The sequence below is a fragment of the Mustela erminea genome, chromosome 3 (assembly GCF_009829155.1).
Source record: "Mustela erminea isolate mMusErm1 chromosome 3, mMusErm1.Pri, whole genome shotgun sequence".
Taxonomy (NCBI): Eukaryota; Metazoa; Chordata; class Mammalia; order Carnivora; family Mustelidae; genus Mustela; species Mustela erminea.
This window is the reverse complement of record NC_045616.1, coordinates 102,522,521-102,644,416: the sequence shown is the minus strand read 5'-3', so window position 1 is coordinate 102,644,416 and position 121,896 is coordinate 102,522,521. Positions and strand designations below refer to the sequence as shown.

Below are 121,896 nucleotides of genomic sequence, written 5' to 3'. Positions count from 1 at the left end.
GTCTCAGCGAATTAAGAGGTTCAGATGTGGAAGACATACATAAAACAAAGTTGATGCAATCCCTCTCTTAAGTCAGTGCCCTCGGTTCCCGTGAGTTTCACTAACTTAGAATGTAAATGCAAATGGGCATAAAGGTAAATATAAACTGGTATACGACACTTCGGGCCTCACCGTGCAGTTGTGAGATCAGATTAAATGCTGCACGGGAGCGTTTTTGTAAACGAACCTCCCTTACAAACGTGAGTGTGGCTCTGTATCAAAGACGGCCCACGCCCACGCTGCAGTGGCAGGCGCCGAGCCCCCGCTCCGCCCCCTCTTCCTGGTTTTTCCCGGCAATCCGCCCCTCCGGTGTCATGTGACAGGGGTGCCCAGCCGGGACCAGCTCCTGATTGGCCGGATTGCGGAACGCCTCCCGATTGGCCGGAGGCCGGCGGGCCCCCGCCTCCCTCCTCCTCCTCGCCGCGGCCCACGTGAGGGGGGCGAGTCACGCGATTTCCGGGAACCCGTCAGGAAGGACATAAACAAAACAAACCGAGGCAGCATGGAGAGGGGCCGCGGCCCCTGCAGCGGAACCGGACCCAGCCCTTGAGCCGCCCCCACACCCACAGGTGAGCTCTGCTGCTCTCCGCCCGGAGCCTGCAGGGGCCTGGGCTGGGGGACTAGCCGGGCAGGGGGCGGAGGAGGGCCGCTGGCCTATGGGGCAGCAGCGCCGGGACTCTGAGCCGGGCGGGCGCGGGGCAGCTGGGACCAGGGCCGAGTCTGGGGGCGCGCGGGCCTCAGGCTGCCTCCTGCAGGTCACGGGGTCTCCGGTTCCCCTCCCCCACCCCCGGCCCGGGACGGTTATATAAAAGCGCAGCGCGGCTGTAGAGAGGACCCACGGGTGGGCGGCAGGCTAGGCCAGGGGTGGGCAACGCCAGGCGTCTGCCCTGCCAGGCCGCCCGGCCCTTAACTGCTGCCTCCGAGCCTGGGGCCGTGGCAGCCGGCTACCGGCCTGTCAGAGAAGCGAGCGGGTGGGAGGGGCCGGAGAAGGGAGGGGAGGCGAGGCTGGCGGGGGAGGAGAGAGAGGGGCGTGTGAGGAAGGGCCGGGGCCGCGGAGGTTGGAACTGGGCAGGCAGGAGACGAGGAAGCGCTGGCTGGGGGTTGGGGGGGGATCCAGGCAGGGGCGTCTCTGGGGTAGCCGCTCCCCCTTCCCGTCTCCGCCCCAGGGACGGGCGAGAGGGGCCTCCCTCCGGGATTTGTTTATATGTCTTCTCAAAGCAGCTTGAAGCGGCTCGTAGGCGGAGCCCTCAGCGCGGAGTGGCAGGCCGCGTCGTCCAATGGGACAGGCGGATGAAGGCGGCTGCGCCAATGGACGTGGGGGAGGCGGTGCCGCGGGCCCCCCAATTGGTTAGGCTGTGCCGGGGGTGGGCCGGGTGGGGCGGCCATGTTAGATGGGAGGGGACCGGTGGTGGTGGGTCACTGAGAGGGGAGGAGACAGGGCAAAGGGCGAGGGAGCCGGGCCGGGGGCGTTTCGGGTGTCCGAAGGCGAGTCCAATCGGACCAGGAAGTAGCTCAGGGGAGCCAGACCCCGACCCACCGCTCTCCCCTCCCGAGCAGAGGAGGCAGGGAAGTACCGAGGGCAGTCTAGCCGCCCCTGGGGGTGGTTCCTGGGTCTAGATGGAGCTCAATCTCTGGATTCTCCCTCTTTCTCGGCCCTACCCTTCCTGACAAACACGGCCGCCAAACCCTGTAATTGCTCTCCTCTAACCCAAGAAAGCAAACCTTTTTGCTGTTTCTAAGCGGACTCGAGCTTTAAGACTACGTTAAGAAGGTGCTTGAATAGCTAGCGGTCTGAATTTCGGCACAAGGCCTCACATAGAGGCAGACAGTGAGGAGGAAGTTCTGCTTTTCTGGATTTTGCACAGAAAACCGGGACTAGAAAAAGCCGAGAAAGTAAAGAGCTGGGTGGGGTTTCCATTTTTTTCGTCAGGGTACCTTCTAAAGATTGCCTCCGCACTTTCTAGTCCTAGTCCTAGTAGTAATTTGTCCCTCCTGCTTACGTAAATTTGTAGCTCACGTGAGTCAAGTTCATAAGAAAACTGAGCCTTGAGAAAATTACTTAGATTTGAAGGTTCTTTAGGACTTTGTCTTGTGAATATCCTGCAGGTGAGGAATAGGATCAAAAACTGACATTTCTTTTTAAAAAGCAGAAAATATGGTTTTTATGTAAATCTGGTAATCTGTGGTAAACTGGTTGTCACTTGATTGTACTTTTAAATATTTTTTTTCCCGTTCTCTTTTCATCCAAAATAGCTGGGAAAACACCAGAGATGAAGGGGGAAATGGTATGAGTAATTAGAAAATCATTTATTTTACTTTGTTTTCTGATCATTTTGGCATCCTGTCAACATTATTAAATGCTTGATTTATGTTAGCATAACCTTACAACCTGTGACTGCGCTGGTATTGTCAAGGGTACCAGGCTTTTATTGATGCACTTTGGTTAAGCACGTCGGGTATCCTGCAGAGGCCATTCAGGAGTTGACTGTGTTTATTCAGGAATTTGCATTATCTCCTATTTTGTTAACGAGAGGAAAAAAAATAATTGGTAAATAAATGATTTATCGATTTCTGTATTGTTTTGACATGCTTGAGTCAGTTCTGTTAAGAATGATATGTAAAAATATAATCCCTGGTTTTTTAATAGACTTCAGTTCTTAAATATAACTTTTACAGCAAATAAAAGTATTAGTTTATTATTTATTGATTTTTCTTAAGAATGGCAAAGAGAGAGGAGCCTGGCTAGCTCAGTTGGTAGTGGGATATGCCGCTCTTGATCTCGGATTCTGAGTTCAAGCACCACATTGCGTCTACCGCTTACTTTAAAGAATAAAGTAAGAATGGCAAATAGAGCCGACGTGAGTTACTTGGGTGTAATACTTTTATATGACATATATCAGCTTTGGAATTTTTATTCTAGTAAGCATAGAAGAGACTAAATACATCCAGGAGGAGAGATTTTGGATGTTCCACTTAACCATCCCTTCTCTGTCTGGACAAGTGAAAACAGACCCTTAGAAAGACTGTGTGTCCTACTTGGTTTACTAGTTCACTCTGTGTGGGTTCTTGGATGCCGGTTTAAAGACTGAGAGAATAACTTGTATGGTTCCCTGGTGGTGGTTAACAATACAAGTGACCATGAAAGTACAATGAGTTTGTATGTTTATTATTGTAGCACAGTTTTTAAAAGAGTTAAACTAAATCCACTGTTTGCTTTTAAATATAGTTTGTAGTCAGGATTGACAATTTTATGACTTGGAATTAATCAGCAGAGGTTTGTTTTCCTGTGGGTTTTGACTTGGATGTTTGGGAGAAAAATTCTCTTTCATTGTATTCAGCAGTTCATCTAACAGGCTAGATAAACTCTTAAGCTAGATATATTTTGTCTGGTTGTTAGTCTGATGATTCTAAGATAGGGGTCGACAAGACTATTTCTGTTCACGGTCAGATAGTAAATATTTAGGTTTGTGGGCCATGTAGTCTCTGTCTCAGCTCTGCACATTGTAGCATGAAAACAACCATAGATAATATGTTTGGGGCTGTATTCTAATAAAATTTATTTACAAGAACTGGCTGTGGTTGAAGGTTGTAATTTGTTTATCAACCCCTGTCCTAAGACATCAGTCACTGGGTTTTAATTACTTAGATGTAAAGATACTGCAGAATATATAAACATGCACTTCAGCTAGTAATTTGAGCACTTGCAGAATATACATTATCTCTTGCCCTGAAGAATTTTTAGAATAAAAGCAAAAGGCAGCACTATAGTCTGCATTTTTATTTAATTTGCAAATAGATGTTTTCCTGAAAAAACCACTTTTATGTTTTTAGTTTTTAAAGTAGGTCCACGTTCAGTGTGGAGCCCAACACGGGGCTTGAGCATGTGAGCCTGAGATCAGGACCTGAGTGGAGATCAATAGTCAGATGTTTAACCCACTGAGCCACCCAGGTGCCCCTGAAAAAAACTTTTTAAAGCAAATGTTGGAATGTTAAGTCCTTTTTATCTTAGAGATGCATTCTCATTGAAAAGTTTTTTGCTTTTTAAGATTATGATACCTAAGAACCTTAATATAGTTAAGGGTATAGTCTTATTGAGGTCTTAAAGTGGCATTTAGTGTATGATTCCTAACAAAACCGTTCACAGCTGTTTGAAGAGTTGTTAGTCAAGTTAACTCTCTGAGTTCTTTGCTATATCATGCAGTTAATTTGGAAGCCATACCCATGGTGCCGTTGCCTGAGATGTTTGTAGAATTACCTATATAGGGTAGAATACTTTTTCAGACAAGAACCCAAAAGATACAGGTTGCTACCCCCTCCCTTTCCTTGGAAAATGTGAAATAGTGCTAAGTGCCCACTGAAGTGGAGATGCTAAAACCCTAAAAATATTACATAGGCAAATACTTAATTTTTTCATGGGTAGCTTTTGCTTTGTTTCTGTGTAGTATTTCTCCAGTTTTGTTGACTCGAACTGGGTTTTAAGCGCATTCCTGACAGTTGAGAAAGGAGAATATATTGATCTCTTAAAATGGAAAAGCATCATGTTGCCTGTAATTGTGTTTCTAGTTCTAGTTAGCCTACTATTTGGCTGGGTGACTGTGGGTAATTCAGTTTATTAATTTGTAATCGGAAAGATTAATGATGTTTTCTATCTCAGTGGGATACTGGGAAATTGTCAGTTATTGTATGCTCAACTTCTTGCAGTTTGACTATGCCAATATTTCTGGCTGATTAGAACCACTTCTCAAATCTCTATTCAATTTTTTTGTTTTCCTAGTTTAATGACCTCTCAGTTTACCTTTATTAGCACTTGTTCCACAGTACAGTATTTACCCATTTATGTTAACCTGCCTGGTGAGCAATTTGAGCTCAGAGTCTGCCTCTTTATTTTTATATCCCCAGTGCCTCACTCTGTGCCTGACACATTTTAGTGTTTCTGAACTTCCTCAGTAAATAAGTGCATTGCTAAAAACTCCTTATCTGGAAGGTAGTAAGTCAGTCTACTATTAGTAGAGATGTTGGACTTAGTTGGAAGGGAGGAATTAATCACCATCTGCTGAAACAAAAAGCCTTCATTTAAAAATTGACCCTTTTCTTTTGAGAAAGTTTATGGAAAAGCTATTTTGATGATGTTTAAAAATCCCTTGAATTCTTTTGTTAATTTTTTTCAGATACATTCTATTATTTAGACTTGTTGAATATCCCTTCTAAGCATGCCCCCCCCCACACACACAACCTGTGCTTTTTCTTTAGATTTGTCATTAGCTCTTGGCACACTTGGATCTCTGGGTGTTTAGCAAATATGATTGAAACCTCTTATTTCTTAGAGTCTGTGACAATTATTTGTCTGTATAGCAGTGTTTGTCATCTTGGGGAAGTACTGTAAAATCATTCTTGTTAATAAGTCTGATTCAGCCCAGGGAGGGGTGACATGGAGAGGGCTAGTCATGGAGAGAGTTTGTTGCAGGGGACTGCAGTGGGACTTGGTGACTGCAGTACTATCCCATTGTGTTGCTGGCCAAGGCTTGTGTGCTTTTTCACCAGTTCATGACCTTTCTCCCAAAATCTATCTTGAAACTCTGCTCCCCAAACAACTTTTTTTTTTTAAGATTTTATTTATTTATTTGACAGACGGAGATCACAAGTAGGTAGAGAAGCAGGCAGAGGGAGGAGGACCCAATATGGGGCTCCATCCCAGGACCCTAGGATCATGACCTGAGTTGAGGGCAGAGGCTTTAACCCACTGAGCCACCCAGGCGCCCCCCAACAAACAACTTTTTAAATCACCTATCTTCCCACTAATTCCCAGCAACTCTATTTTCATCCTGCTGTTCTGTCCTTTTAACACCAAACGTACTTTTACATCTTTTGTTACAAAGTCTCGTTTTACTTACTTATCTTTGGGTGTTGTTGATGTTGGCAGTTTCCCATGAAAGCACTAGGAGCTTGCTGATTTTGTGTCCTCCAGCTTTCTTCAGATTCTTGCACACTTATTTTCCTTAGTATATAATGTTCTGCCTTTGAGAGTTTAAGGTGCTTTTGTTTTTATTTTAGAGAGGAATTTTCTTCTTTGACTGCTACATACTATTCCTGATGCAGTTTGCCTTCTCTTTTATATTTTTGCCATTCAGCAGAAATTTAAAGCATTATAAAAATAAAACTTTAAGGAAAGGTCCTTGATGGTATGGGGAAAAACTAGGGGTAGGGTGCCTGTATTCTTGTTCAAAAGATTCAATATAGAATTCCTTTAAACAGCAAGGCTTCTAGCTTCCTACTTGTGTTGTATAAGATGTAAAAATTTCTTGCTTGTAAAAGGACTTTACAGTTTTGTGAAATGCTTCTTAGTAAGGGTTTTCATTCTTACTGGTGAATCCTTTACTAGAATTGCCTGTAGACTACTAGAGGAAAGAAGACCTTACATTTTAACATTAGGGTAATTTTTAGAACAACATGTATTCTGAAAACACAGAGAGGAACTACTAACTCTGCCTTAGAAAGTTGGAGGAAAGTTGTGGAGAAGCTTCACAGGAAAGGTTCATTTAAACTCGATTTTGAAAACCAGTGAAGGAAGCATTCTAGTCCAGTCAAGGAGGTATAAAAGGTATATGCGGGGCGCCTGGCTGGTGCAGTCAGAGCATGTGACTCTTGATCTCAGGGTCATGAGTTTGAGCCCCACATTGGGCATAAAGCGTACTTAAAAAATAAAAGATGTATGTGATGTGTGGGGTGGGCTTGGATATGAGAAAGCTTCACCTAGGACAGGGCCGTGGAGAGGGAATGGATGGAAGAGGAGGAGAAGACTACTTGGTGAGGCATAGGAGGAAAGGGCTTTTTTGTTTTCCTCTTGTTCTCCATTTCTCCTAGGTCTGCTCAACACTGTCAAGTCTCTGATTCCTTTACTCTGTGGGTCTGACTTCGATTAGATGGTCTCTTTCCCCATAGTTTTTGGTTTTTCTTTTAGTCCTTCATCAAGGTCTGACACACCTCTCTTCTCTCTTGTAATCTCTCAATACCAAGATACCTATTATTCTGACATAATGTGTCCCTGACCTTTATTTCATCACCTTGCTTCCATCCCTTCTGATATTCCCTTTGGGTTTCTTTCCCCCCTTTTTTTAACTTACTTTTTTCATTATTTTTTAAGATTTTATTTATTATTTGTCAGAGAGGGAGAGCATGCACAAGCAAGGAGAGCAGGAGGCAGAGGGAGAAGCAGGCTCCCCACTGAACAAGGAGCCTGATGCGGGACTCGAACCTAGGACCCCAGGATCCTGACCTGAGCCGAAGGCAGATGCCTAACCAACTGAGCCACCCAGACATCCCTTGACTCTTACTTTTCCTCTTCATTTTGCTTCATTTAAAAATAAAAACATTTTTTAACACTATCTGCTTCTTTGCATTTGAACAGCAACATATGTCTGAGTTGATTCCCTTTTGGGAAATCTTGTGAGATCAACTTGGTTTTGATACCTTTCCAAGTACTAATTAGCCGTCTCTGTGAATTTCCTTTTATGAAACATTTTCCTTTGTATTCAGAGATGCCATTTCTCATAGGCTACAGTGCAGAATATGACCACTTATATGCAGTGTTTTCCACTTCTTAATACACCTTTAAATTGTTCTACAGTAAGACTCAATTCAAATCTTATATTTTCCAGAAACTTTCCCAAACTTACCAGGTAGAGAAGGTAGTACTCTATAGTGTTTTCTAAACACCTCAGCTTTACTGAGGTATAACTGACATGAGCGAAAATTTACCTAACTCTTCAGTTTTGAAAAATCTGTGCAGTCATCTGACTACCTCTACAGTCATGATATGGAACATTCCCATCACCGCAAAAAGTTCCCTCATTGACCCTGCTTCACCCCTTGCCCCAGTCACTGATTTACTTCCTATTACTGTACATTTGTCTTTCCTGAAATTTCATTTAAGTGCAGTCATAGAATGTTTTGTCTTTTGAGTCTGATTACTTTTTAATGTTAATAATGTTTTTGAGATTTCATGTCATTTCGAGTATCATTTGGGTACTTGTTAGTGCATGGATCCCAAAATCCGTCTGTCCATTTTGGATTTGCTTCCAGATACTCGGCCCTTGTGAATAAAGCTATTTTGAACCTTCGTGTACAGGTCTTTTAAATACTTCTCTTACCGTTAACTGTCTTTTATTTGGAGGTCCAGTGAAAGTTAACTGTATTCACAAACAGGCTTTTCGCTAGTGCTGTGGTTTTAACAGCGCCTCATCTGTAAGCTTAGACACCTGTCGGCTTAGGCCCTCATCTGTGAAATGGAACTGGGTAGAGAGTGGAGCAAGCTGGGGAGCACAGGCCAGTTTAAAGGGATAATTTGTTTCAGTTCAAGTGATTCAAGTGATCTTGCTGGGAATATGTACCCAATGATTTTTTTTTTTCTCTCCAAGAGAGTGGCATTTGTTAACAGGACTCAGAAATCTTATATGAAATTTCCAATTTAAATGCTGGCAGTTAAAATTTAATTTTTTAAAAACACCAGTGAATGAGCCCAACAAAACCCATATGTAGGCATTGATTTGTGGCTGCAGTCCAGTTTGAGGCTTTTAGTTTAAATCCTCAGTTAACTTTGTATTTCCTTTTAAAATGTATATAGTCCTGGTAGAGTGATCTTATTGGGACTTTGCTACCTAATGGTTTAGCATAATGACTTGCTGGTTGTCCAGACTCTTAAGTTAAAAAACTAATGAATTATATAAACAAATTTTATTCTTTCCTCTACTAGGAGTGATATAATAATTCTAAGTGTCTGATGCAGGGTGGGATCAGGTTCTTGTTACTCTTTGTACTTCTCTGATAGTACAGATCATGCATGGTTATGTTTTCCCAGCACTTGGGGTAGTCTGTCTCCTTTGGTTTATTCTAAATCCTGTTGAGACAAGTGTAGTATAAACTGTGTATTTGTATTAATTAGAAACTGTGTAAGGTGTTATGGATATAAAGATAAATTTTGTGTAGGTCCATTTCCTTGTGTTACCCAGCATATCTGGTAAAGCCAGTATAACTAAGTATAAAAAAGAGAGGGTGCCTGGGTGGCTCAGTTGGTTAAGCAGCTGTCTTTAGCTCAGGTCATGATCCCAGAGTCCTGGGATCAAGTCCCACATCGGGCTCCCAGCTCCGTGGGGAGCCTGCTTCTCCCTCTGACCTTCTCCCCTTTCATGTTCTCTCTCACTGTCTCTCTCTCAGATAAATAAATAAAATCTTTTAAAAAAAAAGAGAGATAAGCTATATGTAATTGTTTGAACAATTAGAGCAATAATCTCTCTGAAGAAACCCTTTCCTCTTATAATTTACTTACCAAAAAAAATTTTTTTTAATTTTTTATTTTTTATAAACATATATTTTTATCCCCAGGGATACAGGTCTGTGAATCGCCAGGTTTACACACTTCACAGCACTCACCAAAGCACATACCCTCCCCAATGTCCATAACCCCACCCCGCTTCTCCCAACCCCCCTCCCCCCAGCAACCCTCAGTTTGTTTTGTGAGATTAAGAGTCACTTACGGTTTGTCTCCCTCCCAATCCCATCTTGTTTCATTGACTCTTCTCCTACTCACTTAAGCCCCCATGTTGCATCACCACTTTCTCATATCAGGGAGATCATATGATAGTTGTCTTTCTCCGCTTGACTTATTTCGCTAAGCATGATACGCTCTAGTTCCATCCATGTTGTCGCAAATGGCAAGATTTCATTTCTTTTGATGGCTGCATAGTATTCCATTGTGTATATATACCACATCTTCTTGATCCATTCATCTGTTGATGGACATCTAGGTTCTTTCCATAGTTTGGCTATTGTGGACATTGCTGCTATAAACATTCGGGTGCACGTGCCCCTTTGGATCACTACGTTTGTATCTTTAGGGTAAATACCCAGTAGTGCAATTGCTGGGTCATAGGGCAGTTCTATTTTCAACATTTTGAGGAACCTCCATGCTGTTTTCCAGAGTGGCTGCACCAGCTTGCATTCCCACCAACAGTGTAGGAGGGTTCCCCTTTTTCCGCATCCTGGCCAGCATCTGTCATTTCCTGACTTGTTGATTTTAGCCATTCTGACTGGTGTGAAGTGATATCTCATTGTGGTTTTGATTTGTATTTTCCTGATGCTGAGTGATATGGGACACTTTTTCATGTGTCTGTTGGCCATCTGGATGTCTTCTTTGCAGAAATGTCTGTTCATGTCCTCTGCCCATTTCTTGATTGGATTATTTGTTCTTTGGGTGTTGAGTTTGCTAAGTTCTTTATAGATTTTGGACACTAGTCCTTTATCTGATATGTCATTTGCAAATACCTTCTCCCATTCTGTCAGTTGTCTCTTGGTTTTGTTAACTGTTTCCTTTGCTGTGCAAAAGCTTTTGATCTTGATGAAATCCCAATAGTTCATTTTTGCCCTTGCTTCCCTTGCCTTTGGTGATGTTCCTAGGAAGATGTTGCTGTGGCTGAGGTCGAAGAGGTTGCTGCCTGTGTTCTCCTCAAGGATTTTGATGGATTCCTTTCGCACATTGAGGTCCTTCATCCATTTTGAGTCTATTTTCGTGTGTGGTGTGAGATTTTTTTTAAGCAATTTCTGCACCCAGTGTGGGGCTTGAACTCAGAACCTGAGATCTAGAGTCCCCTGCTCCATGGACTGAATCAGCCAGATGCCCCTACTTGTCAGTTCCAATTGTGTACAGAGATAACTAGTTTGAAGCTTATGAATTACTTTGTGAATTGAAAGATTTTTTTTTGCTGACTAAACCAGATAATTGACATTGACCCTCATGAAGCCAAGGCAGGGATGTTAAATGACCTGTGTTGCCTGCAGATCCCTTACCCTAGTTCCAAGCAGTTGGGTTTTTGTGATAATTAAGTGTGGAATTTAGAAAATCTAGGATTCTGAGTTGAGTTCGGGTTTATACTTTCAGTAGCTGCAACACTCCAGGAACATCTTATATAACAAGAAAGGAATCTTAGGATAAAAAATAACCACTATTTATTGAGTATCTGTTTTGTGTCAGGGCACATATTATTGTGAATCACAAAATCCCTGTAAAGTAAGACAGGGAATTCTTGTATTTACAAATAAAAGAAGGCAAGTAAGAATCTGGAGTAAAATTCCAAATACTCATAAAGCAGAACCTTTTATCTTGAATCACAGAGCAAGCCTGTAGGAGTAGTAGAGCCAAAGAGGCAGCCAACCTTTCTCAGTGTTGAAATAAATGATTGCAAAACTGTATTTACAACCTCTTTGTAGCCTTATGCCAAAACCTCTGTACCAGCTGTTCTATAGCCCTGTACCACTGGTGTAGCCCATTTCGCATAATAGGAAGGAATTTGAAGAGGATTTCAAAATTGTGTATATTCTTGCTACTTTTGAAAAGTTTCAAATTGGGAAAGGAGGGAGGAGACAGAGTTTGAGGAAGAGCCTAGGTCTCTGATCACCGGAGTGCTGAAGTTGTTAGGATATGTCCAGAGTGTCTTGGGGCAGCTGTTCCCCTGGAATCTTGCGGTATGGCTCAAATGTGTTTGCCTGCACCACTATCTGTTTCTATGCTGCTGCCTTTAATCCTGTTCCCTTTTTACATTTTGTAGATTTCTGCTGAACAGCTCAGAAAACTAAATGATTCTTTAAATTTCAGTTTTTAATCTGCATAAAATATTTTGTCTTAATTAAAATGGGAGTGGGGAGAGAAAGAACAGTGTAACCTGTATCAGTCCAGTGCCTGGATTCAGTTGGTTTAAATAAATATTGACCCTACTCCTTCTTCTACCCTCTCCTCACTAGACAAGAATTCTCTCTGGTCTTCAGAATCGACTGAAATTCAAATAATACTTTTCCTGGAAGTGTAAAAGGAAATTCAGGAGTACAATTTTAAGTATTCCTGTTATATGATACTATAGTGGCTCTAGACTCAAATTAACAAACTAACTTACTAGATAAATTCAGAGCACATAAAAGATGATAAACATACAGTTGACCTTTGAACAACATGGGGGTTAGGGGGCACCAACCATCCGTCTCCCGCCATGCAGTTGAAACTCTTCTGTATAACTACCAATAGCCTGCTGTTAACCAGAAGCCTTTGGAGAACATAAACAGTTAACACATATTTTGATTGTGTATTCTTACAATAAAGTAAGCTAAAGAAAATATTAAATCGTAAGGAAGAGAACATACATGTACAGTACTAATACTGTACTTATTGAAAAAAATTCACATGCAAGTGGACCCACACTGTTCAAACCTGTTATCCAAGGGTCAGCTGTATATATATGACTGACTGACTGACTGACTGACTTGCAGTGTCCTCTTTGTATATGCAGAAAGTTGCACCTCTGAAGAACCTGTGGTCTTAGGGCATTTCCCATTCATTGTCTGTCAACTCTTGTGTGGATGCCTCTGCTGGGCAAGGCATTGCTTCTGGCGCTAATGAAACAGAGAGGAATGATATAATGGTTGTTCTCAAAAGACCTTACAGTCTAGTAGTGGAGACAAGGAATTAGGGAGGAGGAAAAGAAAAACCACTGTGAGCAAAGGCATGAAAGACCAGAGCCTCACTTTTGGAAATTCTGAGTGGAGAAAAGTGATTTTAAGTACCTCAAAGATTTGGTGAAATTGTAAGATCAACCAAGTATTAGTGTTATAGAAGAGTAGTGGAAGATGAGATTGGAAAGATAGTTTCATTGTGTCTGAGTATTTTGATTATGCAAGAAATGTTTGGGAGTTTCTGAGAGAAACTCTTATCATGAGTATGGCGCTAATACCAAGTGGTGGTTTAGGGAGAAAATAGAACATAAGAACTTGAGAGAGAGGGGCTGGCGACAGGAAGATCTGTAGGGCAACTATTAAAATGGTAAATATAAAATGGTGAGGCCCAAGTAAAGTGTTGAGAAAATGGGAAGGGCAAAGACAAACAGATGCATGTGTGCTGAGTACAGGTAAGTTGTCAGTATATCTTTGTTAAAAAGAACTGGCATGATTTAACAGAGAACTGGGGAGGAGAAAGAAAAGAGTCAGTGTTGAGATCAGCATTCCATGTCTGGATGTCTGAGAATGATGATAGTATTGACAGAATGGAAATGTTTGAAGAGGGAGGTGGCATGTTGTGTGTGTCTAAGGTCATGGAATGTGAATGAACATGGGGAATACCTGGTTCTCAGATGGCAAGGCTCTTGCATTCATGTGTTTAGACTGAAGATGCAGACTTGGGAGCCTTCTGGAGAAAAAGTACTGCAAGTAGAGGTGGTCTCTATAATGATGGGTTTGCACAGAGACATTTGCTGAATGACCTCAAATCTGTTATCCTTATTGAACTTTTTCTATTAATATAAAAGTGGTTGGACGGAGGGTAGTGGACAGCCGTGATGCTAATACCCTAACTACTTTACCGAGTTGTTTTATCAAATGACAAGGCATAACAATGCGTTTGTAGTCTATAAACAGTGATACAAATATAATCTGTGAATATTTTATTGCCAGTGGTAACCAAGTATGGCTGGGGTTATAAATACATTATTTGGTTCTATCTAAAACTGTCCCATGCTCTCACTCTTGTGCTCTGAACAACTTAATCAACAGATATCAATGCTGCAGAAAACCCCTAATACCTTGTAATTGATAAGTTTTCAGAAATAAAAAGTAGCTCCTCCTGCTCAGCTCACATTGATCCAGACACCTACTTTAATGGTCTTTTTGGTTCCCAAAGGGTTTTTAAAATGAAGATCCCATATGTTTCTCTGTAGGCAAAAGGTTAAAGTTCAGAAGAAGCCTTTGGAAAGGAATGGAATAAAATTCTGAGAGGTCTTGTGTCTTCCTCCAAAGGTACATTCTAAGGAGAGCTATTTTTCAGGTTTAGTATCTTTTCTTAGCTCCTCAGGATTCTTAGTAAAATAATTTTGTTTAATGAAATGTTTGTGGCAAACCTACCTCTCAACCCCCACATTTTTAAAAAACTCTGAGTGTGAGGATAAAAGGGTACTATTGGATTGATCCAGGGATAAAGAGTGTACAAAGCGGTATGATAAAAGGATCATATCTGCTTATAGGGTCACGATGAGTACTGCTTGGCTAGGAAAATGATGTTTTCTCTGAGGGAAAAGATAGGTATTTTCTCTCTTTAGCCTCCTCTTTTCTTCAGGACCATCAGTAGCAGGGTTTGGAAAATAAATAATGGGTGTCGTTTGCTGGTAATTCCAAACATAAACTATAATCATCTAGTTAGAAGTGTCCTTACCTGTTATCTATATTCTGGATCCAGAGAACTGCTGTTGAAGGGTAGAAAGTAGGGATTCACCTGAAGGTGTGTTCACAGAATGTATATCACATAATAAAGGGAGAATGTGGCACCCACCATTTACCCAGTGTGTTTGTTGCATGAGCAGCATATGTTTCCTCTGGTTTGGGAGTTTGCGGATCTCTGATTTCTGCTGTGCCATGAAGCAGGTAGTGGCTTGATTCAGTAAACATCTGAAGAACTGTTTTCAGTAGAACTGTTTTGTTCAATATTTTGCTGCACAGTTTTCTTTTTTAAAAGATTTTATTTATTTATTTGACAGAGAGACAGATCCCAAGTAGGCAGAGAGGCAGGCAGATGGGTGGGGGGGTGGCGCGGACAGGCTCCCCGCTGAGCAGAGAGCCCGATGCAGGGCTCAATCCCAAGACCCTGGGATCATGACCCGAGCTGAAGGCAGAGGCTTTAACCCACTGAGCCACCCAGGCATCCCTACTACGTCGTTTTCAAAAGGAGAGGAATTGTTGAGTGGAACAAATGAAGTATGGCAGGATGGATGGAATGTGAATGCTGGGTCCTGGTTTGAAAAGGAGCTTGGGCAAACTGACTGTCTTTCTTGCCAAACGGGAACTTCACGGGGTATATATATATGGGATGTATAAACTTAAATTACCAAGTCAGTGGTCCTTCCTCCCGTCCTTTCCCTTTCTTCCCTTTCTTTCATCTTTGCTTGGGGATTAAACGTCAGGAGAAAGGACTTACTTAAGTTAAGGGTTCAGGACAGTTGCCACATCTTAGAACTGTGGATCTTGTACAGTTTAAAGACAACAGAGAAAAAAAAAAAAACCCAGGAACTCTGCACACATGAAAGAAATGAGCATGAACCAACAAAGATTAGGAAAGATCAAAATAAACCATAGTATATGAATCATGTAATGGTATAAATGTGTTGGTATTTCTTCCCTCAAAAATTTTTTAAAATACCTTTCATTGTGGAACAAATTTTTCCATTTAAACCATTTTTAAATGTACAGTCTTGTGTATCTATTTCTAGAACACTTTCCTCATCTTACAGAATCCTAGGCAGATTCTAAACAGAAAACTCTGCCCTTTAAACAGTAACTCTTCTGGTGTCTGGTAACCTCTATTCTACTTTCTGTTCCATGAATTTGCCTATTCTTGTACCTCACTTGAGTTGCATCATGTAATATTTGTCCTTTTGTGTCAGGTTTATTTCACTCAGTGTAATTTTTTTGTTTTTTTTTTTCAAGATTTTATTTATTTATTTGACAGAGATCACAAGTAGGCAGAGAGGCAGGCAGAGAGAGTGAGAGGAGGAAGCAGGCTCCCTGCTGAGCAGAGAGCCCAATGCAGGGCTTGATCCCAAGACCCTGGGATCATGACCTGAGCCGAAGGCAGAGGCTTTAACCCACTGAGCCACCCAGGCGCCCCACTCAGTGTAATGTTTTTAAAGGTCATCCACAATCAGAATTTCACTCCTTTTTATGGCTGAATAATGTTCCCTTGCATGAATTACTATATTTTGTTTATCCATTCATCTGTTGATGGACGCTAGGGTTGTTTCCACCTTCTGAATATTGTGAATAACATAGCTGTGAATATGGGTGTGCATGTATCTGTTTGAGTCCCTGCTAATTCTTTTGGTTATGTATGCAGATGTGGAATTTCTGGATGTATAACTTCGTGTGGAACTGCTAAAGATTCCTAGCTCCACCACTTTGCATTCCTACCAGCATTGCACAAGGGTTCCAGATTTTCCACATCCTCCTCAACATCCTCTATTTGTTATTTTCCATTTTTTGGATAATAACCATCCTAATGGGTGTGTCAAAAAATTTTTTTAACATCTACTCTGATGAATGTTGGATGACCCAAAAGTGCTACTATTGTGAGGAGCCAGTTCCCTTGAGTTAACCAACTAAATGGGAACAGTGCCCTAAGTGGCTTATAAGCCAGTGGCTTATAAAAGGGGAGCTGTAGGGATTTGAGCCATCATATATATAGTATCTGCTTTTTCATAAGACATTTTCATTTATAGTTTATATTTTGCAACCTTTGAAAAATAGTGGACTCTAGGGAATTAGCTGAAACTCTCAGTTTCAGAAGAGGCAAAATTTGGGGGCTCTTAGTTGTATGTAAACTGCATGGGGCACTCTGGTCAGCTCTTGGGTTTGGCTTTCAAAGTTTGGATTAATGGCTTAAGCAGTCCCAGGGATGAGCTTTTGTAAAAGTCCTTTGGTCTTACCTGTCATCTTACTTCACCTTTTGCCTTGCCTAATGTATATAGTAAGCCTCAACATATTTTCAAGTGGAGAACCAAAAAATCCAGGGAAAGACCTGGTAGAAAAGGCTATGAAAGATACTGAGCTGTGGCCAGCTTCACATGATACCATTACTGCTCATAAATCAGTCATTTGCTCCATATTACTTGTAGGGGAGGAAAACTTTTCTTCTCTTCCCTTCTAGGTTCTTTGGCTGATTTGATATAATTAAATTGACACAAGGCAGATTAACAGGAGAAAAACAAATTATTTTAATTTTGTATGTATGGGAGCTCATCAAAATATGAGATTCAAAGAAGTGACCAAAGCAGGCAGCTTTTATACCTTTGAGACAAAGAAACAATAAATCCGTTAAGAGTTGAAAAGACAAAGATGTTTGGGCTTGGGGTAGCAAATTAATGGAAGAAATAACAAGGTTTATTTATATAGCCTTCTTTGCCCTGAATTGCCTATCTCTGGCAGTAAGGATGCTTTCTATCTCCCAGGTGCAGGGAGGGTACCTCTCACATGGGGAAATTTATTTCTTGGTTTCGGGATAACAGGAAAGGTCAGAGTGTCTTTCTTGCACTAGCTCTTTCTTGAGTAACTTCAATTAAAAGTAATATGTGAGGGTGGCATATTGGGGCAGCCTGCCCTGAACCTTATCACATTGCTTCAGAGATCTAGTTTCCTGTTAACAGTATTTTCCTGTGCCTAGGAGCTATTGTTGAGTTGAATGAGCCCAGGTACAGAAAATCTGTTGGCAAATATTTCTGACAGACAGCAGTCTTTTCTCCCTTGAAAAACCCACAAAACTGTATTGAGAACTGGTGAGCCAGAGCTGTGGAAAAAAAGGAATTCATGGGATTCATGGGTAGCTTATTCCTACTGGGATAGGGCCCCATGTTGGGCTCTCTGCTCAGCAGGGAACCTGCATCTCCTTCTGCCTCTCCTTCTGTGCGGGCTTTCTCTCAAGTAAATAAAAATCTTTGGGGGGGAAAAAAGAATTCATAACTAGGGAAATTGATTTAGCCTTTCCTTTAGGGTATTGTGGGTTTTGCTGTTGTGTTTTTAATAACACTAGTCTTGGGATCTGCTTGAGGGCAGGGTAGAGGATTTTAGGATCAAGTAAGTTTGGGAAATCATATCTGCTCTAGTCACCTATTGGTGATTAATAATGCACATTAGCACCTAGCACCTTAAAGTTTGCAAGAAGCCTTATTAAGAGTCAGTATATCTGTTTTGTTTAATGTGGTGTTTTCGAGATCTCTTAACCCTTTTACTGAATAACCATTTAACATTCCTTAGAACAAATATTTCTTAGGGTACATATTGGGAAAGTAGACTATTGCTTTTAGTGTACATGACTTTAATATCCAAGTTTTGAATAAAATATGGTATTCTTGAGCCCAAAGAAGTGTGAAGGCATCCTGAAGAGCAAGTTGTTAACACTTTCTTCTTGTTGTTTGGCCATCTAAATATCAGTGTACCTTTGTATTTGGCTCACTGGTATAGGAGATGATTTGGGAGCGATGTGTCATTATGGAAGATTCTGTGCAGTGGTAATTGCTGTAGAAACCTTTATTCTTTTTTCTTTTCCTTCCACTTTTTTCTTTTCCTTCCACTTTTGTTGTTCATGGTCTTTCACAATGAATGTTTGGAGTGGCATTCCAGGCATTTTGGAAAATGGGTGCAAAACCTTGGAGATAAAGATAATTGGTTGTGACCTTGGGTCATTAGTTTTAGAGAATTAAAAGACCTTCTACTGCTTGGGGTAGCATTGGCCCTTCACTCATCCTGTTTGCTGCTACCTGAGAGGCTGGGAGAAGCAACTAAGGACCTTTAACTATCCCAGGAGGATGTGCTCAACTCTTCACATGGTGGATACGCTCACTTTGGGAATTGGTGTCTATAAAACATTCAGCCTTGCTGCCAATAGCTGTCATAGATGTCGAGATTCTGAGATGGATGAGCTGTGGAACAAAAGAAAGCATTGCCAAAATGTACCTATTGATAATCATCACTTTTTATTTTATTGGTACATCTTAACTTAATATCTCATTCAATTCTCATAACATCCCTTGTATAGTTAAAGGAGAATATTTGTGATTCCTCAGTAGGGTGCTAAGACACAAACTTAAATAACTTGCTCAAATTCATAAGCCTGCTTAGTTTTAATTATGGGATCAAAACAGGATTCTAGGTCTCCTGTCAAGTGCTCCAAACAAGTGCTCTTTTTGCTAACTGCATTGACAACGTAGTTTTGAGGTCAAGTGTTTAAATAAAAAATAATAATAATAAAAGGTTTCTCCTGCTCTGCAAAAGTAGAGTGCTCCTATGAAACCTTTCAAAAGCTGAAATGGCATAAAGTGGAGAAGCACTTACCATTAATTATGTGGAAAATTTTTTGAGCATTCCCAGGCTCAGGGTATAACCTCTCGTAGGATTTTCTGATATCTTAGGATACACCTAGCTAATGCATGCACAAAATAAATCGGTACAAAGCACAGATGTTCATAGACACAGTTCAGGCCTGTGGCAGCTTGGTGCTGCGATGCTGGGTGGTTCCTGGCGAAGGAGGTGGGCGGGGCATTTGTTCCTCTGCTTGGGATGTGTTCCGTTTCTTCAAGGGCCCCAAATACAACAAACACTTAACACTATTTTTACCTATTTTCATAAAAACAAAAATCCTCTTCGGATTTGCTTCAGTTAGCAAAAATAGGTACCAGGGTAGGTCTTTGTAAAAGTGAAGTGCTGTAACATGGACTTCAAAAAGTGGGGTTACCTCTATTTGCATTTGCATTTTATGGTTTTATGGCTTAGAAAATTCGGTGGCTAGGAAACTAGTATTATTAGTAGTATTGTGTTCTTTCTAGAAATGAGAAAAATGAGGCCTAGAAAGATTGACCTACCCAGTTTTACATAGTTTGCAAGTGAAAGCTGCAACCGAAACTTAGCTCTTTTTTGTCCAGTGTTTTCCCAGATAAACCAAGCTGTTGGTAGATGGTGTCTTTAGTTGATGGCAATAAGTATTTGTTTAATAGAACTTAATCTTTTTGCGAAGTCTTCAGCCCTGTTGCTTAATAAGGGTAAACTTAAGATTTTAGAGAGTATTAGAATTTTCTCTCATATCCAGGCTATAGACCAGGATTATACTGACCCACTTCATTGAATGCATCACTTGAATCACACACCTTTTTGGAGTTCAAGTAATAGGTCTAGAAAAGGCAGGTGACTGGGGATGCCTAGATGGCGCAGTCAATTAAGCATCTGACTCTAGATTTTGGCTGAGGTCATGATCTCAGGGTTGCAAGATCTAGCCCCACATCGCTAAGATTCTCCTTCTTCTTCTCGCTCTGTCACTCCCCAGCCTTAAAGGAAGGAATGAAGGGAGGAAAAGAGGGAGGGAGTAAGAGCAACTGATACTGTTTCTCACAGGAATCAAGGGAAGAATTAGGACTCAGATTGTATGTCAGCAGTAGGATCAAGGCATGAGGCCACATAAGGAGGAACTGGACCAGAACTGGCCTTTGTCAGGAGCCTAAACTGTATCATGGGATTGAAATGCATAGTTAATTCTGTTTGTAGGCTCAGCCTGGGCACTTGATGATGTTTCCTAGACTAGAAGAGCAAAGTGGGAATGACAGCCCACCAGAGGGGAGAGCCTAGCAAAGATCAGAAAATAGAAATGATTGTCAGTTTACCCATCTAATTATGTGGAACAGTTATTGAATCTCTTGTTGATAGTCTCTTTCTTTTTCTGCAGAGGCCTTTGAAATTGATGTAACACTCTGACCCTCCAGTCCAGATATATTAGGTATGGAGCAACTCAGCTTAAATTGGCTTTTTACATCAGTCTAAGAAAGGATATTGCAACTAGACTGAATGAGAGCAAGGTGCTGAGTGTAGGTCAGTGGTTCTCAAATTTTAGGGAAAGTCAGAATCACCTAGAGGATTTGTTTAAACACTTAACTGGGAGAAGAGTTTCTGCTTTAGTTGGTCTGGGCTAGAGCTCAAAAATTTTGCAGTTGTAACACAATCCAAGTTGATACTGATTCTGCTGGTCTTGGGATCACACTTTGAGGACCACTGATGTAGAAAAAGATGATGAAGTGGGTATAGCTGTTTAGTCCCCCTCAATTAAGGCCTTTGCAGAGGAGGGAAAAGGGAATTAACATTTAAATTTAAGGCTCTACCACAGTCAAGACTGTGGAGGTGATTTACAATCATTATTTAATCCTTGAAACCCCTCTGTGGAGTATTTTCCTATTTCCCCCCAACATAAACATGTTAAAAACTTATTGTAGTCCATACTTATTATAGTCCATACTAAACTTACTATAGTCCATACTATTGTTTCTGTAAGTTCTCAGATGCTTAATGGACTGAGCCACCCAGGCACCATTGTTGATTTTTATATATTCATTACTCTTTTTCTTTTTCTTTTTTTTAAGGTTTTTATTTTTAACATTTTTTAAAGATTTTATTTATTTGTCAGAGAGCAAGAGAGTGAGCGCACAAGCAAGGGGAACAGCAGGCAGAGGGAGAAGCAGGCTCTCCACTGAGCAAGAAGCCTGATGGAGACTTGATCCCAGGATTCTGGGATCATGACCTGAGCCAAAGCAGACGCTTAATGGACTGAGCCACCCAGGCACCATTGTTGATTTTTATATATTCATTACTCTTTTTCTTTTTCTTTTTTTAAGGTTTTTATTTATTTTTCAGAGAGACAGAGAGAGTACAAGCAGGCAGAGTGGCAGGCAGAAGCATAGGGAGAAGCAGGGTCCCCATGGAGCAAGGAGCCCTATGGGGGACTCAATCCCAGGATGCTGGGATCATGACCTGAGCCGAAGGCATCCCCTTGACTGAGCCACCCAGGTGTCCCTCTTGTAGATATATAACAGATATAAAATGTGGGTTAATTTTGCAGTAATGATTATGCAATACATGGAATTAAATATTGAGAATACTTTCTCATGCAGAACATAAAGTGAATGGGAGCTTTACTTTAACATTAGATACATCTTTCAGATCACAGGAAAAGATAGACCTCAGTTAATTTTGTCATGGTGGTTTTTTTTTCTTTTTTAATGTTGCCAATTGGTTATTGACCTATCCTTTTTTAGAAACAAAGAGAGGAATGGTGAATTTCAGAATAGTTGGTACTAAGAAATGACCAAATTCTTGAGATTGCAACCATTAAGCCTTACTCTTCTAAAGTGTTCTTTGTTAATGTCATTTTTGAAAGGTCAGCTTGTTTTTAATGGTGCTCAGTGAAGTTAATTTGTGTTGTTGACAGATTCACACAGAAATACTAAAAAATAAATAAAAAGCACTGATCCAAACGTTTGAATTGAAGGCATTCTGGGAAAACCTGCCTTTTATTGTGAAAATCATCTTTGATCTTTAAAAGTAAAGCTGGAAAAGAATTTACAAACGAGGAAAAAACAAAGTTTGGAATCGGACTCACAGGATCTGGGCTTGGAAATGCCTCAGGTAAATCATACAGAGCAGGTGCAAAGTTTTATATTTTCCTACTGCAGAAAGTCCATACTATTGTTTCTGTAAGTTCTCTGAATCTTAACACAGCTTGACAAACTCCCTTTTTAAGACACTTTATTTCTGATCTCAGCTACTTTTGAATACATGTCGGTCTTTCCATTGCTTCTGTTTCCTCCTTTGCTACACTTTGAAATTTAATGAGCTTGACATGGGGAAATGTGGTGAATGAAAATTTGGTTAGAAGGGGGCCAGATCTGCTGGCTTTAAGGAGGCTCACCCAACTCCCCTGAAAATTAATCTGCCACAGAAAGCCCACGTCCATCTCCTTGTCTGCTTCCTGTTTCCCAGTTATTCCTTTATTCCTTTCCATTTATGCCTTATGAATTTGAAAGTAGTTAGGAGGAAATGGTGAGAGATTTCAGCCTTTTTCTTCCATATATACACATATACTCCTCATACATATATATACTATTCACAAAAGGTTACTGAGAATGATTAGATCTATTTATATTATGGTAACTACTTTGAATTGATCAGTCCTGGTTTGAGTCAATCTCTGAAGTAAGAAAAGAAGCCCTGTTTTTCCCCACTGCACATCCAGACTTCTTCCTGTCCTCCTCCAATGGTTAGCTCTTATCCTCTTCCCTCTTTGGGTTCAGTGCTGAGGAGAAACGTAGAAATAAGGAGAGGGCAAGGACTCTTAGGTGGCTTCATGTAGAGCCAGGCAGAATTATGCCTTGAGCACAGAAAATAAGCACCTTGCTGGGATTATCCAGTGGCTCAGAGGCAGGCAGCAGAGGCAAAGAAAGGGGATTTGCTAGTTGATATTAAGAAGACCAGTGGCCTAGCTCCACCCCAATCTCCTGGCCAAGTGGATTACACATACTGATTTGGAGTTCTTTCCCATTTAGAGTTTAGTTTGCTGCTTGTGGACTACTTGAAGTTAGAGCTATAACACACTTACTTTGAGCTTGCAGCCTGATAGGGTTGAGGAAAATTAGAGAAAGAAAAGACTGGATTGGGAAGTACCAGTGAAGAAAAACATGATAGGAGAGCATGTAAGAAGGCCAGTTTGTGGTAGGTAGAAGGTATATGAATAGAGAAATGTAAGCAAATAGATTAATAGAATTTTTTTTAAGTTTTAGCAAAAACTTAAGGACAAAAAGGCAAAGAGGGTATTTTTATTCTTTCACATCCTCTTCCTTCATCCAAGTTAGATTTCAGAGTGAGGCCTTTTACTTGTTTGGGCTGCTTTACGAGCGTGGGCCCTGACTTCCTTCTGGAGTGATTTGTGTAGATGTTGAAATGGAAAAGTGGGTTGGAGAGAAAAGAAGGAGCATCAACTCTTGGTGCCAGGTCTTTTTCCCCTTATTTATTAAAGAATGACTTGTACCCTTTTCTGGGATCAGGATTAAGGCTGCTGAGCTCATGCCCAAGTTTCTGGTCTCACCAGTAAGATTTTGGGATATTTGGCTGATCCAGTATCTTCATCATCACATTCCTGGAGGCACTGGTTGCACTAAAGGTGCCCAAATTGTCCTCCAGATTGTTTGTGGAAATAAGACACTGGAGTCACTTAGGAGTACAGAATGAGACCAACTTGTTATCTCTGCAGACCCCAGGAAATAGGAGGAAGTGCTCCATATTGGGAAGATAGAAGAGGAAGTGTTGTTAGAGATGGGTTTGAAGAAATGTTATATAGCCGAATAAAAGTACTCATTAGGTAGTGAATGCTGATTCTAGTGGCTGAATAAACTTTAGTTTTTAGAAGTTAGGTATAAGTAACAGTTGCCACTCTTTTTCTATTTTTAGTGCATCTTCATTATCTTCCTAATTTAAGTTCACAATGTAATGCTAGTTAAATCTCTCAAATGTGCTAAAGAGTAGAAAATATACAGAATTGTTGTAAAACTAAGAAGTTAGTAGGTGTCTGAGTTATGGATAATAAATTGGTCTTGGAGTAGTCTTTAACTTTCTAAAGTTAAAATCACTCTGTTGTAGCCTAGTGTAAGCGGAATGGATCCGCCTTTTGGGGATGCCTTTCGAAGCCACACCTTTTCAGAGCAGACTCTGATGAGCACAGATCTCTTAGCAAACAGTTCAGATCCAGATTTCATGTATGAACTGGTAAGTAACATTTTCTTGGATTCTGCTTTAAGTTATTTGGGGTAAAAATATTGTGGTGTAGGTTTTTTTTTTTTAATTTATAAATGCCTGAATAGAAAAAAGGATGTCAAGTTTGATTTTTTGACTGTCAGTCTAGTAATTTTAGAAGGCTTTATGAACCCATTGAAAAATAGTAAGAACAGGGAGGTGGGTGAGGGGATGGGTGAAACAGGTGAAGGGGATTAAGAGTATACTTACCATGATAAGCACTGAGTAATGTGTAGAATTGTTGGATCACTATATTGTACACCTGAAACTAAAATAACACTATATGTTAATTATATTGGAATTTTAAAATATGCATATGATTATAAAAGTAATTATATATAAATACATGCACACACACAGAAAGTAGAAAGAGTTTATCTAAATATCTTCAAGTTCAGTTTTTGATGATGAGGATGGGAAGCTGTCTTTTTTGATATGCCGGACTGCTAAAGGACTCTTCAACTGGGATATTTAGGAATGATAACATTGAGCAAAGCATATGACACAGAGAATATGAGGTAAAAATAGCAATTCCAATCAGTATACTTATCACTTATTCCCAAGGTAAATAGAAACCTAAGATTCCTAAGAAGAACATTTAAAAAATAATTTTAATTACATACAGCTTAAGCAACATGGAAGTATATAAAAACTGCAAGACTAAATATACAAATCTGTTAATTTACTAAAAATCAACACTTAATACAGGTGAATTTTGTGGTCTGCAAACTGTACTTCTTTAAAACTCTTAGAACACAGACACACATACCCATAAGCAAAAAGGAAGCAAGAAAGCCGCCACACAAATGCAAAAATCAAAACAAACCGGAAAAATGAAAATGCCCTCGTTTCCTTCCTGAACCTCCACCTTCTAAACCTTTTCCCCAAAGATAAGTACTCCTAACAGAGTCCTTCTGTTCATATATAAATACATGAGTATTTTAAGTTGGATAAGACATTCTTAGATACTATATACTGTAACTTAATCCTTTTAATGTAAAGACATCTGGTAAACAGCCTCTCTTGCTAGTACATTAGACTTTAACTTCATTCTTTTTAATGGCTGCATAGTCTCACTAACACATTTTTTAAATCCTATCTCTGTCACACTCGTGAGGAGTATTGTAGTCCCCATGCCCAAGCGTTGTTAACCAGGTCTAATCAAAGATCTTACCCTTCTGTGGTGGAATTTCAACTCCTCTTTGATTTGCTCTTTGCCTCTATATTTAAGTTCTCAGTTCAGAAGACAGGTTCTTCTGTGATGAAGGTAAGGTCTTCATTATTTGCTTTTAATTGAAGCTTGTTTCAAAGGAGACCTCAGATTTTTCTAAGTCAAAGATCAAGAAACGTAAACCTTTTTCAGAAAGAGTGTTTGTAGTAAAGTTCAAGAGTCCTTGATATTTAGACCAGACGTAAGCCTCTCGAGGGGCATATTTTCCCTTTGTTTTCCTTGCCCAAGAAAATGATATTATATGGACTGGTAAAGTGACATGTAAAGAGCCTTTATCTTAAAACAGACCAGAGGTTAAATACTGACTTGTCATTTTGGTACATGGATGTGAGGATGGAGGTGAATACTTCTTTCCTAAAATATGGTGTGTGATTTTTTTTTTAACTTTTCTCAGGATAGAGAGATGAACTATCAACAGAATCCTAGAGACAGCTTCCTTTCTTTGGAGGATTGCAAAGACATTGAAAATCTGGAGTCTTTCACAGATGTCCTGGATAATGAGGGCGCTTTAACCTCAAACTGGGAACAGTGGGATACGTACTGTGAAGACTTAACAAAGTACACCAAGCTAACCAGCTGTGACATCTGGGGAACAAAAGAAGTGGATTACTTGGGTCTTGATGACTTTTCTAGCCCTTACCAAGATGAAGAGGTCATAAGTAAAACTCCAACTTTGGCCCAGCTTAATAGCGAGGACTCTCAGTCTGTTTCTGATTCCCTTTATTACCCTGATTCACTTTTCAGTGTCAAACAGAATCCCTTGCCCTCTTCATTCCCTAGTAAAAAGATCTCAAGCAGAGCAGCTGCCCCTGTGTGTTCTTCTAAAACTCTTCAGGCTGAGGTCCCTTTGTCAGACTGTGTCCAAAAAGCAAGTAAACCCACTTCAAGCACACAGATCATGGTGAAGACCAACGTGTATCATAATGAAAAGGTGAACTTTCATGTTGAATGTAAAGACTATGTAAAAAAGGCAAAGGTAAAGATCAACCCAGTGCAGCAGAGTCGGCCCTTGTTGAGCCAGATTCACGCAGACGCAGCAAAGGAGAACACCTGCTACTGTGGTGCAGTAGCAAAGCGACCAGAGAAGAAAGGGGTGGAGCCTCTTCAGGGTCACATCACTCCAGCTTTGCCTTTTAAAGAAACCCAGGAACTGTTACTCAGTCCCCTGTCCCAGGAGGGTCCTGGGTCAATTGCAGCAGGAGAGAGTAGCAGCCTTTCTGCCAGCACATTGGTCTCAGATTCATCCCAGAAAAAAGAAGAGCACAATTACTCCCTTTTTGTCTCTGACAATTTGGGTGAACAGCCAACCAAATGCAGTCCTGAAGAAGATGAGGAAGACGAGGATGATGTTGATGATGAGGACCATGATGAAGGATTTGGTAGTGAGCACGAACTTTCTGAAAATGAGGAGGAGGAGGAGGAAGAAGAGGATTATGAAGATGACAAAGATGATGATATTAGTGACACTTTCTCTGAGCCAGGTATGGTAATGCTTGGAGGCTTACCAAACTGACCTTTCTCCTGTCTTGAGATATAGATGTTTTCTTTGCCTTAGTTTGGGGATTAAATGACTTACTATCTTGGCTCAAATAAGTAATTTCTTTTTTTCTATTCAGGCAACTCTAAAATAACCACTTTTGCTCATATAGTGATTCATAGGCTGATTCTTCGAGGGCTTCTTCTTAATTTATGTTAAGAGACTAATTTGTTACTCTCTGAGCAGCTGTGCAAAGATGCCAAGAATTGATTGATTTAAAAATATTTCTATTTATATACATGTCCCTCTATTATAGTTGAGGCAAGTTAAGAGTGCCCCAGTGGTAAATCAAGTGATAGTGCTTTATATTACTCATGCTTACAACCAACAAGACCTACTTCATGCATAATGTAAAAAAAAAGAGCTTTTTGTGTCTGTCCCATCTTTCATTCACAGTTTTTTTTCCATTTAAGAAAAATACATGCTGTAATTTAATGAGCATGAAGGATACTCTGCTTTTTTTTTTTATTTTTTTTTTTTATTTATTTTTTTTTTTTTTAAGATTTTATTTGTTTATTTGACAGACAGAGATTACAAGTAGACAGAGAGGCAGGCAGAGAGAGAGAGAGGGAAGCAGGCTCCCTGCTGAGCAGAGAGCCCGATGCGGGACTCGATCCCAGAACCCTGGGATCATGACCTGAGCCGAAGGCAGCGGCTTAACCCACTGAGCCACCCAGGCGCCCATTTTTTTTTTTTTTTTAATATACACAGCACATATAAATAAAAGGGAGGAAGAAAATGAAACCTGTGGGAATTGATTCGCTTCATTCAGCATTTACATGCTTGGGCTGTTGCCACTGTTGACTTGTGCAGTATTTATGAAAATGGTATTGCCAAGTGGCATACAGTTTAAAATGCACAAAGAAGTGAAGATCTTCAAATTTAAGCAAAAGTTGTTTTCTTCAAAAATAGTGTTGATGCTGTAACTTGTATATTCAAAAAACCAAGTTATTTTTAAAACCTTAGAAATTGCAAGAGAGCTCTTTTGTTATAATTGCTGGAATTTCTGGCAATATAAAGATTGGTATTTGATTTTCAGAAAGGTTTTTAAGCCATAGTAGATATATGGTATAGCTGGCAAAGCACTATTATTGCTAGAAAAAAGACTTTGCTTTAGTGAAATCTTTCTATTACACAAATGCTTAGATTTGTGTATTTGATACAACCAAATTTGACTCGGGTGGAGTTTCAAGTAAGGAAAAAGTACTTTAATCCAGAGGAAAAGGGCTTATGCCTTTTTTGGGTTTACTTTAGAACTCTGCATAGTCTGGATAGGACAATTATTTTTTCTACTTAGCAGGAAGATTTTTCTCTCAACAACTTAATAAAGTTTGCTTTGAGGGGCACTTGGCTGGCTCAGTCAGTAGAGCATGTGACTCTTGATCTCAGGGTTGTGAGTTCAAGCCCCACATTGGGTGTAGAGATTACTTAAAAAAAAAAAATCTTTAAAAAAATCTGCTTTGAGGTGTTTCAGGAAAAGTTGTCTTTGTAGCTAGTGGTAAGTTATATAGCTTCCTCCCATGGTAAGCCCAGAGTGCTGTCTATGAGTTGTCTTCAAGGTCTGACCCATCAGCCCTATCGCTTTGAGTTCCATATTTAGGATCAGGGTAGGAGGGTAGGGGAAGGGTGAGACAAAGGGAAGATGGGTAATAACTAAGGGAAATGGAAAATGTGGAGAAGGAGTGGTTTGTCCCGGTAGATGCTTAAAGAAACATGTAAGTCAGAGGGAGTCAGTAAATCCTGCCATCACCAAGCACTATGCTGTCTACCCCACTTCTGGTTGTAGTTTTGCTCTTATCTTGTAGAGTGTTTTTACCTGGATAAGTGTGTTGAGAGATGACTAGGTCTGTGAAGAGAGATCACTTAGTAAGTTGACCCTCATTTGCATTTTGTCAACCTTTTAACTTTGATGGGTGGGAGAGGAGAACCAGTGTTATAGCTGGTGTTGTCCTGTCATGCCACATTCCCTTGCCTTGTCTTCTATAGAAGAATCCTGTTGTGTGAGCTTGTTGGTGGTAACCAGCACTACTTTGAAACAGAGATGCATTGGCTGGGTAAAACTCTCTTCTTGACTCTGTTTAACAATGCTGAATGTTTGGATGGCATTTAATTCACTCCCTTCCAGTTGACTTGAAGTAAAGCCTCTTTGGTTAGTATTACTTGGACAGTTTTCACAAATGTTAATGAATGACATGATTTAACCACAAAATCAACACAATTTTGTGGTATTATTTGGGCTCTATTCATATTTGCTAATGAAAATTTCCCTTTTTCTTAGAAGAAAGAGCTAAACAAGTGGCTTCAGGAATGCAGAAGTGAATTATTGGTGGAAAGCAGGAAGAAATTCTTTGAAGCAGAAAAGTGAGGATAGTTATGGTTTCTTCAGAGTGCTAGTTTTAGAGTGGGTTGATTGGTTTAATTTGCAGCAGTTTACAAAGGCCCTTTTGTGATGACTAGCTCCCTTGATGCTGTTTCTTGGCAGTTGGCTGCAACAGTGCCTGAGCCTACAAAGCTCCAGGAAAGGTGTAAAATGGAGTTTCAGTACCTCCTCTGGCCTTGCTCCAGAGTTTTAATAGAGCCTATTCTGTGGACAGGCTGTGACTGTTTGGGGTCATTGGGATTACGTGGTGTAATACTAAGAATTGGGCCCCCAGAATGAAAGTTTATTTTCTAATCTGTACTAAACATTTTCAAGATTGACTTTACCAATAGTCTGCACTAACCAAAGATGTATGGTTAGAATTTGACACAGTAAATGTAGCCTTTTTGACTTACATTTGATAATCATGTCAGATAAGCCCAATAGGAGCTAGACTTCTTGAGTCATGGGACTTGAGTCAGTTCTAGCTCTGCCAAATCACTTAAAGCCTCCATGAGCATGTTTCTTTTTTTAAATGGGGTTAATGATATCTTTTTTACTGAGCTGTCAGAAGTCTCAAAGTATCTGTAAGTGAAATATATAAGTATATTAAATGAAAAGTAGTGTTTTGCCCGAAGTCCAGGCCACCTGAGGAGGATTGCTAAATTGGGGAGAATATCAAAACAGTTATCAGAGGGATGGGATGCCTGAGGAAGCTATATATGAAAAAGTTTCCTTTATGCTTTGGGCCAGGGTAGATTTAAATATGGAATACTAGTTCTTCTATTTTTTTACTGAAGTATAATTGACTTACAATATTCTCTTAGTTTCAGGTGTGCATCTTAATGACTGTGCATCATAATTACAACATGATCCCCATGATAAGTCTAGTTACTGTCTGCCACCATACAGAGGGTTGGGTTTTTTTTTTTTACTTATTTTTTTAAGTTTTTATTTATTTTTAGTTAAGTATGATTGGTATATAATATTAGTTTCAGTGTATAATATAGTGATTCAATATTTATGTACATTACAAAATGATCTCTACATTAAGTCTAGTTACCAACTGTTGCCGTAAAAAATTATTACATTATTGACTATTTCCCAAGTTGTACTTTATATTCCATGACTGATTGGCTTTATAACTGGAAATTTATACCTCTTAATCCCCTTTACCTATTTTCCTCCTCCTTATCTTGTATATGGTTTGTTTGTTGTATTGTGAATCTGTTTCTGTTTTGGTTTGGTTATTTTGTTTTTGTGGAACACCAGTTCTTGACATTGGTAGGAAGTTGGAAGTGTTTTTGTTGGTCTATCTGCTTGTGTTGAGGTGTTCCCAGCCATACTGGGTTAATTCTCTGAGCCAGTAGTTTCTTCAAGCCAGTTAAGTTTTTCTTGGCCTGGTGGAGCCAGGTCTTCGGAAAATGCCATTTCTGGTGGCACCGTGTGGCCCTTGCATCTTTCCAAAAGCTAGGTTGATCTCTGGAACAAGATGAAATCCTTAATTTGAAGTGTAGCATTGGCACAAATAAATAGGCCAAAGTCATTGTTTTATGTATCTAACACAAGTTCTAAAAATCAGACTTCTAGAAACGATGGTGTGACTTGTTCATCATTTCTTCATAAGAAACTAGAGTTCCCTGTCACACTCCTTGCCATATTGTTTTAAACTACCACATGTGCACTTTAGTGCTGTTAATACCAGCAGTTCTACAGAGAGTTCTCTTGATTGTTGCCTTTGAAGTCAATTCTGGTCTCCAAATTGATTCTTTTTTAAAAGGTTATGTTTATTGAAGTATAGGAAGTATAAATATGAAATTCGCCCTTCTCTAAGTGTACACTACTGTGAGTTTTGAAAAGTGCTTGTAGTGCTGGTAACCACTACTACCATCAAGATACAGAAGAGTTTCATCACCCCCCCCCCCAAATTTCCCTTGTGTTCCTTTATTTATTATTTTTTAAAGGTTTTATTTATTTATTTGACAGAGCAAGCAAGCGAGAGCACAAGCAGGGGAAGCAGCAGGCAGAGGGAGAAGCAGGCTCCCCCTTGAGCAGGGCCCTGGGATCATGACCTGACCTGAAGGCAGACACTTAACCGACTCCCACCCAGGCGCCCCTGCCTTGTATTTTTTTAGAGTCAGCCCCTCCCTCCACTCCCAACTCCTGGCCCACCGCTTTTTAGTTTTGCCTGTAGTTTTGGCTTTTCCAGAATGTCATACAAATGGAGCTATATTTCTGCAGATATTATCACTTTTTTAGTGTCAGTTCCAGAGAAGTCATGTTTTTAGGAGACAAAGTGGTCATTCTGCTTTGTCAGTGCTACCCAAGTTTTCCTGTCCACCTTAGTGTTATATACATCCTACGTGGGGTCCATCTCCACTCCTCCATGTACTTAGCAGTAATGACGTGGCGTACACTAAGATGGGCATTCTCTGAGGGTATTTTAGATTTGTACGTCATCCTGCGTGAGGTCTGACCAACAGTTCTAGCAACTCAAAATTAAGTTTTTTCTGATACTCTCCCTTAGTAAGGAAAATAACTTCTTTTAAAAAAAAAGTGAAGTAGATGCATATTGCTTCCAGTAAAATATTAAACTAGGCATATGTGTTTTTATTTGCGAGTCTGTGAGAACACTCTCATTTTTGTACTTTTACAAAAGGGGTAGGGTGGGAGGTAGGCAGAAAACCTATTCTATGGACAGGTTACTGCCTCACAGAACTCTGGTAGGATACAATCACAGAAATGCACACACTTGTCTGTCTGGGAATGTTTTGGATGCATAAATTTTAGATGGAAGGCATTTTAAATCATAGTGTAGGGTCTTAGTACCATGATCTAATGGTGCATTTGACATTCCTAGAGCTATATTTCATTATTCTCTCAGTGAGTGCCTATTTAAAGATATTTTAAAAAGATTTCCTAACTCACACGAACCAGAGAGAACTATAAGGAGGATAGTTACCTATGATTATTAGTCTCTGAATATTTTATGAGTTAGAGATCTCCATATTAAAAATTATTTTATAGACCTGGTCTGTTACCTTTGATATGCCAATGATGTTTTCAGATGAAAGGAAATATATCAAGTGACAAATGGAAGAGATCTTTTTATTTGCCTTGATTGCTTTATTGAAATTTATGGACCTTAAGAAATTGGGGATGGGGGGGCTTTCCTTTTTTTTTTTTAAGGCTATGAAAATGATTCTGTAGAAGACTTGAAGGAGATGACTTCAATATCCTCTCGGAAGAGAGGTAAAAGAAGGTACTTCTGGGAGTATAGTGAGCAGCTCACCCCATCACAGCAAGAGAGGATGCTAAGGCCATCTGAATGGAACCGAGACACCTTGCCAAGTAATATGTACCAGAAAAATGGCTTACATCATGGTAAGAGGGAATTGTGGTCAGACATTTCGTGTCACTAATACAGAAATCATAAACCATAATGTTTCCTATCCATGTACCTACATACTCAGCCCTTACTAGTGAAGTGGAGAGGGGAACAGGAGAGCTGCTGTATTAGCTATCTCTGCAGAGATACTCACAAATAGCATTTACTGGTAGTGAGAGCCATCACCTAAACAGGGAGGAAGCTCTGCAGAAATGATTTCTGGTCACTTCCTATTATACTTACCCTGCCCGGGAAGGGACCAGGAGACTGCTGATTGAGTTCTGACCTGCCACAGTTGCAATAGACCAAAAGGGTTGGGGAGAAAGGGAATGGGTTCCAGCATCTTTCTCTTCCGTTCTTGTCCAGTCTCCAGGCTGAAATGTAAATAGGGAGATTGGAATCAATGGTGGTGGGAAGAAAAGAGGAAGCAGAGGAAAGGTAATAATTGTAGAGAAAAGAAGTGGAGGGCACCTGGGTGGCTCAGTGGGTTAAGCCGCTGCCTTCAGCTCAGGTCATGATCTCACGGTCCTGGGATCGAGTCCCGCATCGGACTCTCTGCTCAGCAGGGAGCCTGCTTCCTCCTCTCTCTCTCTCTGCCTGCCTTACTGCCTACTTGTGATCTCTCTCTGTCAAATAAATAATAAAAAAATCTTTAAAATAAAAAAAAGAGGGCGCCTGGGCGGCTCAGTGGGTTAAGCCGCTGCCTTCGGCTCAGGTCATGATCTCAGGGTCCTGGGATCGAGTCCCGCATCGGGCTCTCTGCTCAGCAGGGAGCCTGCTTCCCTCTCTCTCTCTGCCTGCCTCTCCATCTACTTGTGATTTCTCTCTGTCAAATAAATAAATAAAATCTTTAAAAAAAATAAAATAAAATAAATAAAATAAAATAAAAAAAAGAAAAGAAATGGAGAGAGAAGAGTTGAATGGTAGGAGTTGGGAGCAGCTTATATAATCTTAGGCAAAGTTTACCTCGGAAGATGTAATTAAGTAGAATTTCTTCTTTTATTTTGTATGATCCAAAATCTGTACCAAAAGGGCGGAGAGCACTAGTAAGTTTGGCACTCAATGAACAGTTTTAGTAATCTCTCATGCTACAGCTGTAAGTTGCTAAGCAATTTTGTTTTGACACAGGAATTATATCAGAAGTATATTTGTGCCTCATATTCCCTCTCCACTGGCACTCAGTCTGTACTCTACTGTTCTTAGTGAATAGACCTAGCTTTGGCCTTCACATTAGTTTTCTGCGAGAAATGAAAAGACAGGTCCAGTAAATGGTAGGCAGCACATGGCCAGTACGAGGAAAATTGTTTGGTATATTGTAGTTCAGAAGGCCAGGCCATCTCTGTTGCCTTCAGTGATAGGGCAAGACCCGCAAATCTTCTCTAATGTTATTTATCAAACTAACCAAGGAAGAGCTTTCACAAAAGGCAGTACTTACTTGTTGGCCTTTTGAGTCCAGCACCAGAGTATATGTCTGGGAAATTTTCAGTCGCAGCATCAAAACATCTTGGTTTGAGTAAAATCTGTTTCTTTTCTGGGTGTATATTCTACCCTTGCCCTGATTTTTGGATGCAGTGAACTTGCACTCCAATCCTGAGGTTTATGATGCTTATTACCACTATGCATGTAATTAAGATTCTTTCATACCAGGGCTAGAAACTTTAGGGTGGAGAAGGACTTGGCAGGGACTGGAGCTGTGCCATACTTCCCCAGTTTCTTGGAGGCACAGGTGGGAAGGAGAGAAGGCTAGCTCTTTTAGCATATCATGCTGAGACTTCTGAAACATGCCAGGACTTGACAGAAGGGTGAAATGTGGTTTTAATATATGGCTGTAGAATATATCTTTGGTGAAATAAAATGATCTAATTTAAACTTCTTTTAAACCATCTGTAGGGAAGTATGCAGTAAAGAAGTCACGGAGAACTGACGTAGAAGACCTGACTCCAAATCCTAAAAAACTACTCCAGATAGGCAATGAACTACGGAAACTGAATAAGGTGATTAGTGATCTGACTCCCGTCAGTGAGCTACCCTTAACAGCCCGGCCAAGGTCAAGGAAGGAAAAAAATAAGCTGGCTTCCAGGTAAATGCTAATCATGTTCACCTGTGTAAATAAAGCCTTGGTGGTGAGGTTTTAGACTTTAAGTGAGCTTTTATAGATGATTGTCAACCATTTATTCAGAAATATGCTTTTATAAATATTATAATGAGAATATTGTAATTTTTCCTTTGAAAATAAAGATGGTATTTATGCTTTGTTTATGCTTCATAAAACCAAAAGATGGTGTTCTGCTTTTAAAGGGGAGAGGTGAATGGACTCAAGTGCATTGTATTATAAAAATGTAAAAATTTATCATAGTTTTACTTTTTCTTTGTTTTATGGTAAGTCATTTTTTTAATTGGGGTATGATTTACTTGAAGTAAAATGTATGCCTTTTAATGTACACTTTTATGGGGTTTTTAAAAAAGATTTACTTAGAGAGTGAGTGCCAGTAGGGGGAGGGGCAGTGGGAGAGGGAGAGAGAGAATCCCAAGCAGACTCTGAGTTGAGCATTGGAGCCCAGTATGAAGCCTGATCTCACAACCTTGAAATTACGACCTAAGCGAAAACCAAGAGTCTGTTGCTTAACCAACTGAGCCACCCAGGCTTGTCTATGGTACACTTCTTTGGATTTTGACAAACGTATCCAATCATATACACACCACCACAATCACCAGTAATCATCCTTTAAAAAAATTTCCTCATGCCTCCTTGTAAAGGAAACTCCTTCTGTCACCCCTGATCCCTCCAACCACTGATCTGTTTTCTGTCCCCAGAGTTTTGCCTTTTCTAGAGTGTCATATAGATGGAATCCTATGATACGTAGCCTTTTGACTCTGGCTTCTTTGATTTAACATGATGCATTTGAGATTCATGTTTATCCATGTTGTTGAGTAATAGTTTGTTACTTTTTATTGCTGAATAGTATTCCTTTTGGGGGATATACTACAGTGTGTCCATTCACCAGTTGAAGGATATTGGGCCAGCTTCCACTTTTTACCAATTATGAATAAAGCCACCAGAAACATTCATTTACAGGTGTTCGTGTGAACATAAGTTTGCATTTCTCTTGGGTAAATACCCAAGAGTATATGTTTAACTTTATAAGAAATTGCCAAAATAGCTATTTCTGAAGTAATAATGTAAAATTTTTGAAAAATCACTGTTTTTCAAAGTAGCAGCATGCAGTATTTTATATCCCAATTAGCAACATGTGATGGTTCCACTTACTTTACATTCTCTTGGTATTGTCAGTTTTTGTTGTTTATTTTAGTGTATTTGTCATTATTTTTGGACGTGTGCTAAAATTTTCAAAAATCATTTGGATTAATGATTATATTGTGTGTTTTTTGGAAACTGAGTTCCTTGATATAAACATCAGTAGGCAGTGATTTTTGGTTGTTATTAGAAAATGTTTGACAGCAGCAAAAAGAAGTATATTCTGAATGTTCACTTAAAAAAAGAAGTGAACTAATTGCTCCTTCCTTTCACAGGGCTTGTCGATTAAAGAAAAAAGCCCAGTATGAAGCTAATAAAGTGAAATTATGGGGCCTCAACACAGAATATGGTAAACCTAAACTTTTAAGAATTTGATTAATCTTCTATTACTTTGCCGACCATTCTCTTTTTCTTTGGTTTTGTTATTTGCCTTCCCTGTATCCTGCCAAGTTTTAGGCCAGCCTCCTTTTTGTTCATTCATTCAGTAAGCTACATACTCACTCTTATTCATTCATGTTCTCCTTTTAATGAGTGTCTGTATCTGTGGCTCCCCATGCCAGATCTCCTCTCTCTCCTGAAGAGCTTCTCTGCTTGTGACCACAATAATCTCCTACTTCATTTTACAATTATGTTGCTGTGTTAGCCAATTTTAGTGACTAGTGTTTATTTTAATCTCTGAGTGGATAATTTAGATGTGTATTTTACAAATTTGACTGCTCATTAGAATCATCTGTTACGTGCTAAAGTACAGATTTCTAGGCTTCTCCCCAGATCCAGTGAATTGGAATCTGTGCAAGTAGAACTCAGGAGTCCATATTTTTAACACTATCCCCATATTACACTTAGGCAACTATCTTAGCACTTATTTGGTAACTGTTGGTTTAGCTCGGTACCACCCAGTCTATCACAACATGGCACATGTAAAAATTATCATCACTGAGGTATCTTGGAATTTATCAGAGTAGGCTGCTCATGGGAAGGGAGGCCCCTTTGGGCTGAGAGGATTAGCATCTCAAACCCCTGGAACCCTTTTACTGTACACTAGAGGTTTGGAAAGCTCTGGTTTTGATCTTCTGTACTAAGAACCACCTTTCCTTTCCTCCTCACTCTCTTACTACTCCTTAAGCCTGGTGTCATAAGAGTTCATATGTTCTTTTGCCTCTAAAATTGTCTTATTCACTGTATAGCTCTTGGGCTAAGTTGTATCTGAAAGTGGATGAGTGGTAAAATGGTAAGTTACTATTTGTTTCCAGAGACTTTCTGAAGTCCAGCGCGACATCTGGCACATAGGTGCTCAGTAAACTTCGTGCAGTTTTCTTAATTTGTATCTTGATTATCAGAAAGAGAATTTCCTATTGTGAAGTTTACAACTTGTGAAATGAGCTGATGGTTTTATATATTAATGGCCACTCAGGAACTTTAATCAGGTAAATGAATTAGGTAAAACAATAGTTGGTTTGTGGCAAGGAAATCTACCCATTTTCCTATTATTCTTTCTTGCTGTTGAAGCATTCTGACCTTGAGCTCTGTGAGTATATATACACATAATGATTACAATATCATATGTATTCATATTCTCTTTTAGAACCAGATGACTTGGGCTCCAGGGCAATGTGGTGGGCCATTGGGAGCCTTCTGGGTTTGTGTTTCCTTGGAGAGTTGTAGGCATCTGTATGTGTTTTGTTCAGTTAACGTATTTATCCATAATTATGTATATATGTATATCCATAATTATTTATAGTCAGATATTTTTGCATTTGTCTGCTAATGCACAGCCCCCCACACATGCTTTGGTCTGTGATGTAAATATATTCTGGGTTAGGGAACACCTGGGAAGTTGGTAATGTCCAGAAGTATGTATACTTCTGGATGTGTTGTTCTATCTCAAATTGAGTTATGGTAGCTGTCTTAAATTTTTCTTGTTTCTAAAGCTGACTTAAAGCATCTTATATTTTCACGTAGGAAAAGGCCTATCTTTAAAAGGTACCATTTTCTTCTCAATTAGCATGAAGGAGGACGGACTCTTATCATTCATTTATTTCTCTTCCACTTCTGTCTTACTAGCTTCTCTTCTCCAGTTTCTGGGAAAGAACAGCCAGCCTTAACTATTGTTTTAGAAGTCATTTCAAAACCTATGAGATGCTCTTGTGCAGTTTGCCATGTGTAGTTTGAAAAATCTTCCTAGAGTTTCTGGTACATTTCTCAAGAGAATGGTGTCCTCGATTCCTTGAAATTCTGTCAGATGGCCTGTTACTGTTTTGTGGAACACTTATTATCCACTACCCGCCTATTAACCCAATAGTTTCTGGAATTTGTAACTCACAAGTCAGTGACATTTGAAAAAGAATTTGGAACTTGATAACTATAGGGTTGTGAACTTTGTATTTTGCCAGGTGAAGACATTAAAAAGAACATCATCTACAACTACTATGATTTCATACAAGGAAGGATGTTTTAGCACTAAAAAATTGAGACAAATAATCTCAGAATGAAATAAACTTAATGAAAAATTTACTCCATTATCCTTATCCTTTTTATTTATTTATATTCTGAAGGTCTTAGTTACTCTGCATTATATGTTTTGTACTGCGTAGAATTAAGCACAACGTGATACCCTGCCTTTCTAACCCTTTTATTTTAGGATTAAAGAGTTTGTATCCCTTAAGATGTTAAAATGGAATTTACCTGGCATTTAGAGGGTGAAGGATTAACAGTATGTAAACACAGGAGTTAATGCATTCATCATCATTTATGCTAAAGATTAGGTGCCCAAGTAAATATAAAAGACCACACTGAGAAGGGACATCCCTAAGACATCCCCAATTGGAAAATGAACCAAGTCATGGAAAACTGGGGTAACCCAAGAGGTACCAAAGAGCAAAAATTTTTAATTCTGATGAACTCCAGTTTGCCAGGCTTTCCTTTTATATTTCATAGTTTTAGTGTTCTTAAAAACTTTGCCAACTCCAAAATGCAAATACTATTTTGTATGTTTTCTCCCAGAGTTCATATAGTTTTAGGTTTTACATTTAGGTTTATGATCCATTTTAGGTTAATTTTTATTTATGGTATGGGTTGAGAATTGATGTTCATTTTTTTCCCATATGACTATCCAGTTGATCAAACACCATTCATTAAAAAGATCTTCCTTTTCCTGTTCAGTTGTTTTTTACCTTTGTCAAATCAGTTGACCCTAAACATATGAGTCTACTTCTGGACTCTGTATTCTGTTCCACTGATCATTTGTCTACCTTTATGTGGGTACAAACTATTTTGATTACTGTAGTTTTATAGTAAATCTTAAGTCAGGTAAGTATAAGTTCTTGTTAGTCCTACAATTTTGTTTTTTCAGAGTTGCATTGGCTATGCTAGGTCATTTACATGACCATATACATTTTGGAATCACTTTTTACAAAAAAGCTTACTGAAATTCAGATCAATTTGGAGAGAATTACCATTTCAACAAAATGTAGTCTTCTAATCCACGAACTTGGTATTTCTTTACATTTGTTAATTCGCCTTTAATTTCTCTGTGCCTTGTTTTATAGTTTTCAGTGTTAGAATGCTTAACATCTTTTGTTAGATCTATTCCTGGGCGTTTTATTATTTTTTTTGGTTGCGCTGTAATTGGAATTATTTTTGAAATTTTATTTTTAAACTTTGCTGCTAATATATAAAATGGATTTTTGCATATTATTATCGTATCCCATTATCTTGCTAAATTTGTTTATTAATTCCTGTGGTAGGTGTATAGATGCCCTGGATTTTCTGTTTAAGCAGTCATCATCTGCAAATAGGGATGGCTTTATTTCTTTTCTGATACTAATGCCTTTGCAAACAAGGCAATTACCATTTCCATTCAATGTCCTAGATATTACAGTAAGGCAAGAAAAATAAATCAGTCTTGGGTGTGGGGTACCTTTCACCTTAAAGTAAGATGTTGGCAGTAGGCTTTTTTGTAAGATGAGATGCCCTCTATCACTTTAAGTTCTCCCCCCCTTTTTTTTTGTAATTTCATTTATCACAAATGGGTGTTGAGTATTGTCATATGGTCTTTTTTGCATCTCTTGGAGCAGTCATGTTCTCCTTTATTCGGGTAAAAGATCACATATTTACCTCTTAATACGGTAAATTACATTAACTGATTTTTTTTTAAAGATTTATTTATTTACTTACTTATTTATTTATTTGACAGGCAGAGATCGCAAGTAGGCAGAGAGGCAGGCAGAGAGAGAGAGGTGGAAGCAGGCTCCCTGCCAAGCAGAGAGCCCAACACGGGGCTCAATCCCAGGATCCTGGGATCACGACCTGAGCTGGAGGCAGAGGCTTTAACACACTGAGCCATCCAGGCGCCCCACATTAACTGATTTTTGAATATTAAACCAACCTTGCATTCTTGGAATAAACTCTACTTGGTTGTGATATATTGTCCTTTTTATATTAGAGTCTATTGAAAATATTCTATAAGATTCTGTTCTAAAACATTAAGTTGGATTTTGTGTTAATATTTTGTTAAGGATTTGTGTGTCTGTATTCAAGAGGGATATTGGTCTGTGATTTTCTTTTTTTTTAGTAATGTTTTTATCAGGTTTTAGTATTGGGGCTATTTTGACCTTCCAGAGTGAATTGAGCCATGATCTTTCCTCCTCTTTTTTGAAAAGTTTAATAAGATCAGTTTTATTCTTCATGTATATTTGATACAATTTTCTATTAAAACCCTTCTTTTAGAAATATTTTTGGATAATTTAATTCCCTTACTTGAAATAAGCTGTTCATATTTTTTATTTCTTCTTGTGTCAGTTTTTTAAGTTGCATTTTCTTTCTTTTTTTTTTTTTTAGCAATAATACTTTAATGGTAATTACTAACAATTCAGGACATCATGTTTACTGTGAAAGACTTGCCTTCAAAGGACAAAAACTAGAAAACTGGAACTTAAAATTTCCAGCTTATGTGGGTTTATTTTTTTAGAACTAACCTTGTTTTCTCTCTCTTTTTTTAAATTTAAAAAAAAAATTTTTTTTTAATAAACATATAATATATTTTTATCCCCGGGGTTCACAGCACTTAAGTTGCATTTTCAAGGAATGTGACCATTTTTACCAAGTTGTTTAATTTGTTGACATAGCATTTTCTTATTATCTTTTCAATAGCTCTAGATTCTTAAGTGATAACTCCTTTTTCATTCCAGATATAGGTGATCAATCTATTTAGCTAGGGATGGGGGGTGGGAGCGAATATCAATTTTGTTGCTCTTTTTAGGGAACCACTTTTGGCTTTGTTAACTTTTTCTGTTGTATGTTTCTGCTGTTTTATTGATTTCTGCTCTTTATGATTTACCTCTTTCTATTTACTTTTGGTTAACTCTCTTCTTAAACTGGGGATACTTTTTAAAGTTTTGTCTTTGGAGGACTTGAAGGACTTCATTTGATTTATTTAGTAAATATTTACTAAGATCCTGTGATTCAGTATACAGGCACTATTTTAGTTCTTAAAGCCATGAAGACAATTAAGTTGCTTACAGGATAGTAGACATTGATACATGTCTACAGTGTGTGTCATCAAAACCAGCACATCATTTGAAATTTGTTTCTTTGGATAAAAAAAAAGCTTATAACTGAACTCTACATCTAAAACTAGTGATGTACTATATGCTGGCTAATTGAATTTAAATTTTAAAAAAGCTTATAACCGTCACTACTTAATATTTTCTTACAAGTTTTCCATTTTTAACTGAATAACTGTTATTACACAATAAAAAGAAAATTCTTCCATATTGGTGGCATGTTCCAAGTGTCTTGTTCTGTCTTCCAGATAATTTATTATTTGTAATCAACTCCATCAAGCAAGAGATTGTAAACCGAGTACAAAATCCAAGAGAGGAGAGAGGACCCAACATGGGGCAGAAGCTTGAAATGCTCATTAAGGATACTCTTGGTAAGAATATTGGATGAATTCCTAACAGTAACATGTGGAGTAAGGTACATGATTTAAGGAGATATTAAACATTCTTTTAAGGAAAAACTCAAATGTTCTTAATTGTAGTTACTCTTCTTTACAAGTTGTTTTGTCTTTTGAGATTTTGCATTCATAAACATGTATTGCTGGTTACCCCAATTTGTTATTTAGACTTCATCACTGCACTTTTTTAATACTTAGGAAAGATGAACTTCTAGCACCTTTAACCTTTTATGGGAAAAATAAAGATCCCTGAGCTGTCAAGCCTGCAATTTATATTTTGGTAGAGGTTCTTACCTAACTGTAATACAGTTCACAGGGTTCTAATAAACTTAATTATCTGTTTTTTCCCTGAATAGGTTATATAATATGAGGAGGAACAGAGGCAGAGTACTATCTGATAGGGAGGGGAGAGGTAGATAATACAGGAGAACTCCAGAGGTTCAAGAGCTTAGTTGCCATAAGAGCAGATTACCTTACAGATGAGTAGCATCCCAAGGACGTTGTAGCATAATACAATCCATGAAAACCCTGAAGCATCATAAAATTGGCTCAGCTGTTTTATGGTTTTTTTTTTTTTAGCAATATTTATTATAGGATTGTCTTTGAAAACTGGTTCTTATGTAGTCATTGTGTAGAGTGGCAAACTTTAGTTACCTGAGAATTTTCTTCATTTTCCCTAGTATGCTGTGTATTGAATCAGATCACTTAAAGGAATTAGAGCTTACTTTTTAATAATTATTTAGTTTCTTACCTGAATTTTAGAGTAACGAACACTATAAATTGTTCTATTTTTTAAAAAATTGTAAATATATTGGAATTTTTTTTTAACATTTCTGTTAGGACAATTTTTCTTACTTCCAGTTACTATAAATTCATTCATCAAAGTTTCTCCAATGCCTACTATATGCCAGGTGTTGGGGAATACAGGGATGAATAATAGAGATTTGATCACTACTCTTAGGAAGCTTGTAGTCTAAAAATGGAAGACAAAAAATAAATGGGAAAAAATAATGATCGTGGCAATTGCTGTGAAGAAATCAAGATGTTTAGATGGAGTAGAGTGAGCAATAGTAGTTTATTTCTGTTAACAGAGAACTTCTTCTCACGGCTACCAAGATGATTGAATTTTCTTTAATAAAAAATAAATACGCTTTTCTCTGCGGAATCACCATGGCGGCTGGGACCCTGTACACATATCCTGAAAACTGGAGGGCCTTCAAGGCCCTCATTGCTGCTCAGTACAGCGGGGCTCAGGTCCGCGTGCTCTCCGCACCACCCCACTTCCACTTTGGCCAAACCAACCGCACCCCTGAATTTCTCCGTAAATTTCCTGCAGGCAAGGTTCCAGCATTTGAGGGTGACGATGGATTTTGTGTATTCGAGAGCAATGCCATTGCCTACTATGTGAGCAATGAGGAGCTGCGGGGAAGTACTCCCGAGGCAGCAGCCCAGGTGGTGCAGTGGGTGAGCTTTGCTGATAGCGACATAGTGCCCCCAGCCAGTACCTGGGTCTTCCCCACCTTGGGCATCATGCACCACAACAAGCAGGCCACAGAGAATGCAAAGGAGGAAGTGAGGCGAATTCTGGGCCTACTGGATGCTCACTTGAAGACGAGGACTTTCCTGGTGGGCAAACGTGTGACACTGGCTGACATCACAGTTGTTTGCACCCTGTTGTGGCTCTATAAACAGGTCCTGGAGCCTTCTTTCCGCCAGGCCTTCCCCAATACCAACCGCTGGTTCCTCACCTGCATTAACCAGCCCCAGTTCCGGGCTGTCTTGGGGGAGGTGAAACTCTGTGAGAAGATGGCCCAGTTCGATGCTAAAAAGTTCGCAGAGAGCCAGCCTAAAAAGGACACCCCACGGAAAGAGAAAGGTTCTCGGGAAGAGAAGCAGAAGCCCCAGGCTGAGCGGAAAGAGGAGAAAAAGGCTGCTGCCCCTGCTCCTGAGGAGGAGATGGATGAATGTGAACAGGCATTGGCTGCTGAGCCCAAGGCCAAGGACCCCTTCGCTCACCTGCCCAAGAGTACCTTTGTGTTGGACGAATTTAAGCGCAAGTACTCCAATGAGGACATACTCTCTGTGGCGCTGCCGTATTTTTGGGAGCATTTTGATAAGGATGGCTGGTCTCTGTGGTACGCTGAGTACCGCTGCCCTGAAGAGCTCACGCAGACCTTCATGAGTTGCAACCTCATCACTGGAATGTTCCAGCGGTTGGACAAACTGAGGAAGAATGCCTTTGCCAGTGTCATCCTCTTTGGAACCAACAACAGCAGCTCCATTTCTGGAGTCTGGGTCTTCCGAGGCCAGGAGCTTGCCTTTCCGCTGAGTCCAGATTGGCAGGTGGACTACGAGTCATATACCTGGCGGAAACTGGATCCTGGCAGCGAGGAGACCCAGACGCTGGTTCGAGAGTACTTTTCCTGGGAGGGGGCCTTCCAGCATGTGGGCAAAACCTTCAATCAGGGCAAGATCTTCAAATGAACATCTCTTGCCGTCGCCTAGTTGCCTGTACCTACCCTTCAGGGAGATGGGGGTCATTAAAGGAAACTGAACATTGAAAAAAAATAAATAAATAAATAAATAAATACACATTGAATGCTTCTATGCACTTCTTAGTAGGTTTCTCATGTCTTTGCAGTTACTAGTTTAGCATTGTGTTCATACTGCATATGAAATATTCTGGTGTTTTTGAAGGGCAATTCAGAATCATTAATAAAATTAGCAATGCATAAAGATTTTGACAAAACAGTTTAACGAATTGACAGCATTCATGTTTGAAGGCCAAAGGAGAAGATTTAAAGGAGAAATCAAGAGCCCGGAAAGGATTGCTTAAGTGTTAGGAAAGGATAAACAGCTGAAATTTATGGGTATTTACTAAGATCCAGTACCTCTCTGTCAAGGTTGGTTAGTTATCTACTTTCACAGCTCTGTGAAGGAGGTATTATTATTATTCTGATTTTACAAATGAGGAATTAGAAACACAGGTATTAAAGTAACTTGACATAAGTTTTACAATCAATAAATGGCCAAACCAGGCATAGAAGTAAGTTCTTTGAGTTCCAGTGTTCACACTGCCCCCACATGCCATCACTTAGGCCTGTCATCTAACACTCATCTGTGTAATATTTGACCTGAGTAGTTCACATTTGGCCTGCTAATCACTTCATCCTGTAGGCTTACTTGAGAATTTCTTTTTCTTGACATTCTTTGTAACATTTGACACTTTTGAGCATTTATCTTAATTATTGAAACATTTTCTTTATTGTAAGGTACCTTAGATCTGTATGCCTTGTTTCCTGTCTTTTTACCAAAAAAGACTAGATTTCTTTGTGGTTCCAGCAATAGCCACTGGTCTAAAAATTAAAATTGTGTTTTAAAAATATAAAAGCTTGTTTATTGTAGTGGTTAAAATCAGAGTATTTGAAATCAGTTTGAGATTTAACTCTTGGCCCTGCCACTTACTACATTAGGACCCTAGGGAAATGACTTGACTTCCCTAACCTCATTTTCTTCATCTGTAAAATATGAACAATGGGTGGATTAAATGGGAAGAGGTATATAAACACTTAGCACCCTGCTAAGCACATAAATTCTCAATACTCAGTTGTTACCATATTACATCTTAACCACTTAGATTTTTTTTTGAGTTCTGTTTCCACCTTGTTCCTGTAATCCATCACTCAAACTTTAGAAAATTAAAGATTTTGTTCATGACAGAGCCAGTTAAGATCATGACCTGGGCCAAATGCAGAGGCTTAACCCACTGAGCAACCCAGGCACCCCTCAGTGATTATTTCTTATCAGTAGTTAATTCTCTTTTGCCAAGCTTTGGGAAATGACTTTATATATATAGTGACTAGGTAAGTTCATAGGATACTAAAATGAATTGAATATGCAGCTATATTTACAGAATGACTTTTTCAAAAGTGGAGTTGTAAATACATACCAAAATAGAGTACATACAAAATGAAACAAAACTAAGGACAGTATATTTATACAAAAAATTAACAGTATGAAACATTAGAAGTCTCTTTTGAACAAAACTATCTTTATATGGAGAATAATCATAGGCAAAGAGTAGTTCCTAAATATCAATACTTTCCTGAACAACCAGTTACTTTTTAGCTCTACGTAGATTATTAATTCAGTACCCAAATAGGAAGTCCTAGTGAATTTGCTTCACTTTTTCTTCAAATGAATTGAGGCTGTTTTAATATCTTATGTATTCTTTCCGTGCATTTCTGTCTTTCATGTTCTTTAAAATCATTTTCAGTTCCTTTATTAGGTAGAGGAAGGAACTCAACTGTACAAGTACAGATTATTTTTATGGAGCACCTGGGTGGCTCAGTGGATTAAGCCTCTGCTTTCGGCTCAGGTCATGATCTCAGGGTCCTGGGATCGAGCCCTGAATCAGGCTCTCTGCTCAGCAGGGAGCCTGCTTCCCCCTCTCTCTCGGCCTGCCTCTCTGCCTACTTATGATCTCTCTCTGTCAAATGAATAAATAATCTTTTTTTAAAAGATTATTTTTATTTTTTTGTTTTTAAATGTAAAGACCTTGTATGTTGATAAGTTTGTATATTCTCCTTACATCTAAAAAGTCAGTTTTATCAGATTCAAAATCCTTGACTTACATTTTCTTGCCTTATTTTAAATGATTTTCTGTTTTTCTTTTGGCATAAAATGTTGCTATTAAAAAGTTAATAATCTACCCCCCACAAAAAAACCTAATAGTCGCCTTACTTTTTTTCTTTATAACTCATTTGCTATTTTTGCCAATGTCAATAGGATTTTTTCTTTTTCTTTCATTCCCAGTAGTTTTAGTAAACTTTGTCTTGGGGTTGTTCATTTTAGTTGATGTTCTCATGTGTACACTGTGCTCTTTGAATAGGTAGTTCAAATCTTTTTAGTATTTGATCTGTTTCCTTGCTGGGTTTTGTTTTGTTTTTTTTAAGCTATGCGTGGACCCCACTGCAGGGCTTGAACTCACGACCCTGAGATCAAAACCTGAGCTGAGATCAAGAGTTGGGTGCTCAACTGACTGACCCACCCAGGCACCCCCCCCCTTGCTTTGTTTTTGTTGTTACTGTTGTTCAGGGACTTAGTATTTGTGGGTGGGATCTTCTTTGCCTGTCTTTAGTATTTTCTGAGGTAAGTTCACTTTTGGTCAATTTTTTTATCTCTTAATTTCTTCAAAGTTCTTTCTCCTTTGTACCCCTCTTTCTCTTAAAAGCATTATTGTTGTGTTTATTTGCTGCTCTTACGTTTCTTTGTTTTTGTCTTTTTTTAATTACTTAAATTCAGTTTAACATGTACTGTATTATTAGTCTCAGGCATAGAATTTAGAGACACAACTGATGCATCAAGTGTCCTCCTTAATGCCCATCACCCACTTAGCCCATCCCCCCACCTGCCTCCCCTCCAGCAACCCTCACTTTGTTTCCTAGAGCTCAGGGTCTCTTATGCTTTGCCTCCCTATCTTCATCTTATTTTATTTTTCTTTTTCCTTTATCTGTTTTTTTTTCTTAAATTCCACATATGAGTTGAAATCATATGGTATTTGTCTTCCTCTGACATTTTGCTTAGCATAATACTCTCAACTTCCATCCACATCATTACAAATGGCAAGAGTTCATTCTTTTTGATGGATAAGTAATATTCCATTGTGTGTGGCGTGTGTGTGTGTGTGCGTGTGTGTGTGTCCACACTACATCTTCTTTATTCATTCATTCTTTTAGTTCATTTTGAAATTCATTGAGTTCTTTCTGAAATAATAGTGGGTTGTAACCATTTGGGATAATAGTGGGATATGGGTGTTTATAGTCATATCTTTCAGGCACACTTGCATTGTAGGAGTCTTCTCCTTTATCTTACAATAACCTGTTCTTAAAGATTTTTTTTTTATCCATTTGAAAGAGAACATGAGCAGGGGGTAGGAGCAGAGGGAGAGACTTCCTGCTGATCCGGGAACCCAATATGGGCTCGATCCCAGGACCATAAGATCATGACCTGAGCCAAAGGCAGATACTTAACTGACTGAGCCCTCCAGGCGCCCCACTTAAAATAACTTTTTATGGGATTTTTTTATCTTAATACATGTAAAACTGTTTTTTCTAAACCTTGAAAAGAAAGTTTAGTTCACGACTGCTTTCCTAACTTCAGATTTTAGAGTCCTCTATTTTCAGTTAATACAAAACTGTGTTTTGTATTCATTTATGAGATGGTCATTCAATCCAGCCTAAGAAAGGGACACAGGAGAAGAGCAGGAAGAAAGTTTACTGTAGAGAAACAAAGTGACCACATACCATAGGGAGCCAAATGGAGGGAACAGTAAGGGTAAGTGTTTAACAAAGCAGATAGGAAGACAGAGAGAGCAAGTGGAAGAAAAACAAAGGAACCTGTGGGCGAGTGCCTTTGGAATTAGCAGTGATGTTCAAAAGCAGAAGGTGTGAGGGGATTTCGCTGGTACATGTGTATGTCCCTAGCCCACAGTCAGGTGGGGGCAAGAAGACCAACCTATGGCAGGGCAGGTGCACATGGCAGCTTGCTTTCTGAAATTTCTTGTTCTGCGCTCCTTTCCCGTTTTATCCTGGGCCATCTCTTTCTTTCATATTTGTTGTTCTGTCTCGCCTAATTTTGATTCTTACAGTCCTGCCTCCTATACTGCAAGGGAGTCCTGGTTGGTCAGTTTTTAGTTCACAGAGCTAAGACTGCTTTAGCCCCTCAACATCTTACTGTTGGCTTCTTACACTCCCCTTTTACTCACTGTTCATTTGGACCAGTCTCTCACAATTTCAGCTGTTTTCTCATGTTGGTCTCCTGTGGGTTCCAGGGAGTAACCTGTTGGCTATGTTTGACTTCTTTTGTTCTCAGGTACATTAATTCCTTTGACTCGTTCTACACCAATATTGGTAATGTTAATGCCATACAGGTCTTGTAGCTGTTGGAAGTTTGTGTCCACCATTTTGAATTTTGGGGTTTGTGGAGGTATGTTTTCACTCGATAATGTTTTCCATGGGTTGATGGTTTCTGTTTAATCTCTCTTTTTAAAATTTATTTGATAGAGATCACAGGTAGGCAGAGAGGTAGGCAGAGAGAGGGAAGAAGGCTCCCTGCTGAGCAGACAGCCTGATGCGGGGCTCAATCCCAGGACCCTGAGATCATGACCTGAGCCGAAGGCAGAAGCTTAACCCTCTGAGCCACCCAGGCACCCCTTAATCTGTTTTTATATGGGGCATTGGGGAGATTAAAGAATCTGTGCTGGCATACAGCAGTCTTTCCAGAACTTCCCTCTGGAGCACTTTACATAAATTGGAGTTTCTTTTTCTTAAAGATTTGGTAGAACACTCTTTGAAACTACCTGGTCCAGTGTGTTTTTATGATTAACTCTTTGAAAACTTTCTCTGTGTCCTCTATGATAATTACAAGCTCTTCTGAAGTCTGTTTGATTAGTTTGTATATTTTTAGAAAATTATCCACTTCCTCCATGACCTCAAATTTATTAAAATTATCTTTTTTAATAGCCTCTGTATCAGTGGCTAGTGCTTCATTTTCATTACTTACTTTATGTCTACTGTTTGTCTTCACTTCTTGAATTGGTTAATTATAGGTCGTTCTACTTTCCCTGCAAAGAACCCGCTCTTGAATTCATCAGTTCTTCTGATTTCTTCAGTAGATGCTTCATTCACTTCTTTTTTATTCTTTGTTGTTCATTGATAATAATAAAAACCTTGGAAATTTCTCCTTAGAGCTGCCTTAGCTATTTGTCATAAATTCTGATATGTCATATTTGTTTTCTAAATAATTTGGAATTTTAAGTTTGATTTATTCTGTGGCCCAAGAATTGAGAGAGATTTAAAATTTTCCAGATGGTAGACATTATCATTTTCTAGTTTTGTTATTAACTTCTCTTTTTTTTTGTGATTCACATTTTTTTAGCTACCTAACATGGTTACATTTATTTACATTTGTTATGTTTATTACAACCTAATTAACCATTCTGTGGACATTTGAAAAGTATATATATTTTCTGTTTTATGTTAAGACTCCATTATATGTTGATTAGGCAATCTTAGTTATGCCTTTTTTTCCCTTTAATTTTTATAGAAGGTATCCATTTACTCTATGTAAAACTGAGAAAGGTCCTTGCTAATGTGTTTCAATTTTTTCTCATATTTTCTGTGGTTTTATTTGAATGATGGAGTGCTTGAATAGGATTCCTTACTGCTAGGTCTTCATTACGGATTATATCTGTCATCATGAAGCATACTTCCTTGGTCTTGTTTATAACTTTTCTCTGAATTCAGTTCTGATACTGCAATCACGAATCCAGATTTCTTATTATTTATATTTCCTTAGTATACCTTTGCCTACCCTTTAATTTTCAGTCTTTCTGAATCACTTTATACTAGATACATCTCTTTTAAAAACATTCAAGTTGGGGCACCTGGGTGGCTCAGTGGGTTAAAGCCTCTGCCTTCGGCTCAGGTCATGATCCCAGGGTCCTGGGATAGAGCCCTGCATGGGGCTCTCTGCTCAGCAGGGAGCCTGCTTCCTCCTCTCTCTCTCTGCCTGCCTCTATGCCTGCTTGGGATCTCTGTCTGTCAAATAAATAAAATCTAAAAAAAAAAAAAAGACTGAAAGGTCCAGCTCTAACATACAAAATCTTGGGTGGTTTCTTTAATGGTAAACTATGAAATCATTCCAAATGTTAGAGAAGAACATTCAGTGCCTGGAGAAATGTTTATAAGTTATTAAGTGAAATGTTTCAGAACACTAGACGGAAAAGTCCCTATTTGTTTAAAATAAATAAATAAATAAATAAATAAATAAATAAAATTCAAGTTAAAATTTAATTTTGATAAGTATAGCATAAAATTCACTTCTGGATTTTTATACATAGCATAAAGTTGGATTTTATTTGTTAGATTGGGAGTTTTTCTTCAATAGGTGAGTTTAGGTCATTTTTTAATTATTAATTAAATTAGTATGTTTGCTTTTAGTTTTGTCATCAAAAGATGTTAGGCTTTGTTGGTACGGCTTTTCCTTCTTATGTTATTCATTGTAAGATCCATTATTATAGTTGCAGTTTTTATGTGTTCTCTGGTAATTTTTAAGCTCTTCATTTTTGACCTGTGAGTTGAATTTTTAACTAAAACGTAACATATATATTTAATATTTTTCCCTTTTCATTTAAGACTTCAATCCTATAAGAAAAGTAGAAATGGTTTATGAACCTCTGCTTATCATTCAGCTAGATTCACCGGTTGTTAATATTTTGCTACATTTGTTTTATTTTTGTCTGTATCTACATGTTTTTATTCCTAAGTATTTGAAGGTAACTTCTGAACAAATTCGTCATCCCTAACTAGTTCAGCATTTGTTTCTCAAGAACAAGGACATTTTCTTACTTGGGAACAATACCAGTATCACACCCAAGTACTTCAACACTATTATAATGTCTGTGTGGATTCCATATTTAAACTTCCCCAGTTGTCTCAATAATGTCCTTTATAGTCTTTTTGTTTGTTTGTTAAGGATCATGCATTGCGTTTATTTATATCTTTTTGCCTTCTTCAATCTAAATCAGTCTACGAGCCCTTTTTTTTTTTCCATGAAAAATTCAGGTAGTTGGTCTTGTAAAATGTCCCAACATCTGGGGTTGTCTGTTTCCTCCTAACTAAATGCAGTTAAATTTTCTTGGCAAGAATCATCATAGGTGATTATCATTTTCATTCCGTCACTCAGGAGGTACATACTATCAAGTTTGCCTCATTATTAATCATGCTGCATTTAATCACATGGTGCAGGGAGTATCAGTACTTTGTTTCTTACAGTATCTTTTGACTTCTTCCTATGAGCAATGACAAGACATTTTTCTGTTTCCCTCGCATTTTAATCATTTATGTTCTCATTATCTTTAAAATATGCTTATACTTTTGTTATTTGACTTACTGATCTGAAGTATCTTTTGACCTTAGCTGTCGAAGATAAGGAAGATGAAAAATTCAAATTACACTATTTCCCACCTTCTCCCCCTTCTTCTCTTCCGCCTTTGTTTATTCATTCACTTTTCTTTAAAATGAAGAAAAGGAAACCTAGAAAACGTACATCAAGTCAGTGTTTTCAGTTGTGTGGATAAAGCCCACCCATGGGATGCACTGAGGCTGGAGCAGTCGGAAGAGACTGGCTTACAGAACGGGGCGGACGTGGTCAGTTGGGGAATGACGCTTGTTGACAGCTCTGGGGTTTGGGTTTGGACTATTGTTTGAACTGTTGCTGCTTGTTATCTACCATGTTTTAAAATGTTGATTAACCATTCTTCATTCCTGGCTTGACCTTTCTAATCTAAAAATTGCAAGCTCTAATCTGGTGAGTAGAATTAATTCTGGGTTGCAGTAGCGAGCTGCTGAGTACTTGGCTGGGACCAGTATCAAGCTGGGGGCCACCCCTGACCCTCAGATCTGCCTACTTCTCACCTTCCTTTCATGCCCTCTCCATTTCTGTGCCTAAGTGTGCTGCCTTTCTTTTTTCCTCAGGTCTCCCAGTTGCTGGGCAAACCTCCGAATTTGTTAACCAAGTGTTAGAGAAGACTGCAGAAGGCAATCCCACTGGAGGCCTTGTAGGACTAAGGATACCAACATCAAAAGTGTAATCAGCCTCATTGGACCACTGGTCAGAAATGTCTGTGTTTGTCACGTTATTCATTGTAAATTTTCATTCTGTTTTGCATGTCAGTTTAGCATTATGTAAACATTTATGATTAGGTTACATTGTTTTAAGAACTAAGTAGCATAAGTGAAGCATGATCCAAAATACTTGATTATTGCATTTTCAGAGCATAAACCATGGTTAAAACTGCTACTGTCATCAGAATCGAAACTCAAACATTTAAGTAAATGTTTAGATACAGATTGCAAAAATCTGTTAAAGTAAAACGTTTGGGAGGAGTGAAGACATTAGTAAAAGCCAAATATTGTGGCAGGTTTATGCTCTGAACCACACAAAAAAATTGAGGAAGCATTTTTTTAAACAGTCGGTTTAGATTGTTTTTAGAATTATTCCTTTTGTTCTAATTTTCCACAAACATTAATCTCACTTGTACATGGCACAACCCAGCACTCACGCCCATGTGCCATATTAGAAGTTCATTTTCTGAGCTCAATATGGTATATATAAATATATATAAATATATATATAATGTCTGTGCAAGTAAGAAAAAAAGCATATTCTTTGTGCCTTGTATTTTGGGGAAACTATAAAACTGGTAATATTTTGTATGATGAAAACCCTAATGAGGAAACACAAGATATATAGATGGAAAAATTATGGGGTTTAAATGTTTTTTTTTTGTTCCAACTCTTTTTCAAATTTTTTGAATGTATATAGGACTATGTTGAAATGTAGATATATGCCACAGAGTCTGTGTATTGTATAAAAAACAAAACAAAAAACAAACAAAAAAAAAGATGGCTCTAGAAAACTCATATTTCGGTACTTGACCGGAAGAAGACAAATACTTGCACATTATTGCGATTGTTTTATTTTTTGTACCAAAGACAAATGCAACTGATATGGCAAACTGCCAGTCTAAGTAAAGTTTTGCACAGCTTACATGATACTGTATGAATGTATGAAAAAAAGGAGAAAAAAAAAAAGAAAAATGAAAAGGTCAGGGTTAGGGATCTTACTGAACTGTGAATTTTATTTCTGTTTGGGTCCAATTATCTACAGAAGGAGCATCCACACACACAAATATTATTTTGCTGTTCCTGTAGTTCGCTTCCATAGTAGATAAGTTGGTGGCCATTTAGATGTCTGTAAGTCTTTTTATTTCTGCACTTAATTGTAGGAAATTTTAATATATTTCATTTTAGTAAGCTATTGGTAAAATAGTTTTTGACCTTGAAAATTAAAAAGTTTATTTAGCTTATTGTAGTATACTTCCACCAAACAACCAAAATACAGATTATTTTTATTGTATTATGTATATATATATATGTAAAGAAAGAAAAAAGCTAAAAATATCTAATTCTTTAGTTGCCACTTTTCCAATTGATGTATTATTGTGCATGTAATATTTTCAAAGATCAACACAAGCTTAAAACAAAAACAAAAACGATTTATAGATTTTTATATTTTTGTACAGGTATTTTCAAACTAGCTTCTTCAAACTTACATGTGACTTATTCTTCTTCTATAGTTTCTAGAACTGAGAAATATTAACACATTTAGTTTTTAGGTGCTCTTTTTTGCTCACATAAAACAGCTTCATTAGTCAGTGTTTTAACTGTGTTAAAGCTTTACCTCTGATGAGAAATTTCTTGTGTCAAGGCAGCATTATAAACCTTCCCCACAGATCTTCCCATTCTGTCTCTCTTACTGTTTGATCCTCAAATCTTGTGTTTTGAACTCTGAAAACTGGTGGCTTAAAAACTATACTTTAAAAAAGATCCTACCTAGCCAGAAAAAAAATACCAAAAATTTCAGACCTAGCTGCTGGGAAATTACCTGTTTCTCCAACTGTTTCTCCATTACCCCCTGGAGAATTTATTCTTTAATTATATTTTGTCTTTATAGTGTGTTTCCTTTTCTTCTACTTTATCCCTTCTCCCCCCACGCCCCTACTTGTAAGCCGTAGCATATGAAGCTATAGCTTATAGTTTGATTCTAAAACACAGTAACAACTGAACAATGTTGCTTATATGCTTCTTTGCCATCATGAAAAGGAAACTTCTAGAAGGATTGTCTTAACACCTTAGCTGAACTGTGATGCACAAGATTTTCCTGTGTGCTTGGTGGAAATGTACCTGGTTAGTGCATTCATGCTGAACAGATGATAAGCTCAGAGCTAATGGTTTAAAAGAATGTAAGCTCGTTGTTTAAAGTTTTTCCTTTTTAGATGGGAGAAGGCAAAGCACAGGCTTATAAATTGGAAGTATATGAAGTTTTGACAGAGTGTGTTTAGTAAATTGAGACATGTTCCAAAATGTGGCAGTTTTGCAATCAGGTGGAAATCACTTCATGATAGAGATTCAGCTGATGAGGTTTATAAAATTGCCCCTTTCTAGCTGCTCTGTTAGGAATTCTGGTTTTTGATACTTTTTTCCTGTCTGCAAACCAGAATTTGATTTTTTGGTCTTGCATTTCAAAAAAAAAAAAAAAAAAGACTTTGAATCTGTTTAGTAGATTCCATATCCTTGCATTTCAGTGTTTTATATGTACTACTTAAGTTAAATAGTTAAAAGCTTTTAAATAGTTGAGCTTTTTAATGTTGACACTTTATTTTGTACCTATTTATATATGTATGTATATCTTAGAAAAGCACTTTGTTAAAAAAAAATTGCATTTTATATGATTCCTGCCATTTGCTGCTAAATCTGGGCTGGTCAGAATGCTGCAGCGATACTTGATCTAAATAAAAACCTGGCAGTAAAATGTAGAGTGAAAGTTAAATCCTCTTGCTGTTTTAACTTTATCATAAAGATGACATAGGCAAGCTGTGCAGCTTTACATTTTAACCAGGGGACTCTGTGGCATTTAAAACCGTCTAGAAATGGTTGTACTTTAATGCCAGTAATAATCTGCTTCCTCTATTGTCATTAAAATATATACGTTTAGTGTATCACACAAACAAATCTTATAAGGGTAACGTAAAAACCCCAACAATTGTACATGTTCTGTTTTTGAAAATTGTGGCATGTATTTTTGGGTGAAGATCATTAGAGAAGAGCTCTCTAAAGGTTTTCTGTGTTCATACATGGTATACAGATAGCTCATAATGAAGTCCAGAATCTTACTTTAAGTGAAGGCATTGTGAATTCACCTCAAATAAACCCATTGTTCCAAAAGCAGTCATAAACTTTGACTCTAGTACTACTATGATTGAAAAAAAAAATACAAAAAACGTTCTTCCTCATTTCAGATACACTGGATTCTTTATAGAGTTTGTCTCCATATGAAAGCATGCTGTCCAGTTGTTCTTGTTAAGATCTTGTCTGAGTTTTGAATTGGGTGCCACACTTTTTCAGTCAATATGATTGCTTGTTCTACTGTACCATGTATGATTCTTGTCCTTTCCTATATCCTTCATGACAGATTATGATGTGGCTTTATATTGTGCCTTACTTGTACATTTAAACTTAACGTCTTCATTCCCTTCCACTTCCTATACCGTTCACTTTGACCTTTTTGGTAAGAGAATCAGAGCAATTATAAAAACATCATGAAGGATTTCAGATGGGTATGGTTTCCAATTCCCTCTCTTTATAGTTATTTTATATTTGTATGAAAGACCAGTTTTGAATGGTCTTTAAACCAGAGAGGGAAAGACTAGCAGTCATTTCACTACATCCCTTGTTTCTGACTTTCATGAATTTGTCCGACATCTTCTTTCTAATGCTTGACTTGATTTGCTTCTTAGCAATAGTCTGCATTTAAAGAAAGGTGTGTTCAGTCCATCAGCTTGAAATTGACTATTTCATCTTTCCAGAATTTTTTAGGAGAAGAATACCCGTTTTGTTTGTTTTATAAAACAGATGACAAGTCTCTTTAAAAGAAACAGAAGTACAGTACTTTTGAAATACAATGCTGTTAGTTTGGATTTCTTTTTATATATATAATATTCATACAGTTATCTGATGTTTGCCTTCATTAATAAAGCTGTTAGTTTATTCACCAAAATTTCAAGAATGGATGTGCTTTTCTTTATTCCATACATTTAAAAATATTTTAGCTGCTAAGATTTAGTTAACTTTCTAAGAAACAAATTCAAGTTGCCTTCAGCAGGAATTAACAAAAGCTTATGTTCCCTTTCTTTATATAGTCTTCCTACAATTCTGTTCAAGTATTTTCTAATTAATTATGTAAGAGAATGTTAGCATCTCTCCAAATCTTGAAACTTGAATTTTGAGAATGCATTGAATTATGCTTTCAGTGTTAAAGTAAAAGGTTTCAATTATCCTTCTAGTGAAGTCTATTGTGGAATACCATTTCCCATGGAACTGAGGCCATTTCCACAACTTTGCACAGAACTGCAGTCTTGTTCTTCCCTTGGATCATGACAAGTCTCACACAGTGCCGTAATACTTGTGGATTCTTTTGTAATCTTTGTAATCTTAATAAGGGCATTATGAGAAGATGACTCCATGTTTTTTTAATATTTCAAACACATTGGGATGTAACAATGAATGTCAACTGTAGGAATGGTTGTTTCGTTTTAAGGAATAAGTATGTTGGGGAAAGATGATGAAAATGTACTACTGACAGTTTTACACTTCCATAGGCAAGTGGGATTATGTGTTGAAGCATAATCCTCGTGCTTAGTAAACTGACCGAAAATTGTAGAAATTACACCTAGGAACTGAATTATGCCAAATTGCCATTTTTCTTTAGGAAAGAGAGGTTAGGATGTAATAGTGAGGGAGTAGAACCTTAAAACTACTTCCAAATAATATTCTGGAATTGAAGACTTGGTGACTAGTGAAGAACATCAGAGTTGGGTATTTCAGTGTGCCAAGTGTGGGTGAACTAGATTTGCCTCTTTCATAACAATGTAAACACAATGGTGTAGTTAATTAAATTCTGGGCGGATGGGAGCGGGACTGATTACTGTGTCTTGCCCTTCGCCGTGTGTTTTTTTCGGAACCAAATAACAGAAATATGTATGTGTGTACTGTATCTGCCTTTCCACCACATTTTTATGACACTGTATTCCACTGCCTGCTTTTTTTTTTTTTCTTTTTACCTTCTTTCCCTAGGATTTGTCCTATAACTTAGCATTTGTGATTAACAATGATACTAGGGCTGACCGCACATAAGAAGTCACAAGAGAAGAGCGGAAGGGCAAGAATTCAGAGCATTTGTTCATACAATGTGGCAACCTCTTTTGCATAGTGGCGTAGGATCCTGTTTGTAATGCTATCATAAATATTCTGTAGTTTTGTTTCCCCATTCCCCAACTGGAGCTATGAAACTTTTTATTGGATTCAGTCTTGTCTTTTGTCTAGAAAGAATTTTATCTTGTTGACGCATGAGCTGTTTAAAAATTATTCTATTAAATGTTGGTTAATAGTTGTGCAGTTTTTCTTTTCAGAAGAAAAGGCAATTCAAATGTTGCCTTTGTTTTCTGTCACCTTCCAACCCCTCAGCACTTCTAGTCAGATACAGATTCATCAGTGTATGCAACATCCTTTGTAATTTAAAATAAAAAAAGATGAAAAGGTTTTGAATTGTTTGCCTCATGTTTTCGCCCTTTCTCTGTTGCTTTTCTGTCGCTTACCAAGGTAACCATCTGCTTTTCTGCAAGATAATCACTGCAAAGAAATTCCAGACTAAAGACAGCCATGAGCTGTGGCTTGTGGTGCCCCTCTCCTGGTGTAAGGCATAAAGAACTAACATTCTGGATACTTTGGGCTGATTTTTCAGTACTCTAGTGAAATGTAGCTATTATGGAGAATTACTTATTGATGAAAACATTTGCATTCTTCATAGTTTGGAGCACAGTTTAGTTTACACATATTTTTTCCTCTTTGATTCTTTGGGTAAGCAAGGGAGATAAACTGTTTTGCGTCTCTCCTCATTTGTATGTGTTTAATAATTCATAGTAAGTCTCTGAGATAGGCTGGGCATATACACAGTCTTTTTTTTTTTCTTCTTCAAGATTTTATTTATTTATTCGAGAGAGGGAGCACAAGCAGGGGAAGAGGCAGAGGGAGAAGCAGTCTCCCCCACTGAGCGGGGAGCCCGCGATCCTGGGATCATGACCTGAGCTGAAGGCAGACGGTTAACCAACTGAGCCACACAGGTATCTCCATATACATAAAGTCTTACATTAGGGGACCTGAGTGAACACCACTGAACAGTGTGTTCCTTCAAATGCTAAACATTTGTTTAGCATATACTCTACCAAGACGTGTGCTAGGCACTGGACTATAAGATTAGAGAGAGATCCAGGAGCTCCGAGTTTGCTGAGGGGAGACAGCATGTGAATAAGACAAGAGCTGTTACACATGCAGAGGGTTCTGGGTACATTATTGCCAAGATACTTACAAGGACACAGGAACCACATCCAGTAGGGTATACTGGTAAAGAATTGACAGGCTTGTGTGCATGACATCCCAGGATTCTTGAAGTTCTTTTTGCTTCATTCAAGTGACATTGGGGCTGTCAGAAAGCAAAGTGGAGATCACCTCTCATGGACTTGACCTCCGTCAAGACCACTCCTCACAGGAGTCTCTGTCATGGTCTGGGAACTTTTAAGGAGCTGAGTGAGCTGGGTCAGTATAGTCCTTAGGAAACAACATTTTGTGGGTAGCACCCAGTTCAATGGGTCATTCACTTGACCCTCCTTTCAGAACAAGAAGAGCCCTTTAGCCAGAAAGACATAAAGTTGGAAATGTTTTAATATCCCAGCTGAAAGATTTATAATAAGGAAGGGGTGTTAGGAAGTCTGGAAGGCTAGGGTGGCTGGCCTTCATGACACCCCCTAAGGTGCTTTTCTATCAGGTAGCTCAGCTCTCAACGGTGCATTGAGGTGGGTGGCCATGTCCATTTTACAAAAGAGAATAGACTCAGATAAGGGGACTCACCTCAGACCCAGCTTATATGATAGCCCCAATTCAAACTCCAGTCTGCTCCTGTACTCAGAGACAATTCATACTCCTAAAGGACCAGGCCAGGTCACAGGTAATATTTGCATGGATATCTGTGTATGAAGGAGATAATAGGCTTAGAATCTGAAACAGAACTCAAGCCAAAAACTAGCAGATGTAGTAACCAAAAGCTCATCTCAGGATCTGAGGGTAAAGGTGATAGAAGCAAAATAGCATTGGCAATAAGTCAGTGAGGATGTGGGTCACCACATTGTACGTCTATCCCTCAAAGATGGCCTCTAGCTTGAGGGCTTAGAATTGGGTCTGTTTGTTAGAAGGGAGCATGTTGGAGGGTGGAGAAAAAAGGAGCTATGTTTTTTTCTTTAACTACTGCAGAAAAATTGCGTGGAAACTGTCAGCTGCATAGGAATTTCCAGCAAGAAGCCAGATGTGAAAGGGGCCCAAGGTCATGTGTCCTAAATAGGGAGCTTCCATCTGAGGATCCAAAAATTTTGAGTGACCTGAAAAATGTCAGTTTCTTGAAAATATTTTAGTCTTAAAACATCACCAGAAATGAACTTAAAATCTACAAGGTCTAGATAAAGAAAACTTTAACATGAAAGACACAGAAGAAGACATGAACAAATGGAAAAAAAGACCCAAGTTCTTGAACCAGAGAAGCCAATAACATGAAGCTGTCAGTCCTCAAAATTATATTAAAAATTTAATGCTATCTCAAAACATATAAATGGGGTTAAAAAAAAAAAACTCTACAAAGTTCATAGGGGAAAAAATAATTGGGAGATGCTGGGAGGAGAAAAAGATTGGGCATTTACACCAAACACATGAAAACACATAAAACTATAAACTGTCATTTTGACCCATAAATAGGCCAACAGAACAGAATGGAAGGTTTAGAAATAGATTAAAATGTAAGAATTTATTATGGTCGATGTAGCATCCAGAACCAGTGAGAAAAAGATGGATTCCTCAGAAAACAGGGTTGGAACAACTAGGAAACTCCGGAAAAGAAAAGTTGGCTCTGTATCTCACACAGTAAGCCAGTATGTATCTCAAAATGTATAAATGAACAAATAACAGAAGGAAATGTGGGCAATTCCTTTAAAACCCATGGGGTGGGGATGGGGAGGCCTTTCTAACTTAGATCCCAAATCCAGGAGTCATAAATGAAGATCAATAAATTCTATGCGAAATAAAAATTTTAAAAGCTTCTTTAAGGCCAAAACCATCATAAGGCAAGTTGAAATTCTATAGTCTATGCAAAAATCTAAGGGCTAATCCTCCTACTATATAAAGAGCTCCTGGAAACTGGTATGAAAAAGAACAACCACACAGTAGAGAAGTGAGCAAAGTAAATACAAAGAGCACTCAATCTCATTCATGATAAAAGAAATGCAAATTTAAAAAAATCTTAGTATTTGTTAACACAGCACGTTGGTGGGAAAGCAGGCATTTGTACTGCACTGCTGTGGGAGTATAAATGGATATAAACTGTCTGAAGAGCAATTTGGTAGTATGTATCCAAATTTTAAAATGCACATATCTTTCGTCTAGCACTTTCTGCACTGGGCAAGTCATTCTCTCTGTGCTGTTTCTTCTCGTGTAAAATGTGTATAATTCTACCTCATAGGTTTGCCATGAGAGTTCAGTTCGATGACACACATTAAGAACCTAGCACAAAGTGCCTGGCACATAGGCAGCGTTCCAAAAATGTCAGTAAAGTCATAGCAGCTAATGCCCGTTGAGTTCTTAAACACATGCCACACTGCTGCACTATGCTTGGCGCTCTTCATGTACTACCTTATTTAATCCTCCAGACAACCCTGTGATTACCACCAGTTAGCGTCCGGAGGATTCTGAGGCACAGAGATGTGAAGTGGATTGTCCAACAGGAGTCAAGCAGGGTTGACTCCCAAGCCTGCAATACCCTGCCTGTTAGGTGCGGTGGGATGATGAACACCTTAAGGGGCCGTGTGGAACAATGGAGAAACAGATGGGCAAGCTACATAGCCCCATGTATGCAACACTACCCAAGGGGTCAGATTTGGTTTTTGAGGGAAGACATGGCTTTCAGTGAAAGCTCCTCCACGTTCAAGTTAGGTAACCATGGGGCACAGGTGTTCAGTTTTGGTTTTGCTGTGGTCGACTCTTCGTCCATCTACTGAGCTGTAAAACAGGGGCATTGCCTCTTTCAGCTGTGGCTGAAGGATTAAGAAAAATACACAGCTAGGCATTCAGGTCTTCATATTTTATGGTTGCTGATGTGAACAAAAAAGTACATGGGGTAGGAACGAGAGGGGGGAAGCCTTCTAAGAAAAGGGAACAGCACATTCCAAAGCTATAGATACAAAAAGAGCTTGAGGAATCCAGGAGAGGGATGGGCTGAGGTAGCTTACGGCCTTGAACACAGCTAGGAAACTTGGACTATTTAATAATAAAACTGAAACAAAAGAGCCAGCATTTGTTGAGGGTCTGCTCTTAATTATTTCCATCAAAACTACTCCAGCGAGGTAGATTTAATAAATCCACCTGTACACAAAAGGAAACTGCCAGGAGCCATAGAAGAGTTATAGGCAGGGAAGTGGCTTGATCAGTTGTGATTTTAGAACCCTTGGACCGAGTATTGAACTGGCAGAGGTGCTCTAAGAGACCTGCCTTGAATTCCATACATTAGAAGTAGTAATACCATTTTTCATTCGCTCCACAATTTATAGTCACTGTATAACATATGGAAAATACAAGAAAATTTAAAGAAATATAAAAAATTGTTAACTCCTCCTTCCAGAGATATCCCAATTGATACTTTCCTTCCAGTCTTTTTTTTCCCCATTATGCAAAAAATATGGAGTCATTAGAATGGCTCTTAGATAGAAGATGGGGAAAAGCCACTGTTAAAACGCCCTTGATACTCCCTCTCTTCTCCGTGTTCCTAGGACCACGCCAAGAGGCCAAGCTGAATCCGTCCCGAGTTTTCACGAAAAATCCCCAGGACTTACCGCCCGGACCCTCGCACGCCTCAGGCCGGTCTCTAGAGGGCGCTGCCGAAAGACCGCACGCAGAAGGAACGCGACGCGAAACGCGCATAAATTTGGGCACCGCCGCTGCCCGTCGCTGGCGGCCTCAACATGGCGGCCTCGCAAGATGTACACGTCCGTATCTGTAACCAAGAGATTGTCAAATTCGACCTGGAGGTGAAGGCGCTTATCCAGGTACTAATTCCCGAGACCCCTGCCGGGCTCCAGCGTCCCTAAACCCAGGCTCCGGTGGCCTCCTATGAACTCGGTGGTTTCCCTCCCGAGCTTTAACCACTTGGTCAGGTCTCTGAGGTCGTTGATCCCGCCCCATGGCCGGCTGCCTCGTTGTGGTGCCCCTTTGGTCCCGTTTCCTTGACCGTTGGCCCTGATCCTCCCTTCACTTGCTGTTGCCTTGCCCTGTCTGGACAGTCCCATGTTCCCCGGCTCCTGACCAGGCTTCCCCTTTGTGGCCCCATTGGCCGCCCCCTCACACACTTCTCTGCGGGGACCACCGCATAACATACCTGCCACCCTGGTAGGCCACGCCTTCTGACACCAACTTCCCCACCATTTGGTGGCGTCCTGGGAGCCATTAGCCTCACCCCCTCCTGGCCAACTGGTCAGGGTGTGGTGTCCTGTGGTACCAAAGGCTGCCTGACATGGGAGGCACCCGATGAAATGAACTTTGTGTAAATGAGGAAATCGGATAAAATACGAAGGCCTGAATCAGAAGGCAGATGGTGGCAAGACTGCGACCGGACGGGGAAAGTCAGCCTAGAGAAGGGACTTAGGGAGTATCTATAACTTTGTTGAACAGATGGGGTAATTGCGATGCTTTGCCTTAAGCCATTTGAGGGTAGAAGGCAGCAAGCAGAGCAGTAACCAGTTGGCACAGGCAAGAGTTAGGAATGTAGAAATGGTTCCTAGAATTTAGCAGAAAGAAACTGGGAGTTTTAAACCTTGATTTTAGGCATTATTTCCCTTTTCAACAAATGTTACTAAACATTAGATGTAGACTTAGTTTGCAACTAGCTGTGGCAAAAAGTGAAGGACAGTAGGACTCTCCATGGAAACCAGATGCAGAATAAACCTTATGGTGGTGCAAGGGTGTGTGATTTAACGACAAAGCCAGAGAATAAGTGAGGAAACTTGATGCAAACATTTAAACGTCTTCTTCAACTTCACTTCTCCATACACACTGCAGAACTTCTGGGATGAATCTAGAAAAATAAATTTAGGATTCATACAAATAAAATTGTCTTTTCACATAATCTAAGCTGCTTTAGTCCCCTTCTGTACTCTCTAATAAGACTCATCTTATTAGATGTCTGTGTGGTGGGCAATGTGATGAGGAAACTGAGGCAGAGAGAACTCAAGTGACTTTTTGTTACACAACCAAAAAGTTGCTACAGCCAGAATTTGAATCCGCATACTCTGGGTCTAAGGCCTGCTCTAAAACCTGACGCCAGTAATTTTGAATGTCCAGAAACGAATTCTAAGTCTACCCTTGAACATGGCTCTAAACAGTGTGATTTATAATAGATGGTTTGTAAAATCAGGTTGAAGTTAACCTTGTTCGATGATGCCATGAATTGAGCATCCTGATTTTCAAGTTGGAAAGATCTAAAGTTTAAGTATCACCTTCAGATGTCCATTCTTTTTGGACATACAAGCTACTTTAAGCCTTTTTATACTGACCGGGCAGCGTTTTGTTAAACTTTAGGAACTAACAAGTCAAGACAGTTGTGTTTCTTTTTATGCTTTTATATTATCTGCTCAAAATTAATTTAAAGAGCTAAGAGAGAAATGTAAATGATAATGTTTTTGCTTGTGTTGCAGAGGTAAGCCTCAAAGATCAGGATGAATTATAGTCAGTAGGCCAGCCTTAGTTGTGGTCTAAGCCAACTCTCACTGTACAGATGGTATCATTTCATTTTATTGCCTCGAGAAAGGCCACCCTCACCTCTTCAATGTCTCCTAGGATATTCGAGATTGTTCAGGACCATTGAGTGCACTTACTGAACTGAATACTAAAGTAAAAGAGAAGTTTCAGCAATTGCGGCACAGAATACAGGTGAGTAGCTGCAGAGCTGAGATGTGGGGCAATTGGGGAACAATGAGGAGGCCCCATCCTGGCAGTAACCTCTGCTTGAGAGCTGTCCAGGTTCTTTAGTAAACGTTTTGACAGTGCGAGTAACTGTACTACCGTGTTCTCCAGGTAAAAGTAAGGAACTTTTGAATGCATCGTCAGTGTTCACTGGGGTTTTTTAATCCTGTGCTTTGCCTAGCCTCTTCCTTCCTGTTTCTAAGGTGTGCAGTCACTTCATAGGCACATACAGCACTCCTGAATCCAGCTAAGGTATATGTGCTCTCAAAAACCACTGCAGTGAGAAGTACCCATTTGCATAGCCTGTTTCTGCTGCTGTGCCCTAGTGAGAATAAGATGGGTGCATGCATCTGCCCATTCCTAAGTGGGCCTTGGGGCACCTGGTCTCACTGCTTGTGGTGCTGGGATTTAAAGACTTGTGATTTTCCTGTGACATGGCCCCAGATGCTCCTGACAACTTCCGCTGTTCAACAGAGGACAATCTGTTTCAAACCTGGAAGAAAAACTGGCCATTCAGAAATAGTATGTCTGGGTCCGGTGCGTTGCCTTCTTAAGGGATTTGCAAGGCAATTGTGAAAATAAGCAGTTTCTTTCATAAGAGTTTACTTAAGAATTTTAGCAGTATCACTGAACCTAGCTGATCTTTTTGCCTTCACTCTAGCACTGATTTAATCATTTAATTTTTTATTTTTGAAAGGCTGTTATTTTCACGTTTTATATATATGAATGTATGTGTGTAAATATGGGCACACAGTGAACCTTCAAATTGTTTGCTACTAGTCGATAATGAAATAGCTACAGGGTTTGAGAGTGAGCATTTAGACATGTAGCAGTTTGGTATTTCCGTGTTATCTCCAAGTGGGACCAGGGGGCTCCTATTTACTAACTTTTTATTCCCTTTTCATTCCAGGTATGCCCTAGATTATAGGAGTGAATCTCTCATTCCAGGGCAGCTATGCATAGCTCACAGGTTGAGCGCTCTGGCTCTTAGTTCCCTTCTCTCCCTGAGGTCCTGAGGATTATCCTTACTTTCTTGCAAGTCAGCTATATACTTATAAGGATGTTTGTTCTGTTACCTGGCATTCCTAAATGTTCTCTCTTTATTTTTTTTTTTTTTAAGATTTTTTTGTTTATTTGATAGACACACAGCAAGAGAGGGAATACAAGTAGTGGGAGTGGGAGAGGGAGAAACAGGCTTCCTGCTTGGCTTAGGCAGGCTTCCTGGGGCTCAATCCCAGGACTCTGGGATCATGACCTAAGCCAAAGGCAGACACTTAACAACTGAGCCACCCAAGCACCCCTCTAAGTGTTCTCTTTTAGAAGGGTTTTCAAGTGCTATTGTATAACCACCTAGAAAGAGAAGTGCTCTTTGGTTTTTATATTGGCTTTTAAAATTATTTTAATATAGACCTCTTTTCCCCCAAAGGAGCTTGAGCAGTCAGCTAAAGAGCAAGACAAAGAGTCAGAGAAACAAGTTCTGCTCCAGGAAGTGGAGAATCACAAAAAGCAGATGCTCAGGTAGGTGGGGCTTGTGCTAGGTCACAGGCTCCCTGGGAGGCTTATACAAGGGCTTGCCTAACAAACCTGGCTTAATGATTTAATTGTGTCATTTATACACAGACTGAGTGTCTTCTCTAGATCAATAGTTCTCAAAGCAGAGGCCAGCAGTGGTTGTTGGTAGGTCAAATGTGTGTATAGTTTATAAAAGCATATTTACCATTTTATTATTTTTTTTAAGTCAAAACCAAAAAATGGTTGCTTTTGTGATACAGGGTCTTTTTTTAATTAATAATTTTTATTTAAGTAATAATTTTTATTACTTATAATACATTATTTGCCCCAGGGGTACAGGTCTGTGAATAGTCAGGCTTACACATTTCATACCACGCACCACAGGGTCTTTTTTCTTTAAGGGTAATTGCTACCAAAGAAAGTCCTGCTTAAGATGGACCAAAATTTAGAAAGTTTTAAATGGAACTTTATCTTAAAAAATAAAATACCCCAAAATATAAAATGTTATGCTATGTTAAATGGTGGTTATCGTTGTAGCTGTGTGCTAACCTTTGTATAATTGAGGTATGTGCTATTTCTGGGTATTGAGTTGTGGGACTTTCCAACAAAATTGTCTGATGGCATGAAAGAGTACCCATCCCTTCACATTTGACTTTTGTATCATAATCATAAGTGTTGTGGCAAAAATATTTGAGGGCTCCATCAGCTTTCCCAATCCTCTGGTAGGCAAGTCATTCTCTTTTGAAGCCCCTGCTAATCCTCCTTCTCCTGGGTGTTTCCTTCAAACTTGTTAATTGCTCTAACTCTGCCAGACCTGTCTCTGGTTTTGCTTCTGATTTGAATAATTCTCCAGCATCATCCTTGCTGAGCAACAGCTGTGTTTATAACACCCAGCAACAGGAGGAGACTGACAAAGATGTGGGCATGGTAGAGCCTAGTATAAATAGGAAGGGATGTGTGAGTAGCGACCAGTGTTAAAACGCGTGGCTCGGTTGTAATACTTTGTGTCGTGATGGTGTTTGCTTCCGTTGGCCACCAAGGATACTCGGATTATAAACACTAAGTCAGGAGGACCCCTTGTATAAAGTATAGTAGGTTACACTAGATGAGATGGGCTTCACATGGCTTTAAAGTTGAGAATGGCCACTCACAATGTGGAGTTACAGGGAGATAGAGAGAAAGCAGTATAATGAATACTTAGGCAATTGTGTGTGAAAACTGGTTGTGCTTGCCTGGGTTATCATGCTTATCACACTGTTCAGCAAATGTTTGTTTGCTTGTCTTTTTCCCCAATAAATTGAACCCCCTTGAGGGCAGCCACTGTGGTTTACTCATGTCTGTGTCACAAGGCCTGGCAGAACCCCCTTGCTAACAGTTCAAAAATTTAATCGATTCTTTTTAAATATCAGGTGTAGAATGGCATAGCACTGCTGTTCTGGTGGCAGACATCTCTTTTTAATGTTTTAAGCACAGAGGTTCTCTTAGAAAAACACCCTGCCAGTTCACGTGCCCTGTGTTTGACTTTGTAAATATCTCAGGGGTTAGCATAGTTGATGTGAACCAGCTTACCAAGAGCTATAGTTCTTGAGTTTGATTCTCTGAGGGGCGCAGTTAATATTTTTATAGTCCGTCGACAAAGGCTGCACTGCTAACCCCAGGGAGCTGTTCATTAAATTTGAGTTGTCTCTCATAAGGGAGGTCAAGTAAAGAATAAGTCCCATGAAACTGGGCTCTGCCTAATACCTTGTGTTTGTCTTATTCGTGACTGTTCTGGGTGTCTAAAGACAAATCTTTAAAAAATACTGAGTAAGACCAAAGTGCTGAATCATTGTATTGCACACTTGAAACTAATATTACACTGCATGTTATCTAACTGGAATTTAAATAATTTAGGAGCGCCTGGTTGGCTCAGTCAGTTGAGCACCCAACACCTGATTTTGGCTTAGGTCATGATTTCAGGGCACTGGGATCAAGCCCTGTGTCAGGCTCTGTGCTGAGCATGGAGCCTGCTTGAGATTTTCTCCCTCTCCCTCTTCCTCTCCCCCTGCTCTCGCCCTCACACGTGCTCTTTCTCTCAAAAAAGAAAAAAATTTAAAACTTTAAAAAGAAAAGAAATATTGAGGAAAACTACTTTTCTATGATTTTCTTCCTTCTCATAATACCTATTGATTGGCTAATGGGCCGGAGACTATTGTTCTGGGTAGGTACTGGTGATCCAGGGATGAGTAAGACATGGTTGTTTTTCACGGTTCTTCCATTTCTTCAAGAAGTGGAACCAACCAGTGCACAAGGCAGAGAGCAGTAAAATGTTAGTGATAACTTGACAGAGCAGGGCCTCAGGCGAGTTTGAAGTCTGAAGCCACTGCAGGCTGTCAGCACAGAAGTCCCATGGCCAGACTGCTCCCTCTTGCTGCCCTGGAAGGAAAGGGACAGCTATAGAGAGTAGGGCAGTAAGAGAACATCCCAGAGGCAGCCACCAGGGTCCCTAGAAATGTTGTTGCCTGAGCTGGAGCAGTTGCTGGGGCAACCAAGAGGTGGAAGTGGTGGGAGGTATGGACTCTCTAGTGTCCACTCCTGGGCGGCCTTCCCCCTCACTCCCTTGCCAGAAGGAAGAGCTGCTGTGACTTGATCTGATTGACAGAAACTCATGTAAGACCCTTCTGATTTCAGCAATCAGACCTCATGGAGGAAGGCTAATCTCACTTGCAAAATCGCTATCGACAATCTAGAGAAAGCACAACTTCTCCAGGGAGGAGACCTCTTAAGGCAAAGGTATCGGTCTTTTTGTCTTTCTGGGCCCTGATGAAAGAACAGATAGCAATTGGCAAGGTGCAAAACCTGCATAGGAAACCCCTTCTTGTTTTCAATGTAAAACACTTTATTATATAGGCACTTTATTATATTGGCACTTTATTATATAGGTAATTTTTTTTAAGTATGAAAGAAATACATGCTTACTTGTAATTAATTGGTAAAATAAAGAAAAATGTTAATGACAAACTGAAACCATACTGTCACTGTGTTGCACACATTTTGATATATTGCCTCCTCCCACCATTTTTTTTTTTTTTACAAAGTCAGAATCATACCGTATATGAAACATAGGGCCCCACTCTTCTTCACATAGTATAGTAGCACAAAGATTTGCTTGTTATTTTAGAAACTCTAAAACAAAGTTTAAGAGTACATAGTATTCCCCTGTATTAGCTAATCCTGTTTGTGTCTGTTTACATTTCTGGTTTGTCAGTATTGTAAATAGTACACAAGGCCACATCTTAGGACAAAATGTAGGCTTTGCCTACATTTTGGATTTTTCCATTGGAGAGTTTCCCAGGGATGAGATTATTGGGCCAAAGGCATAAATGTTTCTAAGGCTCCTAATACATATTGCCAAATTGCTTTACAGAAGGTAGCACCAGATTGCATTCCTACTAGTAGTCTTCAGAAGTGTGGTATCAGCATACCCTTGTGGGTATTGACTGTGATCATTGATATTTAAATATGTTATTTTGATAGATTAAAAAAAATGGGATCTCATTTGAAGATGGGTTTTCTTGCAGCCAGGGTTTTGTTGATATACCTCCTCCCACTCTGGACTTATAGGAAAACCACCAAAGAGAGCCTGGCCCAGACATCCAGTGCCATCACGGAGAGCCTCATGGGGATCAGCAGGATGATGTCCCAGCAGGTCCAGCAGAGCGAGGAAGCCATGCAGACGCTAGGTAAAGCGAGACCTGGAGATAGAAGCTTCTCCCAAAGCCCTTGCTCTGACACCTGCCACCAGGATCTTCCACCTTTGCCCCCTCTCCACAGCCTCATCTCCAAGCTTACTGACTTGTGTGGCTTCTCACTTCTTTCACAGTGTGGTGTTACCCAGAGTGGGGTGTGTTGCTCTTACTTCTCTTTTTGGTTTTGTAGTTGTCCTGGAAGATCTGCACAGTCCTGTCAAAATGCTTCCCAGCAGAAGCACTCCCAGGGCTTCATATGAAAAGCAGAATTCCCAGGCCTTCTCTTGGAAAGTGGGTGCTAGCAGGGTTGGGGGAGGAGCCTAGCAGTCTGTTTTTTTCTCTTGAGTTCTGTGGACCATGTGACCAGGCAGGTTGGGGAATCATTGCTTGAGGAGATGTTTAGTGTATTGGCTGCTGGTTGGTCTGCTAGGGCCTCAGCATATGATATACTGTCTGTGTTATATTTACGGTGAGCGCCTTTTAAAAGATTCAGTGAGAAGCCACAAAAGAAGCCACTTGAGCACCTGGTTCTCTGCAGCAGCCTTCCCATGTTGTCTCCCTTCTGTATAGGAAAACAGGAGAGAGTTTACTGTTTGAGACAGTTTTGGAAGATTTCACGAAGAGACAAAAGCAGAGAGCACAGTACACAGTTGTTAGCTCCTGGCCGGTCTTGTTTCAGCCCCACCCTTCCTGGGCCTCCATCTGGATTATTTCAGAGCAAATCACAGACATCATCTGTAAATCTCTCAACATGTCTCTTTAAAAGATAAGAGACTCTTGAAACAAAAAACAAACAAAACCAAACCACAATACCATTATCACTCTTAAAAGGTATCTATAATTTTGAGCCACTTTTTTTTCAGTGTACTGCTCAAACAGGAGGAAGGAAAAGCTAAGCAAGCAACTTGTCCCCAGGGTCAGTTACCTGGGCATTTAGGCTCAGTACCAGCTGATCACCTCTGCTACATGTATGCTGGGCTCGGGGCTCACGCCTTCGAAGAGGCCTGGAGAATCTGCAAAATAGGAGGCCACCTGGCCTTTGAGTGGAGGGCTTTTCTGCTTTGATGCAGGTGACAGGACCCCCCCCCCCCCCCGCCCCCACCTGCGCGCACACACACACACACACACACACACACACACACACACACAGTTTATACACACATCAGAAACAGATGAGATAGTTAAGTGGTAAGAAGGGTACACAGATGCTGAATGGCTTCTGGGGTGCTGAGGGCTGTTCTTAGAGCCTATTTTGTAGGAGGGAAAACTATTGAAGAAAGAAGAATGCATTTTTTTTTTTTTTTTTTTAAATAAAGATTTTATTTATTTGTCAGGGATAGAGGGAGAGAGAGCGAGTGAGCACAGGCAGATAGAGAGGCAGGCAGAGGCAGAGGGAGAAGCAGGCTCCCTGCCGAGCAAGGAGCCCAATGTGGGACTCGATCCCAGGACGCTGGGATCATGACCTGAGCCAAAGGCAGCCGCTTAACCAACTGAGCCACCCAGGCATCCCAGAAGAATGCATTCTTAATCCTTTCCTTAGAGCTCACAAATTCAGCTTGATTTAAGAGCCTAATAGGACTACAGCTTTGTTTTTTGTTTTTTTAAGCGTATGAGGGATATAGTGTCTGGAATTTGCTGGAATTGGGTGGGGTAGTATGGGGACCAGAGTGCCAGGGAGTTGGTGGTTCTTGGGTATGGGTAATGGGCACAGGGCATTTCATGATACTGTTCTGTCTACTTTGGTGATGCTTTAAAATTCTCTATAATATGAAGTTGAATAAGAAAGGCCTATTAGATTTTTTGGAGCTGACTCTTAGGCTTTTTGGGATGGCAGTAGGCATGGAGAAAGGGCCAAGAGAGGGATTTTGTTATCCGAGTGTGTGTTTATTTTTCCCCTTCATCTGTCTTTATATAAAGGCTGCTCTGTTTCCTCTGGTAATTTCTTTTACTTACTTATTGACTTTTAATTTTATGAAAGGTAATAGGCATTACATGATTAAGAAAAAAGCCTCTAGGCCTGTATTGTCCAACATAAATAGAATGTGAGCCATGTATTTAACTTTAAATTTTCCAGTAGGCACCTTAAAAAAGGTAAAAGAAACCTGTGAATTTATTTAACCCATTACGTATAAGATATTACCATTTCAGTATGCAATTAATATCAAAATCTACTGAGATATTTTATCTTTTTCTCATACTAAGTCTTTGAAATCATGTGTGTACTTTGCATCTGGGGACATCTCAGCTTGGTTTAGCCACATAATACATGTTCAAGTGCCACCTGTGTCTAGGGGCTGCATTATTGGACTGCACAGCCCTGGACATAGCTCTCTCTTCTGACCCCTGGCCATCAAGTCTACTCCCCAAGGGCAACCACTGTTAAAAGTTTCTTTTATATCCTTCTGAGCTCCTCCAAGCATGTATAGCATAAGCAAATTAAATATTGTTTATCCCCCTCTCAACAAATGGCACTTTTCGCATATGCTCTTTCACACCTCACTCTTCCACTTAACAACATATTTTATTCTGTGGATGTTCTGATGATGTTGGGTTTTTGGGGAGAATCTTACGAGGCAGACCTTCTTACCCAAGTGTCCAGCTCAAATACCCATACTCAGAAGTACATTTGTCTTCCTAGGCACAGTGAGCCGTAAGGCACATGCACATCTCCTTACGTTTCATACAGTGGCCTGAGCCTAGGTGTGACGTAGGTGTGACATCTTTAAAGCTACAGCAGTGTCCCAGGACTGAAGAAATAATATGTGTGGGGCTGGGGGCAGGCACCAGCCCAACTCTTTTGGATTCTACCAAGAGCAGATCTGACTCTCAGGGGTCCTGGCAGGGTGCACCTCAGGTGGAAAATCTTGGTAACTTCTAGCTTCTGACCCCAAAAGGACTTCAGAGTGCCTGGCCACAGTCACCCAGGTTCATCTTGGGGCAGGTGACTCTTCTCACGAGCGCCTGCCTGCCTGCTTTGGAAAACTGAGATCAATGGTCAGGAAAGGAACTCTCTTCTTTTTTCCCTGGTGATGTTCACATTGAAAGATACCTAGTTTTGGCCCTGTGACATTGTATATAAACAAATCATGTCACTCTGAGCTGGATGGGACCTAGAGAGGTGCTTTCCTTATAATACCCTTGTTCATTGCTCCTCTGGATTGTTTCTGCTCACATCTTTGCTTGTGGCTGAGGGGAAAGTGCTACAGAGTGCAATGTTATTTGCTGGTAACCCAGCCAGCAGGGCAAAGTCTTTGGATTTGGTGCTCTACAGTCTCTGAGTCAGGCTCCCTCCCTCTTTTGTTTCAGCCAATTCTTCCCGGACTATCCTGGATGCAAATGAAGAGTTTAAGTCCATGTCAGGGACCATCCAGTTGGGACGGAAGCTTATCACAAAATATAATCGCCGAGAGCTGACGGACAAGCTTCTCATTTTCCTTGCCCTGGCCCTTTTCCTTGCTACGGTCCTTTATATTGTAAAAAAGCGGCTCTTTCCATTTTTGTAAGATCTGGAATTACCAGCTTTTGCCCGTTTAGCTCCAGTGTCAGGATCTGTCCATGCTCCTGAGCTCAGCCCAGGCTGCCAAACCAGTGCACACCTTGTACACCTCTGCGGCTTGCTCAAGGTGCTCAGCAGGTGGTTTGCAGACCCGTCCCCCCAGCTTTCTGCAGGCAGCTGGCTGGCCTGTAGAAGGTGAGTAGAGCAAGAGGAGGCGTGTTACCAGGACACCTGCAGGACACAGGGACTCCAGGAGCCATCACCCGGTGTGTGTGGCTGTCACATGGGGCATGCAAAGGCCAGCCTTCAGGATTGGATCCTCCTCACTCTACTTCTCCTGCTATAGCCTTAATGCCAGATCTGGTAGAAGGAAGAGAGAATTGGGGAGAAGAAGGATAAGGAAAACTCATGTCCATTCCTTGAATAAACTTGACTATATTTAATAGAATGAAATGCATGTGGATTTATAAGGTATCCTTCTGGGAATTTGTGTCCTGTTTTTGATGTCTAGATTTCTAGGACATAAACTTAGATCATTAATTTGTTCATTCAACAAAGGATTATTAAGCAACAGCCACATGCAATGTATTACAGACACTGCTGACTATTACAAATACTTGGTAAAGCAGCTGTGGTTCCTCCCTCAGGGAGCAAGAAGAACAAGATCTCGTATGCTCTAAAAAAGTGGGTTACAAAAAGTCCCCACTGGACGTGGCTGACACCACATCTAAAAAGGCTCAGGCAGACATCCTTCTCTTTCTATGTACCGTGGTGGGCCTGGCCTGGGGGTGTGCCATGTCTTGGGGGCTGGCCCATGTCTCTCTGAGGTCCAGAGCTAAATATAACCATGAGAGCAAGGCTAGTGATAAGCTGAGGCCTGTCTGGACCTGAGTTCTGCTGAGGCCTGGGGGATACTAGGGCTCAGGCTGGGAGATGTTAGTGTCTCCTTATGCTATAGGCCTGACTGGCCTCACATATGAAATCCAGCCTCCCCACTATTTATAGCCCCAGAGGCCCTGGGAGGTGTAACATAGAGGCAGAGGGGAAAGTGGAAAGAACATGGACTTTGAACCTTGGTTTTGAGTCTTGCCTCTACTGTAAGGGACTATGTGACCATAGGCAAGTTACCGTTTGTCACTAAGCCTCAGTTTCCCCACGTGTAAAGTGGGGGTGATAGTCCATGTAGACATTTGTAGAGTCAATATGAGAATCAGACAAGAATGTAAAGTAACAAATGCAGCTTCTGTCTGACTGGACAGTGGGCTTCCTGAATGGGGCCTCCTCCAGGATTCTGGGCCCTGAGGTTTCCTGCCGCAAATGGGCTTCAGTGAAAGCTGGCCTGGGTGTCGGAAGTTCTGTTTAGATCTGCTTGAGCAGAGGGAGGGTGTGAACAGTACGGCTTCAGTTATGAAGTGCCAGATTGTCACAGGACCAAGTGTGTAAGAGATTGGCTACACACCTCAGACTGACTAATGAACACATTCTAGGTTAAGAGTGTGTGTGTGTGTGTGTGTGTGTGTGTGTACATGGTACAGATACACACTTCTCTATATATATCATTCTTAAACAATTTTTGGCCTCAGAAGACAGTGCAAAATGTGCACGCATGTGTCTTATTTATAGTCAAATTAAAGCTGAGAATAAAGCACAGATGGGAAATTCCCACTCAGATTCCAGCTGTAAGTGCAGCAGATGGATGTTATCAATTTAGGATTTTCTTGTCTTAACATTTTTCTTTACTGCTTCCCACTAATTGTCAACATCCTCCTTACAATATGGGAATGTGTGGGCTCTGTACTCCTTAAAAAAAAATCTCCCTTTGACTTTATTCTTCTTTAACTTACTTCCTTCTCCAAATAGGTTGAATTTGAAATGTCATCAGTAGCGTTATGTCTTGCAACCCCTATCACCCAGCCACGGGGATTCAAAATCATCCCCAAGTGGGCTGGCTGGGCAGAAAGCAGCCATTGCCATGTTCAACCGTGAGGGGGCAGTGTTCACATTTGCTCTACAGTCTTGCTGTGTTTAGGACTCCCTATCAGTATACATGGAATATTTTTTTTTTACTTTTTAAAAAAGATTTATTTATTTATTTGACAGACATCACAAGTAGGCAGAGAGGCAGAGAGAGAGAGGAAGAAGCAGGCTCTCCACTGAGCAGAGAGCCCTATGTGGGGCTTGATCCCAGGACCCAGGGATCATGACCTAAGCCGAAGGCAGAGGTTTTAACCCACTGAGCCACCCAGGTGCCCCTACGTGGAATATTCTTATGGATTTTTTTTTTTCCAGATACCAGACTTTGAAAAAAAAATACAAATGTACAAAGTTTACCTATATAGCTTTTGGGAGATGTTTCATAAATGATTTTAATTTTCACTGTTAACAGGCAAACTTATATTCCACATTTTGCTTAGATGACAGTCGAGGAGTTAAAAGGACAGAGCAGCTGTCAAGAGGTTGTTCATTCAAGTATTTACTGAGCACCTACTTTGTATCAGGCATTGTGCTAGTGCACTCAGTGAACAAAACAAAGATTCCCTGTCGTCATGGAACGTACAGTATGTGGGGGAGGACAGGCAGCTGATAAACAATTACAATACTAAATCATTCATTCTGTTAGAAAACAAATGTTTTAGGGAAAAGTGAATCCGGCTAATGGAGACCTAGAATGTAGGTGTGGGGATAGGTATGCAGTATTAAGGCGGATGGTCAAAGAGGGCGGCCTCATTGAGGTAAGATCTGAGCAAAGGCTTATTGAGGAGGGAGATGCCTTACCCATGTGGACTGCTCAGGGAGGAGCGGTCCACACAGGGGCCAGGTGGAGCTAGTGCAGAGGCTTACAGTGGGAGCATCTGTGACACTGATTTACCATCAGAAATATATATTTGGTGTCCCCAGTCCTGGCACAGAGCTGCTAAATCCCTTGGACTTTAGTTTACTACAATGAGAGTGATAAAGGTTTCTTCTGTTGTCTTCATGAGGCAACTTTTGGAAAGCACTAAGGATGGGGCTAGTTATCAATAGCCTCAGAGGAGGCTCTGAGGCCTCAGAGGAGGGCAGAGGGGCTAGAGATGGAGTCCAGTCACCGATGGCCAGTGATTTAATCAGTCATGCCTGTAATGTAATGAAGCCTCCACAAAACCCGAAAGGACTGGGTTCAGAGATCTTCCAGGTTGGTGAGGATTGGAGATTGAGGGAGGATGGCACACTTGGAGAGGGCATGGAAGTTCTGCATCCTTTCTTCATGCCTTGCCCTGGTATCTCTTCCATCTGGCTGCTCCTCAGTTACAACCTCTTGTAATAAACTGGTAATCTAGTCAGTAAAATGTTTCCTTCATTTCTTTGAACATCTCCAGCGAATTAATCAAACTAAGAAGGAGGTGCTCATGGGAACCTCTTATCTGTGGCCTATTGGTCAGAAGCCTCCATGACAACCTAGACTTGAGATGGGCAGCTGAAGTGGGGGTGGGGGTGGGCCACAGTTTTGTGGCACTGAGCCTTTAGCCTGTGGGATCTGATGACCAGGTAGGTAGTGTCCAAATTGAGTTGAATTATAGGACTAGAACTCCAGCTAGAATGCTTATTGGTGTGGGAAAAAACCCATACATCAGAAATGTTTCCATGCACATACTGGAGCATGACTGATGGGGGAACAGCAAGGAAGCTCATGTGGCTAGAGCAGAGTGTGAGGAGTGGTAGAGAAGTGACACAGGACATCAGCCAGAGTGGGGAATCATGAAAAGCCTTGTAGGTCATTGGAATGATTGAGCTTGTACTTTGAGGGACATAGGGAGCCACTTGGGGCAGAGGAGTGACTTGATATGACCTATGTGTAGAGAACAAAGTGAATGAGACAAGTGCAGAGCAGGGTGGCCAATTGGAAGGACGATTGCACATGTCCAGGTGACAGATTGATGGTGGCTTGTATGTGGCTGAAGCAGCATAAGTGGTGAAAAGTAGTCATATTCTGTATATATTTTGAAGACAGAACCAATGGGATAACATTTCTTGAAGAAATGGTATCATTCTTGAAGGAATGAGAGCTAAAATTATGACATTCATTTTTTTTTTTAAATGTCCCTTTAATCTGTATGCCCAATCTGGGGCTTGAACTTAAATCCTGAGACAAGAGTCTCATGCTCTACCAAGTGAGCCAGCTGAGCACTCTAAAACTATGAAATTCTTGGCCTAAGTAAGTAAAGGAAGGAGAGATCTGGAGTTGGGTTTTGGACGTGTTGGGCTCGAGATGTCTGTTAGATCCCCTAGTCAAGATGCCAGGTACACATGTAGTGATGGGAGTCTGGGGTTTGGGAGAGCAGTCAGGGCTCCTGGTATAAATGTGGAAGAAGACACATGGATGAGATTTAAAGCCATGAGGTTGGAAGAGAATGCCCAGAGATCTGAGTGTAGATAAAGAAGAAATAATGACCCAAAAAAGAGGAAACAGCACATGAGAACAAGGAGGAATGCCCAGAGACAGAGGAGCCACTCTTACCACTTAGACTTCTTAGGGAGTCTGTTCTTTTAATCCCCAAAACAGGAGACTTTCTGTTCTACAAGAATCTGTTTTTCATAGTTGTCTTCATCCATCCTTGTCATTGTCACTGTCATCATCAAAAGCATCTACTGTTGAGTTCCCGCTGTGTTAATAACCTGAGGACTGCACCTAACTATAGCACCCCTCCCTCTTGCCTTTAAGGACAACACAGAATGACAGCGGTTGCTGTGCACTGGCTGCCACAGGGGACCTGTGGAGGGAGAGAGTAGTCCTCTGCGATGGGACAGGGACGATGATGCCTTCCCCCCAGAGCCACTGCTCTGTCTTCTCCCCTTTACTGCTCAACTTCTACGACACAGTCTGTTTCCTCACCTTCCACTTCCCCGCCCACCTCAGTCTGATTTCTGCTATAGTCACTCTCCCAGAAACAAGCCTCCTTGGGGTCATCAGTTACCTCCAGGCTGTTCCTCTGAAGGATGTCTGCCCCCACCTACCTCATCCTTAGCATTTGTGGACCATGGTGGGCATTCGTTCCTCCCAGAAACCTCCTGCTTCTGCGATACCACCCTCTCGGTTTTCCTCTTGTTCTCTGGCAACTCCTCCTCACTCTTCTTTCTTCACCTTCTCTTCATCCTTTAAGTGCTGGCTTATTAGAGCTGCTTCCCTCTTCTTCTATGTATTCCCTCACAGGCAAGGTCATCCTTCTCCCCCCCCACAGTTTTAACAATCATCTAGAGAATTGCTGTCAATAATTTCAAAGTTCTGTCTCCACGACTGACTCTCAGGTGAGCTCCAGTTCTCTCTCATCTCCACTCAGATGTCTCTGTCTCAGAATCCTCCACTTCAGGAGGGACCTCTCCCTCACAGGCACTGGCCTGGCTCTTCTCTGGCTTCCCTGTCTTCCCTGACACACCTCCCATTTTCCCTCCCATGGCTTCCTTTTCCCTTCACCAAGCCATCTGCTTTACACCTCTTGCCACCTGCCCAAGAGATGAGACTTCATTCAACAATTCAATATTGTTCTGAAGGAAGACAGATACAATGCAGTTAGTGAATTCAGGAGGACAGAAGGCTCCGCTGGCTGGTGGCAGTTTGGCAGGGTGACCCAATTTGGATATTTTTCTAAAGAAAAAAAAAAAAAAGATAGTAAATGTAAAAGAAGCTTCCTTTTCTTCCTTGACTAATGGTGGTCTCCCCTGGGGCCCTGCCTTGGGTTTGCCCAAGCTGTGTTTCTTCCCTAAACAAGGGCAGAATAAAAATAGCTGGGGGCTAATCTAAGAGATACCAGCCTGGAGTCTCAGCAGTTGTCAGGAATGAAGGGCTGCAGGCTGGGGTGAGGAGAGGGGTGGCTCTTATCTACCCTCCCAACCGCTCCCCCAACCCCAGTCCCCAACAGCAGAGCCCCAGGGCCTCTGGTATTGGTCAACTTGGATTCTCAATGGCCTTACTGTATACAAGGTCCCATTTCTGCCCTTTGGTTACAGAGGGGACTGGGTTCTAATTGTAGTCTTCCTGGCCATATGCCCCTGGGCAGGGATCATCCCTCTGTTGTTTCCTCATCTGGAACACAGGGATACCCAAGAGCATTGACCTCTTAGGGGTGCTGAGGGATTAAAGGACAAAAGTCACCCAAGGACCCACAGTGGAGCTCACACAGTCACCCCGATGGCCATTGCATTCATTCCCAGATAAATGTGGAATGACCTCATTCCCCTTTCTCTTTGGAGCTTTATTTTGGGGGAAGTGGTGGTGAGGTGAAGAGGATGCTGGGGTTAGCAGGGAATCAGGCCCAAGGATGGAGCAGAGTTTCTCAGATGGCAGAGAGCTGAACGGGACAAAGCAGGTGGTGGCAAATTGGCCATCTTTCTCAAAACATTAGAAAAAAAAAACACAATGGGAAGAATTAGCTCAATGTAAAATGTTCTGTTTATTATTATTAAATCTTTGCTCTTCTCTCTCCCCTCCCCCGCCCCCTGCAATCTTGTTCACTGGCAAAGAATGCCCCTGGGTGAAATGAATCTATAAGGTAGCAAATGAATATGGACTGGAAAATGAAGAAATGGTGAATCAATTTTAATCTGGCAGCTTGACTGGTAGGAACAACAGGGGACTCCTGACAGAAATGTCACAGTATCTAAGAAAGGAGTTCTTAGTTTGCAAAAGATGGCTCGGCCATTGCATTCTCTGCCACTACCTGAATAGGTTTGCCGACCAGTGGATTCAAGAACTGAGGGGAGGTGCGCTGTTAAGACTCTGCAAGCTCCTGGCTGCCTTGTTGAAATGACCTCAACCCACTCCACCCCCAATCCATTCCAGAATGGTACCGCTTGTGTGCTTCCGCTACACTCTGTGCTGGGATCTAAGGACAGAAGAATGAGATTCCACCTGCTTTGCGGAGCCCACAGCCTGTTGGAGACAGACCTGGAGTTAGATAGTTACCCCAGAGGGTGGTAAGTGTCCTAAAGGGAGCCACAGGGGCCTTGGGGAGCACAAAGTGACACCTCCTTTAGACTGCTTAGAAGCAGCAAATGGCAGTCAAAATAAAATTAATAATAAGCACTTCTAATGAGGTCCAAAAGCAGTGCTTGGTGAGGTGTTCAGTAGGTGATGATGTTAATAAATTTACTGAGTGCTTACTATGTGCCAGGCACTGCATTATTTCACTTAACTCAGGAATTCTACCACTGGGTAGTGTTATTACAGCTGAGGCAACCAAGACCCAGAACCGAGACCCGAGTCCAGAAACATACCCAAGGTCACACAGCTGGTGGAGCTAGAGTTCAAAACCAGCCAGCTAGGCTCAAGAGTCGCTAGACTTCCGACAGGAGGGATAAGAGAGGCCCACAAAGTTCTGGGGGCAGAGGCCCATTCGTGCCAACGCCGCCCAGCAACCATAATGATCTAAAGGGGTAGGTGGAGATGGAGGACTTGAGGGTGCAGGGTTAGCAGACCCCTGTGTGAGGGCGCCTGCTGAGCCCGGTCAGCCCAGGAGCTTCAGGAACGGGACAGTCGCATAAGCAAAAGAAAGAATTCGCTGGCTCACTTAATGGTAAGTGGCTTCAGACACACCTGGATGCAGATGCTCTACCAAGGATGTTACAAACTGGTCTCCGTTGGCCCCTCTCTCCACTTGGCTTTCTTCTGAGGTAGACTCTGACCAGGTAGCAGGTTTCTCCCTTCCTCCACGGGCAGCTTCAGCCGTATATCCACTTTGCTTGGAGTCCCTGAGAAAGAGCCTTTTTCTTAAGAGTTACTGAAAATCCGTCAGTGGCTCCCTGCCCGAGTCCCTGGGGCCAGGGAGCCAGGATGTCCTGATTGGTGAGGCCCTGGTCACATGGCCAGCGTGGGTGTGGGCGTGGCATCAGCCCTGCCTGGACCAACCACAGAGTGGGACGTGGGAGGGGGTGGTTAGTGCAAGGAAATAAGCGCAGTTGGGCTGCTTTTTTGCGGGTACAGTCGTGCTCACGCCGCAGGTTGTGTGCGGGTTGGGGCTTATTTCCTTTGTAGGAAGGAGCATCCTTTAACCGGTAGATTGCTTTATTAGGAAAGCAATACATGTTCATTGCAGGGGAATTAGAAAACATTTAAATTAGAAAACATATTTAAGCAAACTCCTCCTTCCAAAGGAGATATGAATTCATATCCAAAGATTTTATAATCCTGTCTAGAGAGAATTGCTGGAAATATTTGGGAGTCGATGCTGTATTTTTTTTTTTCTTTCTTCTTTTCTACCTTCGATATATATATGGGATCATGTTATATATCCTGTTTTTTTGGGGGGGGGTTGCTTTAAAAAATAGTTGGTCAAGATATAATTTATAATAAACTGCACATAATTAAACTGTACAGTTTGATGATGTTTGTCATGTGTACCACCGCAATCAAGGGAATGAGCATATCCGTTACCTCCAGAATGTTCTGGTGACCCTTTGTAATCTTTAGCATATGTGCTGCGGAAGTGAGTTTGCCGCCACCGCTCCCATACTTTCTCCAGAGGCCTACTGATCTGCTTTCTCTCACTGTAGACTCCATTGTATTTTTCATCACCTTATATAAATGGATCATATATGTATTATTTGGGGGATGTGGCTTTTTTCACTCGGTATAATTAGCTAATTATCGACCTTTTACCTTAGTATAATTATTTGAGTATTATTTCATTTGTGTTGTTAAATGTGTCGATAGTTCCTTTGTGTAGTGGAGTACTATTCTGTTATATGGCCAAATCACAGTTTGTTTATCCGACCAGGATAGTGGACTTGCATACCCATGTTCATAGCAGCATTATTCACAGTAGCCTAAATGTGGAAGTAACCCAAGTGTCCCATCAATGAATGAATGGATAAACAAAATGTGGCTCTACGTACAATGGAATATTACTAAGCCTTAAAGAGGAATGAAATTCTGCCACACACACTACATGGATGACATATTTTGATGACATTATACTAAGTGAAATAAGCTAGAGGCAAGAAGACAAACACTGTATGATCTCACTTACACAAGATGTATTTTTTTAAAGATTTTATTTATTTATTTGACACACAGAGAGAGATCACAGGTAGGCAGAGAGGCAGGCAGAGAGAAAGGGGGAAGCAGGCTCCCCGCTGAGCAGAGACCCCCCCCCCAACTCGGGACTCAGTCCCAGGACCCTAAGATCATGACCTGAGCCGAAGGCAGAAGCTTTAACCCACTGAGCCACCCAGGTGCCCCACAAGATGTCTTTGTAGTCAAATTCATAGAGACAAAGTAGAAGGGTGCTGCTGTTGGGGGAGGGGAGAATGAGAAGGGACAATGGGGAGTTGCAGTTTAATGTTTAATGGGGACAGTGTTTCCATTTAGGGTGATTTCAGTTTAGGAAGAGTCTGGAGATGGATCCTCGTGATCATACAATAGTGTGAATGTGCTTATATGCCACTGAACTGTATAATCCAAAAGGGTTGAATTGATAAATTTTGTTTTATGTATATTTCACCCCCAAAAAATTGTCCTAAAGGAGAAGGGTGGATTTCCTGGCAATGCACGGGAGTGGCTCCAGACCTGAAGGAGAGCTGTCGTAGCCTGGCAGCTGTGGACCTGAGTCCTGAACAAGTCGTGTGTCGAAGCACTTGTGGCCCTAGCAAGTGCCCCTGCTGCCTCCGATCTCTCCTCTTTGGAAGGCTTCATCCTCTCAGCCTCTTCACGGCAGAACACGTGACCACTTGCTGTTCTGAGATTTAAGAAGACAAAACTTTTCCACATTTAGAAAGAAAGATACTAGGGAATGATTCATGGAATGCAGACACCAAAACCCTCAAAGTCACGTTCAGAACTCCCTTTTTTATCCTCATATCACACCTCCAAGGTTGTGGCCATTCTTTTCCAAAGTGAACTTTTCTTTGACTCTCTCCCTTTTCCTACTGCCCCAGTTAGACTTGGGCTGGCTTATTGCAATAACTTAATTTATTAATTTGTTTGAGGAGGGCGTGGGGGCAGAGGGAGAGAGAATCTGAAGTAGGCTCCATGCCAGTGTGGAGCCTGACATGGGGTTCAATCTCAGTCTCACAACCCTGAGATCATGACCTGAGCTGCAATCAAGAGTCAGATGCTTAATTGACTAAGCCATCAAAGTGCTGCATGCATTAACTTCCTGAGGTCTCTCTATCCTAGGCTCTGAGGGATGGGCTTACTTAAGATGAAGAAACTTAGCACATTTCAAGAATGTGTGGGTAAATGGAGAGGAAGGTAGGCAAGGTCATGAAGGAGGTGAGGGGAGAGGGTTCACCTTGGGAAGGGGGTTCATGTTCCACTGTAAGAACATTTTGAGAGAGTGTATATATGTGTGGGGACATCTACTGTCTTTGGTTTCTCTTTCATGAGGGTTCAAGGTGGGGTTAGGGGTGCCGAGAAGATGGACAAGATAGGAACTCATGGGATGGTGGGTAGGATGGCCAGTAGTGTTGGAGCTTTGTGGAGGTTCTGGGAACCTTGGTTCAGGAAAACGCTGTGCAATCATTTTAAAAGATGTTTGCAAATTTCTTGACATTCTTCCCATCAAAAAGTGTAGTCTAAATCCTCTCCCCTTGAATATGGGCTGACTTTCATGATAATCTTATAATAGCAAACTGCAGTGGAAGTGATGCTGTGTGACATCTGAGACAAGATCATAAAACAAGATAGTGTCCATCTGGCTCTCTTGGGACACTCACCCTTAGAACCAGCCACCATGCTGGGAAGATGCCCTGGCCAAACAGGGAGGCCATTTACTGGTGTTAGAGCCCAGCTGAGGTCTCTGCTGACAGCCAGCATCGAACACCCATGTGAATGAGGAGGACTTCAAAATGACTCTGGCACCAGCTACCACCTGACTGCAACTGCATGAGCACAAGAGGCCCCAAGGAAGAAACGTCGGCCGAACCCAAGGATCCCCAGAATCATGAGACAAGATAGCAACGGCCAAGTGTCATTTTGCCCCACTGTGTCCAGGGTCATTTGTTACACAGCAGTAGAGAGCTGGAGAACGCTGCCAGTCTGACCTCAGAACATCAGCTCCTGTGGTAGACATTGTCCTTATTGAAGGGACATTCATGGTTTGATGGTAAAGTGATTCATTTCATGGTAAAAGTGATATAGGGTCTTGTGAGAAAACTTGGAAAACAAAATCAAAGAAGAAAAAAATTACCTGAAAACCTACTACCCAAGATAACCCCTAGTACATAATAGCCCCTCAATAATATTTACTGGGGAAATGAATGAACCTGATGACCGCCCCCCTATCCTGCACCTCATCCATTTTGGAGCATGTAGGTTGTTTGCAGGTGTGGGGAATGTTAGGTTTTTGACCTCTGGATTTCACATGCTGAGCGAGATGGAAGCAGGGCATGGTGAACCAGTTGGGCAAGCCATTCTAAGGTTTGCAACCTTAACATTTGTCTTTCCCAGGTAGAAAAGCATTTCCTGGAGCCTTCAGCTTCCTCCCATCTGGGGCGTTGACTCACCCCAGCTCAGAAAAGAGATCGCAAACATCTTCCTTCTGGAAAATGGATTTACGTAGGAAGGTGAGCTTTTAGGGATAATATTTATATCCATCTTTCAGTCGTGCTGCTCATGTTACTAGTGTCACGCTGACTTCAAACACTTCTCCCCAGTAAGCATAGGCATTGCCATCAGCTATTCTCAGGAACAAATGTGGTCGTGTAATCCCAGGGCCTACAAAGAATGTGGCGGCAACTGAAACCAAATTATTTAACCATTTTCTGAACCAAAAACCAGAAAGCAAATAGCAGGGGTACTTTTGAGCAGATAATATTAGTGACCCAGAATTTTATCAATCCTCTGGCCAAAATACATCTAGTTCCTTTTGACTTGAGAGTCCACTCACAAGGTTAATGTTTTCCTTATATATTCTAACACACTTGACATTGCTTTCTTCTGTAGTGTCTTGTGGTGATGAAAATGGTAGAAGCAGAGCAGAGTTTAAGGGAGAGGCCTCCCTGGCTAACCAGGTGTACTTTCCTCCTCTAGAGATAGGAAATAGGTATAGCTAAGCACAGATGAGGTTATTTGGTTGGGGTAGGAAATTGTCTGAGAGAAGGACCCATATTCCTTTTCCTTGGGCAGGAAAGGATGTCCCTCTCCCCCAGCCTCAGGGTTGAGAGGCAGATGCCCTGGGGTAGGCATCTGCTGTGTCTTTGTGTCATACATCTCTTCCCCTTCAGCTGGGAATATCCCACCTCCACCAATTTTTCTTTGGGGAACTACCCTTTCCTACTCTCAGTCCACATGGTTAGAGTAGAGTTCACAGAACACTTGATACCAGGGGTTGGAGATGTGACCTGGACAATCAGGGTCAGATTGGCTCAGTGATTGGCTCATGTAACCAAAGTCAGGCAACCAAGCATCAATCCTGGGATGTTTACTGGAATTCTCCAGAAGGAAACATTCTCTTTCTCTGGGATTGCTAAGCTCATAGGAAGGGACCCTGAAACTACTATCTTTGGGGAAGTCTGTCTAGATGAGAGCCGAGATACAGAGGGATAGAGAGATAGTATCTTTCTGACATAATTTAAGCCCCAGGATCCAGCCATGCCTGAAACCAGCTGTATTTCTGGTCTTCCTATTTAGGGCCTCCAAAAATTAAATTATTTTACTTTGGCTTCTGTCACTTATAACTCAAAGGGCCCTTACTCATAAAGCCCCTGTGTACTGGAGGAGGGAGAAATTAAAGGGGGAAATTGGCAGGCAAACCCCCTTCCCAAGAAAGGCTTCCAGACAAGGGCCCTCCACATCAGTATGGCCTAAACCATAACAGTTTTTGTCCAGACCTTTCCCGACAAAGGCTCCAGGCCCTATTGGCTTTGTAGTTTACTTCGACCACCAGTTGTTCAGTTGACTGTGAACTGGTCTTAACCTAGAGTTGGGATGTTAATTGCCCCTAAAGTCTGGGATTTGGCCCTTGTTGACGTTAAGCCTGACCCTTGGCTTACCACAGGTTGGTGCCCCAAGACCAGGCCCTACTTGACCACAGAGATGAGACTAGGATGCCTGCTTCAATCTGACCATTGACCAAGAATAAAGAAATTGGGTATCAAAAGCTTTACCAACCCCAGTGTGTTTCCTGTTTGGGTTGCAAGCTCATTACCATCATGCAGCTTCCCCACCTTGTCACTGGCCCCCAATGCCCAAACCAGAAACTCAGCCTCCTTCCCATCTCCTTTGTCTCTGATCTCTTCTGACTAGTCACGAGCCCCACTCCACTTCCACAGAAATACTTGATGTGAAGAAACGTAACCAGATTCGAAATCCAAAGAAGTTCCTGTATTATAATTGCCAAATGAAAGAAAAGAGAGGTTCTTTAAATGTAGTTTTGAGCATCGTAAATTTTTTGAGATGGCAAGACAAAATTTTCTAAACCTTTTTTTTTTTTTAATTTAACTACTTGTGAAAACAAAACCTCTTGGCAGTGCTGACTCTGAAGAATTTGAAGCACTCGTCATTAAAATAGCGATTGTAGGTGGCCATGAGCCTGAAGCCTGACACGAAAGTTACATTCATGGTAGGAAATTCTCAGTCAGACTTTTGACAATATTTCATTCCATTTTCCTTTTTTTTTTTTTTAAAGATTTTATTTATTTACTTGACACACAGAGATCAGAAGTAGAGAGGCAGGCAGAGAGAGAAGAGGAACCAGGCTCCCTGCTGAGCAGAGAGCCCGATTCAGTGCTCAATCCCAGGACCCTGGGATCATGACCCGAGCCAAAGGCAGAGGCTTAACCCACTAAGCCACCCAGGAGCCCCTCCATTTTCCTTTTAAGTAAGTTTTCTCCTCTTTGTAATTTATTTTAAAATCAGAGTTACGTCATATGAAAGTGTGATGAATTTTTTTCACGAAGCTCCAGAGAGACAGGTCTAAAACCCCTCTAGTCCGCTGCAGCTGCCATAGCGAAGTTACCATCTTGGTAAAACTACTTTCTACCCTTGGTGGGTCTGATGTATCTCTTTAAAAAGTCTGACAACTAGGAATCCAGAAGCTTGGGTCATCGTTACTACCATCATTTTTCTAATCTAGACCCAGCACACTCAGCGTTTTCTCCCCTGTCCCCATCTCAGGATCCCACTGAAAGCCTGCAGCTAGCCCACTAGGACAGTGAGAAACAAAACCATGTCAACCACGGAGTTTAATGTTGTTGCGTGTGGAATGAAGGTGCAATGCCTGTCTCTTCTCTACTTTTCAAACTGGTAAGGAGAATAGCCTGATTATCTCTTGAATCATACTGACATATAGATATGCTCTCGTATGCAAATTCTATGTGGAAGAAGCCCCATTTCCAAAACCCATGTGAGAACAAGATGATTTCCCTTTAGAAAAGTGACTGCACGGCATGTTAAAACACAAAATCTGGAGTCCTTGCAGATTGTAACTCCTTGGCAGATGTGTGCCAGAGAACAGAGAAGCTTAAAACTACATGTTCACTAGGGCACTTATCCCAGAGAAATGAAAGTTTACATCCTCAAAGAAACCTGTAGATGAGTATTCAGAGTGGCTTTAATAGCTCCAAGCCAGAAACAACTCAAATGTCCTCCAACAGGTGAATGGCTAATCAAATTCTAGTATATCCTTGCAGAAGAACACTACTCAGCAACAAACTGTCCATCTGTGCAACAACCTGGGTGGGAGTCATGGGAATGATGCTTTGTGAAGAAAGCCAGCCTCAAGGGTCTGTGTGCCCTCTGAGCCTGTTGTTGGAACAGTCTCGAAATGACAAAACTAAGGAGAAAGAGAACAGATTAGAGACTGACAGGGGACAGATGTGGGGGGCTCTGGCTGTGAAGGGGTAGCATGAGGGAATTCCTATGTGGGGATGGAATGGGTCCATGTCTTAATTACAGTGGTGGTTATACCAGTCTATCCTGGGATAAGATAACACAGAAACATACCCGCAGGCGCGTGCGCGCAAACACACACACACACACAAGAACATGTAAAAACTAGTGCAGAATAAGATCAGTGGTCTAATCAACCATACTATATCCATCTCCTTTGATGCTGGACTACTGCTCTAGAAGATGTTACCACTCGGGGAGGCTGGGTAAAGGGTCCATGGAATCCTATATACTTTTTTTGCAACTTCCTGGGAGTCTATAATGATTTCCAAATACAAGGTTTTTGAAAACCCTAAACATTAGGGATTACTACAGAAGAATATAAATCAGAAAAGAAGGCTTCTCGCTAGACTCTGGGGTTCAGGTTACTTGTGCTTGACTAAGTATTGTTCAGGGGCACAAGTCCAAGTGCAAAGTGTCATGTGCCTTATGTACTTATGAATTTGAGTTGTCTGTTCCCCCTAGAAAAGGTCAGGCTGCAGCTCGTCAACTGAAATGAGACATGGCTTTAATTCCTGGACTCTCAGTCCCCCTCCCCCCAGCCCCACAGTCATCCATTTGGTTGGAGACTAGAGGTCACTGATGGCAGAAGTACATCCCTCCTGTCTCACTTCTCACCCTCCTGGCAGGGGCCATGGATCCTTTCAACAGAGTGGTCCTTCCAGGTATGGCCCCCTGTGTGCTTCTGTCTTTCCCTTGCTGGGTGTGGTACGCACTCAGGAGGCCATCCATTGCCCCCATCATTGGCTTGAAAGGCAGCCCTTTCAAGGAAGCAGACAGAGCTCAGCTGTCCGTGCCCTGAGAATGGTTATGAATTGGGGCGGGAATTCTAGAGAATCATAACCAGCCCCGATTCCCATGCTTAGGGCCACTCAAACCACCTGGCTTTGAAGCCCCAGCTGGGGTGTCTGTGCAGCTTCCAGCAGAGCAGAGTTCAGGGAAGGAAAACAGATGGCTGAGTCTTTAGCAGAGGACAGGGGACAACATCCTCAGGCCAAGAATCCAGAGCTCTGGATGGGTTTCAGCATCCCCTGGGGAAGCTCTGAGCCTCTGGAGGAATAATCCAGGGATGCTGCCAGCCTCAATGGCACCTTTGGGAGGTTAGAAAAGTGTGCCCCTTTGGGGGGATGGTTATGGGTCCTCAGCCCACAGATGGACAGCAAGTGGCATCTCCTGTGAGAGTATTCAGCTGGTTCAGGGAAAGGCGGATGGCCAGAGGAGAAGGTTGGAATGTAGGCTGGGACAGGCTGTGAAGAAGGGCAGAGGGCTGGGTGTTGTTGGTCAAGTGAGGCATACCCTAAAACCTAGACCTGAGGAAAATCTGGTTTTCTACCTAGTGGCCATAATTGACTGTGGTGGTTTTGAAACACAGCCATGGGTCCACTGACACTTCTCTTTTGGAGTAGTGTCTATGTCCTTAGGCTCCATGTCCTTCTTCTTGAAACTCTGAAGGTTTGGGACTGTTTTGATGATTGGAGTACAGTGGAGGTGATTCTATATGACTTCTAAGGATAAGTGATGAAAGGCTGTACAGCTTCCACCTGGTTCTTCTGAGCCCTTGTCCTTGGAAAACTGAGCTGCCATGTAAGAAGTTCAATAATGCTGAGACCATCATGCTGTGAGCATCCCAATCCACATGGAGAAGCCAATGTAGATGCTTGGGTTGTCAGTTCCCACTAGGGCCAGTCTTTGGGTCATCCCAGCCTAGGTACCAGACAAATGAGTGAAGAAGGTTGCAGGTGGCCCCAGCCCCTGGCCATTGCAGTCTTCCCAACTAGGGCCCCAGACATCATGGAGTAGAGACAAGTCATCCGCACCGCGCTTCATCTGGGTTCTTGGCCCACAGGAGAGTTACGTGGTTGTTATTGTCTTGTGGCACTCAGTTTGGGGTGGTTTGTTACACAGCAATAGATAACTGGAACTTCATCAATAACCTGAGTAAGCCAGAGGTCTTAACCTCAATACTTTCACTTGGGCAAGGCATGAAGTAAGAATGTGAGAATGGGGCCTAGTGAGGGAGTAGTGGGGCCAGCAAAAACACTGTACCCAGCAGGGAGCACCCACCTGATGGCCCTGGGGTGGAGCCTTTGTGGTATCTGGATTAAACCAGTGTCAACTTGGTGAATGTGAATGAAGAGTTGGAGCACACCCCAAATTCCAACCAACGTCACCTGGGGCGATCCCAGGGAGGCCCAGCTATTGTATGAGACTGTATTTTGTGACACAGAAGTCTCACCAATTCCCATTTAGAGAAACAAACTGGTAATCGCTTCAGCCATGAGGATAGGATAGAGCAGCCCCCACCCCGAGGCGTCACCCCACAGTACCTCCGGACCCTGTCCATCAGGGAGAAGTGGGTCCTCACCTCCCTTGCCTCTGGTTGCTGCCTCACTCACAAATGCCTCTTCATGATGGGCGTGCCCTTGTCCTGTCACCCCTGACCCAGGCTCTTCACCAGCCTACCTACAACCCCCACCTCTGGACCTCTAGGCCTCCACATCTCCACATTTGTCCCCATGATCTAGCACAGTGTCTACACATAGTAGGTACTTGTATATGAGTAGAAGCCTTAAAAACACAGAAAATCACTGTCATACAATTCTAGAGGCTAGAAGTCTGAAATCAAGGTGTTGTCAGGGCTGTGCTCCCTCTGACAGCTTGAAGGGAGATTCCTTCCTTGCTTCCTCTAGCTTCTGGTAGTTGCCAACAATCTCTGGCATTCCTTGGCTTGTAGACACGCCACTCCAGTCTTGGCCTACACCACCACATGGCCATCCTCTCCCTCTGTGTCTTCATGTTGTCTTCCCTTGGTGTACAGCTATCTCTGTGTCCAATTTACCCTTTTACTAAGGGCACCAGTCATACTGGATTACCCTAATGACACATCTTCATTAATTATGTGAACAATGGCCCTATTTTCAAATAAGGTCACATTCTGAGGTACTGGGTGTCGGGACTTCACATATGTTTGTGGGGGGCAAAATTCAACCTATAACAGTTTAGATAACACAAGTCCAGCCCTGAGATAAGAATCTTCTCCCAGGATGCTGATCAAAAGCCTTCTGAGACAGCAGGATAAGGATGAGAACCCAGTCTGGGGGGTTCACTAGGTGGCCAGTGGAGGTACCCCAATGCTTTAGCTACCCCATAAGCTTATCATCCCATGTTAAGGTGCCCCCTTTTATTGCCTTTCAGCACATCTCTTCATAGGGCAGCACTCACTACCATATGTCATTATTTTCTTCACTATAAGCTCCAACAGGGGCAGGGTCCTTATATCTTGTTAACTCTTATATCCCCAGTTCCCAGCACAGTGTGTCAATAAATTGATGGAGTGCGTACATGAACGAATAAATGAATAGGGACTTGTTGGAGGGAAAAGAGATTTCAGAAAGTTCCCTTTGAACCACTGTGCAGGGGCAGAGACTGAAATCGAGGGGACCAAGGAGGTGGGTGCAGCCATAGGCTGGTGCATAGAAAGCATCTGGAAATTGATTCATGGAGGTTTCAACCGGAAAACAAAATTGCTGCCCATATGCCCCAGGATGGGAAATGTAGAACAGCGTGAAAGCAGGCAGTGGCCTTCCCCTGGCTCCCTCCTTTCAAAGTGTGTGATGATGAAAGATGACCCAGTGAGGCTTGTTCACCCACCCCTTTCCAGACCTATCTTGCCCATTATATCCTTCCTTTCCAGTCTGCAGCCAAGGTGAGCAGGGATAGGGAGAGCAGAGCAGACATGTACTCAGCAAACCCTCTTGCAAGAGCTAAGATAATAAATGGGCCAGTGGGTGCTAAAACCAGTGCTTTTGCCACTACCCTGTGGTCCTTTCCAGAGGAAGACCACCCCACACTTCCCGGTATACTCCCTGAGACAACAGATCCTTGTCCATCCCACGGGCCCTGTTTGCCTGTGGCTGTAGGATGGGGCTGGTCTTCCCACCCAGGACTGGGCTCTGTGGAGATAAGAGGGTGGGGACTGTTGGGCTGGGTTGGACTGAGTGGCATTTAGGGATGGGAACAACTCTTATGCTGGCCAAGGCCCAGCTGGGGAGGGACCCCAGGTGACCATAGCGCTCAGGAACCTTTCTCGTAGATTCAGAGTGAGGATAATCTGCAGACAGCCAATGAAGGTTGATAAGGCCCTGGGATGAGACAGCCTTAGACATGGCCCCTGAGCCCCAGTGGCCTACCTTGTTCACCACATGTTTATCCAGCCTTGGGCAGAGGGTGGGGGAAGGGAGGAAGAGAAGAAGGAGGAGAGGGCAGGTACAGAGGCTGAATGCTTGGGTTCTTAAGTCAGACTGCCTGGGCTTACACTGTGGCTCTCACTGTGGTGCTGCCATCAGCACACTTGCCGTGTCCTCTTATACTGGCTTTTTGCAATTCCTTCTTTGGGTATCAGTTGGCTGTGATCACAATAATGCTGCATAACAACAATAAAACCACTGAACCTTGGTGGCACCCAACAATACATGTTAAATTAACTCTGTGGCTCTTCTGGGCCCTCTTGGTCTGGTGGGGGTGGGCTGATGTAGGCTGGCTGGCCCACTCCATGTGTCTCTCCCCTCCTTCAACAACCAGCAGGCCAGCCTGGGCTTGCCCTTTTCAGGGAGAAGGCAGAAACACAGGCACACAAGACCAGCCAGGCAAGCGAAGTACCCCTCCAGCCTCTGCTGCCTGTTCATTTGCTAACATCCTATGGGCCAACCAATCACAAGTCACATGACCAAGTACAGCGTCAGGAGCCAGGGACGTCTGCTCTGCCCGTGGAGGTAGGGGGATGAGAGCAAATACATGGGAATAATAAGCAGATCCACCACACATCCCCTCCACACTGTGAGTTCCGGTGGGATGCTTATTGACTGCTGGATTTCTAGTCCCTGTCATAGGGCTGGACACAGCCTAGGTTCTCAACAAATGATAATAATGAAAGCTAATATATGAGAGCCCTTAATTGTAAGCTAAGAGGACCTACGGTGTGCCGGGCACTGTGCTAACAGCTTTATTTCTATGTTCTCATTTAAATGTCTTACTGTGATGTAGGTCCCGATAGTCCCATTTTACAGATGAGAGCACAGAGATCTAAGGAAGCTAAGTGAATGGCCCCAGGTCACATGACTGTGTAAGTGAGGATCAGAACACAGTCTAGACAGCCTGGCCTCAGATCTGAGCTCCTACAAACTATAAAATGAGCCCGAGGGGGAGATGCCGAGCTTAGCTGTGGCAGGTGGCAGTGGCATGGTAGAGAAGGCATACTTGCCCTAGATTTGAAGAATGGAGTCAGGTTAGGGAGTGCATTCCAGACACAGGGAAGGGTATATGCAAAGGCACCAAATTTCTGACTGAGATATGTGGGAGATGAGCGGGGTTGATCAAGTGACAGAAATTGCTCATTCTCTCCTCTTTGTGCTGTAACAATTTTGGGGTGGGCATGAGCATAGACACCAACTTACCTACATTTGTCAGCCTTCCTTGCAGCTAGGTAGGTACAGTGAAGCAACTATTTTCAGATAATGGGACAAGAGTGCAAGTTCTAAGTGAAGCTTCGAGATTGTGTCCTTAAAGGAAGACAAGGGCCCTGCTCTACTTTTCCCTTGTCCCCCTGACTAGAATGCAGATGGGACAGCTGAGCCGTCTCAGAGCCTGAGGTGCTTGCTGCATATTGAGAACAAATGGCAGAATAAGATAGAAAAGAACCCAGATTCCCAATCCCATCAAGTCATAAATTGGAACAAACTTGACCTGAAAGAGAAATAAACTTCTCATTTGCTTAAGCCATTCTAGTTTGGGGGTCAAAGGCAGTTATAGCGCCTTTGATCCTAACTAGAGTGTCATGCAACTTCATTGTACCCTGCAGAGGAGTTTACTTCTAGCCCCAGAGCAGGGGATCCAAAGGCTTAGAGGCACCAGGCCAGCCATGCCGATGAGTAAAGCACACTTGGTACTGCTTTTCCCCAAGAAATATCTGCTTTCCTGTTTGAAATACAGGATCCTCTTCACCTAGCTTTAACTTTTTCCAGTTTTGCAAGACAAGGCCATAAGAAATCTTTCTCTGTTCTCAATTCTACTCTAGGAGGAACAGCTAGTGCCACCTCATTGTCAGGGACAATAGGGAGTGGTGGGGACTGTAGTGAATTGGAAAGCAGATGCCTCCGTCAAGGGGCAGCTGCTAATGCAGCCTCTCCTAGTGGCTGCCTCGGGGACCATGAGCTCCCCTGGCCAGATACCTCAGTTTTTCAAATTTAATAATCTGGGTATTTAAATCTAGCACCGTCTGTGTTGTGGAGGAGCACAGAGCCCCCCCGAGAGAGCAGCAAGCACAGAGCCTTCACAGGATAAGAGTGCGGGTTTGGTGGACAGTCCCGCAGCCCCACAGCTCCTCCAAACAGCAGCCCGAGGCCAGTGCACATGAGGCCACTGGGGACCAAAATGATGTGCGACAAATTGCAGGGAGTCCGGACCCTCCCTGTCTTGAGCTTCACCCTTACAAGGAGGACGAACCACAAGGCATTTAGTTTCCAAGCTCCTGGCATAATCTTTACAGGTGTTACATAAATATTCAGGAAAATCACATACATTGTGTTCATTTAAAGAGAGAGTGAGAACCCTTCGTGGGCTAAACGTTGCAGTTTACAACCTCAACTCCAGTGACTGGAAAGCATGATAGAATTTAGAAAAAGGACCTTGTGGGGAGAGAATTGTGTGGAGAACTGACTGCAGAATGAGAGACAGGCTCAGTGTCCCAGGCTGGTAGGAGACAAGGTGGTGACCGTGGGCACAGAGAGGACCGACAGGTCAGGGCCCCCGGCTGCTGCCAGCGGGGAAGAGGACTGGCCTGCAGGCATCGGGCTGTGCCTCTCTGGGAGGCACTCTGGCTGGCCCTGTGTTGCGGGCTTGGGAAGGTTCAGGAGATGCTCTCTCAGGAGCCTCATCCCAGAAGCACCACCGCAGCGTCAACAACAGCCCATCTGGAAGCTACCCAGGAGCTCGTCGTGGGTGAGGGCGCAGTTCCCACGGTGTGGTTCCTACAGGGCGAGGCACAGGTCCCGGGGGCCTGAAGGACAGTTGTAGATGGTGCACAGAAAACATTTTCTTTTCAGTAGTTCGGTCCGTATTTTCCCGTACCTTTGGGAAGTGTGACTGGCATGTCAAAGCTGCGGTCTCGCGGGTATTATTGTTCAGGATCAGGCAAGTAAAAGCAGTGAGCCACCTAAGGTGAACTTAGGGAAACTGTCAAGCAAATAACCCCCTGAACGGGTGTGAGTGGACCTGGGAGAAACAGTGAAAGTGAGGCTCGAAGGATAGGGCTGGCTGGCCTTCCGGGTTCCAGTCCAGCCAACCATCTTTCCTTGCTTTTGGTTGTTTTGTGAGGGCTGGATGCCGGCTCGGTGTCTGTGCTCAAATAGGTCACTTACTGCGCACAAGTCAGCCTGCTCAGTCTTTTTTGTCCTCAGTTGAGGATAAGAAAGCCTAAATGTCAAGTACTGGCCCGGACACTGACTCAAAGCCAGTGTCTGGCTGTTCGGGACGGTGTGACGGGGGCCGTTCTTCTGTGAACAGCTCCAAGAGGCTGGGCTGGAGGACGTCTGGCTGGGCTTAGGGGCTGAGCCGGGCCCTTCAGGGAAGAACAACACTAAATGAGGTGTTGAGCACTTACCACAGTTGTTCTGAGGACCCTTGTGGGGACAGCCAGACTTTGTTTTGCTTTTCAGTGTAAAATGTGTTTTTGTTAGTTTTTCAAGGAAATATATGGTCATTCCAAAAATTCAAAAAGAAGGAAGGAAACAGACGCACATAATCCCACCAGAGCTGATCACCGTTAATGATAGCCAGATATTTTGGTCCAGGTTCATAATCTCAGAATCTAGTGGAAAGCATCTTCCTTCCTAGGAGAAATGTCCCTCCATATGTCCCGCTTCTCTGGTACCCCATCAGGCTGCCTCCCAAACATTAACAAAACTTGACAGGTCCGAGGACTTTTCCTCACTCAGAGATTGTTCTGGTTTCTACTTCTCGATTTCTGGTGTTCCCCGCTGTCATGCTCTGTTGTCGCTCCTCCCTTCACGCTGTCCTAACCCCATCGGTCCATGCCGCAAGGCTCTACAGAGCTTGGCCTGATAGCTTCGGCATTGAGAACACCTGACTTTCCAGTGCCTTCTGAAGAGGGCGATGCTCCTAGCCCAGCTCAGAACAAAATACACAGTGTTTCTGGTAAAGAGATTAGGAACATAAAAAGGAGCAAGTGTCTGGGCATGGGAGCTAATTGCTTGCGAGGCCTCGCCCACCGTGGGCCCTGCGGCTCACCCCACACTTGACTCCGGACCGCAGGTCCCAGAGGCTGTGGATGAAAGAGCAGAGAGGATGAATTCCAGCATCTTGATTTCAGCCCACAGCGTGGACAGCTGCTGAAGCAGGCCCCTGACTCCACCAGGGGAAGGCGGCTCAGCCATCTGGTTGGTGGGAGTCAGGGGCACGATTAGCTGCTTCTAAATGCCGTGCTTAAACCAGGTTCTCTGGCTTTGAAGATGATTCCTGTAGGACCAAATAGTTCATTTCCTTGAGGGGAAACACTGTCAGGTTTAAAAGCCATCATTCTCCAGGGAGGCCGGGTGGCTCTCTACTGGTCTGTAAACACTGTGAAGGAGGGGCTTGGTTTCTGTTCTAACAGCTCCTTGAGATTTACACTTAATGGGAGCAGGGTGGCACAGGAAACAGATGGGCAGTGGGGCCATCTACGGTCCCCAGACAATTTGGTCTCGTCATCTTTTGATTGTCATGTGTGCGGTTTTTTTCAACCAATGCAGCTGTGCTCTCTCCTGCTTAACTACTGTTCTTTCAATCAGGGCGCACCGTGCTCAGCCCTGGCACTGTGCCTCCAGAGAACACCCATCCATGTGCCATGCATTTATTGAGCAGCTACTGTGTGCCAGACGGTGTGAACCAAACAGAGCCCTGGAATCCAGAGGATAGAAGTGTGGGCTCTGGACCAAGCCTGCCTGGGCCCTGAGTTCAGTCCTGGCCCTGCCCCTTACTCTCCATGTCCTGGGCACTAAAATGTCAGGCCTGATCTGTAGCAGCAAGATAATGATGGCGTCTGTCTACAGGGTTATGGTGAGGATCAAATATGGTGTTGCAAATGCAGCCTGACTGTTCGTATTTGCTCCATGAGTATGGACTATGATGGCATCGTCCCCGCCTTCCATGGGATGTAAGTCTAGAAGGGATGACAACAAACCAATGCACTTGCAAATGTGTGGGACAGACTGGAGGAAGGGGCACCCAGCTTAGACAAGGGCTCAGGAAGGCCCTTTCTGAGAAAGCTGCTTGCAGGAGTGGGTGATGCTGCTGGCGATGTGGGCAGACCTTGACGCCTGGGGAAAGAGATCCAGATTGCCTACAAATACCAGGGAACACTGGGGGTGCCTTGTGCAAGGAAGTGACAGCATCCGACTTCTCAATCCCTGTCTGTGTGGACACTAGACCATAGGGAAATGTGTTCATTTTCTATTACCACAAACTCAGCGGCTTCAAACAATACAAGTGTCTTCTCTTACAGTTCTCGAAGTTGGAAGTTCTAACATCAAGGTGTCAGCAGGTCCACATTCCTCCTGGAGGCTCTAGGGAAAAACTTCTCCCTGCCTTTTCTAGTTTCTAGAGGCGCCCATCTTCATCAGCTCCCGGGTATGTTCACTGCCTCCTCTGTCCCCATTGTCACATTTCTTTCTCTGATTCCAATCCTGTCTCTTATAAGGCCCCTGGTAATGACATTGGGCCCACCGATAATCCAGAATAATCTGCCCATTTCAAGACTCTTATCCTAATCATACCTACAAAGGTTTTGGTGTGTGCATGTCTGATTTGTTTTGGTTTTCGTTTTTGCCATATGAAACAAAATGTTCACAAGTCCTGGGGATTAGGACATAGACATTATGGAGCTCATTGCAGGAGACTCTTATTCTGTCTAACACAGGGAGCAGGAATGGAAAAGAGGAGACTGGATAGGAGGCTGCTGTGATCATACATGCGAGAGAGGACGGTAGGCTGGACGCGGTGGGGAGCAGTGGAAGTGGAGAGAAGCAAGTGGAATTAGAAAGATTTATTGGTTGCCTGGCAGAGGGAAAATGGGAGATTGAGTAGTGTTCTGGCTCTTAAAGCTTTCTTCTGGAATTGACATATTAATATCACTTCTGCTCACAAGTGACATGGGCGTGCTGACTTTAAGGAAGTGGGGAAATGCAGTCATGCTATGTGCCCCACAGGAAGACAAACAGAGTGTGTGTGACTGCTACATCTGTTGTAGAGACCCTGAAGCTAAGGGCCATCTAAGGCAGCATTCATCCAGCTGGCTTCTCTTGCTCCTTGAAATAAAATCCCAGCTTCCTACAGTGACTTCATATTAGTTAATGATAGCCAAAATAGTGTGTGAAACAATCCCTTTCCACCAATCCGGTGGCTTAAAACCATCAGGTTGTATGTGTGTATGTGTGTGTGTGTGTGTGTGTGTGTGTGTGTGTGTGTGTGTGTGTTTCTTTCATACATCTTTGGGTTGGCTAGAGTTTGGCTGAGGTTGGGTGGGCTTGGCGTAGGCTCTAGGTTAGGCCCGGGCCTGCTCCAGGTGTCTCTCATCCTCCTTGAAGCAGTGGGCTGGCAGAAGCCCAAGACAGCAAGCCCCTCCATGAAAGCGTCTATCAAGCCTCTGCTATGTCCTATGTGCTAGCATCTCATTCATCAAAACAACTCCCCTGGGCAAGCCCAAAGTCAAGAGTCAGGGAAGTTCATGGACAGATGCAAATACCATACAGGGGAGTGAAGACTTAGGACCAATCTGCCCCATGTCCACAGGCTAACTTCTCTAACCCCATGTCTAGTCCTCTACCCATCCACTGATCCAAACATCCAAGTGCTCACTAAGCGCTGACCACACTCATTTCATGTCAAAGTCATTCCTACCGCAGGGCCTTTGCACAAGCTGCTCCTTCTGCCTTGAACTCTCTTCCGCAGATCCTTTCATGGCTGCTACATCTAAAAACTCAGGACTCAACTAAAATGTTACTTCTAATATATGGCCTTACCAGACCACAGGGCTTAAAACACCTCTCTCTCCCCCCATCTCACCCACTCCCAAGCACCCCTATCATGTCACCCAGCTGAATTTTTTTTCTTAGTACTACAACCTCATATGATCCCATATATGTATTGGTTTATTTGTTTATTGCCAGCCGCCTCCCCAAAACCCACAATGCATGATGGCAGGGATCACTGTTGGGCTCCCTAGTGCCCTACACATGTTTAAAAAATGTGTATCGAAGGAATTTCAGCAATGCCAGGAAGGAGCAGGAGGGAGGGATGAGGGCAAGGAGATTGAAAGGGTGATGAGTAAATTGCAGACAGTGATATTTTTTAATTCTGACCCCAGAAGTGCATTTCTTCATCTTGAAAGTGAGAATGAATGAATAGACTATTTCATTCAGGCAACACGTATTTATGACATGCTTGCAATGATGCAGGCTCTGTACCAGGGGAACCTCTTTCCCCCTAGGTTACCCGTGACTTAGCAACAAGACAGAATGGCAAAGATTTACAAATGCTGCACAGAAAACAAGTACAGGAGATTGTGAGTGTGCAAGTGTTACTGCTTCCCACATACAGGCTTCATTCATTCACTTATTCATACATTCAGCATATGTGAGCACCTACTATGACCATAGTGTGTTCTATATTAAGCACCGTGGACATAGAGATGCATCAGATTTCCAATGGTAACCACCGTGTTACAAAGTCAACTTTCGAACACTGGGGAATGCCTCTCAGAAAGGGTGGGCCATGTGACATGCACCCTGATGGGTGAGTCAGAGTTCACCAGGTAGAAAGGAGGAACTTCAGACACTAGAATGCAGGATATAGAAGAGAAAGTACTGGTTTTGAGACCATGAGAAGAGGGGGTCATCATTTTCTAAGGAAAACTCATGCTAGAAAAAAGGGCTATTTAAAATAAATGGAGGAGTGCCTGGGTGGCTTAGTCAGTTAAGCCTCTGCCTTCAGCTCAGGTCATGATCTCAGGGTCCTGGGATTGAGTCCTACAACAGGCTCCATGCTCAGTGGGGAGCCTGCTTCTGACCTCTACCTGCTGCTCCCCCTGCTTGTGCGCGCGCTCTCTCTCTGACAAATAAATAAATACAATCTTTTAAAAAATAAAATAAAATAAAATAAATGGAGTCCAAAATGTGAAAAAAAAATCTGAAAGAAAAAAAAAAGATAGTTTGGGACTTTGTCTTGAAGAAAAGAAATGAAAAATTAAGAAAATAAATTCATCTAATAGTGAACAAATGTTGTTACATTGACAGTTATTTTAATTCTTTTTTTATTAAGATTTTGTTTTTGTTTTTGAGAGAGAGAGAGAGAAAGCTCAGAAGGAGAGTGAGAGGGAGAAGCAGACTCCCCAATGAGCAGAGAGCCCAGTGTGGAACTTGATCCCGGGACCCTGAGATGGTGACCAAAAGAGATTGTGAGCCAAAGGCAAACACTTAACAGAGTCACCTAGGCACCCCAACAGTTGTTTTAATTCTTAAAGGAAACCAACATGGAATCCAACAATCCAACATTGATTTTGAGAAAGATGTGACTTTTCTGGCCTGGCCAAGTTCACCACACCCTTCACTTTGCATTTGATTTCAGAGCACAGGCCGCTGGGGAGGTGGGTTCCCCTGGGGCCTCTCTTTCCCTCTGGCTTGTTGAAGCATTCTTTTGAAGCTGCCTGTCTCAGCATTTTCCTTATCATGTTTCTCTTTGTGGATGGTTGTCCACTCTCCTTCTCCGCCAGACCCCAGTTACCCAGGACGGAGCTGGACTGTGTGAGATTCTCTGATGCCACAGTCCTCAACGTCATGGCCTCCTGTGTCCTTTGCCAGACTTGTCTTTTTATTTTGTTCCTGATTTGCACCACATCATCAGAATGCTTGCCAGCCAACTCACAGAGATGAGCAAGATTACCAGTAGACTTGTTGGGGACCAGGGGGTGAGTCAAGGCAGGTAGGGCACCTGTTTGGGGTGGATGTGATGCCTGGTCTGCTTCCCTGTGCCTCAATATAGGGACTTGCACAGGCAAACCCTCTGTATATGCTGTCTGCAGCTTAAGGCATGGGGGAGAGGACACGGGCAGAGGCTGGGAATGGACAGAGAGGAGCTCTGGCAATCTCATATGCCTGCTTTTTCCTAAGGGTAACAGGAGCCCTGGAGAGTCTAAACAGGGTAAGCCATGTCAGATTAGACTTCAGAAACCTCCTCCTCTGAGACAAACCAATTTGCTTGGAGGGTGCAGGGAGGGGCCTGGAGTCCCAGCCAGATTGGGACTCTCCAGAGTTGCCCTCCCCTGTGGCGGCCAGTAGCCCAGGAGACCTCCCTCCTGCAGCCTCAGGTCCCTCTTTTGTATGAGTTATACTTGAAGGACAGATGCCCACCCTCAGCTGAGAAGGGGTTCTTCTGGAATTGGGGATAGTCAAAGTAGGAGATACAGAGAAGTTAGAAAGGGGGTGGATTATTTCAGATAGGGTGGCCACAGAAGCCTCTGTGAGGAGTACTCCTTAAACAGGAAACCAGAAGGTCGAGAAGGGGCCAGTCAGGCAATGCGTATGTAGAAGGAGCTCCCGGCAGAGAGAAGAGCATGTGCAAAGGTCCTGAGGCAGGAAGGGGCTTCACTGGTTCAAGAGACAGACTGCAGATCAGTACACTTCATGCAAGAAGGGGATGGGCTAGGGTAAAGCTGGAGAAAAGACATGGGCTGGAGCAGCAGGCCCAAGAATTTGGTCCTAAGTTTAAGTCATTGATGGCCTTTAATTAGGGGAGTAGTATGATTCCATCTGATTTGTGTCTTTGCAGGGCTAGAGGTGGGCAGAGGGGAGCAAGGAGACTGGAGGTTGTGGCTAGAATCCAAGTGGGACCAGATAGTTGCTTGACCTGGGGTGGTAGCAGTGGAAATGGAAAAGATGTGAGGTGTAGTTTAGAGGGTCCCCCAGCTGGACTTTCTGACGTCTGCCCAAAAATCTGTCCACATCTCCCTCCACCTCTCACCTCTGAGGCAACCAAGTGTGCTGAAAACAGCTTGGGTTTCCAAGTGGCCTGGGTTACACTTACTCCAGAGTGTCACCTGTCCTTCCGCCTTTCTGAAACTTGGGTCGTTTTTGTTTTGTTTTGTTTTTTAAGTTTTTATTTATTTATTTGAGAGATACACACAGAGATAGTGAGGAAGAGTACAAGTGGAGATGGGAGCTTTTGTCAGAGCAGAGAGGAAACCACGGAGGCAGAACGTGTGATAAAGAACGCATTGGTTATCAAAGCAGGCGGAGTAATCAAAACAGGAATTAGGGCAAGAGCATGCCAGTTGTTTAGAGGATGGAAGAGATGGGATAATCTTTGGTGTCTGTCTTTTGGGAAGAGTTCTGAACGGGGCTTAGAAGGGATCTAATGGGCAGGGCTGGGTTAGGCTTTGACCACTTTGCCTGAAGCAGAGGGAAGGAGCACCCCCCAGCCTCAGGTCAGGGGACGCCTCTACCTGCGGCGAAGATGAGTTGAAAAGACTAAGATGCCATTGGCTGCATGGGAAGTGGGTGAAGATGAAACTGGACCTGTGTACAGAAACATGCGGTGTGGGGCAGGGCCTGCCCCTCCTGGAGGAACCATCAGCTGGCTATCCGGGGAGACTGGGCATCACACAGGCTCAAATTGTAAAACTGTGTCTAGAGGTTCTAGTTCAGTGTATCTGTAAGGATGTTCATCACAGTGTTGGTTCTGAGAGAAACAAAAGGGCCCCACATATTTTAAGCTAGGAGGCTGGTTAAGCAAATTACACTGTATATGAACAACATAATTTTTTACTGCAGCCAATAAAAGGAGCGTCTTTGGGTGCCTGGGTGGCTCAGTGGGTTAAGCCTCTGCCTTCGGCTCAGGTCATGGTCTCAGGGTCCTGGGATTGAGCCCCACATCTGGCTCTCTGCTCAGCGGGGGAGCCTGCTTCCCGGTCTCTCTCTCTGCCTGCCTCTCTGCCTACTTGCGATCTCTCCCTCTCTCTCTCTGTCAAATAAATACATAAAATCTTAAAAAAAAAAAAAAAAGGAGCGTCTTTATGTTGTGCCAAAATACCGACTATTATGGAAAGATGGTGATCTGAGCACTTATTATATGCCAGGCACTGTTCTATGTGCTTTGTGTAAATAACCAATCTGATTCTCCTCACAGATGAAGACCTAGATACTATTATTATCCCTGTTGTATTCTTGAGGAAAAGAAGGCACAGAGTGCCTAAGTAAGCCGCCCTAGGCAACAGAGCTTTAAGGGGCAGACCTGGGATTTGAACTCAGGAATGCTGGGTTCACACCCTCAAAAATCTTCACGATGTACTGTTAGGGGAAGGGACATGCCTGGGCTTTTTTTTTTTCCTTAAAAAATTTAAAGACGGGCACCTGGGTGGCTCAGTGGGTTAAGCCTCTGCCCAGGTCATGATCTCAGGGTCCTGGGATCGAGGCCCGCATCGGACTCTCTGCTTGGTGGGGAGCCTGCTTTCTCCTCTATCTCTCTGCCTGCCTCTCTGCCTCCTTGTGATCTCTCTCTGTCAAATAAATAAATAAAATCTTAAAAAAAAAAATTTAAAGACAAAAGTCATGCCTAGAAAAATCATTGGAAGGAAAAAATGATGTTGCCTGGCTCTCTCTGGGGGGCATCATGGGTAATTTTCACCTCTCTAGCATTTTCTAAATTTGCTGCAATAAAATGTATTAATTTTATAGTAAGGAATACTTTTAAAAACACTGATTTTGGTTCTTGGAAAAGTTTTAGTTTCACAGCAAAATTGAATAGAAGGTATTGAGCATTCCCAAAGATCCCCTGCTCCTTTACCATATATAGCCTCCCCCACTATCAAGATGTAGCACGAGAGTAACAGTTGTTACTAATGAGGAACTGACACCGACATATCCCGATCACCCACCCAAAGTCCATAGGTTATATTAGGGTCCACTTTGGTGGTGTACATTCTGTGGGTTTGGACAAATGTATGATGACATGTCTCCAGCATTATAGTATCACACGGAATTGTTTCACTGCCCTAAAAATCCTTTGCGCTCCACTTAATCATCCCCCTCTTAAAAAGATCCCACTGATCTTTTTAAAGTCTCCATAGTTTTGCTTTTTCCAGAATGTCACAGAGTTGGAATAATAGTGGGTAGCCTTTTCTGACTGGCTTCTTTTGCTTAGTAATATGCACTTAAGGTTCTCTGTGTCTTTTTATGGCTTAGTAGCTTGTTTCTTTTTAGGGATGAATAATATTCCATTGTCTGGATATATCACCGTTTACTCATCCATTCACCTGCTGAAGGACATCTTGATTGCTTTCAAGTTTTAGCAGTTAGGAATAAAGCTGCTATAAAATATGTGTGCATTTTTAAAAAAGATTTTATTTATGTGTTTGACAGAGTTCACAAGGAGGCAGAGAGGCAGGCAGAGAGAGAGGAGGAAGCAGGCTCCCACTGAGCAGAGAGCCTAATGAGGGGCTTGATCCCAGGATCCTGTGATCACGACCTGAGCTGAAGGCAGAAGCTTAACCCACTGAGCCAACCAGGCGCCCCCCAACCTGTGCACTTTTTTATGTGGACGTAAATTTTCCACTTCTTTGGGTGGATATCAAGGGCAAAATTGCTAGTATGAGTATGCTTAGTTTTGTAAGAAACTGCCACACTGTTCCAAAGTGGCTATACCATTCTGCATTCCCACCAGCCGTGAATGAGACTTCCTGTTGCTCCCTACTGTCACCAACACTTGGCACTGTCAGGGCTTTGGATGTTGGTGCTTTCATTTTTTAAGAAAGAGTGAAGTCCTTGCCAGGTGCTCCTTGACCACACCAGGGTCCCTTTGAGGATTCTATGCTCTATTGGGTGGTAGGTGCTGGTTGCCAGGGCTGACTGGCTCATGATAGCCCTTCTCTGCGAACAGTTGCAATGTCCAGGGTGGGCCCTGAGTTCCCTCTGGCCCAGCTGATTGATCCGGGGAGAGAAATGGGACTTACTTGGCCCGTCATCTGCTCTCCCAGGTACCTGAGCACAGATGGAGTTTCCACAGGCTGTGGTCTCTGGGGCTGAGTGGTTTTCTAACAATGCTGTCTAAAGAGCAGGGTTGTGCTGGGAACTGTTCCTCCAGGCGGGGTTTCAGGCTGCACTGGGTCTGTACCTCCTGGACCTTGTTAGATCCTCCCTCTTGGATCTGACTAACTGCTCTAAGATCTGTTCAATGACGTACTCATTTGGGCTTGTTTAACCAGAGCCAGCTTCTATAATCTGCTCCCATAGAACCTTAAGCCAGTATCATTTCATTTCTTGTAACTGCAGCTAAATGATAAAAGATAGCACAGAAATTAAAAACCCTTAAAATGCAGCTGTAATTATGAAACATATACCTTCTGTAGTTTTAACTTGAAAAACCCTATTAAAACACATGATCAAGATATATTTTGTGTTGGGGCACCTAAGTGGCTCATTGGGTTAAGCATCTGCCTTCGGCTCACATCAGGATCTCAGGGTCCTGGGATCCACCCCTGCATAGGGCTCTCTCTGCTCAGTGGGGAGCCTGCTTCCCCCTCTCTCTCTGCCTGTCTCTCTGCCTACTTGTGATCTCTCTCTCTCTCTGTCAAATAAATAAACAAAATCTTAAAAAGAAACATTTTGTGTTAATAGAGCAGTTGCCAGAATAAAAAAGATCTTGGGCACCTGGGTAGCTCAGGTACTTACTTAACTCAGATACTTACTTAACTAAGTATCTGACTCTGGATTTTGCCTCAGGTTACAATCTCAAAGTTGTGAGATGGAGCCCTCTGTCACACTGTGCTTGGCAGGAGTCTGCCTGAGGTTCTCTCCCTCTCCCTCTGCCTCTCCCCCAGCCCTACTCATGTGCACTCTCCCTCTCTCAAATAAATAAATAAATCTTTAAAAAAAGAAAAGATATTGAGACACTGTGGCAAAATGTCACCATTAAAAATCTCTATCTTATAGATCTAATAATACAAAATGGCATATTAACAAAGTTATTCACTGTGGCATCATTTGCAAGACAAGAAAGCTGGAAACCACCTAACTATTCATCAATGAGTAAATGGTAATAAATAAATGGTACACCCATGCAGTGAGACTGTGTGTAGTTATAATACAAAGAATAAGGTATTTAGGTACTGATATGGAACAAACTCCAAAAATTATTAGTAAAAAAAGGAACAGCGAGTCTAAAATCTGCCACATAGGTTAAGAAGGAAAAATGCTATATATTCGCTTGTTTAAGCGTCAGGCATCTCTGCAAGGATGAAGTTTGTCACTGGATATTCTTTTGTCCTTTGTGAAAATTTCCTAAATATTTAAAAAATGATTGGATACAACGTGCAGACAGAAGAGGCATAGAACCCATATGTGCAGTTTTACTTGGAATAGAAAACAACACCCATGTAATTGCCACCTGGGTCAAGAAATATCACATTGTTGGAAAAACCTACAATCGATCCAAACTTCTCCCCTTTCTCTGGAGCTAACACAGTTCAACTCCGTTTCACTGCTCCTGCTGGATAAGTCCCTGTTGTCCGGTATTGTGATTCTCGCCCTTCTTTTTCTTAACCCCACGTCTTACCGTCAGTGTTTGCTTTTATTTGCCCACCTCTTTACACCTTTGTTTTTCACTTGTCTTCTATCTCAAACCCCACATGAGCTTATTGTGATTTTAAATGAATTAATAAATATTTTAAAAAATGATCACTCTTAATTTCTAATATGATACATATCAATAAGTATAACCAAACAAAACTAAAACTTTCTGGGGACTTCAATAATTTTTAAGACGTGTAAAATGCACCTGGGACCAAAATATTTGAGAACCACCGGTCTAGTGGATTTTTACTGCTTCACCAGTCACTCTTTGATTTACTTTCTCTGCAATGAAGTGGGCTCACCCTGCCAGGTCTTCATCTACTTGTGGCCTTGGGTGTAAATGGAACAACACTTCCAACACCTTCCTCAGCTTTCAGAAAGCTGGCAACAACTTCTCCTCCTCCTCTTCCTCCTCTTCCTCCTCTTCCTCCTCCCTCCCCTCCCCTTCCTCTCCCCTTTCCCCCTCCCCCCCTTCCTCCTCCTCCTCCTTCTTCTTTACTTTTGGGACTTACTTTTCCTACAGATTTTATTTATTTACTTGAAAGAGAGACACACACACACAGAGCAAAAGTGGGGAGGAGAGGCAGAGGGAGAGAGAAACAGACCTCCCTGCTGAGGACCCTGGGATCCTGACCTGAGCTAAAGGCAGACATTTAACAGACTGAACAACCCAGGCACCCTGGGACTTAATTTTTTAATTGTGATAAAATATACGTGACTTATAATTTAACATTTTAACTATTTTTACGTGTATACTTTAGTGGCATCAAGTACATCCACACTGCTATGCAACCATCACTATTATCCATCCCCAGAACTTTTTCATCTTTCCAAACTGAAACTCTGTATCCATTAAACACTAACTCCCCTTTCCTCCTCCCCCAGCCCTTTGGCATCCATCGTTCTACCTTCTGCCTCTGTAAATCCGACTACTGTAGATACTCGTATGAGTGGAACCATACAGTATCTTTCCTTTTGTGTCTGGCTTATTTGACTTAGCATAATGTCTTCAAATTTCATTCATGTTGTAGCATGTGTCAACATTTTCTTCCTTTTTAAGGCTCAGTAATATTTCATTGTAGGTACAGATCACATTTTGTTCATTCATTCATCAGTGAACACTGGGGTTGCTTCTCTTTGCTATTGTGAACAATGCTGCTATGAACACTGGTATACAAATAGCTGTTTGAATGACTCCTTTTACTTATTTTGAGCGTAAATCCTGATGCAGGGTTATGCATCAAATGGATATTCCATGTTTCCATTTTCGAAGAATTGTCATACTGTTTTCCATAAGTGCTGTGCCATCTTACCTTGCCATATTTTTCCACATCCTTGCCAACATTTGCTGTTTTCTTTTCTTTTTTTAAAGATTTTATTTATTTGAGAGAGTGCACAAGAAGGGCAGAGGGAGAGAGAAACAGACCTCCCCTGAGCAGGGAGCTCAATGCGGGGCTCGATCCCAGGACCCTGGGATCATGACTTGATTCCAGGCAGACGCTTAACCGACTGAGCCACCCAGGTGCCCCAACACTTGTTATTTTCTGTTCTTTTCATAGTAGTCACTTTCATGGGTGTGACATCATTGTGATTTTGATTTGCATTTCCCTAATGATTAATTATATTGAGCATCTTTTCATGTGCTTATTGGCCATTTGTATGTCTTCTTTGGAAGAATGTCTATTCTAGTCTCTGAGCATTTTTGAATTGAAATTCTACATCTTTTGTGGAATTTATTGTTTAATTTTATAATTGAATAGCCTTATAGAGTTGCACGGTGCTGACAGACTACACCTGGATGCTGCTTCGATGCCAAAGACCTTGACTGTGTGGCTGTGGTTTCCTGGTACACATTTACAAGAATTTCTCTAAATGCTGTTTAAATGAGGACTACTTTTTTTTTTATAAGATTTTATTTTTAAGTAATTTCTACACCCAGTGTAGGGCTTGAACTCACAACCCTGTGGTTAAGAATCACATTCCACCTACAGAGCCAGCCAAGTGCCCCAAATGAGTCCTACTTTTTAAAGTTAGTTCATTTGTCATTATTTTTATTTTCTGAGGACATATGAAAGTGGTTTGGATAATGAGTACTTAATGAAGAGGACCTGATACAGTGTTGTGGGGTATTTTTGTTTGTTTGAACTAGTTTTCTGAAACACAGATAACTCTCCCTTTTTGATAAAGACTTTGTTCTTTTATCCATTTTTATGAAGAGATTTATTGAGCCCTTCCTTTTATACCAAGAACTTTCCTTATACAGAATCAGCTGTTTAATCCTTACGAACCCCCAACAAGTTCTTTTTTTTCTCTTTTTTATATTAAATTTTTTTCCATTTAAAAAATTTAAATTCAGTTAACTAACATACAATGTATTATTGGTTTCAGAGGTAGATATCATGACTCATCAGTCTTATGTAATACCCAGTGCTCATTACATCACATGCCCTCCTCAATGTCCATCACCCAGTTAACCCGTCCCCCTTCCCTTCAGCAACCTTCAGGTTTGTTTCTTATGATTAAGAGCTTCTTATGATTTGTCTTCCTCTCTCATTCTGTCTTGTTTCATTTTTTCCCCTCTTCCCCTAGGATCCTCTATCTTATTTCTTAAATTCCACATATGAGCAAGATCATAGAACTGTCTTTCTCTGATCGACTTGTTTTGCTTAACATAATACCCTCTAGTTCCAACCACATCATTGCAAATGGCAAGATTGCATTTCTTGATGGCTGAGTAACATTCTATTGCATATATATATATATATATATATATATATATATATATACCATATCCTCTTCATCCATTCATCTGTCCATGGGGACTGTCGATGGACATCTGGGCTCTTTCCATAGTTTGGCTATTGTGGACATTGCTGCTATAAACATTAGAGTGCATGTGCCCCTAAGACTTTCTTTTAGACACTCCCAAGGCTGGGCATCTCCTGACTCCAGGAGAATTAAGGCTGAAGCCCTTAGAAGTAAGACTCCTGTCCCCCAATATTCTTCAGGTTTCACTACAGACCATGAGCAGTGTTGCCGGAACATTGGGATCAGCCTGGTTTCTGAGGCCTCATCCTGGAAATGGGGCTGAATCCAAATCTCTAGGGGGGAAGGGGGTAGGGGGGCTGGGCGTCTCAGCATGAAGGTCAAGTTTAGGAAACTGAGAATGAATGTAAAAGCATTTAGCACTCAATATGTAATCCACGTTATGCGAGGAACTGTTCCAGACACTGAGAATTCCAAACCCCCTACCCTCATGGAACTTCGCTGTAACAATGGAGACCATGAGTCAATGCACCGCCATTTCTGGGAAGGATAATGCTGTGGTTTCTCTGTCTGGCTTTGATCTCTAGCTCATAATTTCCAGGCCTCTTGGTGAAAGGGCCTCTTGCACATACTGCCATCTCTCTCCCTACTTACATTTTGAAACTTTGATTTTGTTCTGAGGCTCATTGTAGTGGACTTAAAATATAGAGAAATCAGAGTTTGTATCTTACATTGTATATAAATTTGAATCATATGCTTTTGAGGTGAACAACACCAGAAATAATCATCTTGCTTTAAGTGCAAAACTGGATACATGAACTGTACTTTCCACTTAATCCTGTTGCGAACCAGGCTTGAATTATTTGAAATCCTGAGGAAGCCTTCCTGTTATAAAATTTGAGATTACCGCTGGCCAGGCACATATTAGTGCATTCCCTTCCCTTCCCACTTCCCCCCACAGCCTGCCCTGGTTTGTTGCAATGGAGGGGGAGGGTTGTAGCCTATAAGCTGAGTGACTCCTGATTCACTGCACCTCTGTCTCCGCAGCTGAAATAGTATCTGGATGCATTTCACAGAATTGTCTGGAAGCCTGAATGGGCATATGACTCTAAAGGGCTCAGTGCACAGCAGACTAAATAACATTTGACAGCTGGAAAACAGTGATCATTAGATAATACAAAATAATATATGTAATAACATGTAATATAAAATAATAAGTTTATACTATTTTTTCCATACTTGAGATCTTCCTAGAAGCACAGTTTACATCTTTCTTCCTTTCTTCCTTCTTTCCTTCCTTTCTTTTTTTTTTCTTTCTCTCTTTCTTTCTTCCTTTCTCTCTCTCTTTCTTTCCTTCTTTCAATATTTATTTTGTTTGTCAGAGAGATAAAGAGCACAAGCGGGGGGATTGGCAGGCAGAGGAAAAAGCAAACTCCTTGATGAGCAGGGAGCCCGATGAAGGACTTGATCTCAGGACCCTAGGATCAGGACCTAAGCCAAAGGCAAATGCTTAACCAACTGAACCACCCAGGCATCCCTCATCTTGCTTTCTTTCACTTGGAAATATGTCTTGGGCAGGGCCCCCTAATTCTAAAGTTAAGTCCTGAAATTCAGGACACCATGATTGATTTTGGGGGTACACTTTAAAATTGTCAAATATTTTTAAAAAATTGTCAAATATAGTATTCTATATACATACATATACAAAGGAATATTATAATTTGCAAAATTTAATTGGCCATTTAATATTTATGTGGTTCACTGTAAGTCATATCTTAATTGAAAAGTTAAATAATAATACAATGAAAATAAAGAGCATATATATGTATAGTTTAAAGCATAATAAAATGAACTTATGAGTACCCATTTCCCAGACCAAGAATACTCCCCCATTTACATTCCTTTCTCTGCCCCAGAGGCAACCACTATCTGAATTTTTTTTTAATGGTGCATTGTTTAGCTTTTTATTTTATTTTATTTTATTTATTTATTTATTTTTAATTTTTTATTTTTTATAAACATATATTTTTATCCCCAGGGAATAAAGGCTGTGAATCACCAGGTTTACACACTTCACAGCACTCACCAAAGCACATACCCTCCCCAATGTCCATAATCCCACCCCCCTCTCCCAACCCCTCCCCCCAGCAACCCTCAGTTTGTTTTGTGAGATTAAGAGTCACTTATGGTTTGTCTCCCTCCCAATTCCATCTTGTTTCATTGATTCTTCTTCTACCCACTTAAGCCCCCATGTTGCATCACCACTTCCTCATATAACCACTATCTGAATTTTGAGTTAAATCATTCACTTGCTTTTCTTTTTTTTAAGATTTATTTATTTAGGGGCACTCAGTCATTAAGTGTCTGCCTTCAGCTCAGATCATGATCCTGGGGTCCTGGGATTGAGCCGTTGGGCTCCTTGCTCAATGGGAGGCCTGCTTCTCCCTCTCACACTCTCCTGTTTGTGTTCCCTCTCTCCCCATCTCTCTCTCTCTGTCAAGTACATAAATAAAATCTTTTAAAAATATATTTATTTATTTATTTGAGAGAGAGAGATAGCTTGCACATATGCGTGCAAGTGAGGGGGAAGGGCAGATGGAGAGAATTTTAAGCAGAGGTCCTACTGAGGGCGGACCCTGCTGGGGCGAGCTCTATCCCCCAACCCATGAGATCACAACTGGAACCGGAACCAAGAATCAGAGGCCCAACCTACTGAGCTTCCCAGGTGCCCCACACCTACTTTTCTTTATAGTTTTGACGGCTAGGTACACAGCTTAGCTAATACATCATTTGTTTTGCTTCTTTTCACCATTATGCAAATGGAATATCATTGTCTATATTCTTCAGTGACTTGCTTCTTTTGCTCACCTTTGAGCTTTGATTCATCTTTGAGATTGATTCATTTTGGCAAGTGTGCTACTTTCATTTTCACTCTTGTGTAATATTCTACTGGTCAGTTTCCTACATTTTATTTATCCTTCCAACTGTTGATAAGCATTTGGGTTGTTTATAGTCTATACTGTTACACACAAGGCTATTTTGAACTTAATTAATAATTATATATGTCTCCAGGTGCACATATGTGAGACTATCCCTTGATATGTGACTAGAAATAGAATTACTAGATTTAGGACAGGATCATATTCAACTTTATTAAATTGTGCCAAACTGTCTTCTAAAGGTTTTCTACTTGGTCACACCTCTTCCAGAGGAATAATTCCCATTGGTTCTTACTCTCCCAATTTCTAGTACTCCTGGCTAATTTTTGCCAGTCTAGTGAATGAATTATATAGAACCTCATCATGACTTTTTGTTTTTCTTATTAATGAACAGATCAGTTGTATTTATATATTTTGAGGCCATTTGTACAAACTTCTCCATGAAATTCTTGTCCATTTCTTTTACCCAGCCTTCCCTTTTGGATAATTTGTCTTCATTCATTTATCTATCACATTTTATTAAGCATCTCTGAGTGCCAGGCTCTCTTCTATATGCTTGGGATACATCACTGAACAAAACAGTACATTAAAAGGTGACAAGAGTTAAAGGGAAAAAAAAGGTAGGGACTGCCAGGAGTATGTGTATAGGGGTGTAATTTTAAATAGAGTAGTCTAGGTCAGCCTCATGAGAAGGACATTTGAGTAAAGACTTAAAACAGATGAGGTGGGACACCTGCGTGGCTTCATGGGTTAAGCCTCTGCTTTGGCTCAGATCAGGGCCCTGGAATCAAGTACCGTATTGGGCTCCTTGCTCAGTCGGGAGCCCGTTTCTCTCTCCGCCTGCCACTCCCCCAACTGGTGTGCTTTCTCACTCTCTCTCTGACAAATAAATAAATAAAATCTTAAAAACAGACAAACACACGAGGCATTAACCAGGAAAATATCTGGGAGAATGTCATTCCAAGCAAAGAGAATAGCCAATGTAAGGGTCTGGGGCAGAAGTATGTGCCAGATTTGTGTGACAAACAGCAGGGAAGCCAGAGAGGCCTAGAGTACAGTGTTGAGGAAGAATTTTAGGATTTCATTATATATTCTGCCTACTCATGTTTTGTTGGCTACATGCTTGTAAATATCTAATGTAGACAATCTTTTTCTTTAACATAAGTAACATTTTCCTGCCATAAGTTCATAAAGTATTTTCCTACTTTGTCTTCTAAATGTTATATAGGTTTGTTTTGCACATTAACTCTGATTTAGTATTTGTGAATAATGTGAGGAAAGGGTCTAATTTCATTTGTTCTTTGTCTCGTGAAGCACTGTTTTATAGAAAAGTCCACCCTTTCCTCACTATTCTTCAAAAACAACTGTGTTATGGATCGTGTATGTACAGATCTGATTCTAGGGGCCCTGTTCTGTTCCATTAGTTTATTTGTCTACCCTTGTGCCAGTACCACACTGGGTTAACCACCATAGCTTTAGAAGCCCTGTTACAGGGAAAGATCCTCCCCACCTTGTTTTCCTTATGGAAGACTATCTTGGCTTTTTTTTTACGGTTCCATTTGAGTTTTCTAATCAGCTTGTTAAGCAACACCAAACACATTTGCACTATGAGCATTTTGATTAAGATTACGCTGAATCCATATAATACTTTGGGACCTTTAAAACCATCATTTCTTTTTTTTTTTTTTAAGACTTTTAAAAATTTATTTGTCAGAGAGATAGAGAGGGAGAGTGAGCACAAGAGAAGGGAGCAGCAGGCAGAGGGAGAAGCAGGCTCCCTGCTAAGCAAGGAGCCCAATGCCGGGCTCCATCCCAGGACCCTGGGATCATGATCTGAGCCAAAGGCAGTCACTTAACCGACTGAGCCACCCAGGTGTCCCTAAACTTTTACATGTTTTAAACTTCAAATCTTTCCAAGTGGCTCTTGAGATGCTTAGCTGGGTAGCTAGGAAATTTGGATCATGGAAATAAGTCAAGTAACTACCAGTGAGGAGAAGTACGGGGATAACTGAGCATGATATTTGCCTAGAGTCGGAGAAAAGGGGAAAGTCTTCTTTTTCATTTGTCAGGAGAGAGCTAAACCAAGGTCATCACCAAGATATGTTTCCTATTGTTGCAACAGCACAAGAAATTTTAAAGGGCCACAGGAGAAAAATAATGAATGATAATTGTTGCATTCATTAAAAATGAGAACTCTTTTTTATATAGCAGCTTTTAAGAAAGACCTTCCCAAAAAAGTTGAGCACAGAAGAAAGTTTTGGGGTGTGGTGGAGCTAATGGAAGTCAATGCAGCATTTGAGATGTCTGTAAGCTGGAGTTTGGGTGGGGTGGGGGTGGTTGAGGGTGTACTGGAAAGAACAGAGTTTGGCCTTAGAACTCAGTTCTAAGCTATTGGACAGGGCAACTATTCCTAGCTATTGGGACAGGGCAACTCACAAAACCTTTTAAAGCCTCACTTTCCTCACCTGTAAAATGGAGCCCATTTAAACCCCTATTGAGGCTGGTTTCCCCTGACTCCCCCTCCTGTGGGACCTCAATGTGGAGCTTAGAGGCCAGACAGAACAGATGGACTGTTTCTGAATAGTCCCCCCAAATTTCTCTTCCCTCCTATTGCCATACTGGCAGGCACTGGGGTGTATAACCCACAGGGATGGCTCTATTGTCTGCACCAACACAGGTGTGTTCCAGAGTACCTCTCCTAACTCTATCCCCTCGGTTTTACCCCTTTCTGCCCTCTTCCCTGCTCCCAGTGTCCCCAGGACTGCCTGGCTTGTGCTAACAGCAAATACACAGAGACCCTGAGATGGAAGAACAGGGCCTAGAGAGAGGAAATCTGACTCCAGTTTCTCCCAGGCCCTCAAGAGCAGAGCCTGAAAGTTCTGGGGCCTCTGTGAGTTGCGGTTCTGCAACTTGCCAGATGATGAGAATCACCTGGTTTTAAATGCAGTTTTCTAGGCCTGCGTCCCTGGGAGTCCAATTCAAGGGAGACAGGGCAGGCAGGGAGCTGGGTTTGTCCCAGCCTCCAGCAGTGTGTGTCTTCCGACAAGCAGGAGAACTGCTGAGAATGGTTCAAGGCCAGGGCTCTGCAGGCCTCATCTGATTCAAGCACAGGCTCCCCCAGTCCACACTGCCAGAGCGGCCTCAGATAGGCACTGTCCTTAACTTCTTTGGGTTTCAATTCCCTCCTTGGGAAACAACGGAATGAGATTTGCAGGTTTAGCACTTAGCCCTAGGCCTGGCACAAAGCAAACCCGAACAGATGTTAGGCAGTGATCTGTGTTGTTATCCTGCGCAGCTGTGGGTTGGAGCAGGGCAGGGAGCCTGTGGCTCTGGGTGACCATCCTGTGATGGGTACTCATTTTCCACCCGGTTCTGTAATCAGTTCTCCTGAGATGCAGCAGAGTGGGGTGAGGGGGACAGAGTGCTTCCCTGAAATCCCAGCTGCTATACCTCCCCCACTATGAGATCTTGGGTGGGTCACATCTCTCTGTATCTGTTTCCTCTTCTGCCCGAAGTAAAAAATAGTTGTACCTATCTCATAGGCTGGCATCATTATGCCTGGCACTTAAAAGCCTTCAAAGAATCGTTAGCTAGTGTTATTACTGTACTCTTTAATCAATTGACAAACACTTTTTGGTGCTTACTCTTCCAACTGGGGCTGGGATGGTGCTGGGCACTCAGGCTTCAGAGCCTCCCTAGGTTTTTAACCAAGTGTAACGAGCAAGTAGGCAAGACCTGTGGACTGCACTTCCCACCCAGGGGCGTGGGCCCCAGTCTCAGAGGAGGGGAGGGGCTCGGCTCTGGAAGGGCATGCTTTCCAAGGAGCAGGGCTAGGTTCTTGGTTGTTGTCAAGTTCATGGATCCGCTGAGAGAAGTAAGGGTTCTGTGTGTTCTTTTAAACACAGGTATTGAGGGGTGCATGGGTGGCTTAGTGGGTTAGTGACTGCCTTCCGTTAGGTCATGATGGTGTGGGGGGGTGCGGTTCTGGGATTCAAGTCCGCATTGGGCTCGCTGCTCAACAGGGCGCCTGCTTCTCTCTCTGCCTGTTGCTCCCCCTGCCTGTACTCTGGAGCACACACTCTCTCTCTCTGGTAAATAAATAAATAAATAAATAAATATCTTGAAAAAGGATAAACACAGGTACTGAGATACAAAACATGGCTTTGATTTAAGGGATAACTATACATAATAAGATGGGAGCTATTCTGATTTGGCAAAAGCTTTATCTAATGGCTGGGAATAACGCATGGAGGCGAGAGGACTTCCGGGCCAGAGCGGGGCCTGACGAGGTGTCCTGCCTTCTCTTTCTCGGGACAGGGGACTGGTTGGGGGACGCCCAGCCAGGTCTCTCCTCGGCAGCCTGCGTAGGGCGGCGCGGCGCTGCAGGCACCTCTCCACTCCAGCCCGGGAAGCCAGCTTCTTTTTCTACTTAATATCATGGTGTATCTCTCATTGTTTTCTAACCGCAGCGTCCTTGTTTGATTTTTTAAAAAATAAATATAACTAGTACCCTATGTGCTCCCCCTGGCGTTCCGGGAATGTGGGGCTAGCCTACGTAACTCCAATCTCTGCGCGCTTTGATACGTCCGAAGCGGCTCGAACTTGCCATCTATTTCTTACTTTTCTGTCCAGTTTGAATTATCTCACTGCGTTTGCGTAGTAATTGAAAAACAAACACTACCGATTTAACGTGGGGAGGGATCGCTGTGTAAACGCGGGCGTTGTTCGTTTAGGATACTTCTGACGCTGTGGAACCCGGGTCCCCGGATCCGACACCCTCCGCCAGGAGAGAGCAGTCCTTGCCTTGCGGCTTCCCAAAGCTCCACGCACTAGTTTGCCCCCAAATGAGCCTGAATATGAAGGCTGACATCCTCACCCTGCTGGTGAGAGAATGGGGTACCCTCCGTTCCATTGCCAGAAGCAGGGTCCCGCTGCCACTTTGGGAGAGAAACCAACGCAATGTGGCAGGCTCTCATTTCTTCAACAGGCCACCCCCTCTGCCCTTGGGGTTGATGGGGATTGATAGGGTTCCCAGCTTCATGCTAGGGGAATGTATGACCTTGGCCTTTACCATAACCTCCGTCTGTCCTCAGTTTCCTGGTTTGCAAATGAAGATAGATTAGAGAACTCCTGTAAAGCATTTAGCCTGGAGCCGGGCAGTTGGTGAGTCCCATGCCAGCCAGCCATTGTTATCCATTTGTGAGAGACTTTGGGGGTCACTCAGCTGGTCCCTGAAGAGAGCCATCACAGAAAAATCCTGGTGCGGGGAGGGGGGCCGTCACCAGGCTGGCTCAGTCAGTAGAGCATGTGAATCTTGATTTCAGTCTCTGAGTTCAAGCCCCACGCTGGGGAGAGAGTTTACTTAAAATAAATAAACAATTAATTAATTAGAAAAAGAGAAATCCTCATGGTATAATGTTAAGTGAAAGAAATATTTTCTCTAAAGTTAATGTCGATGTGTATAAGATGGAAAAGGCAAAGGGATGTGCAGGACCCCAGAGGTCGTGGGCTAATAGACTATTCTGATGAACATCGGTAATGTAGGTGAACTCCAGATAGAAGGAGGTCTATGGGTGTGTGAGTAAGGCCGCCTGCAGGCCAGGGATGCATGGTAGGAGAGTGCCTTCTGGTCTCAGAGCTGGTCTGAAGGCCTGGTGGAGCTTCAGTGTGGCCCTCTGTGACATGGGACCAAGGCGTACATCAACAAGATAGATAGGGAGCACTGAGAGCGCTGGAGGTAAAGGCTCCTAGCAGGGTCATAAGCCCAGAACATGCAATGCTGGGACTGAACTGAACACATCCTTCCCGGGGTGCTCACCAGCCAGCCGGGTTTGGAATTTACAGCAGAGGGAATAAATCCTGGGGCCCAGAGTCAAGCCCTGAGCTCAGCCCTTCCCCCTCCTTCATTCAGCCAAGTGCATTAGCTCTGTGATGGTCCATTGCCTAGCATCCAGCTCAGCACCTTGCTGGGCTGTGGCAAGCAAGCTGTGGAACTTCCTGGCACCCCCCCCCTTCCACCAGGGGGTATGGTAAGCCTGGGAGCAGCACTTACCCGATGACAAGATGGGCACTGGCAGAGCTGCATGGGCCCCGGCTGCAGGAGGGCTCCTGGTGGTACCAGGGCCTGGCTTGGCGACTCTTCCTGTTCATCAGGGTACTTTAAGTCGAGTTTGGTCTCTGAACACCACAAACAATGTTTTGGCTGCAACCAGCTCTAGGCCAAATAGGTTAAGGCCCAACGGACCAGCCCAGCCCTTCCTGGGGAAAATCTCAGAAAAACCCATATTTCACAGGAACTCAAAGCTCCAAACCCCCTCCCTCCCTCTTTCATCCCTTTTAAAGTAGCACTGTTAGTTCCTCTGAGCCCGGAGGCTGGGGATAGAAGAGTGGGAAGTCAGGTCCAGCCCCTGTGTCCTGGTGGGACCTGGGCTCAGAGCAAGGTATTCTTGTTATCCTCATTTTACAGACTGGGTTATGCAGTGAGCAAGTCTTACAGCAAGTGGATTTTTAGCTTAATTTCCTCGAGCCTTTTTCTCATCTATAAAACCTGAACAGTAGCACTTGTTTGATCAAGACTATGGCAAAATTTGTTAAATGTGGAGAGGAGAGGACAGCCATCAGGTTTGGGTGGGAGTTTCCCTCACCATGTGAATTCTTGTGGCCAAGCCACAGCTGGAGGGGCAGTTGGCAAGACACCTCTCTGTGGAGCCTACCGGCTGGTAAGGCTGCGGCCACAGGACCCCAGGCCCTCTTCCCAGCTGGGCTGGGGATTTCAGCGAAGCTTGACAAGAGCTTTGGTTCTAGGTTTTTCCATCTGTAAAATGGAGTAAGATGTTCTTTTAAGCAGGATGAATTATGGTATGCTCCAATTGCGGAGGACGGAGGTCCCTTTGCTCTCCATGTAATGCCCAGCACTTCAGCTGTGCCTGACATGTGGCAGGGTTCAAGGAAGTAAGATTGGGGAGCTCTAGGCAAGTGCCCTCGGTCTGTGAAGTAAGATCTCTATTCTACACTACTGGCTGTTTGCTTCAAGACAGATCATCAAACCTCTCCAGCCCTCAGTCTGCTAAACTTTAAAACAGGACCTCTTTGGGGGGAGTTACTGAAGGTTATGCGAGATAATGCCAGGAAGTACCTAACAAAGGACCCAGGACGAGTTTATTATCATCGAATTTGTTCAGTGAATGCCGGTACCTGCGACGCAAGACCAGCCAGGCAGTCGGGCTCTGCTTTCTAAAATGCAGTTTCTGAAGCGCCGCAAGCTGAAAGACGACACATGTGGGATCAGTGCACTCTCTTTAATGAGAAGGGGATTCCCATTTCTTACAGCAACAGGTAAAAACATAAATACGGGTGGGTGGGCGGCGGCAAGGCAGCAAGGGCCCGGGCGCCGGGCCCAGGCTCGAAGAAGGGTGCACCCGGGCTCCCAGTCCCAACTGGCCCATGTTCAGCCGGTTGGGGGTGCCCGTGGGCGTTTGGAGGGAACTCGGGGGCCACAGCTAAGGCACCAGGCTGCGGGATCAATCGCCGGCAAGATCTGTAAACGCGGCCACAAACTCTCCCGCGCTTGGGGACAAAGGCGCCTGGAACCAAGAAAGCTCCGAGGCCCCTGCGGGAGTGAATGTGAAATCCAAGGGACGTAGAGACAAGTCAGGGGTCCTCCCTCCCCAGAGACTCAGTGTCCCTCTCTAGAGCTGGGATGGATCGGGGCGCCCCAGATTGGGCCCTTCCCTACCAGGCTCGGATACCGTGCAACGTGGACACTCCCGAGTTGCCCTGTGGAATCCCGGGGCTCTGCACCGCGTTCAAGTCCCCGACGCCAAAGTTCACGAAGTTGTTGTTGGTGGCGGCGGTAGCCGACTGCGCCGGGGGCGGAGCGGCTGGGTAAGCAGTGGCGCAGCTGTAGCCGGGGTTGCAGGCGGCGCTCCCGTAGCCCGGATAGGCGGGGTAGGCGTTATAGCCGTAGGCGTTGAGGCCTACACCGTACGCGGGCGCATAGGACGCCGAGTCCCCGAGGCAGGGCTTGCCGTCGCGCACAAGCACTGGCACGGCAATCCTGCGGGCCGGCGGCGGCGGCGGCGGGGGCAGCCCCACCAACTCCAGAGTCTGGTCCTGCCGCTGCCGCTTGCACTTGTAGCGCCGGTTCTGGAACCAAATCTTGACCTGCGTGGACGTGAGCTTCAGCACGCTGGCCAGCTGGTCGCGCTCGGGCGCCGACAGGTACCTCTGCTGCTTGAAGCGCCGCTCCAGCTCGTAGACCTGAGCCTGCGAGAAGAGCACGCGCGGCTTCCTCCGCCGTCGCGCCCGGGGTCGCTCTGCGCCGTCGGCTTCCGGCTTCTCCAGCTCCACCGCCTTCTGCAGTGAGCACAGCTCTGCGGGGAAACAGAGGGGCAGAGGGACGCTCGGTCAAGTCAGAGCGGCCAGATCCGCGGAGTGCCTGCCGGGTAACTAGCCCTAGTGGGTGCCACCCGGCGCTGCCTGGAGAGCCCAGCTGGGCTGCGGCTCGCTCTGCCCAGTGCACTGGGCGCCGCGAACAGCTCCGTTTCCGACTTACAGTCAGCATTTGTTGAATGTTTACTATATTCCAAGCATGTCTCTAGGCAGTGGAGAACATAACACAAGAAAGGTCCGTGCCCTCGGGGAGTTCACGTTCTGGTGAGGGAGATGGACAGTGACTTAAGATTTCAGGCTGCAAAGAAAATAAAACCGGATGATGCCCGGGAGAATTAGATTAGAGCTAGAGTGGTTTGAGAATTTAAATGAAGGGAGACCGAGGCCTCACTCCAGGATCAGTCACACTGTCTCAAAATTATGGAACCGCAAAGACACAGAAGGAGAAGAGGTGTTGGTTTGCTGATCGAAGACTCCCGTGCCGCCACGAGGTTTGTCCAGCCCCCATGAAGCCGCGGGTGGGTAGGCAGCCTCGGATCCTGCCCTGCCCGCCTACTCGAGTGGGTTTCCAATTGGTAGCGGTCAATTGAATTGACCCGCCAGCAGCTGCCCCGGCCCTTCCCTCTGCTCCTAGACGAACATTTCTAGGCTAGAAAGATCCCTTCTCAGTGCACCACGGCCCTTTGCCCAGCGCACCCTGCCACCTCGGATTAGCGCGGACCCTGTGTTTGGACAAGTTCTTCCCAACGTGTCCCTTTCCGTGGCACCGCCGGCCTTTCCCCTCTCCCGACCCGGGGCTGGATTGTGCGGCGATCCCGCCAGCTTCCAAGGCCCTCTTCTTCATTGCCTCGCGCCTT

At 42.3% G+C, this 121,896-nt stretch overlaps 4 protein-coding genes across 12 annotated transcripts in view; 3 read left to right on the top strand and 1 right to left on the bottom strand.

Annotated features, from left to right (window-relative positions):
• Window positions 1-400: 400 nt before the first annotated feature.
• On the top strand, window positions 401-62,576 carry CREBRF (CREB3 regulatory factor). Of its 6 annotated transcripts, none has more exons than XM_032334889.1 (10): window positions 406-608; window positions 21,857-22,053; window positions 24,061-24,186; window positions 25,839-26,925; window positions 32,530-32,724; window positions 34,619-34,808; window positions 36,260-36,333; window positions 41,797-41,919; window positions 52,482-52,617; window positions 62,489-62,576. In XM_032334889.1, the coding sequence occupies exons 2-9, from the start codon at window positions 22,045-22,047 to the stop codon at window positions 52,595-52,597; spliced, it is 1,920 nt and encodes a 639-aa protein (XP_032190780.1). In that variant the 5' UTR covers window positions 406-608; window positions 21,857-22,044; the 3' UTR covers window positions 52,598-52,617; window positions 62,489-62,576. The 6 variants fall into 6 exon arrangements, with proteins under 6 accessions (XP_032190784.1, XP_032190780.1, XP_032190781.1 ...); XM_032334890.1 differs by lacking the exon at window positions 62,489-62,576 and adding an exon at window positions 20,324-20,374 and having other exon boundaries at window positions 407-608; window positions 52,482-58,166; XM_032334888.1 differs by lacking the exon at window positions 62,489-62,576 and having other exon boundaries at window positions 407-608; window positions 52,482-58,166.
• LOC116585497 (elongation factor 1-gamma-like) lies at window positions 43,098-44,511 on the top strand. Its single transcript, XM_032334894.1, has one exon. The coding sequence runs from the start codon at window positions 43,114-43,116 to the stop codon at window positions 44,425-44,427; it is 1,314 nt and encodes a 437-aa protein (XP_032190785.1). The 5' UTR covers window positions 43,098-43,113; the 3' UTR covers window positions 44,428-44,511.
• A 91-nt stretch (window positions 62,577-62,667) lies between the features above and the next one.
• BNIP1 (BCL2 interacting protein 1) lies at window positions 62,668-90,867 on the top strand. Of its 3 annotated transcripts, XM_032334898.1 has the most exons (7): window positions 64,556-64,643; window positions 64,880-65,198; window positions 66,103-66,194; window positions 68,859-68,960; window positions 69,792-69,910; window positions 84,832-84,947; window positions 87,499-90,867. In XM_032334898.1, the coding sequence occupies exons 2-7, from the start codon at window positions 65,013-65,015 to the stop codon at window positions 87,529-87,531; spliced, it is 648 nt and encodes a 215-aa protein (XP_032190789.1). In that variant the 5' UTR covers window positions 64,556-64,643; window positions 64,880-65,012; the 3' UTR covers window positions 87,532-90,867. The 3 variants fall into 3 exon arrangements, with proteins under 3 accessions (XP_032190788.1, XP_032190789.1, XP_032190787.1); XM_032334897.1 differs by lacking the exons at window positions 64,880-65,198; window positions 84,832-84,947; window positions 87,499-90,867 and adding exons at window positions 62,668-62,764; window positions 73,223-73,884 and having other exon boundaries at window positions 64,551-64,643; XM_032334896.1 differs by lacking the exons at window positions 84,832-84,947; window positions 87,499-90,867 and adding an exon at window positions 73,223-73,884.
• A 28,932-nt stretch (window positions 90,868-119,799) lies between these two features.
• Window positions 119,800-121,896, bottom strand: part of NKX2-5 (NK2 homeobox 5) — a 3,407-nt gene continuing 1,310 nt past the window's right edge. The window contains exons 1-2 of one of the 2 annotated variants that reach the window (XR_004283663.1): window positions 121,203-121,896; window positions 120,936-121,020 (exon numbers count right to left, since the gene is read on the bottom strand). The exon at window positions 121,203-121,896 is cut by the window's right edge and continues 1,308 nt beyond it. Coding sequence is in view for 1 of the 2 variants with exons in the window: in XM_032334895.1 (XP_032190786.1) it covers window positions 120,380-121,020 (641 nt within the window). In the remaining variant the exon portion in view is untranslated. Of the gene's footprint in view, window positions 121,021-121,202 lie in introns of both variants that reach the window. The other variant, XM_032334895.1, reaches the window with a different exon arrangement.

Coding starts and splice junctions, on each gene's coding strand:
- CREBRF (XM_032334889.1), top strand. Junction 34,809..36,259: donor AAAAATAAGCTGGCTTCCAG/GTAAATGCTAAT, acceptor TTCCTTTCACAG/GGCTTGTCGATTAAAGAAAA. Junction 41,920..52,481: donor GCTCATTAAGGATACTCTTG/GTAAGAATATTG, acceptor TTTTTTCCTCAG/GTCTCCCAGTTGCTGGGCAA.
- LOC116585497 (XM_032334894.1), top strand. CDS start 43,114: ATGGCGGCTGGGACCCTGTACACATATCCTGAAAACTGGAGGGCCTTC.
- BNIP1 (XM_032334896.1), top strand. CDS start 65,013: ATGGGTGCATGCATCTGCCCATTCCTAAGTGGGCCTTGGGGCACCTGG. Junction 66,195..68,858: donor CACAAAAAGCAGATGCTCAG/GTAGGTGGGGCT, acceptor TTCTGATTTCAG/CAATCAGACCTCATGGAGGA. Junction 69,911..73,222: donor GGAAGCCATGCAGACGCTAG/GTAAAGCGAGAC, acceptor CTTTTGTTTCAG/CCAATTCTTCCCGGACTATC.